This window comes from Rhinolophus sinicus, chromosome 4 (assembly GCF_057876585.1).
Source record: "Rhinolophus sinicus isolate RSI-liver-muscle chromosome 4, RSI-T2T, whole genome shotgun sequence".
In the NCBI taxonomy this organism is placed as follows: domain Eukaryota; kingdom Metazoa; phylum Chordata; class Mammalia; order Chiroptera; family Rhinolophidae; genus Rhinolophus; species Rhinolophus sinicus.
The window spans coordinates 83,659,709-83,803,887 of record NC_142504.1 but is presented as its reverse complement, the minus strand read 5'-3'; the positions used below and the strand labels follow the sequence as shown (position 1 = coordinate 83,803,887).

General features: G+C 33.7%; 1 long non-coding RNA gene across 1 annotated transcript; it reads left to right on the top strand.

Annotated features, from left to right (window-relative positions):
- Positions 1-42,335: 42,335 nt before the first annotated feature.
- On the top strand, positions 42,336-113,837 carry LOC141573152 (uncharacterized). Its single transcript, XR_012498772.2, has 4 exons — positions 42,336-42,447; positions 69,934-70,026; positions 110,870-110,933; positions 111,563-113,837. It is a non-coding gene; the product is annotated as an uncharacterized LOC141573152 (long non-coding RNA).
- The last annotated feature ends 30,342 nt before the right edge of the window (positions 113,838-144,179 follow it).

Here is a 144,179-nt window from a genome sequence, read left to right as displayed (position 1 = left end):
CTATTCCAAATACTTCATATAAGTGAAATCAAACAGTATTTGTCATTTTGTGACTGGCTTATTTCACTTAGCATAATGTCCTCAAGGTTCATTTATGTTGTGGCATGTATAGAATTCTTTTTCCTTTTTAAGACTGAACAATATTCAATTGTATATATATACCATATTTTGCCTATCCAACCATCTGTCAATAAACACTTATGTTGCTTCCATGTTTTATCTATTGTAAATAATACTGCTATGAACATGGGTGTACAAATATCTCTTCTATACCCTGCTTTCAATTCTTTTGGGGATATACTCAGGAGTGGAACTGCTGGATCATGTGGTAATTTTATTTTTAATATTTTGAGGAAATGCCATTCTGTTTTCTACAGTGACTGCATTATTTTACATTCCCACCAACAGTGTACAAGAGTTCTAATTACTCCACAGCCTCACCAACACTTATTTCATAACTTTTGATAGTAGACATTCTAATGGATATGGGGTAGTATCTCATTATAGTTTTGATTTGTATTTTCCTACTGATTAATGATGAGAAACATCTTTTTTGCTTATTAGCCATTTTATATCTTCTTTGGAAATATAAATACATTAATGCTACAAAAGTCAAAGATATTGATGGCTTCCTGCCCAATTTTCATAGGTATTATTCAAATGGTGCCACTGCTATTTCAGTTTGACTGTGTTTTTAATATAGTAATTTACTTCTGAGTTAATTATGCAAAAATAATTTGGAAACAAAAAAGTTTGGAATGAACATCATGAATTATTCTTCATCTTCCTTCAGACAATCAGTTAGTATATGAACTGCTAAAAACAGAATTTACCATAGTTGACATGTGAAGAATCTTTCATAGTTAAAAGATTAAAAAGCCCACTTTGATGCAAATTACTCTGATGCAGGTTTTTGGATATTTTTAATTTACATTTAAAAAATATGAAAGGATTTAGGCCTTATATAAAAATGTCTCTGTCCATCAAATTCACAATTTTCCCTTCTGCCAAATGTTGTCATAATATTTATAAATTCTTTAAGTTGAAGTAATCCATTCTCACTTGTATTTTAAAAAAATCATTTAATTTTAAACAATAACCAGCTTTTATGGTCAAGATGGTGGAGTAGGAAAATGCTGTGCACGCATCCTTTCACGATTATACCAAATTTAAAACCAAACTACAGCACAACCATTATTGAAAATCACCTGAATTCTAGCTGAACCAAAGCCCTACAACTAAGGACATACAGAAGAAAACAACTCTAGTCTGGTTGAAGGGGCAGAGATGCAGAACCAGTTGATCCCATATCGCATGTTACCATTAAAAATCAGGAGGAATATCACAGCTGTGGTGGTCCCTTCCAGAGGAGTGAGCAATCCCAGGCCCATACCCAGCTCCCCAGTTCAGGGTTTCAGTGCTGGAGAGAGAAGTCTCCATAACTTCTGGTTTTGAAAAACGAGTGGAAATTGTGGCTGAGTGATGGAGGGTTGCTGGAGTCCCAGGCAATCCTCTTTAAAAGCCTACACATGAACTTACTCACTGACGGACTCGTTCAATATGAGTTACATCACTGGGGCATCAGCTCAAAAGGTGCCAGGTACACATAGGGAGAAACTGAGTTGTCTGGCTGAGGACGAGGACTAGAGAGGCAGCTTTCTGTCAGACAAAGGAGTTGGCAGAAGCCATTGCTTCTTTCTTGAGCCCTCCCCCCTCCCAGGGTGCAGACACAGGCAGACACCATATCTGAGTCTCTATCAACCTGGCAAACATCATTCATCTACCTTGGTGGTTCCTTGAGACCCTGCCCCACTCAGCTTTAGGGCCCATCCAAGCTGCTTCCAGTGGCTTTTCCATATGAATGTCCTGTCTTGTCTCATGCTGCAGATTTTAGTAAGGTCTCTCAAAGGTTCACAAAACCCAAACAAGCAGGATCTGGCTTCAGCATGTCCTATACCTCTGGCAGAGCAGCTCTAAGCCTGGCACTAGTGACAGCCAACTTTGGTTTGCAACTTGGCCTCTCATGGCACCTCCAAGCACAGTGAAGGCAGAGGCCATCTGTGGATTGCTTTGTGGCTCATTCCAGGGGGTCCTGGGCAGGGCACAAGTTGCGGCTGAACTTGGCATGCAGTAGGTTCCCTCCTAGAAGGCTCTGGGGCTGGCATGTCCAGTGGCCAGCTTCAGACCAAGCCAGAGCATCACCCAGCCACATCCAAGGATAACATACCCAAAGGGCAGACTGGGCAGGTACCAGAGCCCTGCTCTGTAGGATCAGCCCCTGCACAATATCTCCTCCACTGTAATCACGGCCAGTGTTCACAAGCAATTAGCCCAAGGTTCAATCCCTCCCACTGGTATATAAACAGCAACCAAGGCTCAACTACAATAGGAGGGCACACACAACCCACATAAGTGACATCTGGAGTACCCAGGTGTGGTGACCAGGGAGACTACACCACTGGGCCCCACTTACTACATAAAGCCACTCTACTAAGATTGGGAGACATAATAGCCTTACATACTACATACTACATAGAAACAAACACAGAGAGGAAGCCAAATGGGGAGACAAAGAAACATGTTCCAAATGAAATAATAGAATAAAGCTCCAGAAAAGAACTAAATAAAATGGAGACAAGTAATCTATCATATACAGAGTTCGAAATATTGGTTATAAGGATGTTCAATGATCTCAGAGAAAACTTCAACAAAGAGATAGCAGAAATAAAAATGGAGATAGAAAACATAATAAACAGCCACTCAGACACAAATAATACAATAACTGAAATGATGAATACATTAAAGGTAATCAACAGAGTAGATGAAACAGAGAATCTAAATACTGAATTAGAAGTTAGGTAGCATAAAACACCCAATCATAACAGCAAGAAGAAAAAAAAATCCAATAAATGAGGATAGATTAAGGGGCCTCTGGGACAACACCAAGAATACCAACATTCGCATCATATGGGTACCAGAAGGAGAAGAGAGACAGCAAAGAATTGAAAACCTATTTCAAGAAATAAAGACTGAAAACTCCCCGAACCTGGCAAAGGAAATAAATACACAAGTTACGAGGTACAGAGAGTCCCAAACAAGATGAACCCAAAGAGGCTCACACCAACACACATCATAATTAAAATGCCAAAGGTTAAAGATAAAGAATCCTAAAAGCAGCAAGAGAAAAGCAATTAGTTACCTACAAAGGAGCTCCCATAAGGCAATCAGCTGATTTCTCAAGAGAAACTTTGCAGGCCAGAAGCGACTGACATGAAATATTCAATGTGATTAAAAGCAAGGACCTACAATGAAGACTACTCTATCCAGCAAACCTATCATTCAAAATCGAAGGACAGATAAAGAGCGTCCCAGACAAGAAAAAGCTAAAGGAGTTGATAACCACCACACCAGTATTTTAAGGAATGTTAGAGAGACTTCTTTAAGACAAAATTAATAATAATAATAATAATAATTATGAATAATAAAATGAAAATAACTACATACCTGTCAACAATTATTTTCAATGTAAATGGATTAAATGTTCCAATCAAAAGATAGGGTGGCTAAATGGATAGGAAAACATGACCCTTACATATGTTGCCTATAAGAGCCTCACTTCAGACTAAAAGACACACACAGACTGAAAGTAAGGGAATGGAAAAATATATTTTATGAAATTAGAAACAGGAAACAAAAGTTACGTTTTGGTTTTGTTCCAGGAGGGTCAATTCTCTCTGTGAGACTACCACAGAAGGAAGGAAAGAAGGAAGCGAGGGAGGGAGGGAGGGAGGGAGGGAGGGAGGGAGGGAGGGAGGGAGGGAGGGAGGAAAAGAGGGAAGAAAAAATGTTTTACAATGAAGATCAGTAATGATGAAAACAGTTTTTCTTTGTTGATTCAGTTTGGATAAAAACAGCTTATAATATAATATTGCTTTAAAGTAATAAGAACTTTTATACTCATCACTGAATATGATAAATGCTTTTGAGAAGTAGCATTCAAACACATACATCTCTAAGATGTTAAGTCTCTGATGAATTTGAGATAAAAAATTACTTTTGTAGATGACAGAATAATGAAGCTAAGTGGGGTCAAGTGCTTTGTCCAAGGTCTCACAGCTAGTAAGTGGCGAGGCTTGGGGTTCAGACTTCCATCTACCAGCCTAGGGCTTCCTCACTATAACATGCCACCTTGCACAAGTCAAAAGTTATATCATGGCACATGTCAAGAATAATATCAAAGAGAATCGCTTGACATAACACTTGAAGTTCATCCTGCTTGCTCATTTTAGTCATTACTTTGATATTGTTGAACACTTGAACTCTCCTGGCTTTTATCTAATTGTAATCAAGACCTCTTCAGATTTTCTTCAGGAGCTTATTAAAATAAGAGATCAACGAAGAAATGTATGCTCTTGGATTTTATATAAGGTAACCTTTCATGATTCTCTAATAAAAATTAAAGTAGTTGTGTTATTTAATTATGAAATATGGAACCTCATTTCAGCTTTCCTATCAGGCAAGTATTGAAGCTGCCACTTCAATTGAGTTTACCCAAGGGTTCATAAGCTTGGAGGGTTAGACACAAGCAACTATCAAAGCACAGGCTTCCCATTCCTAATTACTACAAGTGAAAAGTTTCCTCCTGAGAGAGACCACTTTCATTCCAAATCTGACAGGTAGAAATTAGTTGCCTAATGGAATGGAATAGTTCTGCAAATTGAAGGAATTAAGTGTGCTTTTTTAATTTAAACTCCCTCTAAATTAGATTTTAATTTGGATCTAAATGTGAAGAGGTTGATGGTATGAAGCAGCTTAGGTTGGTCCAGAGCCAATTATTTTATATTGCTCTTCTTCAGATATAGTGTGTCTCTCTTTTATAGTCACTAGCTATTATGGGGCAGAAAAACTGTTATGGCTTAATCAAGGGGAGTTTTCTTGAGTGTACTGTGTCACTTTGAAATATTGCTAAATTATGTGTTTCTCTCTTTAAGTAATTTCACTGTCACAGAGACATCAAAGATTGAACAAAAGATGTATTTTTGTGTATCTGTATTTTTTTAAAATAATCATTGTTAAGATGAAGAATAATAAAGAAAATATTTGCCCATGAGAAGTGGAATATGATAAAAACAGACAATTTATATAGCTCTGGTTAATTATAGAGTGATTCATTTCTCAAGCAATAAGAGAGCAATACCAAAGAGATCAATAAGGAGATTATTTTTTATAATAGGTAATATACCAGTAGATCAAAGTGACAGGTTGAACACTGCAGAATATATATTTCTTTCAATAAACATAAATATACTAGCATTGTGTCTAATGATGCTCAAAGAATATCTGTGGATATTATCAGAATACATATAAATTGAGAACTTCAGCTTATTACGCCAAATGAATATATAGGTTAATTATATGTGAGGACATGTCACATTTAATTCCAGTAGGAACAAGGTTTTTCCAAATATGTTTTTAAACTTTCAGATGAAAAAATCCAGATAACCAAGAAACCACCCAATAAGTCTTTAAAGACATCTTAGTGTGCATGTGATAATTACAGTGCTATTATAATGTCAATATTTGTATTTGGAGTCCAATTGATGAAATGTGATAGTCAAGAAAGACTTGTGTTAGGGTGTGGGAGAACAAGCAAAGTTATTGCACAGGTAATTACCACAAAATAAATGCCTTCTGTACAATAGGGTTAAAAAATATATAATTTAGCAGTCAAACTTGAAAATATTCTTCATTTCTTACTATAAGCCAAGTCAACCTATTGCTTCTCTATCACTAATGGTCGGGAAGTGTGTCATTCCTGAGTGACAGATCAGATCCAGTGCACTCTTTAGAAGGAAGAACCTTTTTGATACTTGGCATTAACAGTGGCTTGCTAAGGAGGTGGGTAATGGGTACAGGCATGAGAGAAAACTGAGACCTCAACAAAGGGCTGTACTTAAGTTAGAGTTTCAGTAAAACCCAGATCATGAGTTAAAGCTCTAGTATTTCTTTGGGTAAGTAGTATTTGCTGATATAAAGGAAAAAAAAATACACACCATTTCATAAATACAATTGAAATGGCAAGAGCTGGGAAAAGTTAACTAAACAGATGAGTGTATGTGTATGTACTTCATTTATTCATTTGAATTGTAATTTCTTTTACAAAGATCTACTAAATTTTTGTGTGTGTAGCCAAATAAAGTACAAAAACAAATGATAGAAGTATATTTTCAACAGCACTAGGCTGAGTTAATTAATCTAACTCCTCCCCTGAAAACAATTAAAAATGCCGAGAAAATATATTTTCTTTAAATATCTAATTAATCACATTGAGAAGATTGTAGGAAGCTTCCAGGCCCAGTGTGGAGGTAGGCACAAATCCATTATTTTAAATACACTAAAGTAAGTGAATTATCAGGTACTTCCAATACTTTTGCCCTGAGATAGTTTACTGGTAACGGGAAGTATGTGTGTGTTTAATAAAATAAGAAGAAATAAAGCCCCAATACTAACACGGAGGTAAGGTTAACATAAATATTCACCATGTGATCCCAAAGGAGTATACACTGTGAAAAATTGTGAACCTGATGTATACCTGACACCATGTACCTTGGCTGCAAGCATCTACGAGAGAGTTTTCTATTGATTCTGTTCTTTGTTTGCTTGCTTTGTTTTGTGCCACTGTTTTCCTTGGCATGAAATGGACCAGAGACATAACAATAAAGATAAAAACAAAGTCCCTGACAAAGCGTGGCCACAGCTCAGCCGCCAACCCTCCAGCAGATATCTATAGCCTGCGTAAACTCGGTGGTTAAAGACACACTTGGTTTGAGGTGGCACCCAATTGATTTTGTGCCCAGTTGCATGGAAGAGTCAAACACAAATCCTGTCTGGATGAATATCCTTTATCCTAGGCATAAAGAATTCCTACAGGTAAGTTTTAAGATCAATGACTAACACCAGCACTCAGTCAAAAATACTATTAGTGAGATCCAGCAGAAGCCAGAAGTACAGTAGCTACAACTTTGTCTGCCACCACTTCTGGAAGAAGAAATTCACTAATACAAGTATTAGATGACAAAGAAAATATTTGAGATATAAAAGCTGATTCCAAAACAGATGAGAGATACTATTTAAAGAAACTTAATGGATTACTAGAATAAATAAAAATAAAGTTTAGATAGCAGTAGTAAAGCTGAAGAAAACAAAAGCAAAGAACATTTTTTAAGAGAAAAAATGATAAAGGACTAGATCTAGAACATGCAAAGAATTCCCAAGACTCAATAACAAAACAAATAATAATAATAATAAAAACATTCATATTACATACACACAATCTAGTGAGTGAAATGGATAATACAGATGAAAATAATATAAGTCTCTTATTAGAAAAATATACAAATCCAGTTTGATTATTCATAAGTAAACTGCAAAACTTGTTTGTGCTGGAAAAAAAACGAACATAACTTTTAAGATAAGCAGGTGTCTAGAGGTTTCTCGGCCTGATTCTATCTGGCCTAGGAAATTTTGAAGCTTCCTCAAAACATGCTACTCTTCTAGAATGTCCTTCTTTGCTCTCTTTCCCAAATGTCTTTTTGTCTCCTAGGAAAACCATTATTCAGCATTTAAGACCCCAAACCAAATATGACTGAAAATGTTTATATTTTAAAATACTTTTCTAGTAACCCTTTAAATCTTTAGGGATTCACTTCATCTTTATTCATTAATTTAAATTGCATTGACTAATTCAACAGAAAAAAAAAAAAAAGAAGAGAAAGAGAGAGAGTGAGAAAGAAACAACAAAAAACCTGATTAAAAAATGAGCAAAGAAAGGGCTTGAACAGACATTTCTCCAAACCAAATATAAAAATGGCTAAATACATAAAAAGATGCTCAATAGCACTAATCATTAGGGTATGCAAATCAAAACTACAATGAGATACCACCTTGCATCCATTAAGATCTACTACCAAATATCAGAAAATAGCAAGTGCTGGTGTGATATGGAGTAATTTGAACTCTTGTACACTGTCGGTGGGGATGTAAATTGGTACAGCGACTGTGAAAAACAGTATGGCAGTTCCTCAAAAATTAAAAACAAAATTAACATATTGTCCAGAAATTCTACTTCTGTGTATATATCCAAAAATAATTGAAAACAGGGTCTAGAAGAGATACTTGTACATCCATGTACATAGCAGCATTATTCATAATAGATAAAACATGGAAGCGACCTAAGCATCCATTGACATGATTGGATAGGCAAAATGGGGTATATACATATAGTTGAATATTACTCAGCCTTGAAAAGGAAATTCCAATATATACTACAACATTAATGAACCTCGAGGATATTATGCTAAGTGAAATAATCCAGTCACAAAAAATCAAATACTGTGTGATTCCATTTATACGAAGTACTGAGAATAGTCAAAATCATGAAGCTAGATAGTGGAATAGTGGTTGCCAGTGGCTGAGGGATGGAGGAATGGGGAGTGATTGTTTAATGGGGGTAAATTTTTTCAGTTTTACAAAATATAAAAAGTTCTGGAGATGGGTGTTATGAATGGTCACACACTATTATAATTACATTTAATACCACTGGAGTGTACACTTAAAAATAGTTAAGGTGGTATATTTTATGTTATGCATATTTTACCACAAAATAAAATCAGAAAAAATGCATTGACTGGCTACTTTATGCTAGATATAGTTTAGACTTAAAAAATGAGCAGCAGCAGCAGCAGCAGCAACAACAACAACAATAAAAAAAAACAAAAACTCACATATTTCAATGTTTAATGGAGGACACAGTACTATCTAGCAAAATATTGGTGTGGGGAATTACAAAAGTACTTCTATAGCATTTATAATGTGTCATGACCCAAAAGCAACAACTTCTCCGGAACAGAAATTCTTTCATCTGGTGCTGCCTATTGTGTAATACCTGAAGATACTTTTCTCCTATAATTTGTTAGGTGTTTTTTGTTCTTTAAGATGGGTGGTTATTTCCACATGATTACTAATTTTCGGCTGGAAATGGCAATACTTATCTTGCATTTTAACTTTCTCACATTTCTAAACTGGTTATTACTCATCTTAGGTTTTTCATTTTCCTCATTATTTATATTTCTGATCTGTCATCTGCTCTGTCATTCATTTTGTCCTTTGGATTTATACTAATTTTTTTTTTTTTTATTCCTTTACTTTCATTTTTGTTAGGTTTAAGAAACTGGAAGTTAAACGCACATGTCCTATCTCCCATGTCAGCTAGAATTCTCTCTATCCTCTAAGTTGTATTCTTTGAACATCCTTAAATGAACCAATTTCAAATTGTCAAATGACATTTTGTTTTTGAAATTAATTTTGCTTTTGAAATTAATGCAATATTATATTGTATTAGTTTTGTATTGTTCTTGTAACAAATTACCACAAATTTAGTATCCTAAAGCAACACAAATTTATTCTCTTACAGTCATGGAAGTCAGAGGTCTACAATCATTGTTACGAGGCTTAAAGTCAAGGATTCTTTGTGGCTATTTCCTTCTGGGGCACTAATAAAATAATGTGTTTCCTTGTTTTTTTCAGCTTCTAGTGGCTACCTATATTCCTTATCATGTGACTTCTTTTTCCACTATGAAAGCACATCATTCTAATTTCTACTTGCATTATTACAGTGTCTCTTCCTCTGCTATAGTACTATAAGGACACTTGTGATTACACCACTGAGCCCACCTAGATAATCCAGTATAATCTCTCCCTCTCAAAATTCTAAATTATTCTCATTTACAAAGTCCCTTTACAGTCCCCAAAGCCATATACAGTAGTCCCCCATATCAGCAGTTTCACTTTCCACGGTTTTATTTCCCCATGGTCAACCATGGCCCTAAAATATTAAATGGAAAATTTCAGAAATAAACAATTGATAAATTTTAAATTGTACACCATTCTGAGAAGTGTGATAAAATGTTGCACTGTCCTGTTGTATCCCACCCAGGATGTGAATCATCCCTTTGTCCAGCGTATCCATGCTGTACATGTTCCCCACCCATTAGTCACTTAGTAGCCATCTCAGTTATCAGATCAGTTATCAGGGAGAGAAAGAGAGAGAGAGAGAGAGAGAGAGAAAGAGAGAGAGAGAGAGAGAGAGAGAGAGAGAGAGAGAGAGACCACATTGACATAACTTATATTACAGTACATTGTTATAATTGTTCTATTTATTATTAGCTGTTAATTTCTTACTGTGCCTAATTTATAAATTAAACTCTATCATAGGTATGTATGTATGTATAGGAAAAAGCATAGTATGTATATATAGGGTTCGGTACTATCTATGGCGTCAGGCATCCACTGGGGGACTTGGAATGTATCTCCTGTGGATAAGGGGGGACTAGTGTAGATGAACATAGGTCATAGGGCCCAGGGAGTAGGATGTTGGAATCTTTGGAAAGCCATTTGCTGAGACTACCACATCTATCCCCAATTCCATTTTTCGTAATATTTTAATGTGTTCTCCAACAATTGTTATCAAATGCCTGGAAGATAGGAAATGGGCTTTTTTTTTTTTTTTTCTTAAACCATAGTAGCTTATGTGTGAAAACAACAAAGTAAATTCAAGGTGTCAGTCTCGAACATTTGTATTATGTCTTCTCTACATTGAAGCAAATGTTTGGGATTGTACTTTCATAATTATGTTGAATCATTTGTAAGGAGGCAAATGAACCATTCTACAAAAGGGCACGAGAATTCATGATAAGATGAGGGTCTGAGATGGTATTTGGTGTACTTACCTGTGTGTGATTTTAGCCAGTTATTTGAAAATATTGTGCCCAGGTTTCCCATTTTTGAAAATGTAGATTTGGGTGCTTATCGCTCTCTCTCTTTTTTAAAGAGCACAACACATTTTGGTCACTTTATTAAATGACATTAAATAGTTTAAACTTTAGCTATTAAACACTTTGGTGAAAATATAGATACTATTATTGTCATACGTGAATGCTTTTCTTTAAAAACACAATTCCAGTCCTTATATATATTGCAAAACAGCCTTAAAGGAAGAGATGACATATTTTCTGTAGCACACAACATACTACACAAATGAAAACAGTTTAACAGAAACAAAGGCAAGTCTTCATACCTGTATGATTTCAGCAGCTCAAGCTGGATGATGGACTGAAACATTACTATACAACTGGGACAAAACATGTACAATATCACAATACTAAGCAAAAATGCTTTACACCCAAAGAAGTAAAACAGGTTACAAAATATGGAGACTCTAGCAGGCGAAACTTTATTATAGGAAATCTGCTCTGTAAATTTGTATTTTCCTCATACTTTATCTTATTTTGTCCTCAAACAAACTTTGGACAAATTTTAACAGTGATGCACTTGGAAATATATTCCAATTTGTCAAATTCCTAGGCCATTTTGCTATCATATACCTATTGTTTAGCTGTCAGTGCAGATATCTGTTATAATCCCTCATAGCAGTTATCCTTCTCTGATAATCTATTTATCAGTATGAATTTGAGTGAAGCCCAAAACTGTCCTTGAAGAAGCAAAATGTTTTTAGACAACATGTTTATAGATAAGACTTTTTAAACAAGCAAATTCAAGACTGAAGATAGTACAGCATCTCTGATTCCATGCTTTTATAAACTTTACAAAAAATTACATGCCTTTACAAACTAAAGAGCTGAGTTAGCATTGGCTTGGTAACTAACTCTCAGGGCATTCTTTCAAGAATGTATCTAAAACATTAAACAGACTGTAACTTTGATGATTTGAGAACTCATGAAAAAAAGGAAAAATCAAAATTCTTCGATACAGAATGTTCTAAATGAAAGATGTGAATCAACAGGACAAAAAATTAATAATTACCTCACATCATGAGGTCAAGACATTACAATTTTCCTTAGGATATGTGTTTAGAAGGCACATTCAAAAATAAAGAGATGAAAGAAAAACATAAGATTACATTAAAAGAAGTACCGTCTGAAGAATGATGATTTCAAAATTCCAAAACTCACTGAAAAGAAATATTGATTGGCTACTCCCACAAAAATTATTCTAAACTTACAAGGACAAATATGCTCAGCCATATGGTACTTTGAGGATAGTGGCTGGGGGTGGGCGGTGGTGCTGATTACTGCAGTACGGTTTGTCCACCCTACGCACACAGGGAGACTCCACTTACGGACTTTGCAGTCACGTCCATTGCAAACCATCCAAGTGGTCCCCTGTTTTGTCTCCTGGGAACCTCTGCCCTGTCCATCTCAGTCTCAGACAAACTCCCTTTCAAAGGTCACACTCCCTGTTTTATGTTAATCATTTGCTTCTATTCCCTGGGAGAAAGCTTTATAAATTGCCCTCAAAGAGATCAGATCTTTGAAAACAGTGACCTGTAAACAGTCCTCTTGAGCACCTCAAAACTAGACATCTAGGATATACAATGCTCACTACACGGGTAGAGAAACTTAACTCTATTCATTTTGTTAAACCTATGTGTGGAAAATAAAGCATGTTTGGGGATTAAATAAATTAACACGTGATGAGTTCTTAGACAGGTATTAGATGCTAATATGTATATTATTATTTCTAACGTTTTCAGATGAATTTGGAAAGACATCTAAGAAAACAAAAATCGTAAACAAAAATAATTTTGCAGCTGTGAATCTCTCCTTTTTTCTGGAAGACCTCAACATTTGTATTTCATATCCCGCTCCTTCAAGCCTTTACTGAAAGTAAAAGTCAATTATAGATTAAGCTATGTTATCATTTATAGCTCAGTAATGAAACCAAGGATTCTTATGACTTTGAATGAATTTAGCTTGGAATCCTAGCTCTAGAAATCCTCTCTCTCTCTCTCTCTCTCTCTCTCTCTGTCTCTCTCTCTCTCTCTCCCCCCCCCTCCCTCCACCCTTCATGAGGTAACCTACCTCCTCTCCCTTGGATAATCAACAACCCCTGAGGCAACAGAGGACAATAACCAGGACCTGACTAAAGGTCACCAGCTCTAGACCTCTGGCAGGCTAAAGATAACATTTTGACCTAAACTATATTTCAGCTCCTGAGCCTTAAGGTGGAATAACCCCCTGACTACTTCCCATGCAATCAGGCAGAAGGACTTCAGAAAGACCTAAGAACGGTCCTCTAGACCTAAAGAAATGCTTTATTATCCTTACTTCACCTCGGACCAATAAGCTCCCAGCACGACCCCAAACTCCTAACCCAAGTCTTATAATTCTGCATTACATAATCTGTAACCTACATGCCATAAAGGGATAGGGTCTTTCAGAGCCTTAGCCTGCCTGCACTCCGGATTGGTCCATTTGATAATAAACCACCTTTCTATGCTGCAAACTCCTGCTCATATACTTCTTTTGGGCAGGTGCACAGGCAGATAGACTCAAATATTGGGGTCTGGTAACAGTAACAATCAACAAGAATGAATTGTATGTTATCATTTTATTAATTATACAGCATACTCACAGACAAAATATTGTATCTATAAATGCTTTTGGACTTCTTTTTCTTTAATAGTTTTAATGAGTATATTTTCAAGAGGCCAGGAGTTCAAAACTTACAAATATATAAAACATTAAAAACTTACAGTCTTTTGAAAACAATTTAATGTGAAAGAAACCCAGAAAAAACAAAACATCAAAACAAAATAAACAACACACAGGCACAAAAATTATGACCTATAATACACTTATTTTATCTTTTTGATATTTTGTACAGTTCATTTTCATAAAATTTAATTATAAAATGATTAAAATAATACAAAAGTGGAAGTTCTGAATTTAGAGTTCTATGTTTCCTTTCTACATGATTATCAAAGCAGTTTCTCTTCTTTCTTCCTTCTTTTTCTATTATATGAAATATATTAGAATATGTTCTATGTCGCTGATATGTAAACATAAGATGAAAACTATTGAGTTCATCAAATGTTAGGGCTACCACTGGATTATTTCAAACGCAGTAACTTGATTGAGGGCTTGAGATGAAAGGTGAGATTCTGGGGACAGAAGCCCAAAATGCAACACTTGCGGTATGATTTCTTTTTTTCTGTATTCTGTTTTAACATTTTTGAAAGTGTTACAAACATTTGAAATTACTGTGTTGTTGTTTGTTGTTGTTGTTGTTGTTATTGTTTTTCCTGCAGGTCTTCACAAGGCTTGCTCTCTCACTTCAGGTTTAACATAAAAAAAGGTTTTTTCTGATCCACCACAAAAAATAACATTGTCAGTCACTTATTCTCTAATGCATTACTTATTTTTCTTTCTAATATTTAGCATATACTACATTCACTTATTTATTATATATTTCCCACTTGTGTGTAATCTCTATTATTTTTCTTGTCCTAAATCCCCTGTGTATGCACAGTGATTAAGAGCACAAGATTTTAGAGTCAAATATCCACTATTTACAAATTACAGTATAAATTAACTCTGTGTCAAAGTTTTCTAAATTTTAAAATGAAGGCTATAATGGTGCCTACATAATAGGTTATGCTGCTGATTCTGTGATATCCTAGAATATTGCTTTGTACCCTTATCAGTAGGTAAATGGTTTGCAATTATTTTCCTTCTTTCCTCTCTTCCTCTATTTCTTTCTCCATTCCCTCCTTCCATGAAATGGGTTTACACATGATATTCCCATCATGCCCATTTCCTATGGTCAACACTTCCTAAGCCTTTACTCTTTACTTAGAAAGGCCAGTGCTCATGAAACTTAACTCCTCATTCTTCTAAATTTTTGAAAACTTATCCATTCCCTCATATTTCTTGAACTTGATTTCTCAAGTTTTCCATAAGTTGCTTTAAGAGTTGCAAATAATGTTATTTATAAAACATTATAAATCTCAAATTGTTTCAGTAAATATTATAAATCTTGAATTATATTGTTTCAGTAAACTTTTAAATGTGTCCAGTGTAATCTAACTATGTATCAATTTGATACCCAACACTATCCATTTAAGAAAAGAAATCTCATCTTTACCATTCAGAAATTTTACACCATTATCTCTTTAAACACATATATCCATTCTAATTCTTTGATACAACACTACCTTAAAGTAATATATTTCATACTTGGAAATAGTTAAGTTTTTACTATTTTATACTTTTTTATAACAATATATTTATGCAATGAAATGATCTCTCTGCCTATGTGCTAAAAGTATTAAGGATTTAATTTTCATTACAGTATCTATTAGTATACAGCTTATCAAAACAATGTAATATATTACGAAGTTTGATTATTAAACATAAACAATAAATAGAACTGAACCCTCTAAAAAGTTGTAAAAGGCTTTGTTTATTTCCTAATTAATTGAGAATGAACAGTTTTCAATGCATGAATGAGAAATGATTTAGTATCAATTCTATTCCTGCTTTTTTCCTTTTAAGTGTGTAAGCTCTGACAAAATTTGTTCACATAAACAAATAGATGGGAATGGAAGAAATTTTATTATAGAAGTGTTACTTAATTATTTGAACTCCATCCGAAAATCATATAATGATCTACGTGCCAGAAAATCATATAATGATCTGTTATGAAAAATTACTTTTAGTGATTTATCAGCTGACAGCTAGATTAGATTTTTCTTCAATTACTTTGTTTCCAGAGAATCCTTAATTGCTTGTTGAAGCTTTTTTATGATGGCTGCTTTAAAATCCTTGTCAGATAATTCCAATCTGTGACTCATCTCAAAGTTGGCCTCCATTTACTGTCTTTTCTCATTCATGTTGTGATTGTCCATGAAGAGTGATTTTTCCATTGCTTCCTGCACATCTTGGACATTATATTATTGAAACAGGAACCGGTTGGGACTCCCATAGCACAGGCCTCACTTTGTCCCTGGCCTCACCTTTCCCTGACTTGTAGCTTAACAATAGATCATCCCCCTGTGGCTTGAGCTCCGAATGCCCCGTTCCAGTTCCTTGCCTTAGAAGATTACCCTGTAAATCATGATTGATCCCCCCTATACTTGTTAATCACAATCTCTGTGGTCCAGCATTCTTTCCAGGCTACTCCCATCACCGTTCCTGGATTGCTGACACCACTGGAGAATCACGTTGCCAGAGGGAGTCATCATAAAGAAAAATAGACGCCTGGAACTGTCACATAGTTTCTGAAGGAACGCCCAGATTTTCCCTTAAATCCCCTAAGCCGGTCTAAGAATGTTAAGGCAGTTTTGAAGGTGTTAAACTGCTGCCTTTTTGGACCACCAGTGTTCTGACAATAAACGCTTATCCTATAGCCCAACTCCTACAGCCAGTCTATTGGCTGAGTGGCGCAGGCAGCACCAGCCTTGGACTCGGTTACCATCTGGTGTCATTATGATACTGGACTCTGTTCAATCTTCTTCCTCATATTGTTCCCCTTTGATGTATAGCATGAGAGCTGGATGGGTGTGTGTGTTCAGTTCACTGACTCATGATGACTTTTTGCAGAAGGGTGTCTTGGAAATTCAGTTGCTCTCTCCCAGAGAAGGTGGGAAACTGGCTTGCACTATCTCATGGCTTCCTGGGGTGGAGACTGGGGATGGGGTACAAGATTCATGTCCTTGCTGAGCCCGGATGTAACAAGCAAAGGTAAGCAAAGGAGGAACTCTTTCTGCTTTGTTGCTGCAAAGTGGGGAGGAAGTTTAGCTTTCCGTTGGGCCCTGCTGATGCCAGGTAAGGGAAGGGGTAGAAGCACACTGCCAAGCAGTCCCACTTCCTACCATCTCCTCTACCTGGTGGATGCCAGGTGTGGGGGCGTGGAGGTCCAGTTCTCCATTAACACTCACTGACATTAGGGGTGACGGAATATGAAGTACATATTAGCCTTAACTTTCAGCACTTTATTCAGTTGCATTAATACCAGGTGGTGTTGGAACCTCAGAGCCCCACTGGACCCTGCTGACGCTGGGGAAGGGATGTCTAGCAGCCCACTTTGCACTACCTCATCAACTTTTGTTTCTTCTGCTGATGGGTCTCACTGACACTACCCTGAGATGAAACTCTGAGTGCTGCCTGCTTCTGCCAGGTAGAGGATGAAAGATCAACTTCTTGCTCAATTTCTCCTAATTGTTTGGAGGGAAAGGGAAAGAAGCATGAGGTGAGTGTAGAAAATCAACTCCCTACACGGCCCTACTGAAATCATAATTGTGGTGATAAGTTTTTTCCCCCATTAATTAGGTACATAATTTAGGTACAAAAACATTTCCTGTGGTAAGGCCACCCTTTTCCTGTTCCTCTGACTAGGTAAAACAGGCTTTTCTTGGAGTGATTTTTGGTCTGTGCCTATTAGTGGCTCTAGGCTTGAGGCTGCTGCAGTGCCTTGTTGAGCATACATGGGAGATGCTGAGGAAACCAGGGGACACCCCAGTGTCAATCCTCAGGTCCCAAGGACTTTAGGCAGTCCATTTTCTTTCCACCTTCCAGAGTCTTCCTATGAGTGCTTGATGCATTATTTCCAGATTTATTTATTTATTTTAGTTTTAAGTGGGAGGGCCTGGAAGGAATAGAGCAACTTCATCTTGGTGGAACTAGAAGTCTCCTACCTTCAATTTTTGGAAAGCAAAAAATTGAAAATCACTTGACTTGCAAAAACATGTATTATCCAGTATTTAGATTCAGTCTCTTTCTCAGTTTTAGGAAAGCAGATTTAAAAGAGTTTAATGAAGCTCATTAAGTAATTTTTAAATCATTTAAAATTTTATCTGCTATTCTTTCAATTAAAACCACCTTCTTTAACTCAATTAAATGATTTATATATTCGTATGCATTTTCTATACATTTTCTCCAAATTCTTGAGCTAGAGATTGACTTTATGGATTTTCAGTTAATGGAGTTCCTCACTGGCATTCATAGTTGCAATTCAACACTTCGAAACCCTAACGTATTTTCTGTCCAAAGATAATATACCATGATAAAAATTGTCATAATTTTTTGTTGGTGAGATGGAGTGGAAGAGGTAAAGAGAGGCAAAAAAGATAAAAAACAGTCTGATGTCCTGACTATGGGCTATTCTAAGGCAGAACAATTTTATGAATGAACACCTGAGGAATTTGAAAATCAGACCTTAACACTATTTGTGTCTATAATTCTGTTTGAAATTTTTTGAGCAGTGTTAGGGACATGCAAACTGGTTCAACAATCACAAATTCCAGTGACTACTTATTGACTCTTATTTTGCATTTGTGAGTTGTTTTGTTTCACTCTGAGTACCTTAGCCTGAAATTGTGAGAAGGAAGTATCAGCTGCCTGAACAAGTCTTGGTTGGATGACTGGGGCCTCTTCCATTGTTTGTCAAATGCAGTGGGCTCAAGTTTACTTCTTTTGGGTGTATTGCATGCTATTATGGGAGATCCTTCAGGTTTAAGGAAATTCCTTCAAGGTAGTCTTCAATCCTGGAAATTGTAGCATTTTTATACTAAGACAAGTAAAGTCATCTCTTTCTCCCATTTCATTTGTTTCTCCCAGAAGGAATCTCTACTGTTCTTCATTCCTAAATGGAGAACATAAAGATTCCTGCTGTATGAGTCTCTCCAGGTTAAGAGAACTGGTGAGAGGATTGCAGATGTTACTTAATAATTTGTACTGCCTTTGTGGGAGTTGGAGCTGAGAGTTATGCCATAATCTTCCTTTTTGTAAAAAAAGTTGACCCACATTTATTTAGGTTTAGGTATTATATTATGCTTCTTTAACGCTTTTTGATACTTTCCTCTATATATTTAATTTGCTATCAAAGGAACAATATTTTGGATCCAGTTTCATCTGCTGTCTTCATCTATATGTCCTATTCCCTATATTTTCATTATCCATTTTTCTTTTTCATTCTTGGACTAAGAAATCATATCAGCTTGCAAAATGCCTATTCCCTTTAGTTGCATAGAATATTATGTAGAAGCAAATGAGTGGAGGAATAATGTAATTAACAGATATGGATAAGAAGGTGGCAATATGCTTCTACCTAATAGACTTTTTACATAGTGCATATATTAGTTACCTAAAACGGCTGTGCAGATTAGATTACCAGAAACCATGTAGCTTACAAAAGAAATTTATTCTCTCGTAGTTCTAGAGGCTGGAAGTCCAAAACTAAGGTATTTGTCGGGAGGTCCATATTCCCTCAGAAGGGTCTATGGAAGAATTATTTCTTGCCTCTTCCAGCATTTCTTGTGGCTGTATAACTCTAATCTGCCTACATATTCACATGGCTTTTACTCTGTTTCTGTGCCTTCTCCTCTGCCTCTTATTAACACACTTGTTATTGGATTTAAGGCCCACTTGGATGGTCCAGGATAATGTCATTTTGAAATCCTTAATTACAGCTACAAAGACCCTTTTCCACACAGGGTACATTGGGGTTAAGAACATAGACATATCTTTTTGAAAACTACCATTCAGCCCACTAGAGCGAACATGGCTAACTAAATTTCCTCAGGTGCCTCTTAAGTAATACTTGCTTTGACTAGTGAAACCTATCAGGTGAGATAAAACCTATTCGGTGAAATCACAAATAAAATCTGTGATTTCAACAGTACCATTTGGTCAATTATTCTCCATATGAAAGCCAAAAGTTTAGAAACAATTAAATGTATATATAATCATTGTGTTTTTTTTTTTTTTTTTTTTTTTTCACATATGTGCAATGTCATTATTTTTCAAAGATGAATTTGGTAGTCAGGAGGTAGATCGTTTGTATCAAGATAACACGGGTTTAAAAATGCAGATTCCAGGAGCATTTCAAACCATAAGTATTCCAGAATTTTTGGCATGTACTAGAAATTTCCATTATTAACAGGTGATCTTTACACAGACTAAATTTGGAAAACCACCACAGACGTCACTTATTTCTTTATATTCTTTAACCTACTTTTCTGTTTGGTAGCATTTTTATGCCCAGTGGTAGGCAAAATAACAAAACAATCAATTCATCATCCTTAAGGTCTACCACTAGAGATTTGCTCCTTCTCAAGAGTTTTTGTGAATTTAATTATAAAATAAAAAATGTGTGAGTAGAAGAGCTGTACATCAAATATGTAGTCTAGTGTAAAATCTAGATCATATGATCAGAAGCATCGTCATAGATTCCCCGATTTGTGAGGCTTAAATTGGAAGAAATTTGAATCTTAATCTAAAAAAATATTTCTCTCTTTATTTCCCTGAAAGAGATAAAGTAACATACTGTTTCTCTGCATAGATTGATATTAATGTTACCTCTGAAAATAATTAACAAGAATCTGAAGGTGCAGGTGGTCTTAATTAACACTTTCCTTTTTTCTTTCTTTTTGGTGAGTTTGAGGCAAGTTGTATGAAAATGGATTCTTATTTTTGTCATTGACAAATAAGACATTCTTTTTCCTCTACAATAACAATTCTTATCATTAATATTTATTGCAACATAATGAAAAATACCAACCTATAATATTTCAGAAACAAATTAAACAAGTTAAAGCATCAGAAACAAATACCATAAGTTAGAAATCTTGAAATCAGATTCTAAAGGAATGTGTTAACATTTGAGAAGTCCATCAAAATGATCAGTATGTCTTCACAGAAGGAAAAAACTATAAATCAAGAAAAAAGAACTTATTTGACTAAATCTCTAATGTTTAAATCTGCTCAAATCAAAAGAGATATTTCTAAAGCTCCAGAAACTGTAAGCAAAATTGTGCTAATAGAAATTCACAAACTTGATGTAGAACCTCAAATGGAAAAATAAACAAAAAACTAACTACACTTTGTCCAGTTGTGTGATCTGAAGTTTTTAGAATTTGCTTATAAATATTTATCTTTTGACCATTTTAGTGTCTTTGGTTCCACTCTGAATGAATGCGGGCCATGGGAGAATTTTGAGAAGATGAGTGATGTGATCTGATGCACTTTCCTCAAATTAAAACAAATCTGGATTTAGGTAGGAGAGACTATCTGATAGGAGTGGTGTAATAAGAGGAAGGGAACTCAAAGTTTAGACAGAAAAGAATTTTATAGGGAGGGATGAACAAGGCTAGAAAGAGCCAGATGTGGATGAGTGAGGAGATTATGAAATGTTTCTCCTCAGGCAATTCTCAGGAGGGTACTTTAAGGAGGGAAAGGTGGTTCTTTGCAGTAAGCCATTACCTGGAACACAAAAGGGTAGGTGGATTTGTTAAACCCTCATGGTTTTCCAGGATCACAGGACTCAGGTGTAGTTCAACAATGTCAGTTTTAAGAGGATTAATCACTGTGACTAACGTAATCAGAATAGATTCTTGGGGGCAAGGATAGAATGAAGCAAAGAGCTTATCACAGTAATGATACTGGCTGGGACCCAGTGGGAGGTCAGATTTTAGATATACGAGGTCAATTAAGTTCCCTAACTCAACCTAGAAAAAGTTCTACATACCTCATTGCTGAATACTACTACGGTCACCTTCAAAGTACTCCCCCTGGGAAGCTATGCACTGATGCCAGCACCTAGTCCACCCTTCAAGGCAATTTTGGAACTCTTTTTCTGGAATGGCCATCAGAGCTGTTGTCATATTAACCTTGATGTCCTGAATGTCATCAAAATGTCTTCCCTTCAATATTTCCTTTATCTTAGGGAAAGAAAGAAGTCATTGGGGGCCAGATCAAGTGAGTAGGGATGGTATTCCAATACAGTTATTTGTTTACTGGCTAAAAACTCCCTCACGCACAGTGCCAAGTGAGCTGATGCATTGTCGTGATGCAAGAGTCATGAATTGTTGGAGAAAAGTACAGGTAATTTTTGTCTAACTTTTTCAGCACTTCCAAATAGTAAACTTAGTTAACTGTGTTCCAATTGGTACAAATTCATAATGAATAACCCCTCTGATATCAAAAAAGGTTAGCAATATCATTGCAACAAGTTCGTGAACTTAATTGTCAGACCTCATTTTTTGGAGGACTATTATTAAGATGCATCTATGTTAGTGGCCATGTGGACAACTAATCTTTTATTTCCAACTATTGCATCATCATGCATTATGTAAGTATCCACTACATGGAACCTATCCATAGTACCAAGAAGGATCCTCAGATTGCCTTTGAGGGGGAGCAGAGTTTGCCAGCCTCAAATATACCATTAGTGATATTGATTATTTTACAATGGTTATTTTCAAGAAATAAAAGACAGAAAGAACCTTTGATCTTCCTCCTAACTGCCTAAAAGAGCTTAGATAGAGGACCTTCTTCAGGAAGGGAACTATCATCATAGATAACTATAATTTAACAGGAACTGGTGTGTGATAGATATGGAGGAACCTAGCAAGGCCCATTTGTTCGAAGTCCTCTCTGTGTCCCATTGTTAAATATGGTTCAGCAAACATTTGTTTACCTCACATTTGCTTTTCTATCTCCATGTGAATTGCCTTTCTGACATTTCAAGTTCCAAGCCACAACTCCCCCATACCCTTCCAAGATGGAATATGAGCCTTAACTGCCCAATCTGTCCTCAAGCTCCACATTCTTATGTACATATGCATCAAATTTGGTTATTTCCTCCTATTAATCGATCTCATGTTAATTTGGTTATTAGTCCAGCCAGAAGAACTTAGAAGGGTAGAAGGAAAATTTATTTTTCTACCCCCCCATATTCAACAGCATGCCATTGGATCCATTTTAATTTTCTCTTCATATGTATATACTGAGGAGCAGTTATTTGGACATAGAGTATGCATGTAATGAAGTTACCTAGGTTGTTCTGCATCACTCTTCAGACAGGGTGCAAATTTACATTTTCATCAACATTATATGGAGTTTTCTCTGTCTCCAATTACTCTGGAAATTATCTAATTTTATAGTTTTTCTAAATTTTCATTTTTATCGGAATTGTCATTTCAGGGATTACTCATGAATTTGAGACTTTCTTCATATGTGTGAATAACTTTGGGTTTTATTCTTTTGTAAATGGTTTATTTCTTTTCTCCATTTTTATACTCAGATTTTTAATTCTTGTTAATTTTCATAAATTCCTTTTATATTCTAGATCTGCACTATCCAATGTGTAGCCCCTAGCCACGGATGGCTATTTAAGTGTAAATTTAAATTATTTAAAATGAAATAAATTTAAAAGCTTAGGTCATCCGTTGCAATAGATAGCCACATTTTAAGTGCACAATAGCAGCATTTTTATCATCAGAAAAAGTTTTAAAAATTTAAATATCTTCCTCCATTCTCTCATTTCTATAGGGACATTGTCTTTGGTATACATTTTGGAATACAAATTCCTAATTTTGATAAAACTAAACAAAAAATTTTTTTGATTAGCAAAATGCTCTACATTACAGAGCACCAAAAACTCCAGTTAGATGGATATTTTATACATGAAGAAACTGATGAGAAAATTTAAGATCTGTCTATTGGATCTATGCTTTAACGACTTTACTGCTATGAAAAACTGTGGATAAATCTGTCAGTTTTCCTATTTCCTTTGACCATATATTATAAGAAGTGGTCTAGATATATCCATATTCTTTGTTTGTTTGTTTGTTTGTTTTGTTTATTATGTCAACTATAATTTATATATATATATATATATATATATATATATATATATATATATACACGTATAGTGACAAGAAGTGGAATACAGTATTAGGAGTAGAGACAGTGGAAATGTAATGTAATCTGTGTATGATGTCAGAGGGATAGTGGATGGGGGGAGGGGGATTGTCACTGTGTGAGGGATATAAATGATAAATGTCCAACTATTAAAAAAAATCCATATTCTTTTGGAGCTCCTGAGTAGGTGGCAAGCTTCACAATTATGAAGAAATGAGGATCTAATTAATACTGGCCTATCACAAAATTGATTTTGTGAGGGTCTGTATCTGAGATAATGTTCATCAGAGCAATTTATAAGTCCCCAAAGCACTATACAAATTACAATATAGAGAGCCAGAGATACAATATGAGTAAAAATATGAGTCATGACTGGAACTAGATCCTTCAGAGTTGAACTGGCAGTTTATTATATGCCTGAGCATTCTTTGTTTGGCTTTTCCTCTTGTTTTACATTTCCCCTTCTATTTTTCCTACTTTTCTGTCATATGCAATGGCAGAATCACATCTAATTGTGACAGATGTCTCACTGCTGGCTTGAGGAAACCTTGGCTATACTAATCTCCATCAGTGGAAGAAATGAAAGATTTTTTTTCCCCGCTTGTCTCTTAGTCCCATAGTCTCTTAGTTGCCAAAAAATGCAGCATGCCCCCACTGTTCCCAGGCAAAACCGTATTTTATCCTCTGTTAATAATGAAACAGATCACAATATGAATTTTATTTATTATTTATTTCATTCCCCAATGCTAGTTTTACCCACACTGTTGCTTGTCCTGTTCCCTAAAGTTAGGAGTTTTCAAATATTTTGGCAATTTGATCCCTGAGAGGCTGTGAAATGATCAAACTTGGCAGAGGGCAAAATGGCAGAAGGTGTCTCCCACACCACACAACACAACAGCTGTAGATACTTTCTCAGATTCACTGTGCCATGCTAGGGCCCTTTGACGTCCAATCACAATTCTCCTCTACTACATTTGTAACACTGGAAACAAGATCCTTTTTAATTTAGTATATTGATCCAGTATATTAGTCAATTAATAATGGATTAGTCATAATTCTCAAAGAGGGCCTTATTGCATGGAATCTTTAGGCACAACATAATTATATCAACAGAAAACTTTTACAAAGTCACCATAAACATGCTATAATATGTATTACACACTGATAGTAAAGGGGTATCTTGCAAAGGTAACACAGGCCCTTGCAGAACTTGTCAAAGAATAATCCCACTCTATTGACTCCATCCACTCTCCACAAGAAGGAAAAAATCAGGGCATGTTGGTGCCAGTGGGTTCTCGTGCCCTACTTAAGAAAATTTCCCTGCACTTTCAGAAATTTGGCAACTTTTAGATATTTGTGAAGCAACTAAATTTTATTATTAAGTCAAATCTTTTGTTATCATATTTTAATACTGTTGTCTGTATGACTATGGTTAAGCATAAAGAATCATGATTATAATACACTGGCAGATGAAATAATAAATATTCCTTTTTCTTTACAGACGCTTAAGTTACACCGTTATAAATTCACAAGATGCTTTGCAATGCTATGGTGGATTGGCTGTGTCAAATATCAAGAGGTAAGTATGGAGACCATATATTTATAGAGGAGGATAATTGTAGAGGGAGAAAGGAAATAGGACTTGTTATATCTTTTGATTAAAAACGTTTTCATGTTAGTGGCAGAAAAAGCTGGGATTTTTTAATTATAATTTTATTGGATCTGATCCTTATTGTCATATTAATTGTCTAAGTCCAATAGCCTTCTGTCACCAAAAAAATAGAGCAGTTTTTGTGCCCTGTAATTTTATTTTATATTACATTACATTATATATAGGTATATGTGTATATATATACATACTTTTTTTTTGAAGAGATGCTAAAAATCTAAAAAGTGTTGTTGGTATGATTTCAATTTTAGAAAATGACTAAGCTTGACATCAAATAAGAACATGAAAATTCTAAGGATAGTCTTTTCAAAAATAGTTCATGTTGCAGAAAGTCTAGGGTGTATCTCATAAAAAAAGATTTATACACAAAGATTATCTTTGTATCTGTTTAAATGATTAGACATTTTAATCCAAATGTAGCATTTTGTAATAGACATTTATGCTTTATTAAAAAATTACCACAATTTAACTTTATACCTTTTTGAGAAAAATTACTTTTAGCACATAGCTATTCATCCTAAATATGTAGGTAAAACACAAAATATACATTGTTGCATATGAAGTTTTGTTTATAATTTACATTCCCCCCAATTTTATTCCTTTCCTATCATTATTGCCACCATGGAATTATTATTTTAAATTCAAACTGGTATAAAATCTTATGAAAATTCATAAAAATATAAAGCGTATAAAACTCAGCAGTATTTTAATATAGCTCTCAGGAGAGTTGCTATTTTTCAAAATGTTAAATCAAATTAGTGACAACTTTGAATTTTTCTAAACGAACAGGCAAAATGTTAAATGGGACATTATTTCTGCAGAATTCTTACTTGTTTTTTTGTAAAAAAAACATAAATATCAGTGATGAAATGTTATCACCTTAATTTTTCAGTCTTAATAAGTAAGTATGCATATGGAACAAGGAAACATTCATTCGCTTAACTACAAGGATGCTTAGATTTAATTAAGACTAGTTTTTTAAGGATATAAAGTAATGAGGCTAAATTCAAACAGATGGAGTTTTATTCTATTCTATTTAATAATAGAAAATAATACCTTGCAAATGAAATTGCCATCAGTGAATTCCCTTGGGAGGAGGGGAGGAGAAAGCATTATTAAATGACATTCCAGGAAATTTAAGGGCAAAATATAATTACTCTCTGGAATCTTCCTGAATGTATTAGCCAAGTCAGTAAGAAGGAAACAGGAAACAAAATAACATAGTTCTTTAAAATGTGTAGAATAGACAAATATATCTATATCTGTATCTGTATATATATATATATATATATATATATATATATATATATATATATATATATACTTTTTTTTTCTCATATAGAAAAAGCATGATCAAAATCCAGTTGCATCCTATTAAAGATTTGAAACTTTCCAGTACTTATGCTTCAGGAAGCGATGACACACATAAAGTGATCAGGAAGCAGGCAGTTAAGCTGTGCAAAATTTACTAATCAGAGAAAAGGTCACAGATTGATATTACCAAAATTTGATTAGACTCAGAATCCATGTACTAGAAATCAATGTTTTCTTGGCTATTGTATTTCTCTTCTGGAGTATATCATTCTCCAGAGGCCTCACTTCTAACACTAGGAGGGTGAAGCAGTGTTATATCCTCTCCTGAGCACAAAGACAGCAAGAATTTAGGAAGGATTTGCAGGTCAAAACAGACAGGGATTGTGATTCCTACAGCTGAGGGACTTGGGAGGCGGCGGGGTGGGGGGGATATCTGTGACTGTAAAACTAAAAGAAATATCGTGTTGGCCAATGCCCACAGGAAAGATAAAACTGGTCCTGGGATTTTGCAGTTTTTCACAGCCTCTGAGTACAATCTAGTCAAATTAGAATAAATCCACATAGGGCCTCACACATAAAATTGCTGCAAAGTGATTGTAGGACAGGGAGTTACAAAAGCAATTGGATTTAACAAAGTAAAAACAAAAATAATGAACACAAAATAAATAAACAAATCAATAGCAGTCCATTTCAAAGTTACATAGCCCTCAGTTTCATGTGACCATTTTAGATAGAAAGAACAGAGAGACCTGCCCTTTTTCTTACATATCTTTTATCTATCTCATTTAAACAGTAGTGATAGTTACCATTTCTTGTACTTTTACTACCAGCCAGGCAAAATGTTATTTAAAGTGCATTATCTGTTTTTAACTTGCATTATCACAACAACCCTGTGACATGGATGTTATTATTCTCATTTCATAGATGAGCAAACTCAGTCCTGGATAAACAACTTGTCCATGGTCACAGAGCTCACAGGTAAGTACACTGCATTTCCTGTTGGTACCCACTGCTCCTGCTGACTGATGCTGGTCATTGTACAGACTTATTTCACCCTGGTTACAGTTTCCTGCCACTTGTGCTCTGAACTTCAACCTCTCTTTTCTCCACAGAGTCTCTTTGACCACTTATTTTCACTGATTTTTCTCTAATTACTGTCCTATTCCATCCCATTCTATATTCTTTTCTTTTTTTTTCTTTATTGTTAATCTCTATTTCCCACTCTAACATCTCCACTCATTTATATGCTGTCCTCCAAATAAACACACACCGCTCACACTACCTGGTCTCCTTTGCATTTTCTGACCATGAAGATTTTTACTACTAGGCTTCTCCTCAGCATTCAAATCTACATGAGCTATCCAGGTCTGTACTACATTATCATGTTGTATTTTTTTCACATAACATATCAATACCGGAAACTATTTTGCTTTTCTCTGCTTGCTTATTAGAATGTAAATCTATGAGATTATTTTAACCCCAAAATAACTGTTCATGATGCATAGTAAATTAATAAATATTTGGGGATAAACACATGGGTTGTCATGGTTCAAATACCAACCCTGAAGGTGATGCAAATGAAATAACATTGTTTATACAATAAATAAATAACAAAATAAGTAAATAAATAAACTAATAAATCCTCCAAGATTTTGTTCCATATCTTTTTTGGGTACTTATTTTTTGTTCTGTTTCCTTTGAAGATGGTATTTGAGTCAGTTTTCTTTGTACTGTAAGTGCAATAACTTTTAAGTCTCAGCAAAAAATATTTGGAAGTTCTTCAAGGCAGTTGCTATGCCATCTGGGAAAAATAACCGAAGTTAAGCAGGATATGAAGTGGAAACTTTGTAAGTTTCCCTTCAGTTCACTTCACTGAAATTTAATTCTTAATAGTCCCAAAGGACTTTATATATTTTAGAACTTCAGGCTTTCCTCTGGACATTCTTTTGAAGGTGGTTGCAAACTTAGGTGCAGAAAAATGTAATACGAGGAAGAAATGTCATATTATACACTGATTTTATTTATTCTTTTGCTCTGAAAATAATGCTGGTCATTCCTCCTTCTGAGTATTCTACTTATGCTATAGGTGTATAGTATATATGCCCAGGGTATTACACGAGATACTGAAATCATTATGAAAATCAACAGCACTTAGATTCATCTTTCATGTTGTTCACATTCTCATTGACATGGCTGGGGCAGCACTTAATGCCTTTTCCCAGATTCTTAAGAAATTTCTTGCAAGACACAGAAACTTACTCTATCATGTTATCAGTTACCTTACATGTTCTGCCATACAGATAATTATACTTGAGGATGGAATGGCTTAGGATATATATCCAAACGGGGGGAAAAAACAAACAAACTGGCACAGAAAATTGATCACCAGATGTCCCATAATAAAATAAGTTATTTATAGGGGTATGCACTATATTTATTAATATATATCATTTTAAAAGTTTCATTTTATTATTAAAACTTATATATGCTATATTCATTGTAGAAAATTTACCGATTAAAAGCATTTTGAATAATTAAAAATAATAGACAATAGCAATTGTTGACATTTTGTGTATATTTTCTCATGAACAAATTAAAATGCCAAACCAAGTAGCATTAAGCATTAGTAAGTGGTGGGGAAACCTATAATCAATTAAAATATCCATCACAAATTGGTTAATATAATTTCATCACCAATAGCTATGTTATTGAATGGAAGTGTTCTAATATACGTACTATTTAAAAATATTGGTGTGGTAAATGCCAACCAATAGGAGAGTGACTAAAAATGGGTACAATATTACTTTTGGAGGTGATGGAACTATTCTAAAATTAGATTGTGGTGAAGGTTACCCAACTTGGCAGTTATGCTAAATTTCATCAATTTGTGTTAAAATAAGTATATTTATGGTATGTAGATTAAGCTCAATAGAACTTTTAAGGAAAAAAATATAGATAGACAAGTTGGAATAGGCCTAGGTAACAGAAGCCTGTGGAGGAGTAGGGCAATAAAAAAAACTACTCAATATCTGCCAAAATTGTGACTAAAGTCTCATGTATTTGACACAATAGATACCCTTGAAGGAGGGGATCGGAGTGGGCTAATAACTGGTGCACTGGATAAAAGCTTTAAATTAGATGCCAAGATGCCTTCTCACTATTTAAATCTTGGTCACAGGTTCTCTTTCATCCAAACAGAAGTTGGGAAGTTTGTTCTGGAGAGATTAAAACACAAAAGCTCAGTACTGAGAGATACCAGGCCCAGTTGAGGGCCATAGAGAGGTATTTTCCTATAGAAAACAGAACTATTAACTAACGATTTGCATATTAAAAGTTTAGGCCCAGCCCTCTTTCTTCAATTTTATTCTCAGAGGAAAATGTAAGCCAAATCATTGACTAAATACTTTCCCCGACTCCATTCCTGGATTCTGTACCTAATCATGCCATAATGATGTTCAGTAATTGATAGCTCCCTCTCCTCTCCACACACTCACATAGGACTTCTAGTCCTTTTTATGTCTTAGTCATAAATATAAAATGATGAACAGTATCAGTCACGCAAGGAAGTCCTCTCTTAGGCAATATACATATAAATAAATATATGGGGAGGGGGGCGTCTCAGATGAAATATACAATGAAGGATTCAAAGGAAAACTTAGAAACAACAGAAAACCAACAACACAAAACCAAACAAATCACCCTCATACCATTAATTAGATAAGAGAACCAAATATTGCAGTTTAAAATGATGCTAAAAAAAAAATCAGAGAAAAATAAGTTGTCCTAGAAAATAAAAGCTATAGCAGCAATACATTTATTAAAAGATTTGGAAATTAAAAAGTGAGAAAGTTTCCTAGAACGTCTAACAAAAAGATAATGCCAAGGGTGTGCCTTAGAAAAAAATGAGCAAATTGAAAGGTCAGGCTATAAGGTTCAAGAACAAATAACACAAATTTTAGGACGAAAGAGAACAGAGGGATATATATTCTGAAATAAGTTATTTTTAAAAATCAAAATTTTGTAATTGGAGGAAACACATTTTTAGATTGAAAGGTCCCAGAGAGACCTGGGGTGTTGTGGGGGAGGGAGAAATGGACACTGTTACATTATAATACATTTTAGAACACTAGGGACAAAATTGAGATTCAAAATGCTTCATTAAGGAAAAATTACACCAGACATTTGTTAGAAAACGGCAAGGAAAACTTTATTCAGGATCACTGCAATAGGGATGAAGACTATTGCAATTAGAGAAGAGAAACTGAACTCAACTCCAATGAAACAAAAGGCAGAAGGATTTTTTTTTTTTTTTTTTTTTTTTTTACCTCTGGGATGAACTAATGCAAAAAGAACTGGGAGACTTGGAAGGGGTGGTTGGATCATCTGTGTGATTCAGCGACACAGATGATCCAACCTCCCCTTCCTAGTCTCCCAGTTCTTTTCCATTTTGGTTTGCTAACTGACACTTACAAAAATTAGGGTCCTACCACCCTCCCACAGAGACTGAGGCAATAGGGATGATTCCCCTTCCATGATTACATTTTAAAGGATTGTTTTCCAAGTCTTTGAGAAAGACATTTCTGGGCTGTAGGAGATTTACATCTAAAAAAGGCAAAGAAAGAGTTTATAATTGCAAGTTTTCTAAAGTAAGTGCTCAAAGAAAAGGGAAAGTAGAATCCTATAGTTAGGAATAAACCTGTCTAAAGTTTAGTCAAGCCGACTGGAACATTAAGGTCTTTCTGGTCATCTTTCAAAATGAAACATCAGTTATGTTCTCATGTTTTGGTACACAAATGACTGCAGATTTTCAGTGAGAGCTAGAAAACAATAAAGCAGATAAAGCAGTGTTTCAATTCTCAGAACAAACTTATTTTTAACCTTAGATTATATATTGAGCAACAGTATAAATCAAGTATGATAGAGAATTAAGAAATATTAGATATGTAATATTGTGAAAAAGCTTACCGTCTATAGGAATCAACTAGGAAATGTGGTCCACAAACCTAAAAGGAAAAAAAAAAAAAACAAAAACAGGAAGAATATAAGACATGGCATCCAGGAATTAGTAGATGTAAGAGAGAGAGAGAGAGAGAGAGAGAGAGAGAGAGAGAGAAATTGGAAAATAAAATTATGAGGGAACTAACAAGAAGAAAGGCGCCAGAAAATATGTTTTTGAGTAAAAAATAAGATAATATCTGAAGCATAAGAGGAAATTTTCAATTTTGTTTGGGAAGTAACTGTTGGGCAAGTGATTCATGGAAAGCAAAAATGATGCAATTAGACACCCATACATTTCAAAAAGTATTAAAATATTTTTTAAATAGGACATATGTCTTACATACCACATGGCTCTACTTTGAATAAAAGTTACATTGTAAACATTAAATATTGGTTTATCAAATATGTGATAAGGAAGGTGGTGAAGAGAGTTTTCTTAATTTCCCTTCTAGGAGGTCAACTAATTTCTAGTAAAAAAAAAAAAAAAATTAGAATATGGTACTAAAGGGTATGAACATAATTGCCTATGGATTTAAGAAATGAGAATAGGGAAAACAGGATATAGGCTTGTTATCTTATAATAAAAATAATATATTATTAATACTAATAATATTTTAGTAGCATTATAAACCTTCTAATATGACTTGCCTTTTAAACCAGTGTATTCATATTATATTTAAATAAAAAATCTAAAAATATATCTTAAGCAAATTAGCATACATTTATGCAAATATGTATCTACAAAGAAGTTCTTTGAAGCCTGGATTTAACAGCAAAAAGGACAATCTAAATGCCCAACAAGATAGGATTGGTGAAAATCTAATTATATATAATGGAATATGCTGAAGCTATTAAAATAACATTGTAAAATAATATTTAATGGCTGAATAATGTTTATTACATATTGTTAAGTGAATATAAAGCAGTATGATTTCAATAGCAGTTGTTAGCATTTGTTGATTTCTTTTTATGTGCTAGGCACTGTATTAAGTGCTATAAATGTATTTTTCTCATTTGCTCTCCATAATAGCTCGCTGATATGCATAACATTGATGAGGTTAAATGACTTTAAACGAGGTTATAAAATATGTACAATAACGGTTCTGTGATTTTAAAAGTAAATGAAATTAAAATACGCAAGCATGTGTGTGTGTGCTTATGTACACACACATACACAGTGTTAGCGGTTACCTCTGATGGTAGAGTGATAGTCATTTTGTTCTTCTTGATCATTTGTACTTTGAAATCTTCCACAATAAGCATATATTATATGTTTACTAAGAAAAAAATAAGTAAAAGATCATTTAGTCTTGCATATATGGAACATTTATTAAGCTCTTGTATATAAGTATGCCAGACACAGTGCTGAGTTTGGATGATACTTAAATAATTAAGATACTGTTTCTGACTCTCTCTCTCTCTCTCTCTCTCTCTCTCTCTCTCTCTCTCTCTCTCTTTCTCTCTCTCTGTGTGTGTGTGTGTGTGTGTGCGTGTGTGTATATATATATACACACATATATTTTTTTTCCCAAGACAGTCCCTTAATTACCTGCACCATGGAATGTGGAGACCCCAGGGTTGATTATGTCATTACAGGACAGCTTATATTCTTCAACTATCGTAAGTATATTTCCATCACATTTGGGAGCTGGAAGCTTGGAAATTTCTATTTAATAGGAAGAAATCAATACTTCCAAAATTTTTCATAAATGAACACATAAACACTTTGGGAAGTTTAACTTAAAATTTTTTGCTGAGATACACAAATTTCAATTTCAACTTTAATTTCTTTAATTAAGTGGTTGAAATATTAAAGATATTTGAACTGTACTTTGGCAAAAAAAAGACAAAACACATAAAATATTTCGACTTGTTGAAAACTCAAAAGCCTTCAAGGTTTTAGGCCGATAATATTTGCTATTTTAATATTTGAGTTATCTTACTTGGTTGTCTCATTCATTCAACAAATATTAATTCAGCACTTACTGTGTCTCTGATATTTTTTCAGTAATAGAGGGCATAGCAGTGAACAAAAATGATAAAGTCTCTTCCCCAATGATAAAATCTCATTCTAATGAGATCAGATGGATACACACACACACACACACACACACACACACACACACACACACCAATTTAATTTCTTTCCATTAGCAATAATCATTGGTGTCTCATACATCAATATCTTGCCTAATGTATATGTTTTCTAGTGTATTGTAACTGTATTTTATGATTTCCCTTACGGCATTAAAGCTTGGCACATTCTAATTCGTGTCTTTATTATTCCACAACTACTCCTCCATTTTAGCCTCTCTTTAAGTTAATCTTTGTTATATACTACTGATAGTTGATATTGCTATAGTAGTGTTTTTCAAACTCCACAAAAGTATAAAATAAATGCAACATATAAAATAGATGCAATGGGGGAAGACAAGCATTTTGTAATGAAATGTAAGAGAAGAGAATAAAAAATATTAGACTGCTTTGTAGCTGGTAAGAATAGGTGATGTTTAATGAAATATTTTTATAGGTAAACGTATTAGGTTTAATGTAAAATATTTTTTTACTATAGATCATGATCAAAACGTTAAAAGCCACTCTACACTCCTAAATTATAATGCCCCCTATATGATCAATCTGATCAAAATCATACTGCAATGGCCTATTTTCTGTCTGATTATATATTATATTATCAGTTCTTTCACTGGCATGGAATATTCTCCACAGTTCCTTCTAACTTCAGATTTATTTCTCTCTTCAATTATTTCTAGAAAGATATAGATGATAGATAGATAAATAGATATATAGATATAATCAAACCACATGCTGATTCATGCTCAAGTTTTGCTCAGAATATTCTCATACTCTCTTCCACATTTCCTGTCAAAATGTTCTCCATTTTGCATAGCATCATTCAAAACCATTTCAAGCCATTTCTTTATGAAACACTGTTGTTGTCTAGAGAGCTTGCATTTATCTTAACTATATGACTGCTTTATTAGCATTCCTCAAAATGTATTTTTATAAGGAAAAGTTAGTTTCTTTTTATTACAATCCTTTTGGAATAGCATACTAATTTCTTTTGATTCTTAGGTTGTTCTGGTATATGATGCATTTTCTGCACTTCTACTGCCTCAGTGTGTCAGAAAACTACCTGAAGAGCTTAGCTTTCCTGTAACTTTCTATAACAAATAATTTTAAAGATTTTTTTATGTTTACTGACTGCAGTGTAAATTTTGATAAGCACAAAGCAATTTAACTGAACAGAATGCTTCTAAACAGTATTTGTTTATTACAGTAGAATTTCATTTAGTCCGATATTGATTTCTGTTTCCCTGTGCTCTACTTGCCAAATATATTCTTTATTCATTTTAGAATGAATCATCATTAGATATAATAGGAAACATGAATGAATTATAACCAGAATTGTTAATAATAATTTTCAGCACAATATTATCTTTGTGCAGTTTCTGTACCAAGTGGGATTTCTAACTGTGGGATACTAGAAACCAAACTCCATAAAATGGTGTTACACTTGAATGATGGGAACACATCCCATGAAGAAGCATGCACAGAAGTTGGTATTAAGCATATTAAGTGTAAGTAATAATTTGACATATATGACCACACCGCACTGGATATGTATCATAAAACACATAGAGAATAGCTTTTAAAAATTCATCTTAATATCAAGAGACTGGCTGCTTGTTTTGTCACATGATTTTAATACAGAAACAATAAAGTATGTCATAACAGAGCAACCATGTTTTAGTATCGTGGCCCAGAAATAATGATAACTTAGAAGTTTCCTTTCCCTGTCAAATATCTTCCCTTAGTTATATTACTAGCCATCATATGAGAATCACTGGAAAATTTTCAATTTAATCAGTGGAAAATTTTGATATTCTGAGTGCTTAAAATAATTAAAAATGAAAAGCAATGCTCCATAAGTTATAATATGAGTTGTAACAGTTCAATTTGTGAAATACAGCTAATAGAAAAAGATACACATGCAAAGGTAGATTATGGATCACCATATAATAAACATTAGTAGGCATGAGGAGAGACTCAGAATACCTAACAAATGTCCTAATTACTGATTGCTCTACCCATATTATTATAAAATACAAGTGACTCAAGTTAGTCTGTAGAAAATTTTGGGCATCTGAGGAGCCAGGATGTCCAAGTGGGGAAATGTATGGAATAATATAAATTTATGTAAATAAAGGTAATTATTTTACCAGAGAGATAATCCCCACACTGAATAGAACAACAATAGAAAAGAGTATTATGCCAAAATTATGAAAATAGGCAAATAAATCCTGCTACACTTATAAAACAGGATGTTATACATTCTTTAAAATATTATTGAATAATTTTAATAATTGTTAAAAATTATTTAGATAATAAAATAATATGTTCCTATGCATTTAATATGATCCTAGTTATTTATTGAAAAATACTATAAAGTAATGTACAAATATGTTTGTGGTAGTTATATCTGTTGGTATTATGGGCACTTTCATTTTAAAAATTTTAATGGAAAATATACTCTTATTTATTTATTTTTATTTAATTTATTTTTTATATTAGTTTCAGGTGTACAAAACAACATAATGATTAGACATTTATACCCCTTCACAGAGTGACAACACCCCTCCCAGTCTACTACCCCTCTGACATCGTATATAGCTGTTACAATACCATTGACTATATTCCCTATGCTGTACTTCACATTTCGTTTCTCTCTCTCTCTCTCTCTCTCTCTCTCTCTCTCTCATATATATATATATATATATATATATATATATATATATGCATATTTAATTATAGCTGACATTCAATATTATTTTACATCAGCTTCAGGTGTGCAGTGCAGTGCTCAGACATCTACACAATCTACGAAATGATCTCCCTGATAAGTCCAGTACCTACATCTGGAACCCTACATAATATTTACAACATTATTGATTATATAATTCCCCATATGGTAGTTTACATCCCCGTGACTATTTTGTGACTACCAATTTGTACTTCCTCATCCCTTCACCTTTCTCACCCATCCACCAAAATCCCTCCTATCTAGCAATCATCAGTTTTGTTGTGGAAATTTTTCAGCTTTTGTCTATTATGGTTTTTTTTCCCTTTTTCTGAACTGTCAATACTTTATAAAGGTATTTCTGTAATCATCTTTATTTCTTCATAGCCCAGTCAACTTGGAAATACATAGTTTTATAAATTGTTCCCCAATCTTATAGAATGATGGTGTGTATTGTGGGGGAGAATTTTCCCCTCTCTTCCCTCTTAGTTCTTCTTGCTGGCCTACGAATTAAGTTGACGTAAAACAGATTAACAGAAGAAAATAACCAAATTTATTACATGTGTACATGCAGAGGTCCCATAAGAATATGAGGTCACACAATTAAGTTCTCAAACTCATCCTATAAAAAGTGCTACATACCTCATTGCTGAATATCACTATAGTCACCTTACAAGTACTCCCCTTGGAAAGCTAAGCACTGATGCTAGTGCCTAGTCCATCCTTCAAAGCAATTTTGGAACTCTTTTTCTGGAATGGCCATCAGAGCTCTCATCCTATTACCTTTGATGTCCTGAATGTCATCAATATGTCTTCCTTTCAATATTTCCTTTGTCTTCAGGTAAAGAAAGAAGTCATTGGGGGCCAGATCAGGTGAGTAGGGAGGGTGTTCCAATACAGTTATTTGTTTACTGGCTAAAAATTCCCTCACAGACTGTACCATATGAGCTGGTGCATTGTCCTGATGCAAGAGCCATGAATTGTTGGCGAAAAGTTCAGGTCATCTAACTTTTTCACACAGCATTTTCAGCACTTCCAAATAGTAAACCTGGTTAACTGTTTGTCCAGTTGGTACAAATTCATAATGAATAATTCCTCTGATGTCAAAAAAGGTTAGCAACATCATTGCAACCAGTTCATGAACCTAATTGTCACACCTCATATCAGACAAACAACAGATATGTTATTAAATATTACCTGTCATCTTGAGCTAAGTAGAAAGGGGGTAATGGTTTGTCATAGGGCAGGAAGGAAGGAAATTCACATGGAGATGTAGAAACAAATGTTTGGTAAACAAATGTTTGCTTGGCCATCTTTAACAATGGGACACAGAGAGGACTTTGATCAAATGGGCCTTGTTAGGTTCCTCCCTGTCTATAACACATAGTTCATATAAACATAAAGTTAATCTATGACAATAGCTCCCTTCTTGGAATAGATCCTGTATTGTTTTAGGCATTTGAAGGAAGGTCAAAGGTTCTTCCTGAGTCTTTTGTTTCTTATAATTAACCAGCTTAAAATACTACCCCCCAAAAATGCATAATTCTGAGGTGGCAAACTCTGTTCCCTTCAGTGTTAAGTGAATTTCAAGCTTAAGAGGAGTGTGTGTGTGTGTATGTGTGTGTGTGGCAGGGGTGGTGGGGGAGCTGGAATATAAATGTAAGTAGTATTCAGATGTGGACAGTACTATGGTAGCTTTATGTTGTTAAAAAAATTCAGATCTTCCTCATTAGCCCCTGTGTCATAGTGGGAGAAAAACAATTCTCCTCACAATTTAATCATATATGTTCTTTAGGGACCTCAAGTTTTTACCAGAATGAACTGAACCAAGTAAGTGAATTGGTGCCCTTCCCTCTGCCTTCACACCCATTCCCCAGATGTCATCTAGCTGAATGGGGAAAGGGGGTGCTATGAGATCAAGCGACTCCTTTACCTCTTTCAGCTATATTTCTGCCTTCTTGTTACTGCTTACCTTACTGGCATTTAAGGCTAAATTTACCTGATGTTAGAACTTAATATCTAGTTTTAGTTTCCCTTGAGAGACGGCCCTGGCTGGCAAATGGAGAATCTAAAATTTAGGGCTTCCTTTTCCCCAACTATACTGTTCCACCAGGTTTGATTTGACATGACGGCTTGCCTGAGATCCAGATTAGTGGAACGACCACTCCAATTTAGATCCCCATCCAGAGCTCTCTGGCCTGCATTGCCTAAAGAGGCATGAATGTGTTTTAAGATCACCTTAATTAATATGTAATTAAGAATATACTAAAATTTTCAAATAATTACCCCCATTTCACATGTTGTGATGACATCACTATTAATCATAAATACATCATAAAATGCCTATGAGATTAAAATAAATAATGCCATTGGAGTTTGAATGATACTAGCACAGCTAACATCCTGACTGGTCTTTAAGGAAAATATATCTGGATTCCACTTTTACTTGGCTATATAAATACTTCCTGCATCCTCCTCCTGCAAGAAGTATTTCAATATGTCTAAATATTTTGTTTTTTTTTTTAATGTGAATACAAAGGTGAAGATAGAAAAGTCTTTTGAAGGCACAATTACAAAGGTACCTAGTGAGATTTCGTTTCTTCTAGCTGTGATTATTGCTTTGAAATTTGTGATAACAGATCATGAGTTTTTTACTTTATATTCCTGAATTCACACTTTATATCAGATTAAGTCAGTCTGTTACTTCCTGAATAGTTGCATAGCAATATATTTTACCAGGTGTACAAATCTTATTTTCTCACTGTCATCCTTTGGCTACTCTCTTGATGTTCGTTGCAACACACATAATTACTACAGCGACATAGATTTTTCCTGACTCTAATTTAGCTATTCTTCATGACTCATTATCTAGCACCCACCACAGAGGACTTCACTCTTTATGAAGTCCTGTCTGATATAGTGAAAGGCAGAAGGTTTCAAGGGGAATAAAATACTTTTTCCCTGATGTCAATGGCATTATAATCTAATGGGCTTTTCAAATCTCTGCTGTCTTAGTGTTTAGGCTGATGCCATTTCAGTTTCTGTTTTCGTACTAAACTCCCCAGAAACTCACTATAACACCTTCTACTACAGAGCAGAATTTGCTTTAAAGAAGATTCATTTTGACAGTATTCTTGGTTAATGATAAATCCAAAAGACTTTTTAAGTTTTAAGTTTTCATGGATATTGAGGACAATGTTATGCGCCACTTTAGGATAACGATTTTAATTTATTTGAATAGCATTTTGCATTGAAACTACTAAATATACAGATATATCTTACATGTACTATAATATATAAATATAGTTATATAAATATTTATATTTATTTTTAACTTATATTTATTTTTATAAATATTTATATAAACTTTTATATGTATGTATAAAATTAATTCTAACAGGAAGAATGGTTAATGTTATGATAGTTTTAAAGTTGAGGAAACCTAGGCTCACAGTGGATGCTATGTTACTGTGTAATGGAAATAATTTTGTTGTATAATTAGAATTTAAACCGAGTCCCTTTTATTTCCTTTGTTTCTTAAAAATTAGTTCCTTAACTAATGATGTCCTCATCTAATTAAAAGAATTAAAGAGCTAAAGGATTAGAGACCTATAAAATTGGGATGTATATCCCTTATTTGGGAGTTTGCCATGTATTAGGTTGGTGCAAAAGTAATTGCGGTTTAAAAGGTTAAAAAAAATTGCAAAAAACGCAATTAATTTTGCACCAACCTAATAGGATATTAAAGCTGTCATATTTCTTGATACCTTGAGTTGCACCAGAGTTATGTTTTAGTTTAAAAATATATATCCAGTGTCCAATGTGTGCCAGGTACTATTCTTTGCACTGAGATATCAGATATGGAAGTTTTCTAATCAAGTGGGAAAGGAAGACACAAAATCATACACATGTATGTAACATTTCAAGCACATTAATATCTACAAAGGACACATACCTGGTGTTATGAGAGTGTAGAAGGAGGAGATTCAAAATAGTCACGAAGGTCAGGAAAGGCTTCCCTCTAAAGTGTGCTGAGTTGACATCTAAGCATTGAATAGGAGTTAACAAGGCAAATGAGAAGCAAGAACATGCCAGGCAGAAGTGATAGCACGTATGCAAACCTTGATGAGAATGGAAAATGGTGTCAGAGCAACTGGGCTGGTGTCCAGATAATAAAGAGGAGCATGGTGAGTAGAGAGACTGAGAAGTACGCAAGAACCGGACTGCATGGCATTGTAGGGTTTGTGCCAATATCCCTAAACCCTTTATTCTCTATGGTCTTAAAGACGTAAACCTTTATCCTAGAGATGCTTATAGCAACCATCTTCAGATTAAATGTGCCAATAACGATATTAGAGTTATAGACAACAAATAGTGATGGCTAACTGATAATATATAACTTGGTGTATTATGAAGATTTGTAGGCAACACTAGAGATGAGCATTCGGTGTAGTCAGTTTCATCTGTAACTTGTGGAAAGGGTTTCATATAATAGGTGAGGTTTGAGGTAGATCCCATTTGTGAATAAGTAATTGTTGGTTAGAGAAGGGTAATGGTGGGGAGGCTCACAATCTGAGGACAGATAGCATGCCTTTTCTAGAAGCTGCTTTTTGCTGAGTCATTGATGACGAGTCAGTTTGCCTCTAACAAAAGAGTAAGCTGACATAGACTAGTGGGAAAAAAAAGAGACAATGCTTTAATTTAGACGGAGGAACAGCAATATAGCCTCCTCAGTATTGGGGAGTTACGGTATAAGTTCGATTTGTGAAGGGTCATCAAGAAAATGGTTTATAAAGTTGGTCTATGAAAATTTCTGAATAAGTAGAAAGAATGAGAGGTGGAAGACTTGAGAGGATATTAATGAAACAGGGATGAAGTAGCCCAGACTTATACTATGTTGACAACAATGGCAAAGGAAAGTGTTTGATAACTCCAAAAATTGATACAAAGTAGGATTGTAATAGTTCACAAATATACCTATACTATTAACCTTACCAATTATATATTGATGCATTCATCTATAAAACTTTTCAGTCATGTCTAAAAGTTACAAAGCCTAAATGACCTTGTGTAAAATCAACTCACAAATAAAATTAATTTATATTATGTTTACCATGTTGAGTTTCATCAGTATGAAAATAAATAAAATGTAATGGTTTCACCAGAGGATTCATAAATATCTAAGTAGTAAAAAGTTAAAATCTGAATTTTAAATACAATCATTACTGTTTAAATACATTATAGAAATGTAAAATTATAAATGAAATCCAAACTGTAGAAAATACTTTTATTTTAGACAGTTAAAATGGAGCTTCAGATATCTTAGCATGGCATTTCTGAGAATGAAAATAATAATAATAGTAATAATAATAATAATAATAATAATAATAATAAATTACATAGATTCTAAGATGCCAAAAACTTTTTAAGTTCTCTTAGGGTTAGCCATCATCTATCAGTTCTGGTTTTTTTTTTTTCTTTCTTTAGAGTTTCCTGTGACTGCACAGATTTTTGATATATAGAAATGTGCACTTATATTCAAACCTGGAATATAGTAAATTTTCCACAAGGGGATAAGCATGTACTAAGGAGAACAATAAGCATATTTGAACTTCTTTACTATTTCACTTTTTAGAGATTAATGGACTTCAGAAACTACACAGTCTAGTCCTTTCCTCTGATGAGGAAAGTGAGGCAGGAAAGACGAGAGGAGTTCTTTTTCAAGATCACGTAGCTGGCAGAGTATGACTAGAAGTCAATGTCTTGTTTCCAAAACACGAATTTAGAATGAGTCTCTGCTTTAAGAAAGGCAAACTGATAAGCACGTGCAAAGAGTATATTTAAAAGTTCAATTGCATTTTGCCAGTACTTGCTGTCTAATTTGGTTAGAACACTGCCAATGTAATGATGCCATTTTAAGCTCTATGCTCATGTGACAAACCTCCAGTCACTTACGGGGAAAGGTAAATATAAACTGTAATCCTAACTCTAATAAACTTTACTGCAAGTGTAGGGGGCCAAATTAGATAATTGCTATTGAAAGCAATAATTCCTAGAGAAAACATAGCATCACAAAGACCACATTGGTGAGTAAATATTAAATGCTTAAGCAGTAAAATAAATTTATTCTAACTATTAAAATGTATTTTCTATACATGGATTTATCCAGAATTTTGGTGCATGAAGAGAATAATACAGAACATGGACTTAAAAAATACATGAGAAATGCATTTTATACTGTGGAAAACAAAGAGAAGGAATGGTTAAATCTAATTTTCTGAACCTTTTGGTGTTGTGTATACTATCTATAATTTTTTTAAAAAATTGTGAACATTCCTTTTGTGGGATGTTATCCTGTTTTTATTTTTTAAAGTTAAATAAATGGTACATAATATATTACTTCTCTTACTTACACAAGAATAATTATAAAAATTATCAGAGCATTTTGGTATATATCTACAATAAGTTTTAGGGTTCTCTGTTCTATTTAGAAGACAAACCATACTATGTTTTTCAGAAATGTAGTTTTTATTTAATATGAAATTTTAGACCTTATTCAATTGATACAAAGTTAATCTTACCTGATTATAATGTGATATAAATGTAAAGCTGCATACAGGCATGGGTTATTTGTTAAAGTTTTGAAAGATGTACAATTAGCTTAACAATATGCTGAACAGAACCTCCAATTATTTAATGTCTCACTTTACACTTGAAACACTATTATTGCTCTGGCAACCTATAGCTCTTCCTCACCAGCATTCAATCTTGAAAAGATAAAGCGTGTTCAGGTTGAGTTATTCCTTGGTTTAACACATTTTGAAGCATTTTAGAATGCCCTCTGATCACCATAGTTCATATCCTTGCATAGATCAAAACCTATCTCCAGAATACCTTTGCAATTATCTTTTGCCCAAGTCATAATTTCAAATAGCATGTCTCTAGGCTGTGAAATATATATTTTTTCTCCATGTTGAGAAATAATTTTTTTATAAGCAAAAAAATGAGTTCACTTCCTAGTAGCAATTTTTTACTCTCTTAACAAACTTAACAACTTATGGTCATTTCTTTTTCAGGAGTAGATACTCTTGAAGATTGTATTTATTATTCATAGTTTTTAAAATGCTGGATTGACATTTTAACTTGATGGTAAAATAATGGGTAACTTACAGTTGCAATCGTGTTTTTTTTACACCAATGTTATTAGAAACCCAACCCTTTCTTTATATTTTATGATTACTGACAATTTCCATATTCTCAAAACAAAACAAAAAAATACCTTTAAAAATAGAACATCTTACATTATTATGAAAATGCCAAAAAGATACAAACTGCTTAACAAAGGAAAAAAGACATTTTTAAAAAGTATGTATTCGATGAACAAAACTTAGTGAAAACTGAATCCTTCAAACTCATTGAAGTGCAGTCAGGGTAGTATATAATCTAGCTATCATGTTACCCATGTATTTTACTTATAAATAGGAGTAAAAGGGGTTCATATTGTTGTTACCTGGGATCAAATTCTTTTAAGTACTATTTGACCAATTACTAATTTTTTAATCTGTCATACTTTTAGGAGTTGGTACATTTTTACTGATCCATTAGTGCAAATTTATATAGGTTCACTAAGTCTTTAAATATAACCTATATCACTTACTTCCAGGTTTATTGTCCTATCATTGTATATTAATACACTTTCTATTTTAGGAAGCATGAACCATATCTACACATTTATGCTGGAATCGATCTGATCCTATACGTCTTCTCAGTGAGATTAGACCAGAAACAAATCATTGACAGGAACATTTTCTAAAAGGTCCAGAATATATTGGTTTTAGTTTCTGATGGGAGAATTTGTGCCCTGCTCTTAATTTTAGTCATTTCCCTCGTAAGGGTATTTTGTACCAGCTTGAAATAAAGAACAAGATAGGCCAGCTTTCTAGGTTGATGGAAGGAAATTGTTTGCATAAAATCTGGAAATAGTCAAGCATGTTCCAACACTGAGAGTATGACCAGGTAATACTAGGATGACAGTTACATCAGTTTGTGTGCCTAAATTCAGTAGTGGGGTAGGGTCTACCTACCACCCTTGATTTAATGCTTTTCACTGAACAAACATGCATATCAATAAAATGCAAAACATGAGGGACAGGAAAATAGCTAGTAGCTTTTTATGTACTCCCATTATTGTTTTTGTTTGTTTGCTGTTTTCTATAATGAGATAAAGAAAGTAGTTGAAACAAGGCAGGGATAGAAGAAACATCTCAGGGTCAGTGATTCTTCCATATCATAGATAAGATTTTCAGTGTATTTCCTACCATTTTCATGTCAGAGAGACTCTAAATGTAACGAAAATGAACACTTTTTATCCATTTAAAACATTTAAATATTATACTCTGTTGAAAAGAAAGATATCAATCAAATGAAGAAACAAAAACTCACAGACACAGATAACAGGTTAGTGGTTACCAGAGGGTAAGGGGGTAGGCAAGGGTGAAAGGGGTCAACTATATGGTGATGGAAAGAAAACTGACTCTGGGTGGTGAACACACAATGTGATATATAGACGATGTATTACAGAATTGTACACCTAAAACCTATGTAACTTTACTAACAATTGTCACCCCAATAAACTTAAATATATATATATATATATATATATATATATATATATATATATATATATATCAATTTCAGGTATGAAAAAGGCAAGTTTTGTGTCAATGAGAATTATCTTAAGGACTTGCATTTAAGAATAGAGAATTCTTCCTCAAATGTCAGTTTTACTTAGATAAAAGTTGGGAAGAGTATAAAGCAGAGTTGCATAAACAATCACTCATTCAACAGAGGACATAAAGAGACATTTCTCCAAAGAAGATATACAGATGGCCAGCACACACATGAAAAGATGCTCAACATCACTAATCATCAAGGAAATGCAAATCAAAATCATAATGAGATACCACCTCACACCAGTCAGAATGGCTATTATCAAAATGTAAACAAGTAAATGTGCTGGCCCTTGTGCACTGTTGATAGGACTGTAAATTGGTGCAGCCCCTATGGAAAACAGTATGGAGAAACTAAACCAAAAATAGATCTTCCATATGATCCAACAATTTCACGTCTGAGTATTTATCCAAGAAAACAAAAATGCTAATTCAATATATACATGAACCCCTATGTTTATTGCAGCATTATTTTCAGTAGCCAAGATATGGAAGGAACCTAAGTATCCATCCGTAGATGAATAGATAAAGAAGATGTTATGTGTGTGTGTGTGTGTGTGTGTGTGTGTGTGTGTATATTCATTCATTCTTTCAATGGAATATTACTCAGCCATAAAAATATCAAAATCTTGCCATTTGCAACAACATGGTTGGATCTTGAGGATATTATGCTAAGTGAAAAAAGTTAGGCCAAGAAAGACAAACCCTGTATACTTTCATTTATATGTGGAACCAAAAAATGGAAAATAAAAAATGAAGTCATAGTAACAGATATCAAAATGATGGTTGCTAGATTGAAGGTGTGTGGGAGGATGGGTAAAAATGGTGAGGGGCAATATAGTCACTAATACTGTAATAAGTTTGCATGGTGACAGGTAATTACTAAATTTAGGGTATATAAATATCAAATCACTATGTTGTATACCTGAAACTAATTTAATGTTTCTGGTCAAGAGGGTGGAGTAGGTAAACACTGTGCTCACTTCTTCTCAGGACCACATCAATTATAACTAAACCACAGAACAATCATTATTGAGAATCACCTGAAGTCTAGCTGAGCTGAAGCCCTACAGCCACCTTACAACTGATAGGAGGGGCAGAGATGCAGAATGGGCTGGATCCACACCCATGTATGGTGGTTAAAAATTGGGAGAGATAGCTTAGTCAGAGAGGTTTCCCCTCAAGGAGTGAGGGACCCCTGCCCCTTACAGCAGGCTCCACGGCCCAGAATACTGGTGCTGAAAAGAGGGGCTCCCATAACTTCTGGCTGTGAAAACAGGATTCTGACCATCTGGGTGAGATAGAAAGCTGCAGGAAAAGCAGAAATCCTCTTAAAGGTCCCACACAGGCACTCACCCTGTACTCCAGCAGAGGGAAGGTGACTCTGGGGGTGTCGGAGACTTTTCAGGAGAGACTGAGTTGCGTAATTCGGGGTGAAGACTGGAGGAACAGTCTCCATTTTCCCTGTGTGGGGTCGTTCTACCATTCAGCCGGCAAACGGGCACCATCTTTCCTGTGTTGAGCCCGCCCCCACAGGCCAAATCTGAATCTGATTGGTCTGGTGAGCTCTGCTGCTCCATCCTGCTGACTCACTGAGCTGCATACAGCAGGAGGCATTATCAGCAGCTGAACCTTATGGGAGCCAGGACAGATAAAGAGCTTCCCAGAAAAGAAAAAGCTAAAGGAGCTCATCACCACCAATCCAGTATTATAAGGAATGTTAGAGGGACTTCTTTAAGATGGGGGGGAGACAATAATATGAATAATAAAATGGCAATAACTACATATTTATCAACAGTTGCTTTCAACGTAAGTGGATTAAATGCTCCATAAAATAACAGGATGGCTGAATGGACAAGAAAACAAAACCCTTACTTATATATGTTGCCTACAAGAAACTCATTTCAGATTGAAAGACACGCATAGACTGAAAATAAAAGGATGGAAAAGTTATTTCATGAAAATGAGGCAAAAAAAAAAAAAAATGCTAGGGTAGCAATACTTACACCAAACAAAATAGACTTGAAAATGAAGGCCATAACAAGAGACAAATAAGGAGCCAGTAATCCCACTTCTGGGTATTTATCTGAAGAAACCCAAAACACTACTTCCAGGGGACATGTGCATCCATATGTGTTCATTGCAGCATTATTTACAATAGCCAAGATATGGAGGCAGCCTGGGTTTCCATTCATAGAAGATTGGATAAAGAGAAGGTGGTACATATAAAATGAATATGCATTGCTTGGCCATGGAAGGGAGTGTGTTGCTGCCATCTGCTGTGGCATGGATAGACCTGGAGGGTATTGTGCTGAGTGGAGTATGTCAGAGAAAGACAGATACAATGTGATTTCACTTATATGTGGAATCTAAGAACAAAATTAACAAACAAAACAGAAACAAACTCATAGATACAGAGAAGAAATTGATGGTTACCAAATGGGAGGAGGGTTGGGGGTGTGGGTGAAAACAGGGGAAGGGATTAAGAAGTACAAAGTGGTTGTTACAAAGAAGTCATGGGGATGTAGGGTATAGAATAAGGTATATTGTCAATAATATTGTAAGAACTATATATGGTATCACATGGATACTAGATTTGTTGGGGTGATAGGTGGGAGGGGATTGGGGGGTGGGTGAAAAAGATGAAGGGATTAAGAAGTACAAATTGGTAATTACAAAATAGTCATGTGGATGTAGAGTAAAACATAGAGAATAAGTCAATAATATTGTAATAACTATGTATAAGAGGTCCAAATTTTTAGGTATAAAAAAATTAGTCATAGAGATGTAATTGTACAGCCTAGTTAATATAGTCAACAATATTGTGATAACGTGGTACAGCATCGGACGGCTGCTGGACTTATCATGGTGATTACTTCTTAGGTATCTAAATGCTGAATAACTGGTGTATACCTGAAACTAATATAATGTTATATGCTAACTGTATTTTAGTTAAAATCATTAAAAAAATAAACTAATATAATATTGTATACCAACTATATTTAAACAAAAAAGGAATCAACCATTCAGAAAACATGAACTCTAAAAAACATTAATTATTCAGAAGTAAGAACTGACATGGAACAGAAAATTGTTTAAGTCTATCCGTGTGTATTCTATCCCTGAAAAGTCAAACCGAATTGTAACTACCTTATTGAAACATTAATGAAGGGGGGGTGTTCTAGTAATTTTATATAAGAAGTTTTACTTATTTAAAAAATCTTGCTCAAAACCTTCCACAAAACATCCCCATTTTACCCACAGTCAAAGCCAAAACACATACAGAGGCCTACAGAGCAGTGTATCATTTGGTCCCTATCTCCTTTAATATTTGGTCCCTACTAATATTTGTCCCTTCAACTCGCTTGACTTCAAGTGCACATGACCCTCTTATTATTTATTGAACGCACTAAACACGCTAGTGTGTAAGCCCTTCATTCTTCTTTTTCCCTTTCCCAGGAATTCTCCTTGTAGAGTTGTTTTCTTGACTCATTTCCTACATACTTCATGTCTTTGCTCAAGTCACTACGATCCATTCTAACCATCCTTAAAATTGCAAACCATCCCTTTATCTTAACCATAGTCTATATTTCTCACCAACATATACCATCTCAAAACATACAGCATGGTGTTCTTATTCATTATGGTTTTGTTTTATAATTTCCTTGTTATATGTATTGCCTGACTTCTCTGACTAGTGTAAGTTCTATGAAGGTAGGGCTTTTAAATTATGTAACTGATGCATCCCAAGCACTTAGAAGAGTGCCTAGCACATTAAATATTCATTGAATGAATTCTAATACAAATTATATTTAAAAACTAAATCCATGCAGAGATTTCAAATGAAGGTTTAACAATTGTATGATTCAAATGGAGCTGTTTTTTCCTTGCATAAGAAAATTGAGTGTTCTCTCATCCTTCACACTTTGGCATACCATACAGAGAAGACAATGAATATTGTGATCCTTTCCACAAACTTCCATGATGATCTGTACTCCTAACTCTCTTAGTTGCTCAGTTCCCCCAGGAACAGTAACTGAAAGGTAAGTCTTAAGTCACTCACATGAGATCCTTTAGTCTTTTTGTTTGGCCTTATTCATATCTGGGCTCCTGGTGTAAACATGTCTGTCAAAGGGGGACATTTCAATGAGTTGCCCCTAGAATTATGGCCTTATCTCTCCCCTGGACAAAGTAGAATCCCTAGTGCCTTCTCTTTGATGAAATGCCTAACCAAGAAATGTACACACAAAGAAAATTTAATCTCTGAGTGCACTTTTACATCCTGTCAGTTCTTTCCTTCCTTTTCTCTTTAAAAAGCCAAGGAAAGCACATACTTCTGAGGCACAATTTTTCCACTAAGCAGTAAACATGGGTTGCAGGATGGGCAGAGATGGAAAGCCCAGTTTTCTTCATTGAAGCACACTGTAATTGATGCCAAGTAGACTGTAGGTGCCTATTATACATGCACTTGATTAATACTTGAGTACGACTGTTCTCCTACATACAGACATTCAATGGCAAAACACACTCTAAGAAGACAGCAAGCACTATTCGAGATGCACAAAGCTGTTTCAGTGGGAAAGACCCCTTTATATTTTACATTTGTACATTACAGTACAATATTGATACATGAATTTGTGATTTTGGACCAAACAGGTGGGAGCTTACCTTTCTCCAGACGTAATGCGATTGAGGGAGAATTGATCCTTGTTGCAGCCAGATCAATTTCCAAAATCTGTGATATTTTCCCTTCACCATGATGTTCCTAATAAGTTCTATAAACTTTTTTATGGAGCCAATCCTCTTTGTTTATGTTAGAAGAAAGCTTAGAAAGAAGATGAGGATTCTTTTTCCCTCTATGGAGTATCAGAGGGTAGTTAGTAGCTAGAGTGAGGATTTTAGTTGATATTTAGAGGATTCATGATGTATACACTAGTTCAGGAATGAAAGGTCTTTTAAAAAAGTAATCACATTTAAAATCTTTCTTTTGTCCATGTAACTCCATATGTGGGAGACTATCCTAAACCCACACACCCAACACACACACACATACACGCATGAATACACACACACAGGATATTAGCAACTGTTGTTCTATTAGTTTTTCTATTTAAGTGCCTAGTTCCTCATATGAAAGTCAATATAAAGAAGAGAGATGGTTTTCCTATGAGGCCCCATCCAAATGCAAGCACGCTGTAATGGGTGGGAATATGTAAAATTCCCCTGGTCTTATGAGAATAAGAAATCTTCTGAGATGCATATTAGTTTATGTTCCACGGTGCCTGTTTTTCAGTGAAGAGGAAAGAGATATAAATGTTTAAACTTAGGTATAATTTATTAGAATAACAGAAATAGAAGTTTAGTGAGTAAAGGAAAGTAAGGAAATAGAAAAAAAATAATAAAAAAGAAGTCAGGAAAAAAAGAAAAACAAAGGAAAGATAGTAAATATAAATTCCGAAATAAAATAGAATTAATAAAATCTAATATATCAGCAACTACAATTATTTCTATAAAAAGCACTGATTTCTCCTAGTAGAAGAAAAAGACTCTTAAATTGGATTTTTAAAGATTCGACATTTTAAAATTAGTTTCTGGTGTACAAAACAATGTAATAGTTAGACAATTACCCCCCTCACAAAGTGATAACTCCCCTCCCGCAATCTACTACCCCTCTGACATCGTATATAGCTGTTACAATTCCGTTATCTCTATTCCCCTTGCTGTATTCCACATTCATGACTATATGCAAATATCTATATCGATATCTAGATATCTATATCTATATCTAGATATCTATATCTAGATATCTATATCTATATCTATATCTATATCTATATCTATATCTATATCTATACACACACAGAGTGCCAAAAAATGTATGCACATTTTAAAAAAGGAAAAAAACTGTATTCAAATTATGCTGATGGTAATCACTTTGAGCATCTGTTGGATTTGTTATCCTTACATATTGAGAATACAATTTTAATACAGTTATTTCCTTTCTTAAAATGTGTATACTTTTTTTGGCACCCTCTGTATATACAAGCACACACACACACACACACACACGCACGAGGTCTGACAATTAAGTGTGCAGACTTGTTGCAACGATGTTGCTAATCTTTTTTGATATCAGAGAGATTATTCATTATGAATTTGTATCAACTGGAAAAACAGTTAACCAAGTGTACTATTTGGAAGTGCTGAAAATGCTGCATAAAAAAGTTAGACGACCTGAACTTTTCACCAACAATTCATGGCTCTTGCATCACGACAATACACCAGCTCTCACGGCACTGTCTGTGAGGGAGTTTTTATCCAGTAAACAAAGAACTGTATTGGAACACCCTCCCTACTCTCCTGATCTGGCCCACAGTAACTTCTTTCTTTACCCGAAGATAAAGGAAATATTGAAAGGAAGACAAAGCTTAGAAAGATGAGGGTTTTTTCCACTCTATGAAGTATCAGAGGATAGTAGTAGCTAGAGTGAGGATCTCAGTTGATATTTAGAGAATTCACAATGTCTCCACTAGTGCAGGGATGAAAGTTCTTTTAAAAAATTAATCACGGGTAATATCAAGGGTAATTCAATGACAGCTCTGATGGCCATTCCAGAAAAAGTGTTCCAAAATTGTTTTGAAAGGTGGATTAGGCCTTGGCATCAGTGCATAGTTTCCCAAAGGGAGTACTTTGAAGGTGACTGTAGTGATATTCATCAATGAGGTATGTAGCACTTTTTCTAGGATGAGTTCACAAACCTAATTGTCAGAGTTCATATATATATATATTTAATTATATTTGACATTCAATATTATTCAGCTTCAGGTGTAAACCAAGTTTTTACTCACTACAACTGATATTCTTAGTAAAATAACACATGAAATTAAGAGGTAATGGAATTTAAAAAGACATATTTGTTATATATTATACAAATAAATTGGAGGGTAGTCATGAAATTCTGCAGCATTCAATGTTAAATAAACTATACATAGTATATTTATCTTAATATTGTTTATTACATTCCTATATGTATTTTTTGTTTATATATGTACTTTTTGTTTATATATACTCACATATTTTGTGGGTGTGAAGTACCTACAAAATCGTGAATGAAAAAGATACATAACAAATTTGTGATAAGTGATTGTGTCTGAGGAGAAAGGGTTGAAGACTGGACTGCAGAGACAGAATAAGGAGTGTTCTAACTCTCTCTGATAAATCATATTGACAAAATAGTTACACCTAATAATTTTAACAGCTAGGTAAATGGATATATACAAGATATTCTCATTGAATTTCTCTGTTTTCAACTTATTAAAATATAATAAACAAGTACAGAATTTCCCTCGTGGAAAGGCTGATCATGTTATATGCCTTCATTCTCTGCAATGCGTTCATGCAATGTTAGGAATCAGTAGCAGGCAGAGCAAACTGTTTATTCAGTTAATTTCTGTATATCCTTCAAATGCTTCTCTGGAATCACTCTTTTTTATAAGAATTCTGTCAGTCCCGCACCGGTTATAACTCTTTTGTGAAATTGTCTGCCTTGAGCAAAGAAAATAGAAGGCGGGGAAAGAATATACAGAAGGTGCCAAAAAAATGTATACACATTTTAAGAAAGGAAAAAAAAAAGTATTAAAATTGTAATACTCAATATATACTGACAACAAAAGATGAATACAAGTCACATTTGACTTCTGCAATTACAAGAGGTGCTCAAAGTTGTTACCATCAATGTAATTTTAATACAGTTTTCTCCTTTCTTAAACGTGTATGCATTTTTTTGGCACCATCTATATTGGTTCAAATAACTTCGAGTAACGAAGCATTGGGGAAAAATGTGGTTTTAGGAAAAGCTGCATTCGGTGTTAAAATAAGGTCATGGGACTGCTTCTTTCTATCTCTTGGCTCTACCTTCTGTACTATTGACTTGGTTTCTAAATCTCTCCACTGGGACCATAAGTGTTTGAAGCAAACCGACATTCTTTAAGCTTCAAATCAATCATAAAAGAAAGAGCTAGAGGTTGTATCAGATGTCCAGCCAAATTCTCATTATAGCAAATTGAGTAATTGGGAATGCGGTATGAAAGCTGGGAACCGGGGTATGAAAGCCCAGCTCATTGGTATTAATGGGGACAATTCTGTGGCCTAACTTCAGGGATAGGGTAAAGCGAATGTTCTTAGGAGTTAGCTTGAGCTAGGTAGTTCTTCTTGTCCTGCTTTCCCCAATCTATTAACATTCTCCCATGATAGTGTCACCGAATAAATAACGTACACACGAGACCTTGACTCAGGGGAATCATGCTTAACACAGGGCATATTGATGTCTATATAATTATAAAGCCTCATTTCTGGAGCAAGAGTCAGGCCAAGCAACCTGAAAACACTGAGAGAATATGCATGGGGGTTTCTCTCAAACAAAACTTGGGAGTCTGGTTTCAACAGAATTCCTGCAGCTTTATAGCAAGCCTTGAAGTTGGATAATGTGAATCCTTTGCTATTGCTCTTCTTTAGATTGTTTTGGTTCTTTGGTTCCTTAGCCTCTCCATATAAATTTTGTATATAGGAATATCATTGCTTTTTCTAAACGGAACTTGAATCCTACTACACAGCTGAATTCATGTATTAATTCTAGGAAATTTTTTAAAGTAGATTCTTTGCTATTGTCTAAGTAGGCAATCGACATCTACACATAAAAACAATATTTCTTCTACTCAGATCAGTGTGTTTACTTATTTTTTCTTCCTTGATTGTGCTGCCTAGGACTTCTACCCATTAAGGTAAATCTAAAATTCTTGACACAGTTTTAAAAGCCCAGCCTAGGATTTCAATTTCATTTTGAATTCTATCTCCCTTAAACCAAATGAATCTTTCAATCCCTCAAAAGTTCCAGGATCCTCTCTCCCTCAAACTATCTTTAAAGTTGTTTCTTCTCCCTGAAACTCTCCTTTTACCTTCCTTTAACTCGGTCACCTAGTTAACTACTACTCATTCTTGGGTCTTAGCTCCTTCAGAATGTCATCCCCTGAGTTTCTCACTCTAAGATAGATGTTCCTGCTATTGCCATCCAATTACCATGTCCATAGCACTTATTGTAATTGTAGTTGCATAATCAAAATCCATTCAGTCACTAAGACTATTTTAATTTTGGCAGAGACCGCTTCTATTGGTTTACTCACATTCATATTACCTAACATAGTGAGAAGTTCCAAAATAAATGTTCTTTAAATATTTCTTGAAGAGCTAAACGAAAAATATGTAAGTTAGCAATACATATGTCAACTGATTACTGCAGTAATTAATTAAATCCTAGGAAATCAAAATGCATTTCTTCTTTTTCTCTAAATGTATGTGTCTGACATACCAGGTTAATAACATCCAACTATAGCAGACTAAGTAATCCTTATCATTGCTAGCAGCAGCACAACTTCACTGACTAGTATTTATTAAGTACATGCTATACAATAGGCATAATGATAAGCTTTATTATTAATCAATTATAACAATCCAATATTTAGCTATTGTAATCTCCTCTTGCCATTAAGTATAGGAAAGATGTCCACATATTAAGAATTTTGAAGTTATTCTTTGAATTTCACCAGTGAGATATAATCTGCCTAACTAGTGAAATATAGTCATTTTAGTATGAACATGCAAATCCATTCAGATTAATACAATTCTACTAAATTCAACTATTATTAATTGTTGGCCTGTTAGGCACTAACAGTTATTAATGTTACAAATGAATAAAACATAATCCCTCCTTTCTCAGTTAAAAAGGTGTGCCAAGGATTATGTCAATGACTCTAAGTTAAATCAAATGATTATAAATAAAGAACAACGTAGGTATGAAGTGTCTGGGGGCTTGGGAGAGAGAAAGTTAGTGCTGAAGTCTTTTGGGTTGGGACAAGATTCAGGTAGATCCTTAATTGACTGTGAAAGGAAAATATTTGCTAAGCATAATGCAAAATAAAGAATTAAAATGATGATACTAATAAGTTTTGTGAGCTCCATTCTCCTACCTCTTTAATGATTAAATAATATGAATTAAAGCTTCTCTTGTTTTTTGCTTGAAAAAGGTGAAAACCCACTCTTAGCAATTTCTTTTTATTTGAGATTAGTACGCATTATATTAACAGCATCAAACATTTCCTTTATATTTCCCAGAAAATGCAGGCAGTAAAAAGAAAGATATTTCTACTAATTCTGAAATATTGTTCTCTATTCCCATCTTTATTTTTAATATATTTTACATGTAACAATTTCACCATTGGATGGCAATATTGCTTGTTATTTTTCCTTCAGTATTCTAATAAGCATTTAACTAGTGAGGAAAAAATGATGCTGCCTAAGAATTAAGATTTATTATTCAATTTTATTTCTTTGTTTGGGTTATTTTATTTTATACTGGCATATCATAATAAAAACTATGCAAAATGATGTTCACCCCCAGAATGTTGATGTAATCTCAGTTAAGAAGTCAATACGTCCAACATTCTTCTTTCTAGATGGAAGATGAGGTTATCTGTTTTACACTAAGCCTGACTCTACTCTTAATTTGCTGTTATGCCTGAATAATCTGTACCCGTCCTCAGATGTAAAAATCCCCACAATTAAGGACCATGTGAAAAGATTGTTGATAATCATTTGCTATGAATCATTAGAATCTCAATTCCCTGAAAAATCACCTTTGCTTAGTAAGTATTTTTAAAATGGTTTGAATTAGTAGACATAAATTTCAAAGAAGAAAATGTGTTACTTCAATAGCTGTAATGTGTGTTCTGACTGGTGGATCACCTACCACAGTTTACCTTATCTTCAAAGTAGTCCAGCTCTAGCTAACCATGCAAATGTTAAAGCACGTCCCAAAGGAAAAGGCGTTTTTCATAGAGTGTCATAGTAGCCTACCATTCATAAGAAAGAATGAGAATTATTATAAAATATAATATATAGAATGCTAATAAGACAATGGTCTATCAATTCAACCTATTTATACTACAAGTGAATAACAATAGAAAGCTATAATCTTGTCCACAGTCTATGACATAGCTCCTAATATGTATTCCCATTTATGGATTGTAGATATTCATAGTTAAAATTCATTAATGAATGATAAACAATTGAGTACCATTGTGATTCCCAATTCCAGACTACTTACAAACTACACAGAGATGTTTGTCTATATAAGGATTGTTTTTACTCAATATAATATCTATTATTTATCTTAACTTAGTAATGTAGTCATGCATGTTTAATATACCCTTCTAAATAAATTGGGTAAGTTGTAGAAAGTATACTTTTGAAATTAAACATTGAAACTAAGATTACTTCCTAATTCGATAAATCATCTGATCTCTTATGTTCATTGTTTAGTTTTATTTATGGTAGTGTTTCATTAAACTGAGTAGTTTATTTTAATAAATATAAGATTAGCTCATTATTCTTCATATCCTGCTTACTAAAATTTGTTTCATTTTGTTAGGAATATTGATCAGCGGCCATATAGACATACCATTCACTCTAGATCAGGCAGCAGATTGGACAGATCAGACAAGTCCCGAGCTAGGACTTGGGCAGCCTTTTATCATCGTGTGCCGAAAGAGTCCACCTGCTAGGACCATCATAGTAATATTAGTGTTGTGTATATTGAAAAGGCCTGATGCTATGTTATATAAAATGGTACCATTTGTTCTAATATCTGATGCAATAACTTACTATTTATTTATCATAAATCATGGTTAAAGGATCTCCATACATGGTAGCACTAGATATATTTCTGGAAAATATTTACATGGAACAAAGTTGCTTTATAATGTTTACACGCTTCAGAGCATTAACACCTCTGGTACTTGGTGAGTACTCTGAATATATATGAAGGACACATGAGAATCCATATTGTTTCAGTGGTCTCAGAGTCAGACATTATGGTGTGGAGTTTGTACTTAGATAGTAAAATATCTTATTATAAGTTAAGCCTATTTTTCAGGGTACAATTTCCCTAAAAGTCATATTCTGTAAATAGTTTCACATTTGTTGTTTTAAAAACATAGGTTTCATATTTCTATTTAATTACATAAAGTTTTAAATATTTGCATTTTTTTGTATATATAGTTCAAGAGAAACAGTCTTAATTTCACCACTGCCTCCATGTTATCACCCAATTCTATCAAAATATAGTTTTAAAATACTTCCTCCTTTCAAATAATGAAGTTGAGTAATGAGACAGTGTTCTTAAAATCATCTGATAATGTGCTACCTCCTCATACCTTCACATGAAAATTCCTATTTTCTGTTATGATGAATAATGCACTCTCATCTTTTAGTAAAAATATTATGATTCTACATATGAAAACTCAGTCATTTTCAAATATAGAGCTTTGCCATTGTACTAAAACTATAGGTAGATTTTTATGAAAACTGTGACTCATGCTATAATGATGAAAATAAAAGTATTACATATTTTATTAATTTCAACTCATTCAGCAAAAGGCAAATAACTTCCTTGGGTAAATAAAATGAGTACAGTAACTTTGTAAGTAAAGCATTCACTTTTTAAAGAAAAATAAATTCTTCCAGGACATTATTGGACAAATGGCATTGCAGTTAGATAAATTCTATTTTCATGTCCATGACCTGAAAGTGACAATAGAAATAGCAAGAATAACCTACTCTTATGAGTGGGAAGAATAATTAGATTTGTATGCAGGGATCTGTGCAGTCTTTTACACTGAAACGTTCTAAGGAAAATAATTATTGGATACACTGCCATGGTAAGGTTATGCAAAGTTTCTATTTGCCCTCTGTGACTTGTGGTGACCTGAAATCTTCTCATGTTCTTTTTGAGTTGTGATGACCTTGCTGGCACCATGCTCCCTATGCCTCATTTCAATGAAATGCACAAGTTGAATATCTAGTGTTAATGATAATGAAAGAGGATTTTGAGAGTTAGCTATTTATGGCTCAGGAAACTATCTGCAAACACAATTAAACACAATTTAAAACTTTGTATCAGTTATTAAAAATCAACAGAACTACGATGGTAACAACATACCACACAGAATAAAATGACACTGGTAAGATTAATTTCTTGAATCATAAATAAATGAATAAAAAGAGATGATAGGGCTATTTGAAATACTTTAACTTTCCAAGAGTAAATAAAATCTTTACCTGCTTGATGATTAGTTATAAATAAGCGAACTTACAGCACTGACCAAATATCTTCATTTAGAAGCAATTCACATTTAGTTGCTAAACTTAACCATAGAAATTTCAGGGGAAAGTAATTATAGAGGCAATTTCAATATAAAGCCACACAGGGAAGTAATTTAGGGTACTAATAACCATGGCCTCTAAACAAAGATGTAGAAAATAGACTCTGTATCTTATTTAAATGAAAGAGGTTAAAAAGAAAATAGCATCAAATGTGGCTTTGGTTAGGAAAAACAGTTTTATATTTATTTCCAGATACATGTCACTCACACGATTATGTGTGGCAAGATTGTACTGTGGTGTTTTCTAGAGACATATTTAAAATATGATATAGATAGAAGTAAATAGGTTTTATATACTGTTTCAGACATTGTGCTAAATGACAGTCTTAGTTTGATAACTCTAGTTCTCTGATACCACCTTTGAAGGACTTCCCTTTAGCTCTCAAATTATGTTTGCAGGTCTTACTCTGATAAGGGAGGCATGAGGATTAAAAAGCGAGGATAAGTTGGAATAAATAGTAATAAAGACAGTGTAAATTAATAGTAAGATTTATGGTTATTTGGATCAAGAGGGAGCATATCAAAATGCTTAAGAAGTCACATTAGCAATGAAAGACTTGTGGGTTCAGATTCCAGCTTCACAATTCATAGGAAGTATGATTTTGATGAAATATTTAAGTCTCTTTTTCATTTTTAATGTGGAATAATATTTAATTTTTTTTAACTTTCAATTTGAGGTAATAAAACCAAATTTCATCTTTAATTTATTGTAACAGCAGAGATATTATATTTAGATGTTTTGTAGAGTGCTTGGTATGTACTTGACCAACTCTTAATGACTGATGATTTATTATTAAAATTCTTCAACAGACTTTCCTTGGCAAGTCTTCCTTTCCATTCCCACTTTCTATTTTTTCTCCATTCCTATTAATTATGATCCAATGATTCTGTATACCCGAGAGATTCATGGGTCTACTTGTTATGTTTTCTTTTCTCATCCTTTCTTCCTCCCTCCCTCCCTTCCTTCCACCTTCTTTCTTTGTCTATCTCTACCTCTCTGCCTATCTCTATTTCTGCTGCTTGTTTCTAAAATTGCTTGTCTTCCATTTTCACACGTTGAAATCAACAGATACTTCAAGTTGTTGTGTTTTCCTGTTTGCATATGTCTTCTTGTGCCAGGTATCCCGTAGGTACACACGTTCATGACCAAGTATCCTTCACTCTCCGTGGTGGAAGAGCAGAGAAGACTGAGATAGGTTCATGGGACAGCTTTTAGCTAGGTTCTAAGAAATATAGCAGTCTAATTTACGCAAGGAAGATTAAGGGGTGATTAATACTGTCTTCAAATAGTCAAAGGAATTTCATGTAAGAAGAGACATGGTCTATGTTATACCGGAAGACTGATGTGTCACCTGTTAATTGTGGTGGGTCTGGGATAAGGAACTGTCAGGAGACAGATTTCAGTTTTTTGTAAAGAGGAACATGCTAATAAGCCAGGTAGTACTAGGAAACCCTCTTAAGTTACCTAGAGGATAGCTTATACTTGATCAGTTCAAGGGGAACCTGGGCAGCAATTTGTCAAGTAAACCTCTTACCTAAAGCTATGTGAGCTTGCAAGAGATGGTGTATTAGTTTTATGTAGCTGCTGTACCTTTTTTTTCTGTATTGTTTTTGTTTTGTAAGTACCAAAAATGTGTAGCTTAAAAAATTAAATTTATTCTCTCAGAGTTCTGGAGGACAGAAGTCTGAAATAAGGTGACAGTGGCGCTGCACGCCCTCCAGCAGCTCTTAGGGAGGATCCATTCCATGCTTCTCTTTTTCCTACAAATGGCTACTGGCTGTCTTTGGAATTCTGTGACTTGCTGTAGCATCATTGCAATCTTGGCCTGCATTTCCACATGGCCTTCTCCTTTGTGTATCTGTTTCAGGCTTCTGCTGCTCTCAAGGTATACGTATGATTGTATTTACGTCCTGTCCAGATAATCCAGGATAAGATTTTCCTCTCAAGAGCCTCACCTTAAGCACAACTTTTTCCAGATAAGATAATATTCACAGGTTCCAGGAATTAGGACATGTACATACAGCTTTACGGCTACCATTTAATCCATTACAGATGGCTTCAGATGTTCTAAGTCTCAGATTCTATTACTCTGTGATTCAATAAATGATTTCACTTTTGAGTAAGTTCTGGAGGAAGTAAATACCAAAGGAAGCTTTAAGGAGAGGTAGCAATTTAACTGGGATCAAATATCCCAGTTAAAAACATATCCTATGCCAAGAGTGGCTTATGTTTAGCATGTCATCAGAAAGGGTATACCCTTATTGCCCTGCCCACTTTATCTGTCTGTCAAATCATGATTTTTTTTTTATATGAGGCTTTCAGCATATGGATGAAAATATAATAGTAAGCCTACAAATATGTGTCATGATATATGCCATCAAACAGATGAAGTCAGACAAAATGGCCCTGCTTCTGAGAGGTTATATGGAAATATATATGTATTTTTAAAATATACAAAAGTACTGAACCACTTTAAGATTTTAATATATTAACAAAATTAACACATGTGAGGAAAATATATATTCTTGCTTCATAAAGACTGGTACATGAGGCCTGACAATTAAGTTTGTGAACCTATTGCAATGATGTTGCTAAACTTTTTTGACATTAGAGGGATTATTCATTATGAATTTGTGCCAACTGGACAAAGAGTTAACCAAGTTTACTGTTTGGAAGTGCTGAAAAGGCTGCGTGAAAAAGTTAGATGACCTGAACTTTTCACCAACAATTCATTGCTCTTGCATCATGACAATGCACCAGCTCACATGGTACTGTCTGTGAGGGAGGTTTTAGCCAGTAAAAAATTACTGTATAGAAACACCCTCCCTACTCACCTGATCTGGCCCCCAATGATTTATTTCTTTACCCAAAGGAAAAGAGTTCCAAAATTGCTTTGAAGGGTGGACTAGATATTGGCATTGGTGCATAACATTAGAATGTTTGAATGTTCTGAAGAAATACATTAGCTTATAAAATGGAGTATTACATATAGAATATAACAGTTATTTATTATATTTATTAACCTGATAGACAATATTGTCATCTATTGGTTTATTTGGCACTTAACTGAAAATTTTGTGATTCACATAGTTATTTTCATCTACCTCAAAGTCCTAAATAGAGTTAAAACAGTCAATTGTTTCCTGAAAGAAGTCATTCCCTTACAAATAGATTGTGGTATCATCCATAAGTATGTGTTTTTTAAGTCCAATTCATAGTTTTTCTTTAGAACATTTTAATTCAATTAAAATCACATCTTCACTGAGATGGTAATATTATAGATATTAAGGGATGAATAAAATAAATTTCCTACTTTAGAACACTTTCTTACCAAAAAATTTATTTCAAAAAAGAACGCAAAAACACTTAAGAAAAGGTAAGTGCAGTTGATAAATATTTATGTATAACTAATGAGTTCTACTTTTTTTACCAGGATGATGCTCTACCACCGTCTGTAGAATTGATAACTTTTTTTTTTCTTGTCAGGGATGACAATTTTCATTGACATATTTACTGTCTCCTCCTGGCACCTTTTTAACCATTTATAATTTGCTCTTAAGTAGATCTGTAAAATAAAGAAAGGCAACTGGTTCACAAAACTATTTAATTTCTTGAAAACTTAAGGAAACATAAAGCCTACATCTTATCAACCTATCTGTGTTGCCTTCCTTGCTCTTAAATTCAGGTTGCTTTGCACTGCTGGAGAGAATTGAAACAGAAACAGTGCAGACCTGTGGTACTGAAAACGCACAGTCCACAATCTCAGCTAATTCTTCTGTGATGTTTGGCATTTTACCTGAAGTTCACATTTTCCAAATCTTTTTGTGAATACAGATAACATTAGAGAATTAACGTTATAATTTCAATGTCATGACTCTTGTCATCTCCTTTAAACAATGGATTTTCAATCTCCTGCTGTGTTCCCCCTCAAGCACTTCATGGCTCCCACAGCCTGTTTTACATATTTCCATTAATAAATCCAATCCTCTGCACTGCTCAGTCAATAGCTCTTGGATACCTGCCACAACTGAGAATGAGAAGGCTTGAGAACTGAAGCCTCTTTTTTTTCCCACGATTTTTAAAAATTTTCGTATTTTATATCAGTTTAGCTTCAGGTGTACGGCATATTGCTTAGACATTTATATAATTTATGAGGTGATTCCCCCAATTAGTCTCCTACCCACCTGGCACTGTACATAGTTAGTATGATATTACTGACTATATTCTCTATGCTATACTTCACATCGCCATGACTATTTTTTTAATTAGTTTCAGGTGTACAAGACAATGCAATAATTAGACATTTCACCCCTCACAAAGTGATAACCCCCCTCTTCCAATCTGCTAACCCTCTGACATCATATATAGCTGTTACGATTCCATTGACTCTGTTCCCTGCTGTACTCCATATCACATGACCATATATATATATATATATATATATATATATATATATATATATATATTAAATTATAGTTGACATTCAATATTATTCAGCTTCAGCTTCAGGTGTACACTGCAGTGATCAGGCACCTACACCGCCCATGAAGTGGTCTCCCTAATAAGACAAATGCCCATCTGACACCCTACAACATCTTTACATTATTGATTATATTCCCCAAACAGTCTTTCATATCCCCTGGCAATATTGTAGTTACCAATTTATGCTGTCTAATCCCTTCCCTTTCTTGCTCATTCTCAACCCCCTCCCTTCTAGCAACCATAAGTTTTTCCTCTATATCTCTGAGACTGTTTCTGTTTACTTGGCTCATTTATTCAGTTCTTTAGATTCCACACATAAGTGAGATCATATATTTGTCTTTCTCCGACTGACTTATTCCACTTAGCATAATGTTCTCTAGGTCCATCCATATCGTTGCAAATGGTAAGATTTTCATTTTTCTTTATAGCCAAGCAATACCACAGTTTCTTAACCCAGTCATCTACTGATGGACATTTCGGTTGTTTCCAAGTTTTGGCTTCTTTTAGGACTGGGCAATGGATGAAGCATTCCTCTCTACTTTTTGTATGTTATATACTCTAGGAGATTACAGTTCTGTGGTATTTGTACCCAAGTATCTGTCAGGTATTTTAAATGAAGCTGATGTTTCTGTTTTCACTTATGTATTCTCTTCTTAAACGTGGCAAGTTTGTTAACCCATTTCCTGACCTTTAAAATTCACATAATAGGAGTATCAATTTTACTGAGTTCCTGTGAGGGTTAACTGAGATAGTTCATAAAACACAATTAGTATCCTATGCTTGGTGCATAAAAATGACTAAAAAATATTACAAGTTATCAAGATCATCATTAGCATGATCATATTACAATTTCGTAATACAATTTCTCTGAAACTCTTCAGTGACTCTCTATTAATACCAGGGAAAATCCCCAAATCCTTAAAATAGCTTACAATGCTTATACACTTCATGATTTGGCAGCTCTGTTTCTCTATTCAAGTCTACAGCCATGCTGTTTAGCCCTCTACACATACCTGCTTATGTTCTCTTACCTCTGGGCTTTTGCACAGACTGTTTCGTCTTATTGGAATATCTTTCTATGCACTTTGCATTTTCTACCAATAAAATGAGGATTGTCTTGAACATAGGGAAAGGGGTTCAGATGCTATATAGCCAAAATTCACATGGGTCCCCTAAGGTATTTTTTGTAGAAATTTTTTCATTTTATCTAGGTTCTCACATTTTTGGCATTTATATATTTTTATAATGTTTTGCATTCTTTTTGTAATATTGTGTCTATAAATACAGCTTTTTCATATGCATTTTTTCCACTTTCTCCTTTCCTCCCAGCTCCAACCCTTGGTCATCTTCCAAGAGTTTTTTCTAACTTAACAGTCTTTTCATAGAATTACTTACTAGTTTATTATCCTTCTCATAGATTTTTTTTTCATTTTACTGATTTCTGTTCTTATTTCATTAGTTCCTTTACTCTTCTTCATATGGATTTTGTAAAAATAAAAGAGAAAAATACCTTGTTCACTAATTTATTTCTAGTTCTTAGAATGATACCTGACACATAGTAGGCTCCCAACCAATATTTTTTTAACTACTGCATGAAGGTGTTAAGTTTAGATATCAGCTTTATTATTATTATTATATTATTATTATTATTATTATTATTATTCTATTATTACCCATTCCTAGATTGGGTTTAGTGCCCATCTTTCATTTTCTCAGTGTGATCTGTGTAAAACGTTATGACTTGTTTACCCAATACACACTGAGAAAGTAGAGGAAGATACTGTTCTTCAACATTTTGGGGCCAGCACCTAGTACAGTACCCAGCATTTTGTAGGAAATCTTTAAAATTTTTGTTGGACAAATAAATACATTTTCAGGAATTCACAATTCAAAGTGAATCTCTTTAAACTATAATTTTAGGGTCATTAAATTTCCTGATTACCATAAAAGTGTTTGGCAATCCTTCATATATATGACATTCCATCTGAACAAGATTAAAAACTGTCTTCTAAGAAAATTTACATGTTCTTATTTATGTCATCCTCAAAAAATCAGGAGGCATGACCTATAATTAGCTGTTACCCAGTATTTTGTCTAATCATTTCTCTAATGGCGTTATAGCACATCAGGAGTTAAGGTTCACCCTGATTTTCTATCTCATATTTAAAAAAAAATCATACTTTTAAAATGTATCTCTATCAGGAATCAATGCCTTTTAGTGCTTTTCTGTTTATATTATCTACAACTTTCAAGATTTATGACATTAACATGTTACCATTTCAACTTGTGTTTTCTTAGGAACCCCTTTTTCTTCTTTTTCTTTTTTAAAACCTAGGTGGTTATTATGGAAACTAATTGCTTAACAAAAGGAAAGAAAATATAAAGGCATACAAATCTAGGTTTTGGTTCTTCTTACCTCATGGGATTTTCAGTACATTACTTCAGCTTCCTGAGCCTCAGTTTCCTTACCTTTAAAGTAGCAATGATAATAAAACGAATACCTACCTGAGAGGATTGCCGTGAGGAATAAATGACAATCTAAGCAAAGGGTCTGGTACATGTTAGGAGCTCCCCTGTTTCTCTAGTGAGGAGTAATATTCAAAAATTGTACCTAGTATCAAGTGTTAACCCACTAATGTTCTATGAGGCAATATGTTTCTTCCTGATAGTTTTCCAGCTATTGTTCATCATTTAAATGGTCCCTTTTGCATCAGCATAATGTTGGGCTACTATTATATCTTCAGAAAGCAATCTGGCCTGAATTCCTTGCTGTTGACTGAGGGTTCAGAGCAGCAGTCCTAAAAAGTGGCATTCATTTATACTAGATCACTGACATTCTCCTCAAGGGACCTGTACTGATAATTTCATGAATCTTTAAAACCCCCAATACTATTATAGAATGTAATTTCTCTCATAAAATTCAGTAAAAGATGAAGCTCTTAAGTGACCCCTTTGGATTTTTAATGATTCTATAAATGCATTACTAAAATAATTTATAAGGCTAAGTGACTCATTCAACATACCAGTGTGAGTAATTCAAATAGGTGCTTCAGCAAAATTTCAAACTATTACAAGTCACAGACCTGACGATTTTACTCCACTTACTGCTAAATGCATTTCCTCCACTACATCACTATCTTTTGCAACTTTTGTAAACCTGATGATTCCACATCAACTTGCTCAGATCATTAAGTTATATTAAGGCAATTCCCTGAATGCAGGCCACTATTTACATTTCTTTACTAGGAGAATTTGTTTATAGATCTTTTTGAGGTGTTTTTTTTTTATCTGTAAGTATTTTAATTAAATAACATTTTCTGGTTTTTAAATCAATAATCGTAAATACTTCAAGGATATTATGTGTTTATTGTGCTTGGTGAACAAAAAGTCTTTAGTTATTTTTTGTAAATAATGCTCAATTTTGATTTCATACACTTCATGGTAAAGCAGAACTTTTAGATTGAAAGAATATGTGAATTTTAATCCAGCTACCTTTTTTCTTAAAGCACTATGACCACACGAGTTAAACAGACTCACATTCCTTGTCCATAAAATACGGAAACATTATGACATTGTCAGGAGGATTAAAAATAACAAAATATGTCAACATTTATTTCAAGGAAAGGTGCTCAATAAATATTAGCTCTCTTTGCATTTCCTTCTAATCACCTGTTTCTTGTATGCTCTCTCATGTGATGCACGTGACATTTTAAAAACAGAGAACAAGATGAGAAATGCATTTGTAAACCCTTTTCATTATCTTTTGCTTTTTTCCTACAACAAACAAATAGTAAACATTTTCTTCCTGTCCTCTCTTCTGTTTAACATCTTAGGATGACAGTTCCTTCCCAGTCTATTTTACTTGCTGGCAATTCTTCAAAAAATTGCTTATATTATTCTCTACTGGCATTGTCATTTCTCTGGTCACTATTTAATAAAAGACCTGGCTTTTATTTTTGGAAAATTTACTATTTGGCTTTGAATGAAGCTTTGTTTTTTGTAATATTTGGTGACTTTTTCCATTACTGGGCTGATTCATTAAGGAAGGTATTTCATTACCAGTTTCTTCAGCTGTATATTGTGATAAGGAAGTAAGTGATGTCTAATAGTTAGAATGACAGGAAAGATCTAGACTTTAGCAAAGAAACCATTTATTGTCATTAATTAGTCACAATCAGGCATTAAATACGCTATCGTAAGTACAAATATTTTAAAAATTCATAATTGATTTATAATTAGCCACAACTTAAATATTTATGAATTTTCAGTGTTCTCAATATTAAAATCTCAGGGTAAACAAATCTTACAATGCCCTTTCTGAAAGGTACACAAAGTTAGCACTTTTTATATAACTTTTCCCTATACTCTTCCTTTTTTTCTGAAATGTGTACTCATTCCACAACATTTATGGAAAATATAGATTAATTTTCATATTCCTTTCATTTTTTTCTTTATTATTTTCATTTGCATTATCATGTTTAGTTCTGTCAATACAGACATTTGTTTACATGGCAATTTGGGTTTAAAATGCACATTCACATCCTTTGTTGAATAAGTGAGTAAATGAAGTGATCCCATACTCTTCAACGAATAAAAAGAAATTCTGATAGGTTATAGTTCTGGCCAAGATCCCAGAGCTAGGACTCCAACCTTGATTTTCTAAGTCCCGGTCCTTTATTCCTTAGGTTGTATTCTGCTTTTCAACTTTCCATTTTCTCTTCAAATCTTCCTGATGTCATGATCAGTTCTCTTCCCTAAAGATTTTAGTAGATTTACTAAGCCTTCTTTTTGCTTTCCTCATTATGGAACTATGATAAGTATAATTTATAAATTCAAGAAAAGTTTGCTATGCCATCTATATTAGCTTCTCTCTCTCTCTCTCTCTCTCTCTCTCTCTCTCTCTCTCTACACACACACACACACACACACACTCACACACACACACACACACACACACACACACACACACACACACACACACACACAAATTGGTTCATATGATTGTGGAGGGTGAAAAATACCAAGGTCTGCAGTTGGCACCTGGAGGGCTCAGGAGAGCCCATGGTATAAGTTCCAGGCTGAAAGCCATCAGACTTAAAATCCAAGAAGAGCTGATGTTTCATTTTAAGTCCAAAGGCAAGAAAAGACCTACGTTCAAACTTACAGCAGTCAGGCAGGTGGTTGGATGAGGAAAACCCACAGTAGGGTGGGCAGTTTGCTTTACTCAGTCCACTGAGTCAACTGTTAATCTCATCCAAAAATATCCTCACAGACATAGCCAGAATAATGTTTGACCAAATATCTGGGCACCCATAGCCCAATCAAGTTGACATGAAATTAACCATCATATTATCTCTGTTTTTCATGTTGTTTGGGAAATATTTTTTTGTTCATTTTTCATTTGTTTGGAAAGTAAAACAAATTATTAAGGTAATATGCATCTCTTAGGCTCTGCATAGCCAATAAATAAGAAAATGACAAGCTTTCTTGGAGGTATACTTAATTTTTTTAGGCTTTAATACTTTCTAATATTTTCTCAATGTGGTTGCAGAAAGGATTGAAAATTATTTCAGAAAAAAATTAATGACTTTTCAAGATTAAAATTTTTATCATGAATATTCAATTAAATGTTAATATTGAGATTTACTTGTCAGATTTTCATGTGAATATGGCCTTTCTTATAGACAAACTAAAGATAAAGCAGGTTCATAGGAAATAATTTATTTTTGTTTGGTTGTTTTTTTTTGTTTGTTTGTTTTTTGCAGTTTATGAAATCAGTGATATTTGACTTTGAGAAACATTTTGTGCTTATCACATGAAAAGCAATAATGAATCCATTCTTACCTGATGTACTGGGGGGGAAAATTGGTTGTTTGTTATAGGATATGGTTACATAGACAATTTATGAGAGGGGCTATCCTTATGCAAACTGGAAGTGATTCAGCATTTCAGAAAAGTAATGAAAACAAATAAAATGGATTTTGGTATTTCTCTTTTGTCACTCTCAAATTCCCACAAATAAAGAAATGTTTTTACAGTGCCATATAATTTTAAAGTTGAAAGGTCATTATATTCTACCTAATTTAACTTTCTTAATATTAGAGATGAAACATGTGAGGTTAGAAGAGTTACATGACTGTCGGTGAAAAAGTTATTCCTAGAAAAAGTTTCCCAGCTCTAAACACTATACCACTACACTATTCAACATCACCTATAGAAAAAAGAAACATTAGTTCACAGACTAGGTGACTTAAGTCTTACTTCCAAATCTACCAAACAAGTATGTGATGCTGATCAAGTCAGTCTCTGTACTTTTGATTCTTTCTTTCTAAAATGAGTGAGGTTGTTTGAGTACATGATCTCCACTGTACCTTCCAACTCTAGAGGGAAAGAGACATGGGTACCTGGAATAAAAGAAAAATACATAAAATAATATATGACAGTCTTTACATTGATGAATGATGATGGTATGTAATGAACAACTTTTTCAAAATTTTTTACCTAGAGATTCTGCCTCCAAATAAAAAGATAATTTATTAAGCATATCATTTACCTATATACTATGCTTACCTATATGATATGATAAGGTGAATATTAATCTTTTAAATAGTTTTGATTGAAACTTCAATTTATCAGCATATTTCTGGTAAATCAAATTCCAAAATAAATTTTTTAAGTTAAATTTTATTTCATCAAATCTGGGAATTTTATTAACTACATTTAGTTTCCTTTTGAAATTTGAAATTAACTGAATTCTTTGGTTAATGATACAATGTCATACTTTATCAGTTTCTGAAGATAAAAATACTCACCAGATTAGGTACTGTCTAGTAAAATTTTCTTCAAATCTAATTCTTTAATTTGGGGAAAAAAAAAAAAAAAAGTTAAGACTACAATGGTTCTACCCAAAATTCAACAAATTGAAAATAAGATTGGAAAATATGTGGGACAGGAGTATCTGACATAGTATGTAGTCTTTATGAAGGACAACATGGACTAACAACAAAGTTTTGTGATAAAAATTGAAGGAATTTATTGGGAGAACATATGAGAATTGGCAATTGGCAAATATTCTTCTCATTTCAGCACACATCTAAAATGTCATGGGACTACATTCTGGCTGCTGCAAAGTGTGTAGTATAGAAAATTCTTAAATTTTCACTACTTTTAACTACTGAGGTAAGTTTTTTTCACTATTTTCTTTGTTGCTTATAAAATAATTTTTATGTTTTCTTTCATTGATATAATGATATATGTAAGATTTCAGCTTCTTTGAATATTTTACCTAATGAATTTAGGTAATTTTTATTATGTTGAACTAGTAAGTCAGACTGGAAATTAAAATAAAACTTGTGCATTTATGATAATATTTCTAAAGGAAATCCAGTATTAATACATTATGTACTATGGTCAATTTAATAGTACTTTTTCTAATACAATTAGCCTAGGCAATTTCATAGATAATCTGCAACCTTATCCCACACTCCCTTAGAACAGAGTTTGAGGCAAGAGTTAAGTGTTAATATGCTTTTTCACAGATGCATTCTTAGGCCAGAAAGTATGAGGGGAAAAGGAAATGAAGAGGGACAGACAGAAAACAGTGCAGGTGACATGCTACTCTATTGGCCAAGTTGTAATAAGAGGTACAGTTATCTGGCATGGAGACCATAGACAGACAGGCAGTAGAGAGGAGATGTCACAGATCATCAGACTGACAACATCATTTAATTTGTCAAATTTTCTTTCGAAATGTGAAGCTGCAAGAAATGATTATACACAGAGTGTGTCAAAAAATGTATACACATTTGAAGAAAGGAAAACTGTATTAAAATTGTAATAGCCAATATATACTGATAACAAGATGAATACGAGTCACGTTTGACTTCTGCAATTACAAGAGGTGCTCAAAGTGGTTAACGTCATCATCCAGACACTTCTGATTATGGTGAACTACTGCTTGAGCAACGTTGACCAAAGTGTCCACTTGCATACATTTTTTTTGGCATCCCCGGTATGTAAAAAATCTTAAAATATCACTAATGTCTACATCAAAGCTTTAGTTATGTTTCTAACAGCATAATTTTACTGAAAAATTATTTTTTCATGGTTCATCCCCTTTGATTTTTTTCCTCTTAACAGTAAATTATATTAATTCTTTGGTGTAAATTTACTGAATGAAATTAATTATTTGCTGTTATCATTGAATGAGGAGTTAAGCCCAAAATAGATGCAAAGCAACATTATTCCAAAAATTTGTGAAGACAGACTTATGAATTGTTCACAGTCTATAAGTGGAATTACTCTCATAAATTGCCTCAGAAAAATCATGATCAAATGGGTTTCAAACAAGCATGGATAAGGAAAATTCTGTGTTGCTTCTGAAAGAATTAATGCCGTGATACATATTTTTACACACTTCATTGCATTAAATAGATTATATATGTAATTTTCTTAAGTGTACACTAGTTTTTTAAAGAATTCTTACAATTATGTGATTAAGTGAAATTAGAAAACATTACGCCCAAAATATAATACTCATTTTGTTTCAAAATTATAATATGTTAAAATATCCTAAAACTTTGACTTACATTGTGTCATAGTAAGAAATACACTATTGATATGTTGCCTTTACAATTAAGTATTGAAACTACCAAAGCTGGGCGTCCAAAACGAGTTTAATATGGAATAGATATGTGTACTCTTTCATGAAGAAAGGTGTCTTGATCTAAATCAGCAAGTTTGATTTGTTTTCTGTCGTCATGCAGCTGCCTGCCCGTCTGTCCCCTCGTTCCTACCCCTAAAAAGAAAGGAGAGTCTGTGAGACTAATCCTTTCAGAGACTTTGTTTCACCTTTGTACTTACACCTCATGTCTCTCTGTTTGGCCCCCAAAAGATGGCTGGCTCGCCAATGACAGGTAAGATTCCTCAAGAGAGGAATGACCTAAGACAGGCACAGTCGCGTGGGGACCACCAGAAGAACTCATGGGGTCGATAGAGGTGGGCACAGCCCCCCATGTTCCCCTGTCTAAGTTGAACATCTGCCTATGTGGCGGTATTCCTTCCCACAAACTGCTTGGGAAGTGATTCTAGAAGTGATAACATCCGTTCTCCATCTCAGCAATTTTCAGCACAAAGGTTTTGTCCCCTTGGGAGGTACGAACAACAACTAGTAATACATCATGGGACTTTCGGCAGGCAAGGGTGATTGGTTTGAACCAGTTTTCTGTATGGTGTATGAAACTCACAGACCGTAGAAAAAACAATGCTACTTCCTTGTATGTGCATCAATAAAAGCCACAAGGTGGCCTGATTCGGGGCTCTCAATCCTTTGAGGCTGTGAGACGCTTGGCCCGTTTCAAAACTTTCTTGGTTTCTGTTTCTTTCTTAACCCTTTGCTGCCCCTTCTCATTCTCTCACTGTCCGTGTTGCGCTGGACGCGACAGTTTTCTAGTCATAGTTTAGATGTGTGTTGAGTGAATGCACAATAACATTTTATTTATTAATCAATCATTAACAGGTGTTTGTGTTGTATTGATATTGTGCTGCACATGGAGGAATAATACGTAAGTGGGATTATTACCTCTGCCTTTAAGGAGTTTTCAGTATTGCCTTTTTTTCCCCTTTATGGCTGTATCATGCATTTGTAAGTATCTTTGACTAATAATATTTTAAGGAATAGTCACAGAACAGAGAAAACTAACCATGTATATCATTGAAACTATGATTTTAACTCATACGTACCTTTAAACAACTGAGAATCTAAAAGTTAAGAGATATAAATTTATCATACAGTTCCAAAATTTAAATAATTTTTGAATATTTGAACCAAAGATGAATATTTGAACCAAAGAAATTTTATATATTCTGTAATCACTATCCATATCAATGCAGTTTTATACTTAATATTGTTTGGTAGATAGCTGTTGTTGGTATAATATCCATATTTAAGCAGAACAAAATAAATAATTTCATTGATTTTTGTATCTTTATTTATGTTATTGATGTTACATATATACTATACACATGTAATTTGAAGAACAATGTCTAAAATATCTGTCATATTTTATACCTCACTTTTCTTAAGTTCAGTTTTAATATATCCTATGTAATTTAATAATCACAGGGATTTGTTCTTAGAATTTATATAGAATAAAGTGCTCTAGCATTATATAATTTAGCAAAATATCCTTTTATGATGATTTGGTTTTCATATGATTATTTCCATGTCAATCTAGTCCCTTTCAATAACCTGTTTAGACAACTCTGAGGTTTTTCCTTTTTGTTTTCTGTAACAAGCACTAAGTTTACCGCAAAAATAATGTGCATACATTAATTCTATTTACTGTAATAGAATTATTTATAATTGCAAGCGGACTTTAGATAACGGGGATTATTTAACAATGTGATTTTTATGAAAATCTATCAGCAGAACTATCGATGGACAAAACAAATCAGGTAACAATGAGTAGAAGAAATTTGACTAAATTTCTGGATAATTGGATTACAATTCTTTGGAGCAAACACTACAGATTTTTTAAAGTATGCAGGACCAGAGTTCTGGAGAGAACTCTCAGGATCAAGGACAGGAGATTTTAAGATAGAGTGAAAACAAAATCAAGACTTTCCATGAATTTAAACAAGTGAAGATGGCTTTAAAAAAAGAAAGCATCTGTAACCAGAGGATTTCCAAGCTGTATTTATTCCAAACTAAAGATCTTTGTAACAGGCAGTAGTGTTACAGAGTGTGTTGACCCTAATTCTCTCTCCAATCTCGTTAGGTTACTTTAACAAAATAACTGTTTTTTGCTTAGTCAACAAATAACTAGAGTTTCTCATATTTCTAGCTTCCCTTGCTTTTTCTTTAATGTGCTGATAATTTTTTTTTTTTTTTTTTTATCAGTACTCTAAGAAGGTCAGTACATGGACTTAAGAATTCTGAAGATCTGAAGGGGGACCTTCATGCTATCTGCATTGCTGATTTTCTCTACTTATTAATAATCTTTGCACTCCCTTTTACCATCTTTTCTTGCTTCTCAGCTCTGTTTGTACCTTACTTTTCTCTTGTATATTGTTATTTGCAACATTAATTCCTGACGTGGTGATTTATGTACATACTATATATAACAAATACAGCAGAAGATCTCAGAATTTTTAAACACAATTGAATAGCTTATAGAACAGTTTTGTGTACTTCTTCTGAGTTCAACATGTAAGACTAGTCAATGTGCTGATTGGCATTTCTAGGCCATGACTATGAGAAAGGTTTCTATAAAGTATAATGTGATATTTCACTTCTAACTTTTTTCCTTGCAGGATTTTCAACATGATAATTTTTAGTTCCGCCTTTTCCTTCATATGGCTATGGCAAACATCTTGGGTAAATTGTGGTTGTAACTACTTATTCCACGTTTATTTTTATACTATATAAAGAATACGAAATGCTGAGTCTAAATCTAAAGTAAAATGAGAGAAGAAAGGAAAATTTATGGATTTTAATAGAGCATCTGACTCAGAATATGACTAAATTAGAAAGGAAATGGAAATAAGGAAGTTTCCTTTGTTCTTTTTTGTAAATTACTTATGACCTTACTTACATATAGCAACTCGTGCTTTCAACACTCTAGTGTCATTTTAACCCATTTTGTTTCTTAATTGAATTCTATATTTTAATGGATAATATTGAATAGTTTCATTTACAAAAACATATAACCTCTATGAAGCCCGATGTCCATGTGTTTGTAACAAATCAAATACAAGTCAGCATCGAAAATAATACAAAATAATGTACATTTGACTGCAATACCAAGGGGAGAATAAATTTGTAATACAAAAATTTAATTCCTTAAATTCTTAAAATTTAAGGAAAAAAATGTCTTATTCCCTTTCACTTGTCCCTCACCTTCATTCCTAACTACATAAAGTCACTAACAAACAAGGCCAAGGAAATTCTCTTACTTCTCCCCCGCCCCCACCACCAAATAGTTGTAGCTTAGCTCTGTTTCACAGATCAACTTAAGTCATTGTGTTGTAATCAATTTTCCTCTTTATCTTTTATCTTGGCTCAAAATTGTAAACTGCACACAACCTCCTGCTGGAAGAAGAATAGTTCTAGAAATTACTGAATCTAAATATTTTACTCTTCATATGAATCTTAACAATGCTTTGCTCTTCCATGTGTCCCTTTTAGGTCTGGTGGTTTTGTGTTGTGAAAAATGTCAGTGGCACAGCATGTTGAACCTCCGTAGCAGGGGGCATTTTTCTGCATTTGAAATGTTATTCTTCTTTGTTTCCATAATGTGTTCAGCACATGATTCTCCATTTTTTATTTCAGGCCATGGAACAGTAAATCCTGAAAATTTCCAGATTTCTTTTTTTTTGGTAACAACATGTTCCAAAGGGTTTAAATTGAAAGTATCACAGCAGGAACCAAATCCCTAGAGGATTTGGACACATGTCTCCACTGGTCCATGAATGTCTAATAACATTGTCCAGAAATACTAGTTTCTTAAGAAATAGGCTATGTATGGAGATTGTTTTTACATTTATTTTAAATTCTGTCACAAGGGAATTTTTAGACTTTTTTAAAAAAAAAAATTTAGACATTAAAAAAAAAAAATATTGGGGAACAGTGTGTTTCTCCAGGGCCCATCAGCTCCAAGTTGTTGTCCTTCAATCTAATTGTGGAGGGCACAGTTCAGCTCCAAGTCCATTTTCAATCTTTAGTTGAACAGGCAACCTTGTTGTGAGCTCACGTTCTAACCAACTGAGCCATCTGGCCACCCCTCCGGAAGCTTAGCAGCAGCTCATTGTCTTCAATCTAGTTGTAGAGGGTGCAGCTCACTGGCCCATGTGGGAATCGAACCTGCAACCCTATTGCTCTAATCAACTGAGACATCCGCCACCCAGACTTTTCAATAATCAATAGAGGTCTATTTGGGTCTCAGAGAAGTGTATCCAGTTGCATTTTGTGTGCTAGTCCCAAAGTTATAGTGTTGATCTGAGAGTACTTTCCATCACTGTCTTTTAATTTTGTGGTATTATTCTAAAATGAACAAGTGCATGTTATTGCAGTCAGCTAAAGTCTAATGTTTCATAACAAATGACCCCAACACTCAGTAGCATGCAATGTTTCTCACTTACATGTCTGTGCTGTGGTTGAGGATTGGCTGATGTAAGTCAGGTTCTAGTTAACATGGTCCACATCTTGTGCACATGTCTTTCATTCTTCTGCAATCATAGATTACTATGGAATGTTTTTTTCTTGGTAATTGAAAAAGCTCAAGAAAGCAAACATACTTGTCTCTGGAGATTTCAGCTTGTGGTAAGTACACATACCGCTAGCCTGAACAAGTTACTAGGCCAAGCCCAAATCAGTGAGGTAGAAAAATATATCTCTCCTACAGTGGGAGGGGAGGAGGACTGATTGGTTGCAGAACAAGAATCCAAATTTTACAATACCCAGTAAAATTGTAATCTTTTGGATTATAATTGAATGATGGAAATTTAGCTTCAAAACGTCAAATTATAGCCCCCAAAATGTGAACTACACATTCAACTAGGAAGCTTCTAGTTATAATTGAAAACACTTTTATTCACACTGATTTAAATGGTAAAATTTTTTTTAGGAAATCCAGGGGGGGTGCTGTTGATTTTAAAGCTAGTTATGTAGCACCCAACAGAGTCCATCAAATCCCCTGATTCTTTCAATTCCTTGTCTCTGCTATTTTTAATGTTCTCTTTATTCTCAGGTTTGCTGCACATACGTACCCTTATTTCAGAATTTCATAATAGGAGATGACAACACAAGAGGAAAAACAAAGAATATAACTCTTTACATGATCTTTACTGGCAGATGTAAAACTTTTCCCAGCAAACCTCAGCAAATTTTCCCAGGTGTCTTATAGGTAAAAATTGGGCTACATATCCATTTGTGAACCATTCATTTGTAATGGAAATGATCTTATCTTTAGATCAATCGTTCTTCCCTCTAGAGTTGGCAGAACTGGCAGTGAAGTCAATTTCTTCAGAAGTGCATATTTTTTGTTGTTTGTTTGTTTTGGAGGGAGGAGGAAACTAGATCCATTATAGAGTTTTGTAAGGACTAAGGAAATTAATTTTGTATATTAGCAACAGTATGCCCTACATTTAAACAATGCTCATTCTTTAGTGCTCTTCTCAAGAGAGGATTGAATTCAAAGAAACAAAATTCAAACATCCAACCCATTGTTAACCTTCCATAGAGCTCATATCATTCTGAAAGAAGAAATATATGCACACACATTCTAAAAGTTTATTAAAGTCCTCTTTATATATCTCTCATTGAAAATATTAATAACATGTAAGAGTTGACCCAAAGTATTCATTTCCAAGCTGAACTCATAAAATGCCCTCACAGATCACCCTTTTATCTTTTCCATTCCCACCTTTCCTCTTATCTTTTAACTACATAGAGTAATTTAATTATCTGCAATACTTCAATTTTCTTGTCCTCCATAATACAGATATTACCTTACAAAAGTGGGTTTAGAAGCTGACCCAGAAAATATAAATCCTACATCTTTCTAAGGGGGTAGGGAAGGAGAACATTTGCAAATAATTAATGTAATATTTTATTTTCTAAATTCCTATCACATATACATTTATAAATATATAAATTCACTAAAGTGAAAGGTGATATTCTCAATATCTTGTGATATTCAAGAAGTTGAAGATAGATCCATTTCTTTTTATAGTTATTATAATATACCTTCATTGATGTGTGTAAATCATCCAATTCCAATATGTGTAAAGGATATTTAAATGAATGTAAAAGCCACCCTAATCTTTAAAAACTAGCTTAGGGCCGGCCCGGTGGCTCAGGTTGGTAGAACTCCATGCTCCTAACTCTGAAGGCTGCCGGTTCGATTCCCACATGGGCCAGTGGGCTCTCAACCACAAGGTTGCCAGTTCATCCCTCGAGTCCGGCAACGGATGGTGGGCTCCGCCCCCTGCAACTAAGATTGAACACAGCACCTTGAGCTGAGCTGCCGCTGAGCTCCCGGATGGCTCAGTTGGTTGGAGCGTGTCCTCTCAACCACAAGGTTGCCAGTTCGACTCCCGCAAGGGATGGTGGGCTGCACTCCCTGTAAATAGCAACGGCAGCTGGACCTGAAGCTGAGCTGCGCCCTCCACAACTAAGATTAAAAGGACAACAACTTGACACACTGTTCCCCAATAAAGTCCTGTTCCCCTTCCCCAATTAAAAAAAAAAAAATCTTAAAAATAAAACAAACAAAAAAGTAGCCTATTACACCTACCCTCTATTTTGGATCTTCCACATTTGCAAATGTATACAATGATCATTATGTCCAGAGTAACTCCCTTCTTGTTTTTAGTTATTTTTCTTGTTCTATTCAGTTAAGATCATCTATTTGCAACTTTATTTTCTTAATTTCAAGAGAGGATTGCACCAATCATGCAGATGTAAGCCTACCTAAAAGAGAAGGATACTATGAAAGTTACATAAAAAACAGAATTCTCTCATCAGAGAATTTAGAATCTCATAATTTACATTCAAACCTCAAAACGAAAGAACGTGTTTCAATGACTACATTACTGATATTTCTTGAGACCAGTTTACACACACACACACACACACACACACACACACACACACACACACAGATAGTTTTCCTATATGTATTTACACATACACAGATAGTATTTCCACTTGGATTTCATAGAGTTAAGCAATTTATTTATTTAAATCTCACCTTTAATTTGGACTCTTTATCAATGGGTAATACAGGCCACCTTTGTCCGATAAATGTTAAATCTCTGTCATGCTGGCAGAATGGCTGTGGCCAAGAAATAATGTATGTTAAACGAATTTTTGAATGGTTTTTCATTATTTTTCTAAAGTGTTTTATTACACTTTTATGATTATACAAGAAACGTGTGCTTACCACAAAAAATACAAAAAAATAAAAATTCAGAAAATAAAAATAATATAATCTTCATTAAGAAACAGCCATTTAAAAATATGCATATATACACACACATACATGTATATATGTGTATGTGTGTATGCATATCTGCAGCTTTTTACAATTATAAATAGATGCGTACAGATATAGGTAAAAATAAGGTTTATTTATATGAATATAGTCAAAATACATGTTACAAATTAACACTGGTATATGCAGTAAAAAAGTAAAGTACTTTTTTCATTGAGTGATTATACTTAATAATGCTATTACAATTTTCTAATACATGAGTTTTTACTTGTAGCTTATTATTGTAATTATAATTTAGTTGTCCAGTATACTTTATTAAACCGATGACCTATTATTGATACACACACACATACACCTCTAGGCATAAAACCCCATATATCTATAAATAATTGTATAAGATAATTACTTGAATGTGGATAAAGCATTGTATGGATCTATCATTATTTGTTTAAGATACTTCTTAAACATTAATTGTTGGAAAAATATTTTAAAATTTACACAGGATGTCACAACTGTCCCCCAATGGAGACAGTGTTAGGTCTTATACCACTGTGCCACTGTCACTACTCTCTTAACAGATGTAGATGTGGCCATCTTCTGAAAACCTACACTATTTTAGCCAGAGACAAATAACATATCTTGACAAACTTTCCATTTTTTAAACATTTCTTTAACGCATTTCTCATTTTATGAATTGCCAGTTTGTGTCCTTTGTCTTCTCAAAATACTTTTCTGATAGCTTTGTTATAGGTAATACGTATATTTAAAACTGATACTTTGCCATTTATTTTACAATATTTCTACTTCATTTTTGTCCTTAGTATTTCTAAAATGTTTCTGTGTTCAAATTATTCATCTTTTTCATTATGGTTTCTTCCTTTGAAATCATTCTGTATTAAACGAGATCTCTCAAAATTAACATTGGGGAGTCATTGGTTTTATCTTCTACCTCTTTCATTATTTCTTTAAAAATAATAATTATTTAACCTGTCTAGAAGTTAGCTGTGTTTGTATATGTGTGAGTGTGTGTGTAGGTGTATGTGTGTGTGCGTGTGAGGGCCCATGGGTATGTGTATGTTGCTATAAGGACTTAACTTGATTTTGAGTCAAACGATTCTGCACTTACTAGGGGCAGATACTGGATGAAGTGCTTAATGTGGATTATCTCATTTTTTTCTGGAGAACATCTCCTTAAGGGATGTACAATCCATACTCATATTTTACAGATGATGAAACTAAGGCCCAAAGTGATTAAAGAATTTGCCCAAGATCTAGAAGTGGAAAAAGAACAAGGAATTTAATCCAACTCTGCTCCAATGTTCATGTTCTTAATAATTAACGTGTACTGTATCCCAAAGTGTTTGTTTCTTGTATATGTTGTTACCAGTTGGCACATCAAACTCAGCATGATCAAAAGTTTATCGATCATCTTTACCTTTGACTAGTTTTTCTCATTTTTCCTCCTTTTAAAATTGAAGATATTGCAATATTCCAAGTCACCTAAGATAAAAGTCTGGGAGTCATTCTTGCCATTTGCTCTTTCTTCTCATCTTACATTTTACCAATCATGAATCTTGTCAATAGTAAAATTATAGGGTTGTTTTCCCTCAAACTAGACCCCATTCATGCTATATACTATTATTATTGCCCTTGTTATAATAGCTCAATTTTTCTGTATATATTCATCATCATGATCTTTCAGAACCCAAATGTAACCAAATTACCTCACTAAAATTTCTCATATTTCTTTCTGAAACGTTAAAATTAGATGAGCTCATTGCTGATATGTTTTTTTCTTCTCCTTGGTAACCAGACTTAAAATTGTACCTATAGAAAAAGCCAATGTATTTTTATTCAGGTGAAAATGAGATATTGCCAAAACAAAACAAAAACATTACTTTTTAATTTTTATTGACTGCCATTTATTAAATGTGATTTTTTTCTTGTATTAGTGTGTCTGTCAAAAAACAATAATATCTTTATATATCAAATTGATGACATTTCATTTATGAAAAACTAAATTCTAATAATAAAATATAGGGGTAAATTAGACAAAGTAAGAATTGTATTGTTTTAGGGTTTGAGTAATGTCTTTGGTGCACTAAAGGAACTTATTAGTAGAGTAACAAGAACTTTCAGTCACTAATAATAGCAGGTGGGGTTTTATCTAAAGCTATGAATATCGCTGTTACTGCTTGTTGAGAAAAAAGTTTATAATTTTAAATAATTATAAAATTAGATTCATAAATTGTCCATTCAGCTTACCATTACAGCTTTTAATATGATTATATTTATCTTTAGGAATAATGAAAGTTTGGAGTTGAACTGCAGAATGGTATCTTAGGTAGACATTAATATGTCAAGAAAAAACATATATTTTTGTAGATACCACAACTTCGGTTAGAATATATGAGAGAACGTAAGAAAAAGAAAAGAAAGAAAACAAATATGCAAAGATTGGAAGGAGCAGGTTACAAAGAAATGTTCATGACTGATTCCCCCCGTCCCCCAAGTATAAGAGTTGGTAGAATTAAACTTTAGCATGCTAGTTCTGAATGAGATATTGCCTAGGAAAATGACAAAAAGGATAAGAAGTAATGACAAGATTTTATATGGTACATCCTTTCTCATGTACCAGAATAAATTAAAGGTTTAGTATAATTGCAAGTATGCAGTAAGCTGTTTTTGAGGCTTTAAAAAAAAAACATTAGGAAGTACAAATCTTAATTATAAAGCTTTATTAATACTGAGTTTCTAGAATACATTCTGGAATGCAACTTTTAATCAAGATACCGTATGGTTTTTAGACAATGCTGGGCAACTTAAGTTAGGCGTGAATTTAAAATAGTAGTGGGTATACTTTTCTTTTTCATAAACTCTTCTGTTTATTATTATTTTAAATTTCTTACTGGCCCTTCTTATTTTCTCTTTTCTTGTGTGGGAAGTTACTCTTTAAAAAACAAAAAACAACAAGAAAAACAAAACCTCCTTTTGCATCCATGTATGGAAAGATTTTTCACAGGAATGAGGTATCTCTCAGTTCTAGAAACTTGTTTCTTTTTTTTTTTCCCCAATACATATTTGTTGGAAGAGTTTTAGTAATAGAGTACTTAAAAACAACTTTGAATGTTTGAAAACTATCATATTTGGTTTCAAATGAATGCTTTTACAGAGAAAACAAACACATGCAGTTGAACAAACAAATGCTTTTCATTTTGCAATGTTAAAATCTATTTTTATTTTCGAAAACACAGAAGATGGAATATATAACCTTGAATAATTCTAAATATAGTGTAGAGAGGTTTCTGTGCAAACTCCACATGTTGCATTTCTACTATATTGATATATAGAGAACTAAACTGGTATGTAGATGGTTTTGGATGTAAGAGATTGGAGTAAATCTACTGAATGATAGAAAAATGCTGATATATTCTAGTTCTCCACTTTAGCAAATGTGATTCGTGGTACAAGTTGATAAAATAGGTTTGGTAACTTATTTTCTTTGGTTAAAAGTCACTATGTAGATTTGGAGAATTAAAACCCAAGTTTTTGATATGTGAGAATAATAATTTATAAATATGTGATGAGTATATAGAATTCATTCTGGTTCATAATTGCCTTATTTGAAATAACATCTAGGTATTTCCTTCTGATTTCAAATAGATATACAGATCATTAGATATTTAGTAGAGAATGGTGCTTAATGGCATGGTTTTAAAGAGAAACTTCCTGCATTCAGTGATTGATTTTACCTCTTATTAGTCTTATGATCTTGTACATCTTATTTCTCTGTGCTTCAATTTTCTCGTCTGAGGGGTAGATATAATAATGGGATAAATACACTTAAGCACTTAAAAAAGTACCTGGCATATAATGCAAGCAAAATAAACATTATTTTTAGAGACAATAAAGAGTTGAGTTAGTGGTTGGTGAATTTAATTGATGTTTAGTAGGCCTTGATAAAGAACTGCTTTCCTTTTTTCATTTTTCTAGTGCATTAAAATTTACAAAGCGTCTTTATGTTTAATGTCTTATCTATTTGGAGAGGAAAGTTTAATTGAGTTAGCAGCTTGTTAATAAAAGAAAATTATCCTGAATTAAGGAAAATCAGACTGGGATTAGATACAGAATTTGTATACCATGTGTGATCAGAGCACTTCTTTCCCTAACAATTATTTGTTTCTGACTTAGAAAGCGAAAAACAAACAAAAAAACCCTCAGTGCTAAGTGGTGAAAGAAAACAAAAATGATAGAGTCATAAACAAAGACTTTTAATCAGTTTTCACTTTTAGGAGAAGAAAATGACTCTTCCAGAGGGTTGATTGATGTTTCACCCAAAGTTCTTAGTTGATACACCAGGAAAAATTTGCATATATACTTTTTTTTAATTAAAATTTATTGGGGTGACAATGGTTATTAAAATTACATAGGTTTCAGTGTACAACTCTGTAGTACATCATCTATATATCACATTGCATGTTCACCACCCAGAATCTGTCACTGTGTACCAAAATTAACTCAAAATAGATCAAAGACCTAAACATAAGACGTGAAACAATAAACTGCATAGAAGAAAACATAGGTACTAAACTTCTGGACCTTGAGTTCAAAGAGGATTTTATGAATTTGACCTCAAAGGCAAGGGAAGTAAAAGCTAAAATAAATGAATGGGACTGCATCAAAGTAAAAAGCTTCTGCACAGCAAAAGAATCCATCCACAAAATAAAGAGGCAATCAACTGAATGAGAGAAGATATTTGCACACAACGCCTCCGATTCAGGGCTAATATCCAAAATACATAAGGAACTCGTACAACTCAACAACAAAAAACAAACAATCCAAATAAAAAGTGGGTAGAGGACCTGAATAGACATTTCTCCAAAGAGGACATACAAATGGCCAATAGAAATATGAAAAGATGCTCAACATCAGGAATCATTAGAGAAATGCAAATAAAAACCACAGTGAGATATCACCTCACACTGGTTAGAATTGCTATTACCGATAGGACAAATAATAACTGTTGGAGAGGCTGTAGAGAAAAAAGAACCCTCATACACTGTTGGTGGGAATGCAAATGTGTGCAGTTGCTATGGAAGGCAGTGTGGAGGTTCCTCAAAAAAATAAGAATATAATTACCATATGATCCAGCAATCCCTCTCCTGGGTATATACTGCAAAAAATCTGAAAAAAAATTATCTGTAAAGATATATGTGCTCTGACGTTCATTGCCGCTTTATTTATGGTGGCCAAGACATGGAAACAACCATAGTGCCTTTCGATAGATGATTGGATAAAGAAGTTGTGGTATATATATGTATACAATGGAATACTATTCTGCCGTAAGAAAAGATGAAATAGTAACATGAATAGATCTTGAGATTATTATGCTAAGCAAAATAAGTCAGACAGAAAAAGTAGAAAACTGTATGATTTCACTGATATATGGGATATAGAACTGAAAGCAGCAAAAGAACAAGACAAACAAATTAATAAAAAAACAAAATCTCATAGACAAAGAAAACAGTTTAGTGGTTACCAGAGGGTAAGGGGGAAGGGGGTTGGTAGATAAGGGTAAACGGGGTCAAATATATGGTGATGCATATATATTAATACTTTCAATACCTACATCACAACAACTACAAAAGTAGGTACTAAACTTATCACCGTTCCATTTACAGAGGAGGAAAATTGGTCTCAGAGAGTTCAAGCAATAATTCAAGGCCATTATCACCATTTAGTAGAAAGTTTGAGGCAACAAAAATGTACTAATTACCATTAAAAAATAATAAAAAGCACCAGCAAACACAATTTCAGTACCTTAGAATTACATGCATGCAGGATGTCATAATGTACAAGTTCTTTTCTTCATTTCTTCAGTGGCTATAATGTATATATCTTGTCACATTAAGACTTTTTTACTTATTTATTTTTTGTCACCCCAAGACTTTACATTTTTCCTAACAATAATCTTGGAGTTGTTAATTTAAAAGAATGATTTCAAGTTTTGTACTTCATTTTATATTTAACATATTCAAAGTTTCAAATAAACATATTAGTTATCATTCTGAATGGAAATAATTTTTATAAAACTGCCATACTTTCTTCTGCTTTTAAAAAATAACACTTTTTAGTATTTCAGATGTAATTGAGAATGACAGAAAAAGACCTATTCTTAATTCATGATTTTAAAGAGAAAAGTGTAATTCAGAACTAGTAGGCTCTTGTTCTAAATTTAGAACATATAATTTTCTGCTGTGTTCAAAAACTAACTGCAGTTAATAATGTATTATTGACTCTAGCATCAGGTCTAAAGAATTGTAAGCATTTTGGATATTGTCTGCATTCTACGTGTATCTTAAAACATCTTCGAAGCCATGTTATCCACAGTATTTTTCTGTAGTTGTTAACATCAATCGAGTCTGCAAAATGTTAAAACATGGTTTGTTATGCTCTGCCACCTCTGTGCTCTTTGTCAGAGAAGAAATGTCACAGGTTTACACGTGAGTAGATCTGTCTACATGACGGTTAGATCTACTGATTAAATCTAGATTTTGAAATGTCTAATCAAGCCAGAAAATTTCTAATATCAGAAGACATGGGAGAAAAAAACAAACAACAACAAAAACCATCCTTTGCCTCTAGTTCTAAAGAATTAACACAATTCCTTTCTGAAGACATGTGATCGTCTTTTGTTTAGCAAAGTGCATTGATAGCAACATTAGGTATAAAATGTGTGCTGATGGGGTATAGTTTGGATGGAAACAGATAGTTACATTTTCCTAGATAAGAAAGGAATTAATATTGGGAGTGAGGGAGCTATGAGAAGGAAGGGACCTTGCTGGCTGTTTCACAATAACCCTACCCTGCAGTACAGTGGATTAAAAAGCAGATTCAGAATTCAGACTTCTGGGTTTAAATTTAGCTAAACTATTTCCTCGCTCTATGATCTTAGGTATTGAACAAACCGTATACATGCTTCGCAAATAGCAAAAGAAGCACATTCCTTACTTTACTCCAAGAAGTGATTTCTAGATATTTTTTAGATTCTTAATATATGCCATTTATAGAATATCTAAATCTATTATAATTACTTTTTATTATATTCACTATTTTAAGTACTATTAACATATTTATTAAATACACATCTAAATTTTTACATGAACATATTTTATCCTTACATTGATATTAATATAGACATAAAATAATATAGAACAATTAAGTCCACATTATTGTGAATTTAGAGAAAAGGACTTAGAAATTCCTATTCAATCATATGCAAAAGGGCACATAGTAAGTAGCTTCATCATAAATTGCACTTTCCAAATAGAATTTAAAAAGATGTCTTTTCTATATACAGCTCAAAATTATTTGGTTTAGGGTGCTTGCTGAAAGCCCTTAGATCACTTGTTTACTTAATCTAAAGCTTAGACACTGGGCATTTATCATTGTTTTATTAATAAAATTATCCAACCAAGTGTTTATAAATTATTTTCCTTGCACTAAAGACTTATAGTTTGTTTTAAGCTCTTAAAAATGTGTAAGCATTACCCAACCTATTTTTGAAATCAGAGAAATACATACGTATTTATTATTACTTTGTTAAAATTTTACTTATTTATTATTGCATGATTTTTTCATCTATACCATAAAAATGATCTGAATGGGAAAGAAAAACAATAGATAGCCTGCAATATGTCCATGGCATGCTTAATTGAATCTTCTAACAGCACATTGTTTCAGCATCAAATTTTGGTTTATGACATTTTCAATATTTGCATTTTGTGTTCTTGTATTCCATAATCCTTGAAGTGAATTAATTCAAAGAATACCTTTTGTAATGCCTGGTTGAATGGCCTATCTTCTCGTAGAGCTACTAGTAGTAGTTCATAGTTAGCTACATTTATTATTTCACCTACCAGTTACTCTAAGATCCACAGTAGGCAAGTTTACAATACGTTCTGAACACTTACATCCTTTTTACGTTAGAAGTCTAATCCCAGTTTTGTCTTAAATGTAGTAAAAAGCATCTACCCATCAAAATAATTTACTAGTAAAAGTTTCACATTGGGATATATATAAAAACATGTTACTCTATGAAACCATCTTAATAAAAATATGACTTTCTTTTAATTTATAGAAAGATTGCTATTATTAACATAATTTGAATGTTATATTAGTATGAAAGCATTTTATATTCTTCTTCCTCATGGTTTTGTTTTATGAGGGGTCATGTGGGCAAAATTGCAGGAAAGACCCTTAGAAAAAATTGTTTTTAAACCTTTTTTCAATCTTTACTTTCACTTCCTGGTTTCAGAGGAGATTTATAGTAACATTGCTAGGGAAAAGATTCAGTCTGTGCTCTAGACTGACAGATATGTTTACCAGTCATCTAACATTGCAGAAAGCATCCAAGGGATCAAATAATATACTTTTTTTTATTTATTCAAATAAGTAGGCTATTTTTAAATTTGGTAGAGAAGTTACTTTTTAAGAACGAATAGCTGGGAACTGGTTCATGCTAAATCTTTCAAAAATGCAGACGATGCTAGCAACACCCTGTAAGATCATATTGTTACTCCACTCATCAAACATACTGGGAAAAATACTTTATACACAAACTGTCAAAGAGGATGATGAGTGAGTTGAAATCCAGACAGAATAACATTTCTTCAGAACCAATGCACATGTGAATTATAACAGGCATACTCTTACTTGACTTTAACCCATCAAGTGTACAGAGAAACACAAAACTTAGATTATAAAACCTACGATATGTAAACACAGCCAGAATGACCAAGAGACAACACTACAGCATTATGCTCTCAGATTTACCTTACCTTTCCCTCTTTTCCCTCACCTCTCTTTCCTTCACATCTTCTATCTTTTGGTGCTGTTTACTGGAAGGTGGAAAGTGTTTACACTGGAAGGTGTTTACATATTTTTTCTAATCAATGGAAATTTAAAAAGATCAAGGAGAGAGGGAAGAACTGAGTGGAAGAGACAAAATCTAGTTCTATTTGTTTCCTAGAAAAAGAAACAAAAGCAAAGTGGCACGAATTCTGGAAGCGTGCCTGTCCAATATCACATAATAAATGCAAGCGCTGTCAATGCAGCTGTCTGTATTTATGGCTCCTTCCCTCATATTTACTGCTATCAGGTCACCATCAATTTAAGCAAAGAGTTATCTTGTCAAGCTGTGGTATCAGTTTTGTGAAGCTGTTGATGATTGCTGGGAAAAAGTTAAAATGTTTCTGCTCCTAGAAACTTGCTTTCTAAAGCAGATTGTGAAATTGTGATGAGAATCCTTAGGGAAGACTTGAACACTTGAAACAACATATCTACTAAAAAACATTTTCACTCAATTCAAGTGTGTTGTGAGAGTCAGGGAAAATTAAGGAACCAGTTAAAATGAAATAGATGTAAGAATTTCCTAAGTGCTGTACATGGAAATGTTTTTAAATGGGGCTCTGACCTCTGGTTTCAACAGAACTCTGTGGTGGAATTTAACCTACTCCATGTACCTGGCTGCATGCTATCTTTGACTTAATTACATATTTTACTGTAGTTTAATTATTTTGAGCTGTTAGGTTTGACTTTTGAATCAGGAGGGGGAAAATGCCATTTATCTCTGGAGTTAGAAAAGGAAAAGTCAATAAAAAGTTAAGATCTAGACACAAGAAGTCAAGAACAATTTGGCTGTCTTAATGGTGACTAAAGAAAAAAATAAAAATTTTAAAATTCCTATTATGAAAAAAATAGCACTACCAAAATACATTAGTTTAGAAAACAGCATGCGTTGTCTTTCCAAGTACATTCTAGTTTCTTAAAGGGAATAACATCTTTCCACTTTGGCACCTAAGGTACACAGGACATTTCAAAGCATATTTTTCAATGGATATGTAAATGATTTATTAATTTATTCTCTATAAAGCTAAGAAACTCCTTCCAATTACTGTGGTTCAATGCAATTTCTGAATGAATAAAGAAACAATTAAACATCAAGCGTGATCTGGACTATAGTAGATAACCTCTCAGGGACAAGTCTAGGTCATCTCTGCTCTCTTCTTTTATCAGCTGTGTTTTTCCAGCTACCATTGGGTAACCATTGAGTTACCCAATTTGTGTATGGCCTTCCCATCTTCATGCAGGTGCAACCTGATAGCACTCATGTCATGTTCACACCATATGCTCTTGCCCCCCACTCAGGGCATCTCCTGAGTGAGAGACAATGAGTTTTGTTGTTGCAAATGGTACTATTTCATCTTTTCTTATGGCAGAATAGTATTGCCTTGTGTATGTATACCACAACTTCTTTATCCATTCACCTATCAAAGGACACTTTGGTTGTTTCCATGTCTTGGTCACCGTAAATAAAGCTGCAGTGAACAGTGGAGCACACATGTCTTTATGGATACATGTTTTCAGATCTTGAGATTATTATGCTGAGTGAAATAAGTCAGACAGAAAAAGTTGAGAATCATAGGATTTCACAGATATGTGGTATGTAAAACTGAAAACAACAAAAGAACAAGACAAACAAGTGAAGAAACAAAAACTCATAGACACAGACAATAGTTTAGTGGTTGCCAGAGGGTAAGGGGGTAGGGGGGTGGCAGATGAGGGTAAGTGGGATCAAATATATGATAATGGAAAGAGAAGTCTTGGTGGTGAACACACAGTGTGATATATAGATGATGTATTACAGAATTGTACACCTGAAATCTATGTAACTTTACTAACAATTATCACCCCAATAAACTTTAATTAAAAAAAAAGATTTTACAGAACTGAAAGAAAAAAAAGCAAATGGGGTTTGGGTCACTACAGGACAGATTGGAACCCATGTACACACATCCAGAACAACAATGGGTTTAACACTCCATGGGATAGGCCTTTGACCAAAGGGACCCAGGTGTCAGTGAATAAATCCTTTGTTTTTTACATCACTGAATAGATTGTCTTAAAATGTAGCTTCTTGGTTTTTCAACGTACAGTCCCGTAGAACCAAATCATTACTAGTACTTAGTAGCAGCCTTCTCAATAGCATCATCTTTCTAACTCTTCCTTTCACCTTTCCTCTCACTCCTCCACTCTGGCTCTGTACTCATAGTAACAACATAGGTCTTTACTTCACCCTCTGCATTCTGGAAAACGCAGGCTAAGGCCTGGGTGATGCTATTTGCAAAGTTCAGTATTGAATTTGAGTGTAATAGAGTACATTTTCACCTCTGTACTTCTCCCCCAATCCTGATATGTACTTCCATGTGAAAGATGTCCCATGAGTATCGTACTAATATCTTCTCTCTGTTTCTCTCTGTCCCTTTATTCATTTCTTTTGGGGGGTGGAGGGGTAAGTAGAATGACTTCTATAATAAGTTTGGAAAAATAAACTGATGCTCCACATTCTTTTCTCATCTTTTACTTAAGAGAAAAAAGCTCTGGACGCAAGTGCTCCTCCAGGCTCCGCATCAGCTCAGTGTGGAATGAGAAGGGTGAAAACAGGAATGCTTATTCCCATAGTGTTTCCAATGACTAATTCTGGCAAATTCTGTGGTTCACTGTTAAGAAACGCATTGTTCCTGTATTCCTGAGCTATGCTCTCCAATCAAAACTTTCTCAGCAATGAAGACGATTATTTTGCACCCTAACTTTGCTTCAGTAGGGTGTAAGAAACAAACAAAACAAAAAGATAAAGGGTATTTATGGACATTACTGATGACTAATAATAAAAAAAAAACTATGATTATATTCATAATTATCATGTGTCAGATGGGTTCATTTAGTAAGCACAAAGGCTATTTAAATATTAACACCTCCGTTTTACAAAAAGTGAAAAAAAAAAAAAAAAAGCTTGTAAAGAATTAGTGAAACGACCAAAGTCCCAATGTCTGGAAAGAATTCAAAATTCAAACTTAAAATTCTTCTACATAAAATTATATATAACATTACATTTTAAATTGATAAAGGTATTTCTGTAGAGAATATAAAAAAAAAAAAAAAGAAGCAAGTGTGATCCACACATTTATACTACTTTTGCAGTCGTCAATCTCCCTGCTTTCCTTTTCTTTTTTGATTGCATTTCAGCTTTCACCGTTAATACTGTGACACCTAACAGCTGAGGCATCTAGATGTGAACTATCAACGTAAAAAGTTATACATCAATCAGATGATCCTAATTTATGGCACAAAGTCATTGGTTTAATTGGAATTATTCTTTCAAATTTTAAGTCTTAAATGTTACACCATACTCATAACAAGTGCCTCTAAAATTATATCACAGTTTTTGAGTTAAATTTGATACCATTGACCACTAGTGCCTGGGTTCCACCCTCCATTCCATTTTTCACTAAACAAGATTAATCAAGGAGAAAATAGAAATGATATTTGCAGATGATAAGGCATATTTCATATTTTAATGTTTTTAAAAATAATCATTGAAAGTTTTCTATGGTAAGTTCATTTGAGGAATATTTATTTTAAGAGCCAAAGGGAAGCTTAGTAATGCATTAATCTAAAACTAACGATCATAATTAGCTAAGTTATGCAATGCCCTCAATAAATAAATGACAATTTTGAGCTGAGGAACAATTTTGCTATTTTTTTGCTAAATATTTGTAAGAAAAAAATTATTTGAATCATTTGCAAGTTATATGAGCCATTAGTGATTATGGCCCAAGGTATTAACTGAAAGTTATTTAAGTAATTTCCAAAGCTTGTTCCACAGTAGAACAGGCATTAATCATCTGTTGTGCCTTTTATAAACATGGAAGCAATTAAGCGAAAATTGCCAGGTTTACATAGAAGACATTATCATTGGCAATTATAGTATTAGAGAATAACTAGTGATTTAAATTTTGTTGAAGAATAAAAACCTTATACCACATTACAATGGCCCTTTTATTAAACTATAAAACACAGCAAATTAAGCAAATAGCAAAGGGGATTTGCAGCAATATTCATGGCGCTGGAAAGAAAACACTTGAAGTATAACAGTAAATAAAACACAGTCTCCTTTTGAAATAATAAACTAAAATGCATATGAATGTGATTTATTTTGGAAATAGTGGATTTTGGGAGAGGGTGATTTTTTTTAGTGTTCCAGTCTTTTGATTCTGAGTGAGGGCACCCCAGTGTCACTGAGACCGAGTTACTACTTAAAAGCACCAAACTGGGGGTACAAAATGATGTGTGTATGAGACAGTTGAGGAATTTTAAATCATTTTAAATAAAATCCATTCATAATATTTACATTATGGACAGATTTTAATGTTTTTATATTACCTTTTCATGACAGTAAATAAACTCATGTTGTCAAAGAAAAATATGTCTAATTTAAATCCATTAGGTTTAGTTCTAGTGTAAAAGCAAAAGTTATACCTATGTTCAACTATGGAAACTTAAGTATAAAATGTATGCATATCTACATTAAGTTAGAAAAGAACAAAAACTAAATAGGAAGTTAACTTGTGTGTCAGCAGGGTGCAGAAATTTTTCTCTAATCAGTGTGGAGAGAAACTTACCTGAATAGTACCAACTACGAGTCATAAATTGTCACATCATTTTAGAACTGCTGATTGATTGCTGTATCCAGAACACCGAGCCAGGTGTTTCTAACATATCTCTTTGTATCTTTTAACTTCAGACATCATTGGAAAGAATGAGAGAAATTCATCTTTTTTATTGTTCTACATCTGACTGAAATATATTTTTCATGGTTTAAGGGCTCATGAAAAAAATCTTAGTAGAGAAAAGAGAAACTTGTTCTAAGAAATTAGAGGAAAAGTCTTCTCATTAAATAGCTACTTCATGCTAACAAAACAACTTTGAAAAAAATATTCTTTTCAAGTTGCAAGTGGTTCTTCTTTTTTAATGTGGTTGCAGGCTATAAATTCCTAAATTCTTTTTAGCAGACAGTTGAGTTAGGTAAACAAAGGAACAATTTTATAATGATAATGGTTAAAATATGCAAGAGTTTGTGAAAACTTTTTTCTTTCTGCCATAACAATGAAGCTTGGATAGACATACAACTTGTATAATTTGAAATGGATCAGTATGTTTGGACAGAAAGTAGGTGGGTTGTAAGCATCATTATTATGATGCTAAATAATTGTTATTCACACTCTATTATGCCTTGAGACTGGTAATTCTGAGATTGATGAAACCAGAAAAATGGTTAACTGTCACCTACTTTTAGCAAGGAAATTCTCTCTTCTTAACTTTTTAATTTATTCATTTTTTTCTCTTATTCAATCATATTTGTATTCACCAAATATTCATTGAATGCCTACCAAAAGACACAGGGAATACAGCAATAAATAATGAATTCTTCCTACTTATCTTCAAGGAGCTTAATGTCTGGTTGGGCAATACATTAAAAAATAAATACAAGTGTGGTAATTACTATAAATTATGAAAATACAGGGTATTGCATGAAACTGTGTGGCACAGCCCATCAACTTATTTTTTTGATTGTCTACTCAGAAAACTACCTTGCAGGATAAAACATGACCCATTAACAATTTCCATCAAGAGGTATAATTTCCATATATTCATCAACGGAGGTGGGAGAGGACATAGGGAAAATTACAGAAAATGTATAACAGCGGCTAACTATTATAAAAATATACAGCAAATAATTTAAAAGTAAATAACAAAAATTAAAAACTGTAGTGAGAGTCTTGTGTTCACTGTGAAAATAATTTGAATTATATACTTGATGAATCCATTTTTCTGTATGTATGTTTTTAAAAAATATTTCTCTTAAAAAATAAAATCTAGGAAGGTAGAATTGCATTACAGAACCTGGTAATGAAGAAGACAAATTTGAGAATACAGCAAAATTGTGTAAAGTGTGGAAAATGATGAGGTGACTAAAAATATATATAGAAAAAAGACTAGACATCCAATATATGGAAGTTATTTATTCCCGAAACTAGAATAAAGCACAGAAGCAAACATCAAATCTAGAAGAGAAACTACCCTAGCTGGACAAATACCTTTACCTTCAAATCATACTTCAGAAATATCAACGACCAATGTCTAGATTTAAAAAAATTATACCTGGCAGGGACTAATAAAGAAAAAATACAGAAACCACCACCAAAACAACAGCAAAAACAATGAAAACAGAAAATAAAGGCAGAAAAATCCTAGAATAATATCAAGGTTTGTCATTTAAGAATGTCATAGCCAGTTGTATTTCATTTTTTAAGATAAGCAATGATTATTTTCAAATTTTGAGAAAATTTATTACCCAGACATTTTTGAAACTGACCAAAAATGCACCAAAATCATGGAAAAACTGATGTGGAAATTTTAAAATTGTAAAAGTAATGCTAAAAAAGGATAGTCAGTGAGTAATTAAGACAACAAAGTAGGTAAAAACAGGAAAATAAATGTATTTACCTTACTATTAGGATGATTATGATGCTAAATAATTGTTATATGTTTATAGCAAAAATAAAGGAACAAGAACTTTAAAAAGAGGTTAATTACTCTTATAAATGGGGAAATAATTTTTTAAATGCAAAAGCTAACTATAAAACAAAGTAAATTAAGCAAATAAGTCAAAAGTTATTGTTTTGTTATTTATAATTAGGTAACTAGAACTCTAAAAAAAAACTTGTAAAACAAATTTTTAGCTAAAGTATGCTTGGATTAAAAACAAGATATATATATACCAAATATACTAGATATGACAAAATGCTAAGGTTTAATTTGTGTTTATAGGAAGCGAACATTTGAGATTGTATTAAAGTACGAAACTGGGAAAAAAAATCTGCTTCTAAAAATTAGACTAAAATGAAATAACACTGAAGAACTTAAAGACTATATATATACATATGAAACCTGCAACCATTTAAACAAAACATAACAATGTTAATATCAGGCAAAAATAATGGAAGGGAAGCACAATCAATGGTGAATACAAAACAAATTTGAACTTTTAGTCATCAAATTAACAGGCATAAAATGAAAAAAACAACTATTAGCCATTTAAAGACAAAGCAACTGATTTGTAAAATTTTTGGCACATTTTAACACATCATTATTTCACCCCATAGGAGAATATGTGAATTTTAAAACAGAGTATCTGATTAATCCAATCAACAAAATGTGGTTAACTGATATGGAAATCCTTACTCTTTATTCACTTGCATTTTACATCTCTCTTTATATATTCAATGGACTATTTCTGTAATTTGTTTATATATGGCTAGAAAGATACTCTCAATACCTTTTTTTAAAATTAGAAACTATGTAAGTTAAAGACTGAAAGCATTTTTCAAAATAAACTTTCTATTCAGTACAGCAGACTACTTAATAAAACAGAATATTTTTTAATATTATAGTAAAATCATAAATAATGAGATATTAAGAAAAAACTGAATAATGTAGCTTGAAACTTATGGGCAATGGCTAAGTCATTCTTTCTAAAGTTTTAATTTTTAGTGTTGGCCTAGAAGGCTAAATTAGATCTTTAAGACAGGACTTAGAAAGAGCTATAAACTTTTTTTAATTAAAAGAAGAAGGCAATAATAAAAGCACAGTTATAAATGAACTGAAATAGAAAAGAGTGACATTAATACATCTAAGATTTTATTTCTTAAGCCAAAAATTGATGAAAATAAGTTTCTGGAAAACATAATCAAGAATAAAAGAGCAAACTATTCCTAATTCATATCCATTGAGAGCAATTTATATGATATACCAATATCAGATGTAAGGGGGAAATTATGGAGGGAAAAATTACCATCTCTGCTTTGTTATTCTATATTAAAAAATGAGGTACTTGATCAGAACACACATAATGCTCCTTTGCAAAAACAAAACAAAACAAAACAAAAAAACATAGGGTTAGTTCTGAATTCTGACAAGCAGGGATGTTGCTTAGTTTTTAATAGTAGAAAATGTATACATTTTGGTGGATGTGTTTTATGGTTGTATTCAATATTTGTGTATCCTGCATACGCATACATTTGCATTTAAAGAGATTTTAAGAACTTTGCATGTTTGGTTTATCTAATTCTATAATGTTGCTTATTCAACAGTATGATGGAGTTTTAAAACAAACTTCAAAAAAAGAAACAAAACAGAATAGTCTCCCTTGAAATACGGTTTTTGCTGAAAACAAAATGACTGTTGTACTAATGATTTCTCTTTTTGTATTGTGGTCTTCAAAGTTCTATTCTTAACCTTGGTGCACACTTTTCATTCCCCATCTGTTGCTTTCTTGACCCTCTGCTCTAGATTTACCAAACTGCTTTCTGTCCTGATACCATGTTCTCTTTCATCTCCATAACACCGAACGTGCGATTCTTTCCTGAATTGTCTTCCTCTTCCTTTCCCGTTATCCCTCTCTGCATTCTTCAAGGCTGTGTAAGCATTCTCTATAAATCTCTCTTTGATTTCTTATAAGCAGAATATGATGGTTTATTTTTTATAAACCATCATACTTTCTGAATGATATATTTTATAAACCATCATACTTTCTCAATTGCATGTTCCTCTTTTGCTATGTTTGATTATATATGAATTTACTTCTGTATAATGTTTGGCAACCAGATGGATTGAGGCTTCAGTATACATATAGGCAATCCAATAGGAATAATTTAAAATAGCATATCGGGTGTTGAGATTAGAAAAAGTTAAAGCAGACAAAGAGTGAGGATTTTTTTTTTTTTTTTTTTTTTTTTCAATTTAAGCCTTAAGAATAATAAAGGTAGCTACAGTTAGGGTAACTTTATCCTTAGACCTAACCTGAGAGGAGTATGCAGGAATAACAACTAACAGTGCATGCTTTAACCTGAACTCATCATACACAAAACTAAGTTTATATTCAAATATTATTTTCTTTCTCCAGATCTATACTTTCTGCACAGTATTCCTTACTATACAACAGCTGTAAAAAGCATACGGCTGTAATTCTTTTACCACACACATTTTCTCTTTGTTGACATGCCATACAAAGAGCAAATTCCTTGGTGAAGTTGAACTCAAGGTGTTTTAAGATTTATTGCAAGTCAATTTCAAAACATTTAAAATTGGCTTTTATTGTACTAATAAAATCTTTGCAGATATTTGCATTTTTTTCTCTTGAGATGCCTTTTTTTGTATTCTTTTTTTAAATGTGTTTTTCATATTTTAGCTGTGTTATATTTTGCGATAAATTTGTTTGCTTATTTGTTTTTGTAATTTAAACAAATTGATTGTTAATTTCTCAATATAAAAATTGCACCACAAAATAAATATAATTGCACTCCTTGCTCTCTAAGTATTCAAACTGAGAGGAAGCTGTCAGGAATAAAGGGAATTAATCTCATTTAATTTATTTTATTTTAAATTAGTTATTATAACACTATTCAATTTTTGTTTTTTTAAGTTGGCCTATGGTAGGCTGTATTATGTTCCCAAAAATATACCCCACGTCCTAATCCCTGAAAATTGTGAACATGTTATCTAACATGGAAAAAGAGCCTTTGCAGATGTGATTAAATATTTTGAGATGGAGAGAATATCCTGAATTACCTGGGTGGGCCCAAGAGAGTAACATGGGTAATTATAGTGGAAAGAGGATGGTGTAACCGTCCATCAGAAAAAAAAGATGTGACAAAAGAAGAGGGGAGAGAGAGAGAGAGAGCGCGCTCTAACGATGCAAGCAGCCTCTAGAAGATAGGAAAAGCAAGGAAACTGATTATTTCCTAAAGCTTCCTGAAAGAATGCAGCCTTGCCAACACTTTGATTTTAGGACTTCTGGCCTCCAGAACTATAAGGTAATGAATTTCAGTTGTTCTAAGCCCTCAGTTTGTGGTAATTTGTTACAGGAGCAATAGGAAACTAAACCATGAACAATACTGGAAATATTTTGTATCGTGGAGATAGGGTTGTAAAACATAGGGAAGATAACTAATATGTATTTAATACATCTACATATAGGAATAATACAGGTTACATACACACTTTGCAAACCTTATCAAATTTTACCTTTAAAATTTTGTGAGATATGTATTATCTCCAGTTTTACAGCTAAAATTTGATAATGGGACATAAAAAAACAACAACAAAAAACAACACACTGCTAAATGATAGAACTGGCATTCAAAACCAGTATCCTTGACCTTAAAAATCCATTGTCTTTTTACTGAATGTTTGACTACAATTTTAGATCAAAACTATTTCTGAATCTGAAAACATCTGAAATAAAAGTTTTGATACTTCTGGCTTTTTATTGTCATTACAAAGATTATTTTTTATTGACTTTACTAGGCCTTAAGACATTTTTATGATTCATAAAGTATGCTATATGAAGTGTCATAATTTGATATAGCATTTATGTTTCTGGTATCATTAATTTGCAAGCTTATGTAAAAAAGGGATATCATGAATTATATTTGCCATTTCATCTCAAATATGTAAAAATTAGATTATGTTCTAACTTATTCTACATATTGTGGATTTTTCTCTATTCATTGAATTCTTAGCTTTATAAATAAAGTCTTGTCTTTTTTTTTTTTTTTTTCCCCACTGTTTTTCTCCAATGCACTGTTAAGGCCTGGAATCGTCCACCCCTCAGACAGACATAGGACACACACGATAATGCAAGTCACACAGCGAGGTTTATTTCCAGCCAGCTGGGGTCCCAGTCTCTGCCCGACACAGCTGGTTTTAACAAGGACCCCAAACCCTTAAAGCTAAGGGTTTTTATAGCGTTCTTAAGGCACTCAGTAATTTTCCATAGTCTTAGGGAGTACAAGATAAACTACAGGACTTACATAGCTGCGAAGAGTATAAGATAAGCTACAGGACTTCTGGTCTCTGTGCTGCAACTGCCCACATCCTGGAATTTACAATTAGGTTGTTTTAAGCTAAGGGCTGTTGTTAACCCTGACCTTAAGGTAGCAGTTCTCATGCTAAGGGTCTCTTACAGCATTTGTTCTTAAAATAGTGATCTAGAACAGGTAGTATCAAAGAACCACCAAATGGAAATTAAGTTTTTTATTAGTTAATTGAGTCTTCTGCTGTGGCTAAATGCTGTTCTCCTGAATCATTATTTACTATCAAAGTTCCAAAAGGTTCAGGATTGGGTAAAGCAGGGCACAGACACATTTGAGTAATACCACCCAGTGCATGTAGAATATAAGAGCTACTGGGGAAACTAATAAAGAAAGAAGCAGGGGGATTCCCATCATTCCAGGCTTAGACCTTAACCTACCGGGACTGCAAGCATCTTGGAAAGTGCTCCTGAAGAGTTCTTGCCCCTACATAAGCATTTTCTGTTTATGCGGGTATTCGGGGGAAAATCTAAGCTCTCTAATCAAAGCAGGGCTTTCTTTGCTAGAAAGGGGAGACTCTAGAGCTAGTGAGGGATGTTATTCAAATCTCCCATTGAGCTCATTCAATCTGCTGAGCCCACTTTGGCAAAGCTACTGAAAAAGATGAAATGTACCAGGACCACAGAAATTGCATCAGTGGCTAACGGAATCTGGGGAACGTGAAGCATTTCCTGCTTCGTCACCCAAGTGATGTTGGTCCAAACAGACTAGGAAAAGTCAATATTAGAGTTTCTTAAACTTTCGCCTGCACAATCATCATCTGGAGGGCTTGTTAAAACACAGAGTGGAGGGGCCTCGTCGCAAGAGTTTCTGATTCTCTAGGTCTGAGTTGGCACCTGACAATTTGAATTTGCCACAGGTAATCCTGATGCTGCTGATCTATTGTGAGAGATAGTCTTTGGGAACTACTAAATTATGCTATGATCTACTTTCTTCCCTAACTTTTTACACACACTGCCTGTTGATATAGAAGCCCTTCGCCCCATTGTTCATGTGAAAAAAATTATTCATCTTTTCACAATTCACCTCCTTGAAGATATCATCTTCATTCCCTTACTTTCTTCAGCCCGTTATTAGTTGGCCCTTTTAAATGCTCTCCTATTCTGTACCTGCATCTATTATTTTTTCAGCAGTGTTTCATTTCCCCTCTATCCTATAAGCATCTTTAGAACATTTATGATTAATTTGTTTCTTTCATTTTTTTCGTTTTTTTGTTTGGCAGCCTCACTCTAGTAGGGTAACATGATGACTTGTATATTTAAAATATTGGGCAGTTGCACTATTTAAACAAAGTATCTTATCTTTATATCTGTATCACTTTTTTTGATAGTTTGGTGTTAAATGAATTTGACCTACAAAGATATTATGGGTATTGATTTATTTATCTGTGTAGTTGATTCCAAACCATTACTTGAAAATATTGCAGTATTTGGTGAAGGTGGCAGACATTGTTATTCACATTTCTTAGAAAGAAAGATGGAAAAGGAAAAACAGAAACAAGTTATCTACCAATAAGTCAACAGCAGGAATGAAAATAGGCCCAGGTAAGGTGGCAGCATATACTATTTTCTCTTCTCAAATTTTGTATGTGACTTCTAAGTCATTTTATCCCATATATTCCAGCCTGAAAAAGAGCTAAAGTTAACAGCTATGTAAATACTGACTCAGTCACGTCTGGATCGCAGTTCTACCACCCACTAATAAGCTGTTCCCTGTTGTGAAGTCAAAATGTAAAGTGTAAAACACATCAGAAACGTGTTCTGTTATAACAGCAAATCTGAAATAAACAGAATCTTTTTTAAAAAGCAAGATTGTAGGAGTACAGAGAGCATTTTGTATATGATTTCTAATACAAGAAATATTTTCCAAGTAGGGCGTATGTAGTTTACAAATAGACAAGAAACAACAAGAAAACTGTGAAGAGAGCTATGTACACATCGTAGGGCTCTGGTTAATCAGAATTACATGAGCTACAGTTCTTGAGATTTTTAATCAAAATGTTACTTTTTGAGATGAAGAATATAAATATATGGGAGTATGTATTTCAGGATATGTTGTATATTTTTAATATTACATGACCATGGAGTAAAACTTTCAGGTTAATCAATTAATCATTGAACTGTCAAAAACAAATTGCACTGGACACTTAAAAATGGTGAGGGAGAATTTATTAAAGACTATTGCAATAAAGATCAAGCCTTCAATGAAGCAAAGTAGGATTTTTAAACTCTGGGGAAGACTAATGGAGAAGTACTAGAGAACTTTGGAGAAGGTTAGTCAATGTGATTAGGCTATCAGTATTTGCTAATTCTTGCTTATCAAAGTAGGGCTCATATTCTCCCCCAAAGACTGAGAGATCAAGGCCTTATCTTTTTTAATGATTACATTTCAGGTCCTAGAGAAAGATAGTCCTGCATTGTAGAATATTTACATCCCAATTGGATAGAGAAATAATTTATAATTAAAAGTTTTCTAAAGCAAATGCTGTAAGTAAAGGGAGGTCAGGAACTTATAGTCAGAAAGAAACCTATCTAAAGTCTAATGACCCTGAAGGGCATATTAAAGCCTCTGGGTCAGTGTATATAGTGCATAATTTGAATATGAATTATAATACTAAACACATTAAAGCTATCTTGAACAAATTTTAATGCTGTTTTTTTAGGATTCAAAATTAACTTTAGAAATATAATATTTCAGGACTTCTTTTTTTCCTATCTTACACATGTGTAAAAAATGCCAATGAGTAAATAATTGTTAGGAGGATACAGGTTATATTTTTCTTTAACTGAAGAGCACAATACATAAGAATGTTCTTCTGGTATTTTTTAAAATATCACAAAGATTTTTTAATTGCAATCAAGGCTATCAAATTGAATTTTGAACAGTTTGGAAATCTAATTTATACCATATAGGCTTTTGCAAAAAGTACACAGGAAAACTAGATAATTCAAACAATAATGGTGATGATGATTTACATTTCCAATCTTTTTAAAAAGAGGTATCAACATAATATTTGGTAACATCAATTATATAGTTTTATAACCATAATTTATTTGTCTGTATTTGTAATCAGACCAGCAACATGTTGACATGAGTAATAATAATAGTAATAATAAAAAAATTCTATCCAAATTTAATATTTTATTTCTGCTGGTGAGATCATGCAAATTAATTATTTAAGTGATGTGGGGTGTTCAATTATTTTGCTTATCTATTGTAAAATTATTAAAATTGAAACAGACAATAATACATTTAAAGAATGAAATAAGTTGTATGGAAAAACTAGAATAACAGTACAGAGCTGAGTAATTTTGAGGTAAACCTTCAAAACTGTCTGAGCATTTCATCTCCATTTAGTTATACAAAAAAACAAGAGCAAAACAAACAAACAACAACAACCAAAAAACCAAATAAACAAAAACACCAATCTAACAAAGAAAACAAAAAAGACTATAGGGACTTTATTTAAGTTCTTCTAGCACAAAAGAGAAAGGAAGAGGGGGGGAAAAAAAAATCAACCGTCCCAGTTCACTACTATTCTTCTTGGAGGCCTCTAAGTTTCATTGTCTATCAGAATAAAATCAGTTTGTGCTTTTGTGGAAGAAGGGGACATTTCCCCTTTACCTCCTCTGGTTCATTTTGCCTGGTTGAGTAACTAAAATGACCTAAGAATGATTAACAGGAAAAAATCAAATTTAATTTCATGTGCACAGGAACCCCACATACACAGGAGTCAGAAATCCCACATACATGAAAGTCTCAGAGACAGAAAGGTAAAGCTAGGTACACAGAGCAAAGGGTGTCAAAAGAAAAAAAAAAATGTATACACATTTTAAGAAAGAAAAAAAACCTAGTAAGATTGTAATACAAGGAATGATGGTAGCATTCATTTGATTAACGTCATCTTTTGAGTGAACGTCATACTACACATTGCTACCGTAATTCAGTTCAACTTCAAAAAATAATAGATAACATCTCTTAAAATGTATACTTTTTTTGGGCACCCCTGGTAGGTAATAGGATAGGGGCTTGGAGCTTCAAAGGAAGGAGAGTAATTCACAGGATGATAAGAAGAGCAGATGTTCAGTAATTAGATGTTTGCCCTGCGATACAGCTAGGTCATAAAAATGTATTTCTGGTAATAACTCTTATTATGGGCAAGGTCCCCAATTTAAATTATTTAAAGGTGAGGTAAAACAGCCTGAAGAGTCTCCATTTCTTTTAATTTAAAATAATCTACATGCCCAAAGTGGAACATCTTGGAATATCTATTGGAATCCCTTCACTTTGGAAATGGCCCAAATCATCTGGCTGTTACACATCCAAGATTCTTATGAAAAAGACTGAATTGAAGATATCAAAGGTCATTGGAGTAAACGACTAAAACAGTGCTATGGTAATATTGATAATGAGGCATATAATTAACTGGACTTTATTTTGGAGCTCCTCAGCGACGAAAAAGAGAATTATATACGAAGTGAAAATTTAGAGAAAATTAGGGATAAAGAGAAAAGCCTATTTTAAAAAATAAAATTTCACGTTGGTTGCAATTTAGTGTAATGAGGTTTTACTCTCAAGTGAAAATCCATTAAACGACAGAAATAATTTAAATAATGAGAAATTCTATGAGATGTGACAGCAAAGTCCATATATCCAGGAGACACATTCTATCCTGACTTCTGTCCTTAAAAACCAAAATGAATCTCTTTCAATTACTGGTTCATTTTGACCAATTCAAACAACATAGTAAGTTGAATAACCCAATAACCTTTTTTTCTTGGCTGCATTGAATTATTTTATTAAAATTTTATTGAATTATTGTTGTGCAAATTGACAGGTATATTTTATTTAAATGTATATGTCCATGGCCAATTTCCTGAATTTCTGTAGTTTGTTTATTCAAGCTTACATTATAATTTTTTCTTCATGTATATAGTGATGCAAGTTGACCTGTCATCTGTGTATATTTCGTTGGAAATAACCACTAAACCACCTTTAAATGGGAACAGTAATAATTCATTAAATAATTATTTTTTGCCCTTAGAAAAATGTCATTTATCATAAAAGCCTCTTTGAGAAAGCCACTTTCCCACTAACAGTGTAGTTTCCCACTGTTAAGAAGTAGATACTTCCGCCATTGGCCACCTGTATGAATATCAACCGGTCTATTATTTTTTCCCAACTTTAGTTTTGTTATTGGTGAAATGGTGATAACTGCCATTGTCATAGAGTTGTTTTGAGGAGTAAATGGATTTATTCAGATTATGCCAAATTATGGGAATGGGGTTTGGGAAAGGGACCATTTAGGAAAGCTCATTGACATTCATCAAAAGAATAACTAACTAGAAGTGACTTTCAAAAGCATTTAGCCATTTCCATCATTTACAAAGGAAATTTAAGATTACTTGGTGTAATGATTTATCAAGGTTATATAAATCGTTAGAAACCATGGCAGTATTAGAATCTAGTATTTCTAATTTTTAAATCAGTACTTAGAAAGCATTTCTTTAATTATTCCACTAAGTAAATAGCATTAATTGTAGTATTGCTGAAAATAATAAATTACCCTACAATGTGTTTCAACAAGACACTTTTGTCTCCATTTCTGAATTCTCAGAATCTTCATTGAAAGCCATATGGAAATTTCCAGTTCTAGGAGTATTTCACATTTTATTGTTTGTATTCTGAAAAATCAGTGAAAGTTTGAAACTAACTTCAAGATAGCTATGTGCTTATTTGTATATTATAGTTTTATCAGCAATCCTTTCTTCAGGAAATAAAAGCCAGTTGAGTAAATACGTATGTATTTCCCTGGATACAGGAAAATATTAAAATAATTTGTAATACTCAGAATCTAGAAAGAAAATATGTAAAATAATTACTTTAAACATTGGGGAAGTATTCAGTATTCACACACACACACACACACACACACACACACACACAATCTTTTATTAATGTTTGAGGAGAACAAATTTAATTGTGACAAATAAAAGCTCATGTAAGTGGAATGCTGGGATAAGTACTGCAGCTTTGTAGATTTTTCTCCCATCATTTCTGTCGTTTCTGACTGGGTAATCCAAGAACAATTCATAAGTTTGGGCAGAATTTTTGATTAATGAGCATGGACTACTTAGGGCTACAACTCCTAATTTCATGAGAAAAATTGAATCATAGGGTGGAGTATCATCTGGTAGGTTTCAACTATTTGTCTCTGGCAGATAGTAATCTTCTGCTTGTTGATTTAAGTGTCTTGTCTAAACAAAAATGAATTACTACTTATACATAATAATTGTAATATATAAAAATAAAAAATATCTAATTATTTGTTATGCATTTACTTATAATCTTTGATAAACATTTATCTGTATATATAATAGTTAATACCAATTATCTCATTTAAAGAAAAATTTATGTTATGTATTAATAATTTAGAGTGTTTACTTATTTAATTACTTCTTAATTAAAATTAGCAATTTATAAAATATGCATTCTTTTAAAACAACTAATGAAAGATATAAGTAAATAAAATAATTATTTTACTTACAAGTTGATAATTATTACTACATTATTATACTTTTTGGCTGCAATTTATTTCCTTTTAATGCTTTTAATAACATATTTTCATAGGCTTTCCAAGTGAAATAGTTTGGGACTTATAACTATAAATGATCTCAAATATCATTGTCAATAACAAGTGTTATTTTCACTTAGTTAATGAAACACAATTCTTATGGTTGATAATCTGGGATGAAGAGAAAATGATTGGTTATGTTCTCAACTTAAAAATGGTGACTGACTACTCAGAAGCCTTATTAGAATATAACTTTGAGTGTGGATTACTTCTGGGCTCTCTTTATTGAAAGTGACAGCAGAAACTTATTAGAACATTCTCCTATAACTTAGACTTTTGGTCTGAATTTGGAAAATATTTTCTTTTTATAGCAACTCGTAAGTGTAGTTGAAATAAGATCCATTTTACAGATTAATTAATGTTGAGGAAACAAAATATCCATTAATCTTCATTTAAATGATTAAAAGTAGCCTCATTTTTTTTCTCAATTTGCTCAAATTACTAGAATATGACATAAAGACTCCAAAAAGAAATTATCTAATTGGTTATTTTTGTGAAATATTTTTAAAAATATGAAATAAATTAGTTTATGATTATTAATACACACATATTTTGGTTTTCTCATTAGTCATGTGGATATGTGCCATGCACATATATCTACTATGTTATCTATAACCTGTGTTCAACAGGGATTATGTCCTAGAGACTGTCAAAAGTGAGGTACGTACCATGAAACACCCACTTTCAGTGAAAACATATTTCAGATTTACTGAATAAATCTTGTTCCATTGTCCTAAAACTAATAATAACCTCTTCATACTTCCAGTAGTCTCCTCTGTTTCATTGGTTTGGATTTATAACATAAGCTGATCTAGTGGGTCAAACGGAAGGGTTATCAGAAAATCATTTGAGAACACACAAAAGACAGGTTGAAAGGGGCAGTTCATAACTTAGATATGGAAATAATTTTTATACATAATCATAGGAAGGTAAATATCTATACATTATCAAATCTTAATAGATATTTCTGTCCATTACTCTTGTCAATTACTCAAAAGCACTTGTGTCAATTTCCTCAGGAAAGCCACGATCTATTTCTCTGATGAGTCAGCAGGGGGCAGTAGGTATCGTTAAAAGAGAATCCAAGAAGCTTGAAGATACCGTCTTTTCCAATGAGTTCCCTGGTAAACTCTTCTAAAACAAACCTGGTACAAATAACTGCTGTTTCTTTGTTAGTGAGTGCTTTTATACATCTGGTTTGGAAATAAACTGATGTAAAAAGCACACTTATTCTCAGTTTCCCCAGAGTATACTCGTTGGATGTATTAATTTTCAACGTAAGAAATTTGATCCATGTAAATAAAAAACCCTCATTGGGGCATCAAGAATAACACATTTGGATTTAAATGAGCCCTTGTCTTGATTTAACAGCTGACAATATGATATGGGTGGTACTCTTACTCAGTTTCCCATCCAATAAAGATATTTAGCCATTAATTTTATTTTTTCTATGTGTTTGAGATTATAACAATACTTAGGATATAGACTACTGCAGAACCAAGGTTTCCTAAAATAAGTCACGGCAATATTAACAATAGTGTTGTGTCTTTTAGTTTAAAAAAACTGCTTCAATGAGGATTTTTGCTTTACTTTTTTTTTTTCCGAAGTCTGTTTAAAATATAGCTCTATGTGGTTACTATGTGATAACGATACCTGATTATATGATAGAGCTGCACAATAATAATTTACAAACTGTCATGTGTGAAATTTTGCATTGAATCAGATAATCCCAGGCTGCCAAAGTATGTTCTATGTCATTACATTGGATGTAATAGTACAGATTGTGTAACAGTATATATAATAAAAACACTGTTTCTTTTATGATTAAAAATTTGACTACTACTAACAATTGTCACCCCAATAAATGTAATTAAAAAATTAAAAAAAAAATTGACTACTATAAATGATCACTCTGTCAAGTGTTATAAGATTTTTTTATAAGATTCACTGGAACTTTGTACATTAATTAAAATGATCCACCAGAAACGCAGGGACTCCATTAGGAAGAACAGTTTGCTCTAACTAGTTACTTTTTATAACTTCAAGAATATTTGAATAAATGTCATATTCAATTCCACCCACTATCCTATTGCCTTTTATTCTGTAACAAATATGAAAAAGGTGATGAGAGGAGTTTACAAATGAGACAGGCCATGCCACTCACAAGCTGAATAACATTATCATGATTCTTATCTCCTGATGAAACTAGAAAATTGAAATTGTGCTGCAGAATGACTCTCAAATAAAACTGAGGTCTTTTCCTTGAATGTTGTGAAGGGTTGCAGAACCCGACACTCCAAAATATACCTCTTAGGCATAAGGATTATTTTGAGCTGGTTATTAAAACAAACAAACAAACAAACAAACAAACAAACAAACTAGACAAGGGAGAAGCTCTAAAAACCAAGTAGAAGTTACTCTTTGAAAGAGACATTCATATTTACAAGGGTGGTCACTGTTTGTAAGTGTGCCTCCCTCTCTGTACCAGGAAGAGGAGGATGACCAAATCTCTAGAAACTCATCAATGGAGAAGGCATGGATTTAAATCTGCATCACACCTTACCCTTGTTTTCTGTGCTTTTCCTGATAATCTCCCATAAGTGAGTCCCCACTTTCTTCCCCCCCATCCCCCCGTGTCTTTCTTGTCTTAGCTAGAGATGGTATTGAAGGTGGTGACTTGAATCATTTTGGGGAGTTGTTCAGTTTTCCTGGGTATCTCCCATGTGTGCAGGAGGTATACATGTTACTAAACTATTCATTTTTCTCCTGTTAATTTGTCTTTTATTATGGTTGTGGGGTGTGGATCTCAGCCAAAAACCTAGAAGGGTGGAGAGAATATTATTTTTCCTCCCCCACAGCTCTGATAAAGAAAAACATCCAGGTATATCATGCTGCATACCAATGTGTGCTGTCATCAATATTTGTTGTCTATGATCAAAAGTCAAAAAACAAAAATTATCAAAGAATTAGCCGTGTGTGTTGCGTGTGTGTGTGTGTGTGTGTGTGTGTGTGTGTGTGTGTATGTGTACATTTTATGTATGTGAAACTTAACTGCAGGTAGGTTTAAAATGCAAAATGTGGGAAATTGGTGGCAAGAAGGTTTGATAAGTTGCAAGGCTGGGTAAGAGAATGTAGAATCTGTATGGAATGGGAAAGAGGTCTCATGATTAACTGATATTAGTTTAGGATGGGCCGTATGAAAACAGTCTGTTTGTGTCTATTTTAGGAACGATGGGATAACTGGCTAGGATGCCAAGATAAAACGTATGCCCAGTCAAGAAGATATATGCACAGAGACGATAAGCAGCAGCCTTTTTCAAAATTGGGTACATTCAATCTACAAAAACAAGGAGAAAATCAAGTTATAAATAAAATCAAATATCACTTAACAGTTTACTTTTCTGAGTGAAAAATTTCTATCAATCCAGGCTTTGTGATGGCATCCAATTTCTTAGTTGGGGGATAGGCCAATTACTCACTGTAGCAAAAACAGATTGAATCAATAATAGGTGTAATGATGATAATAACAGCTAAAATTTCTTGACCTTAAATCATCTGCTAGGAACATTTCCAAGCACTCTGCATATGTTGTCTTATTAGATCCCGTGACAAATCTCTGAGGCTGATATTAATTGAAGATCCATTTTACAGATGTAAATATTTAGGCAAAGAGTGACTGTCATGCCCAATGTTCTGGCGGGAATTACGTTGTGGAGCTGGAATTTGAATATAGAAATCTGAGTCGAGAAATGTAGACTCCCTTGGCATATCTATAAAGCTACATATTGAGAACTCTGAAATAGTTATCAGATTTGTGTTCTAATTTTCTGTGGCTAATAAATACTTTGGCCATGAAGATACTAAAAATATTTTGGTTACATGTTACTAATGTTAAAAATTTAGGTCAACTAATACTGCAATTGTCTATTTCTATTAATTAACATACAATATAGGGCTTTTCCAACCATGCTTTGGAAGTTTTCAGCATGTCAGCTCAGATGGAGTTGAAAGAAATGACTGATGATATAATATTTCATTAAACAAAAACAGGTAGAGAATTACATGACATCTGAAGAGGCTTCGGTTGTGTTTAGTTGTTTCTGTGAGAAAAGGGATAAAAATAATTTAGATAAAAACAATACAGAGTAGACATCAAAACTATATACCATTGAGGATGAGGAAATTTTACCCCTTACCCTCTTAGTTCTTCTGGCTGGTGGACTAATTCAATGACATACGGACAATTAGCAGAAGAAAATCTAGTTTTAATACCCATGCACTAGGAATTCACATAAGCATGGAAATCCCAAAGACAGTAAGGCAAAATGAGGTATACAAGTTATTCAGAACTATGGGGGGCAGAGGACTAAAGAGGAAGAAGTAAGGCAATACACAAAGAGGTGAAAATAGTTAATGTTTAATAAACAAATGTTAATTGGGCCATCTTGAAACAATGAGACACAGAGAGGACTTTGATCAAATGGGCCTTGCAAGGTTCTTCCCTGTCTATTGAGCTTAGTTCATAGTAAAATACAGTTATCGATGATTATGGCTCCCTTTCTGGAACAGGTCTTTTATCTAAATTCTTTCAGGTAGTAAGGGGGAAGGTCAAAGTTTGTTCCTGAGACTTCTGGGCCTTGATTGTTTTCAGTTAGAAACAATCTATGTACCAGAGTGGTCTTAGGGGCACATCTTAAGGCTATTCATTCTGACCTCCTATACTATCATGAACATTCTATTTCTTCTAAGTTGTTTAAGTTGGAATATACTCATGTATTTTTCTGATTCTCTTCTGTTTCTACATTATATTACCACTATTTATGCATTTTCCTTTTACTGCATTATATTTTCAACAGCTTGACATAAGGTCCTTATTCACATCATCTATTGGCCGGCAAAATGCACTGAATGATAATAAAAGAGGACAACATATATTGTACAGTTACTATGTACCAGAGTCTGTGCTAATGATATGTTCATTACTTCATTTCATCTTTATGACAGCATGAAGTCCTCATAGATTAAGTAGCTTAAATTCTCATGATCCTAAGTGGTGAGACTAGAATCCCTTCTGCTAACTCTAGTGCTGAATGTTGGAGAATGGGGAGTGGAGAGTGTGGTGAATAAATAAATGAATAAATCAATATACATGTGAATGAGGCATCATTCTCAGTTTCACCTTACATTGCATAAGGTTAAGTTCTGTCATTATGTGCTATGAAAAAAAAATTACAAAAAATTTCTAACTCTTTTAAAGTGTTTCCTGATATTTTGGAACTCTTTCACACTAGAAATGAAAGAGTGATATAATATTTAGGTGCATTTATTTTCAAGGTATAAACAATTGAATGATTTATTCCACTCTGACTGTTTTGAAGCTTATATGTCATTGCTTAAGGTACAGGAAATTCATTGAGCTTTTGGTAAATCTGCCAAAAGATTTTACTGTCATAAGTGATATAAATTGAGAAAAATATTTTCCCCCTGATTTTATATTATATTCTTCTAATTGTTACTGGGAAAATGACATTTAAACCTTGGCTTTTGTCTTCTTGAAGGAAAGACTTCAATCAAGAGACAGAAATTTGTACAGCGTGAACAGAAGTTTATTAGTAAAAGAAGGTACACTCTGAGACATGGCGTGGGCTGACCCCAGAGAAGGAAGCAGCCTCTTTTTACCTTGCGTAAAGGCTTTACTTTCTATGGATAGAATTGCCTCCCTCTCTCCCCTCTCTTATCCGTCTCTCTTCCCCTGAGGTGCCTTGTCCTCTGGCATTTGACAGTACATTTCTTTGATTTAGGGGCTTGTGTAAACATATCCCTTTGATTTAGGGACATGTGTAAACACATCCCCTTGGATTTGGGGGATGTGTTTACATGTCCCTTTGGGGTATGTAGAAACCTGGAGTCCTGTTGGGTGAGTAAGGTATTGGTGACAGACAGGATGTGTTCTCCTCTTCTCCGACTTTTAACAACTTATCTCTGTGATTCAGAGGTATGTGTCAGCCTGGAGTCCTGCTGGATGGCTGCCAGGGGTCTTGTCCCAAGTAGGAGCTGCTGCAAGGGCTTTCTAACCAGGGCTAAATTTCTCTTTTTCCTGCTCATTTCTATCGATCTACCTACTCTATCATAATCGTGTGTGTGTGTGTGTGTGTGTGTGTGTGTGTGTGTGTGTGTGTGTATTATATGGATATGGCTAACAAGTCAATGGAATGAATTGGTGAGAAATTTTTCATCGCTTCAATTTTCAGGATAGAAAAGGAACGACTGGAAGAAGTTTGCTGCCATTTCTATCACAGACACCTTGATTCTTCCATTTTTTGAATCTGAGAGATGGGATGGGAAGTACATCCATAAATTGAACAAAATGTCTACATTATGCAATGTGCAATTTATCATGATCTTCAGCAGGACATCTGACATGATCAGATTTCCAATGTTCTGATCATGGTGTCTGCAAGCAAAGAGATGTAAAAAAGAGATTGATTAGATTCATTTAAAAAAATGTGTTCAATCTTTTTCTCTGTCAAATAAATTAAAATCAGATTTAAAAACATCATCAAGATTTTATGGTAATGCTATTAGTCGATTTATAAAAGCAATAAAGAGCCTTTCTACAAATTCTATGAACTAGATAGATTACTGATAGGAAATTGAAATGTTATGCTTGTAATTTATATGTGTATGAAATGGAATAGAATGTGGATATTTCAATTCAAGGACCCTCTTGTTATTTTGTTTGTATGTTTTTATTTTCATATTTCAGGTCTTTTAGTATATAATAGCCACGATGAACAATGAAACAAAATAAAATTTAGAAGTAACATTTTGCTTCAGGAGAGATAAAGTATACTAACGCTTATCAATGCAAGGTTATATTGAATTTATTAAATTATTATTAGTTCAGAAAGTATAAATTAGCTCTCCTGAGAAGTTTATACAGTTAACACTTGAACAATGCGGGGTTTAGGGGTGTCGAACCCCGACCAGTTGAAAATCCAATTCTAACTTCTGACTTCCTCAAAATTTAACTACTAATAACCTAGTGTTCACTGGACGTATTACCGATAACATAAACAGTCGATTATCACATATATATGTTATATGTAATATATATTATATTCTTACTATAAAGTAAGCTGGAGAAAATAAAATGCTATTAAGAAAACTTTAAGAGGAGACAAATTCACAGTATTTATTGAAAAGAATTTGCATATAAATGGGCCCATGCAGTTCAAACCCATGTCGTGCAAGGGTCAGCTGTGTATGAAATGGATTTTTTTGAGCTAGCTGAAATAAAATTCATGGAGTAAATAGTGCATCATATAATCAAATAAAATTTAAAAATCGGAATAATTTATAACAAACACTTATATTGTACTTACTATTGGTCAGATACAATTATATATAATATGTTTTGTATATTTTAATTCAATTCATAAAAGTGTCACAATTAACCTCATCGTATAGGTATAAAAACAGAGGCACAGAGAGATAAAATAAATTACCCAAGGACTTCAGTTACCAACAGAACAAATGGGATGTGAACTAAGCACTTTGGTTTAGAGTTTGAGACTTTAATCACTATTCTAGATTGACTCCTCTATTTTGTCATCTCAAGAATCTAGAAACAGTAGGTTATTTTTGTACTCACCAATCCTTTTTATCTAAAAGTTCATGTTAATGTGTGTTATTAACATTTGGGAAAGAGTACCTATATCTAATATATGACCTTACCGAGATTTGAGTTGCTTTCCCTTTCCTCACTTCCTTCTTCCTTTCATCTATCCCTTCTTCCTCTCTTCCTTCCATCCTTCTTTCCTTCCTCCCTCTCTTCATTCTTTCCCTTCTATATTACAACCTTTTAAATAAAAATATCATCTAGGCTAAATCCAAAATCACTTTAATTTGACCTGGCAAATCAGTCCCAAAACACTGGTTGAAATCCACATCTTTTGCATGTTCGTACTTTTTGTAAATGATTTACTTTGGAGCATCACAAAAGTGAATCTATTGAGATAATAATGAATAACAGGGATTTTGATCCAAAACTGCTTTTGAAATTCCCCCAAATAGAATATTTTATATTTTTCTCAAGAAAATAGGAAATATTATAATATCTCACAGCCAAATGATAGAAAAATACAATTTTTTGAGAAAATTTTGTCAACCTTCCATAAGCAAATTTTCATCATTCTCAGTACTATTACTTTTGAGTTATTTTAAAATAAATTAATTGATTAACATACTGAAATAAAATAATGATCAATTCGAAACTAATTACAGGGAAATTTTAAATATGAAAATATGAACAGAGCAATGTTAATTAATCTGATATATTTTTGTATATTTATTACATGAGACTCCTAAGTTACAGTGTCAAAAAGCACGGACTCTAGAGAAGATAGTATTGGTTCAGATGCCATATTTACCACATTGTATCTGTGTAAACTTGGGCTATTTACTTAATCTCTGTGATTCAGCTTCTTTATTTGTACAATGGGGGTAAAAATCTATGTTAAAATACTGCTGTGTCTATATGTCTATGTTTACCTATATCATCTATCTATACTTAAACAGAGCCTAGCAGCTAATGAGAATGTAAAAGTATTAGGATTTACTATGTGTAGGAGATGATATGATATAGGGTAGCGGCTAACCACTAATTTTAAAATCATGCTATCAGGGTTCAAGACTCTTCCATTTGCTAGCCATGCAATCTTAATCAAGTACTAAAACTTTCTGTGCCTCAATTTCCTCATCTGTAAAATTGGTATAATTGAAGGTCCAAGATGGTGGAATAGATAAACACTATGACTGCTGCTTCCCAGGAAAACGTTAAAATTACAACAAAATTATAGAACAATCAATCTCAAGAATCATCTGAAGACTAGATGAACAGAACCCCTATCACTAAGGATATAAAGAAGAGACCACATTGAGACTGCTAGGAGGGGTTGAGAAGCAAAATGGGCTGACTCCAAACCTATAGGTAGTGTTTGAACAACAGGAGGGACATCTCGATATTAAAGTTACCACCTGAAAAGGGAGGAATCTTAGCTCCACACTGGGTTCCCCAACCCAGGGATCCTGTGCTGGGAAAAGGAGTCCCCACAAAATCTGGCTGTGAAAATCGTAAGGACTCTATCTGTTCATCCCAGTAAGAGCAAAGGCAGTAATTGGAAACCCAGACATCCCCTTAAAGAGCCCACACACAGACTCACCTGCTTGCAAACACTCACTCTGGTAGAGGGGCAGCAACTTGAGAGGTACCAGAGACATACAGGGAAAGATTAAGGTGTGTGGCCCCTCATGGGCTGAGGGCTGAAGACACAGCAGCCATTGTTCCTGCATGAAGTCTGCCTCACATTTAGCTTGCAGGAGGGCACCATCTTTCCTATTTGAACCCTCCCCCAAAGGGCCAAATCTGAGACCACATTGGTCCTGTAAAATGCGTGCATATACACCAACTTGGTGATGCCATGAATCTGTACCTCACTAACTAATGCTGCATCTCCAAGGACACTCTCAGCTCCTGGGAGGCCAGCCCCACCCAACAAGCTGCGGAAGTCTTTTACTGCAGCTGTTGGCCCACAGCAACCTAAGGAACTTTTGGTGGTGGGCAGTCAGTCACAGCTGGTGCTATGGTCTCTCCTGGGCAGCCCTTGGGGATCTGGAGGCCTGAGGCACATAGTGGCTGGCCACAGTGTTCTCAGGGTGTTTTGTAAAGTGTTAACAGGTCCAACACTGGTGCAAGAACTGAATCTACATTAACTTTGTAAAAACCATCAGACATACCCTGTGACACCCTGGAACCCTGCCCCACACAGCTAGCGCTGCATTGCTGGGGATATACTCAACACCAGGTCAACCAGCCTGGCCTGTGCACCTAAGGAGACTCTTTCAATGGCTGAGTCTTATGGGTTGCTTAGCAGGCGGCAACAGGCCTAGGGGAGTCCCGGTCCTTTTGCTAAATTGCTGCAGGCCTGATACCAGTGGTAGCTGGAAGGTGGTAACAGGCCTGTGAGTTCCTGGCCCTTTTCCTAAGCTGCTGCAGGCCTGATACTGGTGACCTTGGTTCACAGTGAGGCCACCCCCACATTCCTCCAGGTCCAGTACAGGCAGCAACCAACCACATATAGCTTTGTAGCTCCAACCAAGTAGCCCCAGGCTAGTCACCGGCAAGGCTGAGATGGGTCTATATGGAATCCCCTACCAAGAGAAACCAGAAACACCCAGAGGCCTATTTCAGACCAAACCAGAACACTACCTGATTAGCCCCACAAGTAACACACACAAAGGGTGGTCACAACAGGTACAATGTCTGTGGGGCAAATCTCCTTCTGAGTGGTCAGCCCCAACACAGCAGCTCATACACTATGGGCAGAGCCAATCCTCACATCCAGTCAGCTGGAGAGTCAGTCCCACCCACTGATGCAACAAAAGCAATCAAGGCTCAATTATAACAGGAAAATACATACGACACACAGAAGGGACACTCCAGGAATATACACACAGGGGATCATGGAGACTGTGCTAAGCACCACAGAGGACACATACTATAGAAGGCCACCTGGAAAAGACTGAGAGGCATACGAGATCTTCCTTAATATATAGAAACAAACACACAGAGAGAACCAGAATGAGGAAACAAAGAAATATGTCCCAAATAAAAGAACAAGAGAAAACTCCAGAAAAAGAACTAAACGAAATAGAAGCAACCAACTGACCACAGAAAGAGTTTAAAACACTGGTTATAAGAATGTTTAAGGAATTTAGTGAAGTCCACAAAGAGATAGTAAGGATACAGAAAGACATGGAAACCATAAAAAGCAGCCAGTCAGAAATAAAGAATACAATAAAGAAATGAAGAATGCACTAGAAGTAATCTGCAGCAGATTAGATGAAGCATAAGATCGAATCAGTGACTTAGAAGACAAGGTAACAGAAAACACCAAATCAGAACAACAAAAACAAAAAAGAATTAAAAGAAAAAAAAGAACACACAAAAATAGTTTAAGGGAACTCTGAGGCAACTTAAGCATAACAACATTTCCATCATAGGAGTATCAGAGGAGAAGACAGGAAGTAAAGCATCAAGAACCTATTTGAAGAAATAATGACTGAAAACGTCCCCAACCTGGTGGGAATAAAAATACAAGCCCAGGAAGTACAGAAAGTCCCAAGTCAAGGAACCCAAACAGACACACACCAATACACATTATAAATAAAATGGTAAAGGTTAAAGACAAAGAGTGAATTCTAAAAGCATCAAGAGAAAGAAAACTAGTTACTTACAAGGAAGCACTCATAACAATACCAGCTGATTTCTCAACAGAAATTTTGCAGGCAAGAAGGGATTGGCAAGAAATAATTAAAGAGATGCAAAACAAGGGCCTACAACCAAGACTACTATACTCAGCAAGGCTATCATTTAAAATTCAAGGAGAGATAAAGAACTTCCCAGACAAGAAAAAGGTAAAGAAATTCATTACCACTAAGCCAGCATTACAAGAAATGTTACATGGAATTCTTTAATAAGATGAAGGGGAAAAACAAACAAACAAACAAAAGAAAATAAAAAATGAATCAGTTAATGGCAATAACTATAAAACTAATAATCATTTGAAATGTAAATGGATTAAATAATCCAATCAAAGGACATAGGGTTGCTGAATGGATAAGAAAACAAGACCCATGCATATGTTGCCTACGAGAGACCCACCTCAAATCAAAAGACATACATAGACTAAAAGTAAAGGGATGGAAAAAGATATTTCATGCAAACAGAACCAAGAAAAAGCTAGGATAGCAATACTCATATCAGACAAAATAGACTTTAGAACAAAGACTCTAATAAGAGACAAAGAAGGACATTACATGGTGATAAAGGGATCAAACCAAAAAGAGGACATAACCCTACTAAACATTTATGCACCTAACATTGGGGCACCTAAATATATAAAATAAATATTGACCAACATGAAGGCAGAGATTGACAGTAAAACAATCATAGATTTTAACACCCCACTGACAGCAATGGACAGGTCTTCCAGACAGAAAATCAACAAGGAAACAGTGACCATAAATGACACACTAGACCAGATGAACTTAATTGATATTTTTAGAGCATTTCCCTAAAAGCAACAGACAATGCGTTATTTTAAAATACATATTGAACATTTTCTAAGATAGATCACATGTTAGGCTACAAAACAAATATCAGTAAATTTAAGAATATTGAATCATATCAAGTGTCTTCTCTGGCCACAGTGGTATGAAATTAAAGATCGGGTACAAGAAAATAACTGGAAAACACATAACCAATGGAGGCTAAATAACATGTTACTAATAATGAATGGGTCAACTGGAAAGGCACACCAGGTTGTACACATGTGACCTCGTGTGATCCTGCTGTCAACTTGGAAGTCATACTCATTTTTAAAAAAGTGGAATCTGAGGAGGATCAGGTTAAGTCACTTATCAGAGATCACACAGCAGAACTCAGATGTCCTAAGTGATGCTATATTTGATGAAGATCATGATGAGATGGTGATTGTGAAGGGCATAGATATGTTTTCCATGTGTGAACACCATCTAGTTCCATTGATTGGAAAGTTTCACATCAGTAATCTTCCTAACAAGCAAGTCCTTGGCCTCAGCAAACTTGCAGAAATTTACAGAAATTGCAGAAATTTACAGTAGAAAATTACAAGTTCAAGAGCACCTTATGAAACAAATTGCTGTAGCAATCACAGAAGCCTTACGACCTGTGGAGCTGGGGTTGTGGTTAAAGCAACACATGTGTATGGTAATGTGAGGGGTACAGAAAATAAACAGCAAAACTGTGATCAGCACGATGTTGGGTGTGTTCTGGGAAGAGACAAAGGCCTGGGAGGAGTTTCTCACTCTAATTAGAAGCTGAAGCCTGTGCCATTTGCTGCTTCTGGTAGCATTGTTTGTGTGGTTTTAATTGCTTGTACATTCTATTTCAATTGTAACAGATGTGAAACGTATTCCTTGTCACCAATGTGTTTAATAATTATTTACTACAAGTCAAATAAAAACAATACAAAAAAAGATTGGTGTAATTATAGAATTAAATTACGGCAGTTGTAAGAGCCGGGCAAAGACTAACAATTAAACGTTTACTATTCATAGATACAGACCTAAACATAAATGAAAATTAAAATGTATTAGTAGTTTATTTCACCTCATGTAATAAATATTCTTTTGCATATTAATAAAATATTTGTAAAGCTCACATTTGCTTTGGAGTCTCACTAAATCATATATTTAAATCTTTAAATTGTTCCTATTAGTAAATACCAAATTTTGAAAATTTGAATTCAATTCCAGAGCTTGGTTTTTATGCATCCTCTTCCCTGCCATATATCAATAGCTGCCAGTTTCAATTGAAATTTAATTCCAATGTCACAAAACATTGCATATTAACCTGATTGTAACATTATGAAGAGAATGCTATATATGTAAATTTGTGAGTAATGGGACAAGGAGCAGGACTGGCTTTGGTGATCAAGGGACTTTAAATCTTTATAAGGAGAATAATAAATAATTTACACAAACATAAACTTTAAGTAGTGGTTTATAGGTAATTTAGTGTATATGTTCTTAGAAATGGGAGTTTTACAGCTCATTTGATTACCCTCTACTGCTCTCACAAGCTCTAGCTATTGAATATTCAATATTCTTATCAGATAGCATTTCACTCATGCATAAACCAGCTAGAAAAAGTCATTTCTTTACGGAGTAGCGGACTATTTATTCCTATTTAATTTTTAGGAAGTTTGCATCTATATTATTAGGTTGGGGCAAAAGTAATTGTGGTTTAAAAGTTTAAAAATAATTGCAAAAATGGCAATTACTTTTGCACCAAACCAATAATTCAAATATGTGTCTGTGAATGTATGCACCTTATCGTGAGGTAGTTATAAGTGCTACAAATACATTTAGACTTATGCATTACAATTTAGTTCAAGCAATCAGCAACCACCTAGTATTTGTACAAACTCTATACCCTAAACTACATTAAGGACCCATAAGGGTGACCAAAAAATAAGATAGTTTGTTTGCCACAAAGACCTGAAGAAAATAAGTGCAGACCAATTAAAAGTTAAAGAATGAGACACTGATTGTAAGGGTAATAGAATTCAGAGAATAAAGAGCTCACTGTAGGCGGAAACTCAGTGGAAGGGTTAGGAGTGAATACTCAGGGAGAAGAAAGAAATTGAAAACCATACGACTTTCTGTGATTGAAAGGAATATGGACAAGAGGAATTCACATAAATTTGTGTTTCTTGCGGTGACGTAAGATGAGACACAAGGGGATGACCTAAGCAAGCCCTGGAAAAATCACTGGGAATCAGTAAAGGGAAAGAAAGACAACTTTGGAAGAAAAAAATGCCTTAGTTAAGAGATGAATCCTCAGTATAGATACAGAAGGTGAGAGTTAAGAAAAGCAGCCATTGGTTTCAGACTGAAACAAAGTTTTAGCCTATAGGAAATAAGACATTTTTAAGTCAAAATGACATTTAAAAGAAGAAAATTTATTAATTGCAGTAAAAATTGCAAAAGAGAAGGCGCACATACATTATTTTTCAAGATTGGTTAGAACCGTTAGTAGTGGTTCAATGAAAGCTACTAAGTGCCACTTGTTTACAGTGCACTTAAAATAATGATATCCTTCATTTGTATAGGATTATAATTTGTTATTGAAAAATTTGTTTTCATATTCGGCGTAAATTTTTTTAAGTATGGGAAATCATGGTGATATTAGTTATAATCTTCTCTTATTACATTTTGAGAAGAGAAATATTATTACTGAGAGGTTAAAATTCTTTAATCATGATAACAAGGCTTGCAAGTGTCGGATATAACTTTTTGAATTCTAGTTGTATGTTCCTTTATCTGTGTACCCCATTTGTTCTCTATTTGTTTATGAATGTGTTTACATATTGAATGAATTATAAATAATACACTGTGTCTCTTATGTGTATATTATAAACATATACTATATGAATGTTTTAATTAAAATGTATTTCAATTTTTTAAAATTAAAATGTATACACCCTGGTATACATTGAAATCATCACTGCCATCAAGGCCATAAACATACTGAGGGTTGTGACAATTTCCTGAACCTAAATGTTGTATCACCTTGGCACATTATAGGTATTCTGATTAGTATTGATCGATAGAATTTAGAGAGCCTGAGCCCAGAACAAGTTTGACCTCTTAAATAACAATTTCCTTTAAGTCCTGGTGTTTAGGGAGTCTTTAACAATGGCACAGGGATTTAAGTTCAGAGAACAACCAATATTTTCTCCCTGTGGAGGTTGCACTGAGGTGATAACTGGCTCTGAAGGAGGAAGAGGACCAAAAAAAGAAAGGAAACATAAAACAAGGAAGAGAACATAATTTTGGTGAATTGACAAATGAGGCAATTTTAAATTTTCAGTTTTCACTGGTATTAGATAAAGAATCACTCAGTGGGTCAAAATATTAGAGTTCAGTTTGCATTTGGAAGCCTCCTCAAACTGATTAAAGAATACAGACTATCGTATAGTTTGATGTTTTTCTTATTTTGCTCTAAAGCATCTCTCAAATCAACAACCCTCTTTACTTTCAACAATTCTCCAAGGGAACGTCTCTAAATCCAAATTGTCCCTGATGAAATTATGCCAGTTAGAAAGAATCACATGGTTTAACTTTATAGCAAAAAGAAAAGAAAAGAGACAGCAGGTGTTTTGCTTAGAAGAGGTGTCTTTTTTGACTAAAAAAACCCTTGAGAAATGCAGGGTACAAGGAGGACAGTGTGTTTGTGCAGACTTGTATCTCTGGAACTTGGTAAAAGATCAGGCTTGCCCTATTTGAGGCCAGACCCCAGGCAGTAACCTTAACAGTGGTTCTCAGGAGTTGTCAGTGACCTTTACAAAATTTTATAAAAAGTTTTATTGTATATATTAAACATACATCAAGAAATAAACTACACAATCAAAATAATAAACACATTCACCGTCCTCCAAATTTTTCTCATGCCCCATTATAATTCCTGTCTTTCCACACTTCTACATCCTCCTTTTTCATTCTCATGCAACCACTAATCTACTTGTATTACTAGATTAGTTGCTCTTTCTAGACATTCATATAACTGGAAAAATGAAGTATGTATTTTTTTGTTTGTTTGTTTTGTCTGACTTCTTTTACCAGTATAATTATTTGGAGTAATTTCTGTTACAGCATGTATCAATAGTTTCTTTTTATTTCCAAATAACATTGTGTTACACTTGTATGTGGATATACCATAGTTTGTCTATTTAGTTGTTGATGGACATTATAGACTGAATGCTGTGTTCCTCTCAAATTCATGTGTTGAAGCCTTACTCTTCTGTGTGACTATATTTGGAGATGGACCTCGAAGGAAGCAATGAAGGTTAAATGAGGTCAAAGGGTGAGGTCCTGATCCAATAAGATTGGGGCCTTGTAAGAAAAGACATCAGAAAGCTCTTTCCATCTCTCCACATGAACACAGAGGAAAGGCCATGTGAAGACACAAGAAGAAGGGATCTATGTGCAAACCAGAAACAGAACTTCACCAGGAACTAAATTGGCTGGTACCTTGATCTTGGACTTTCTAACCAACAGAACAGTGAGAAATAAATTTCTGTTGTTTAAGCTATTCAGTCTGTGGTATTTTGTTATGGCAGTACAAACAGACTAATATAATGAACATTTGGGTTGTTCATAGGTTTTGCTATTAAAAATAAAACTACTATGAACATTCATGTATAAATAGAATTACCATATTTAGTGAATAAAAATATAAGGCACTCTGTTAAATTTGAAATACTTGTAATTGCCTATGCACATGCACACTGACATAAAAAGTAATATTGTACCATAACTAAAAAGTATTCCTTGTTTATTTGAAATAAATTATAATCATCTATACTACATATTTATTTCTTTAATTTTATTTCTCAAAATATTTCACTGTCTCAAAACGTTTTTTCCTCATAATTTGCATATAAAATTCCTTGCAGCTATAGTTTATGTTCCATGCTGGAAGAGTATTTAGAGTGAGGCAGGTAAAAGAATCACATTCTTTAAGGGATAAAGTACATTTCAAAAATAGTATAGTAATTTATCTACTGATTAGTGAGGCTGAGCATTTTTTCATATGTTTGTTTGCCATCTGAATATCCTCTTTAGAAAAATGTCTCTTTATAATGTTGTAAAGATTTTGTAGGGTATCCGATGGACACTTGTCCCATTAAGCTGACCACCTCAGGGATGATGTAGATGCCTGATCACTGCACTGTACACCTGAAGCCGAAGCTGAACAATAATGAATGTCAACTACTTCGGCTTCAGGTATATATATATATATATATTTTACAAGAAGTGAAGTACAGCATTAGGAATAGAGACAGTGGAAATATAATGGCTGTATGCAACATTAGAGGAGTAGTAGATGGTGGGAGGGGGGTTATCACTGTGTGAGGGATATAAATCATAAATGTCTATTAAAAATTAAAACATAAATAAAAAACAAAAAATAGTATAGTAATGGGAAATGCTATATTAATAATTATTCATTTGGTGTTGGAATTCCTCTCCTCTTTAATAGTAATGTCATCCCTTTTAATGACAGATTTGACACTTAAAAGGATCATTTATTTGGTCAATTTTTTAATACATTTAACAACTTATTTTAAGCGATGGAGCACTTCAGTAATGTAGTTTTCTTTCAATTTGCATAATACTATTGCTAAAAAGATGTTGAAAATTATGTTCAGAAATTAATAGGCTTTATTCAACAAATTATTTTAAAAGGTCAACAAGAATTTTGGGAACCTTAGGAATTAAAGCATGATTTCAGTACTTCAAATAAACTGAGAGTTCTCTCAACAGCATTTCTTATTGAGCTAACAAAGTTTTGAATGCAAGAGAATTCAAGAATATGGAATACCAACAAAATCTCAAATATAATTGCCTAGTCCAAACATTATAAATGAAATATGAGTAATATTCCATGACAATTGCTTTAATGGCAATAGAAAGGATATCAGATGCTATTGGAGAAGCATGAGACAGAATATAGGTAGGACACCCAACACCTTTAGGAGAATCACTCGTCCCCTGTTTCAACTTTGAACATCACTTGTACCTTTCCACAAGTATCCACAAAAATTTGTATTTATTTATCTTGACCATAAACAGTATGATTTTTCTCATTAACTCTAAATAAGAGTCTCTTCAAATATTTGCTATTGCTTCTAAAGTTTTATCTTGAAGAGATTTTACTTCCAATAGGTTTACAAGGAAACTTTTTTAATAACAAAAATATTGCAAAATCAGAAGTGTTTTCATTGCAATTATTTGCAATTATGGCAATGCTATGAAGGCAAGGGATAATAACCATTCGTTATTGTAGTTGTTGTCTAAGGGCTAGAAAATTTGCTAGTCTTTTGTTTGGAGTCATAAAACGCTGTTGGTAGAACTATATTCAAACAATCATTTGACCTAAAAGATTGATGCTGTTATACAGTTTGGAAGACCACTACATCTTTTGCTCTGATTATTTTATCTTCTTAATCAGAATTTCTCTTAACCAAAATTGCTCTTTAAATCACTTTGTTTGGTGCTAGTTGAGGAAATCACACAGCTCTTATGCTTAGCTCTTAGTATATGCTGGTTTATATTTGACTTTCCATGATTTCTGGAATTAAGAGAACAATTGCAAATGCACAAAGAGTTTCAAAGGAAATTTTTCTCCTTTATAAATGTCTACTGTTCAGAATATTTATCATGAAATTTATACTTGTGACTTGGCACTTTGGTATTCAACAATACACAAATAGATATAGAGATAAAAGGAAGTATTGCAAGAATTGAAAAACTATGCGTTTGACGATCTAACGGACACATAAATCTGTTACTCATAATTCCTAACTCATTACTGATCATAAACTGAGTTGAATTATTGAACAGTTTACAAACTTACAAACTAAAAATAAATTAAAGTAGGTTTGCCATTTAAGTGATTTAAACATTAATTACTGTGGTAACAAAATAGCTTTAACTGCTTACTTGATGTATAAGGTGAGATCACAAAATATGGTGAATGTATAACTTTAAAAAAATTTATTACAGTAAAAGACACATTGCCATTAATAACCCTAAAAATATGACCCCTTCACTTCAAACACACTTATCCCATCATTCTCGTACTTTCTGAAGCAGTTCTGGAAGTCCTCTTTCATGAGTGTCTTTAGTTGCACTGTCATGGCTGCCTCGACGTCCCGCATCCATTCAAAACATTTTCTTTTCACGATTATTTTGACTTTGGGGAAGAGCCAGAAATCACATGGTGCCAAATCCCATGAATAAGTTAGATGAGGACACACCATAATGTTTTTATTTGATAGAAATTGCCGTACCAGGAGCGATGTGTGACACAGAGCATTGTAAAGATGGAGGATGAAATACAGACACTCACGAAAGAGGACTTCTAGAACTGCTTCAGAAAGTGGCAAGAACAATGGGATAAGTGTGTTCAAAGTCAGGGGGAGTATTTTGAGGGTGGTTAATGGCAATGTGTCTTTTATTGTAATACGTTTTTTAATTTTTAAATTTTTAAAAAAATTTTTTTGTTTTTAATTTTTCTTGGGGAATATTGAAGAACAGTGTGTTTCTCCAGGGCCCATCAGCTCCGAGTCTTTGTCCTTCAATCTAATGTGGAGGGTGCAGTTTAGCTACAAGTCCAGTCGCCGTTTTCAATTTTAGTTGCAGGGCGTGCAGCTCACCATCCCATGCAGGAATTGAACCAGCAACCTTGTTTTTGAGAGCGCTCTAACCAACTGAGCCCATCCGGTTGCCCTGTAATACATTTTTTTCAACTAAACATTCACCATATTTTTTAATCACACCTCGTAATTTACCAAAAACACACAAATGCAGGATATTTAGAGTATCCTGACAATGTCAACATAGGATGCAAACTAAAATCACTCAATACAAGCCATGCTTTTATATATGGGATCCTGGCAACCTTATGTACAAGTATTTTTATAGATGTATACTTTCATTTCTGTTGAGTAAATATCTCAGAGTGGAATGGCCAGAGCATATAGCAAGTATGTATTTAATGTTTGTTATTAAATTGGTTTCTGAATTGTTTTTCTCAATTATCATTCATACCAGCATTGTATGAGAGCTCCTGGTCCTCTATATCTTCCCCCAAATTTGATATAGCTAGTCTTTTAATTTTTAGCCATTCTAAAAACATGTATATTGGCCTTTTACTGTCATTTTTATTTGAAATTCCCTAAAAATTAGTGATGATATAACATCTTTTCATGTGCTTAGCTTATTTTCCATCTTTATATTATCTATCTATCATCTATCTATCTATCTATCTATCTATCTATCTATCTATCTATCTATCTATCTATCATCTAAGTGTCTGTTCAAATAATTTGCCATTTTTTACTGAGGTATTTGTTTTCCTAAAAGCAGTGTTTTACAGTTTATTTTTAAATATATTCCAGATATAAATTCTTTATCTGATATGTGATTTGCAATATATTTTCCTACTCAGTGGCTTGTCTTTTCTTTCTCTCAAGAACGTCTTTCAAGAAGCAGACGTTTTTAATTTTCTGACTACTTTGCATTCTTGGTAATCAGTTTTTCTTGATGGGGTTAAATGATTTTGTATTCCTATAAATATTCTTAAAACTTATTGTGGAATACAGTTAAATTACTTAAGATATTTTAAATCTGTCTAGTATTTCTTCTAATATTTGTTAGAGGAGACCAGAGCAGCGGTCAGCCTACAGGCCATGTTTCTTAAATAAAGTATGTTTTCATTATCTTCTAAGAAGGCATTTTAGGCTTTTTTTCAAATCACTCTCCTCTCAAGAAATTTTAATGCCACAATCTTATAGTATTTCCATTTATATACTTTGTCCTTTCAGAGGTATATAAATAAATCATAGTAATATCTAAGATTATCTTGACTTTCAAGAATCAATTTTTCACTTCTTAGAAATGATTTTGCCCCTGTTGAAACACATGATCTAATGATAATTATTTCCCCCTACTGAGATAAGATCCTTCCCTGTTACTTTGCCCAAGACATTGTGAATCATACTATATTGTCCATCCATCGGGTGGGAGAAGACATTCTTCCCAGCCCGGTGTCAGTGCTGGGACCTCTAAACTTTCTGAGTTGTTCCTTCCTCCGCCTTGAGGAGTTATCTCACACTTACACACTGACCTGCACTCAGCTGAATATTTATGGTGAAACCTTTGAAGATCTCTGGTGTTGTCTCTCTCTGTAGCAGTTTCCTTTCTTACATTCTGCTCTGCAAACTTCAGGTGCTTTGTTTCCAGATTCTCCGATATATCTTCTTAGGTGATCTGCTGTATTTTAACTAGATTTTTGTGTCCCTGTTCGCTTTCCTGGAAATTCTCTCAAGGCAATAAGCTGACACAATCACAGGCTTCACCTCATTTGTGTCTCATTTCTCAGGGAGCAAAATCCTTCACTGTGTAGAGTATTTTGAAACCACTGTTTTGTATGTTTTGTTTGTTTCTTTTGAATGAGAGGGCAAATCTGGTATCTGTTACTCCATCTTGGGTGGAAATAGAACTTTCCCTTTCTAAGGTTTTGAAATGGAATTTAAGACGAAGTTTGTAAAAAAGACAAGGGTTTGAGGATTACCCTTTCATTCCAGGAGCCAAGTCAAGGACAGGCTTATCATTCCTCTGCCTGCCCTCTCTCTATAGATATTTCCTTTTACAGATAATCAACATTCAAAACCCTGGACAAGCAAACAGACAGTAGAAGCATGTGTTAGGATACTCAAAAACAAATTCACTAAGGAACAATAAAATTATGTTCAGAGAACCAAAAATGTCCCTAGAAAACGTATTTCCAAGGAGACAAATAAAATAAACTGAACATTGAAAAACTGCAATGAAATACTAATTGGAGCTCAGTTCAGTGTGAACTTTCCCACACAGCTATGAAGACCATGATCTCAAGCAGGTGAACACACCTGCTCAATTGGTGTCAAATATGCACATGAGAAATCTCAGCTATCTTTGTGCAGGTTTTTGTGTAGACATAAGTTTTCAACTCATTTGAGTAAATATCAAGGAGTGCGATTACTCCTTGGATTGTATGGTAAGAGTTTGTTTAGTTTTGCAAGAAACCACCAAACTGTATTTCAGTATACTACGCATTTCAATCTTTTCAAAATTCTCAGTTCCTAAGACAACAACGAGATTCCACGTCATACCTATTTGAATGGATAACATAAAACAACAATAATAGTACAATATGTTGGTAAGGAAATGGAGAAAAAGGAATTCTCATTCATTTCTGTAGGAATTCAAAATGGTATAGCCACTTGAGAGGACAGTTTGATTTCTGAGAAAGCAGAGTGGGGACTGAGGGGGATATGGAAACTTTCTATTAAGTTCTGCTCAATTTTTGTGCAAACCTAAAACTACCAAAAATGTTTAAGTCTAGTAAGACAAAAACTCTGAGGCCACGTAGGACCTGCGAATCTGTTTCTGCTGTGTTATCAGGGGAAGTTCTCTCTATGGGAGGTGATCTAATACAAACCAACTTTCCCACAACCAGGCGCTACAACATCAAGTACTTAAGCCAATTTCAAACAGTGAAGGCTCATATTCTTTTTTGAAATGTGGTCATGAATATTCATTCACACATGATCACTACAGCTACCCTGTGACACATTCCCCCCCCCCCCCCATTTTGCAGATGAGGAAAAATAATTCAAGGAAGGATAAACCAATCACTCACCCACAGTTAGTGACCCAGAGCTCAGGCTAGAGCATGGAATCCTTTCTCTCTTAGTCCAGTATTGATTTTACTCTAATAATCTACCTCTTGTTCTTGCAGTCTGATTGGTAAGGAGATATCTCTCTCTGCCCATAACTTCTGCTATAACTGGGTAGGTTCTCAGACCTGACCTTAAATTTCCTATGATGAGATAAAACATTTAAGAATACAAAGTGCTGAATAACAAGCTACAGGACTTCGACAGACATTCTTGTGAGAATCAATCCTAGGCTCCCTCCAAGCAGAATTCTGGCACATGTTTAGTGACCTGTCTGTGCCAAAGAGAAAGAAGATGAAACAAAGATATCCTCTGCATCAGAGAGTCCTATAAGATTCCTTGACATTCCCCCTATCTTTTCTCCTGTAAACAAAACAATGTGTGTTCCTAAAAAATGCCCTTTCAGTTTCTCAATTTAAGCATGCCCATATCCATGTTTGACACACAGTGCATTTTGCAATAACTGGACACAAAGCCAAACACAGAAGTGTTAGACAGGTACATCTGGTGTTATTCAGAAAGATGAAAGAACAAAAGAATGAAAAACTCAAGAAGACAGAACTCTTTTGAATGAAGACAAGCCATAATGAAGAGGTGATTAAAAGTAAACAAGGTAATAGTTGTATAACACTGTGAATATACTGAATGCCACTGAATTGTTCACTTTAATTATTTTAATATCATGTGGATTTTAATTCAACAGATTATTTTTAAAACTCTCAATTTCCTTTTTAAAGATACACACACACACACACACACACACACACACACACACACACACACACACAATGTTCTCCTATACTAATTTCTTCTATTGAGAATTATGGCATTCACGAAAGAGAGCACATATGGTTTTTCTAAATCCCCAAATAAACACCAAAAGATAATTCTTAACCAACATGAGCATTAGTGATAACATTTGAAAGTACTATTTAAGCTGATCAATACCTAGGACTCACCCTCAGCTATCAGGATTCAGTAGGTCTGGATTTTGGAGTTGGTCTTTGTACATACAAACAGTTGTTTAGGTGTCTCAATCTACGTTCCTACCTATTGAAACTCTACACCAAATCATAAAACTGTCTTTATTACAATAAGCACAATTCAGTTGAAAAATTTTAATGATAATTTAAGACTCAATATACTAATATGGAATCGAAGTAAAATACCAAAGCACTATATTTGCTTATAAGATAAATTCCACACGATATTACACAAAGTGTTGCACTATTGAGCATACGTTTACCTGATACAAAAGCAAAGTGGAGATGATGACTGCTGCACTTCCACACATTGCTGACCCTGATGAGTCTAAGGCAACTAAATCACCTGGAGGGGGCAGCCAGTTACTGTCAGTACACCTGCAAGGTCATCAGCCTCGACCTTTATAGAAAAAGATAATTTTTGACAAAGAGGTCAAAAACATACAAAGGAGGAAAGAAAGACTCTTCAATAAATGGTGCTGGGAGAATTGGATAGCCACATGCAAAAGAATGAAACTAGACTGCTATCTGTCACCATGTACCAAAATTAACTCAAAATGGATCAAAGATCTAAATATAAGATCTGAAACAATAAACTACATAGAAGAAAACATAGGTACTAAACTTATGGACCTTGGGTTCAAAGAGGATTTTATGAATTTGACATCAAAGGCAAGGGAAGCAAAAGCTGAAATAAATGAATGGGACTATATCAAACTCGAAAGCTTCTGCACAGCAAAAGAAACCATCAACAAAACAAAGAGGCAACAAACCACATAGGAGAAAATTTTTGCAAAAAACGCCTCTGATAAGGGGTTTATACCCAAAATATATGAGGAACTCATACAACTCAACCACAACAAAAAAATAAACAAGCCAATTAAAAAATGGGCAGAGGACCTGAATAGATATTTCTCCAAAGAGGACATACAGATGGCCAATAGACATATAAAACGATGCTCAACATCACTAATCATCAAGAAATGCCAAAAAAAAAACATCTCAATGAGATGTTTTCACCTCACATGAGTTACAATGGCTATCATCAACAAGGCAAATAATAACAAGTGTTGAGAGGCTGTGGAGAAAAAGGAACCCTCATACACTGTTGATGGGAATGCAGATTTGTGCAGCCGCTATGGAAGGCAGTGTGGAGGTTCCTCAAAAAACTAAGAACAGAATTACCATATGACCCAACACTCCCTCTCTTTGTATACCTAAAAAAATCTGAAAACATTTATCCATAAAGATATATGTACTCCGATATTCATTGCAGCTTTATTTACGGTGGCCAAGACATGAAAACACCAAAGTGTCCTTCAGTAGATGATTGCATAAAGAAGATGTGGTGTATATACAAAATGGAATTCTACTCTGCCATAAGAAAAGATGAAATAGTGCCTTTGCTACATCATGAATGGTTCTTGAGATTCTTATGCCAAGCAAAATAAGTCAGACAGAAAAAGTTGAGAAGCATATGACTTCACTGATATGTGGTATATAAAACTGAAAACAACCAAAGAACAAGAAAACAAAAATAAAGAAACAACACTCACAGACAGACAATAGTTTAGTGGTTACCAGAGGAGAAGGGGGGAGGGGGATAGTAGAGGAGGGAAAAGGGGATCTAACATATAATGTTGGAAAAGGAACTGACTCTGGGTGGTGAACACACAATGTGAGATATAGATGATGTATTACAGAATTGTACACCTGAAATCTATGTAACTTTGCTGACAATTGTCACCCCAATAAACTTTAATTTTAAAAAAGAAAGATTTCCTATGTATTTTAACTCATAATTTAGCAAAATAAATCTGTTTATTCATCTTTATTTTTCAGAATTTATCATTAGATTTAAAATGATCATAAAACAGCTGTCATTCTTCAGGGTTAAATATAACAAGCTTGTAAAGTTTTGCCTCTGTAAAGTTACTAAATTTATTACAAGAAGTGATTTCCAGAGACATCTGTATTTTTATTGTTATTGTTTTAAAAATTCAATATAACATATTTCAGTAACTATTTGAATGTATTGTAGTTCCATGATAAATTAATATAACACTTCTTAGAGGAGCAATAAGGGAGAACAGAGTAGTTTTGTATTTATTTTTGTGTCTTATTTCATAACCACAATGATACTCTTCTTTGAAACGTACTTTTTTTGTTTGTTTATATGGTTGGTTGTTATTTCTTGTTTTGTTATTTTAAAAAAGTAATTAAGTGTGCCTTTAGTTATTCTCAGGTATCCTAGACAAGAATAACGTCCAGCTGGGCAATATTTCATGAAATAATTACATGGAAAAATTTCATGAAGTTTATGAATTGGGTGTGGTTTATTAGATATAAAATTCCTGTTTAATGAAAACCACCTGAATTTTTTGTTTACAAGTGATTTTTACTTCCATTGTCTTGAAATCAATCATGAGATTATACAAATAATCAAAGAAACTATCTATGATTTGATCATATTCCAGAGTGAGATTTTACGGTAGTCCTCTTAAAATCCTTATACATATTACCAAAATGCCAAAATTTAGATAGCCTGAGTTACAAAATAATATTTTATTATCCATTTTTTCTAAATTTTATAGTAGTGTGGATTATGGCTATTTTTGCATCATATATGAATGGGATAGAACTAGATGGTGAATTTCAGATATTTAAAACACAGGGTTTATGAAATGGTATTCCAACTTCATCAGACTCACAAGATTTTCTTAGTTTGACACTATATATTTCATATTAGTATTATAATCAAGTGAATTAAGCAACATTTAAATTATACTAGTCTTTAATATAACTGGATTTTTAAAAATTTCATAAATGGCCTATGTTTTAAGACAATTGTGATCTAGAAAATAATCGAAAAAATTGATTTTCTAATTTACTAAATTTTAATGCCTGCTTTTCAAGCTATTAAGCCAAGTACTCCCACATATTTTCTATTAATTCTTATTCTATTTATACCTCTCTGACTCGTTTGTATATCCATATGTATCAGCATATGTTCATAATTTGACATACTTAAAGCCACTATTATGTAATGTTCTGTTTTGCAACCAGACTATGACATCATTAGTGTCTATTCCTCTTAAAAATGCCTTCTAGAATTTCCTTTTCATGTAAATTCATGATATTTGCTACATTCTTATGAAGTATACATTAAACAGAATTTCTAGATTTCTAGAAAACTAGAGATCTCTGTCTAGTATCTTGCCTATAAAGGTGCTGCTGCTAGCTGTCGTCTGGGCTTTCAGATCAGATAATCTTACCCTATTAGATAATCTGAGACTATTTTTACAAAAATTACTTCTTGAGAATTAGAATAGGTTCTAAACTTTAATTTTTCAACTTACTAGCTCTGTGCGCTTTAGAAAATTATATGACCTCCCTAAGCTTCAGTTTCTTCACCTGTAAAACTGGTATAATAAAATCTACTGCATAGGTATGTTATAAAAAAAAAAAAATGAGTGCGCCGTGCCTAGCAGATCTTAAACATAAGTTTTATCACTTTGTTAAGTTATTTCTTGTTAGAGATGAAGAAACTTTCATCTTCAAAATCAGACTGGCACCACATAAAACATAGGAGATTTTTAATATCCATTTAACACTATATTCAAGTGAAGCAGAGGATTTAAGGGAATTGAATATATTCTGAATTTAGGGGGACATTTTCACCTAGTAATACAGGGACAAAAGGCAAACTATACTTTAGTTAATGTTGAAAGGGGGCTGAAAAATACATTCTTAAATCATTCATATAAGCTTTGATGAACAATATTTCTTAACTAGATAATTGAGGTAATCTGTGGATTGCCACATATAAACAGCATACTTATTTTGGTGAATGTAATCAGTGAGAACTCAGATGAATTACTGTTCAGATTTAAATCCTAGCCCATATAATACAATATTAAATTTGAAATTTAGCATTTTTGTAATTTCTCTATTTCAAAATTATACTTGCTTTAAAAAAAAATACTTAGTGTCTGACAAATAGTAAGATCTCAATATATGTTAGCTATTTTTTTCCCCACTTGTCTGCTTAGACATAAGATCTATTGTTGTTGTTGATAGCTCCTTACAAGGGATCACATTAGGTTATTTTTGCACTGTGACCTGTAATCTGTCACAGAATCTGTGACCTGAAATACTTGCTTTTAAAAGGGTATTTGCAAGAGCACTTTTTCTTTGTTGTTTAATGGTTTTCTATTCCAAGGCTAATCACTCAGCTGGTCTCTGAAGATAAAATTTTAAATGCTTGGTGTCTACATCATTCTGTGCTTTTCCAATCAGTTTGAAATTCAGGTGTGTTTTGTAACTTTGGAGAATTAAATGGAAAGTTCTATTGTCCTTAAAAATCAGAATGTGAATTTGTTTCAAGCCTGATCTGTTTACTTATGTTCTTAGAAATTCAATATATTATATAGCCAACATTTTGTGGTGCTCTAACATTATATATATGTGTATATATATATATATATATATATATATATATATATATATACACACACACACATATATAAAGATGTATATATATATATATACATATATGCATATGCATGCATATATATATGTGTGTATATATATATATATATATATATATATATATATATATATATAATAAATTGCCAGGTAGTCTATTATATGTTTAAGAGTTTTAATTGCTGTGTACTTCAAACATTTCTTACATTGTGCCATCTGGCACATAGAAACGTTAATGAATTTTTAAACTTAATGGGCTATGCCCTGCATTAGGAATGTCTGCAAATTAGTTGCAAACCACTGGTAAACAACAGATTTATCAGTTAGAACCTCACAAAATTATAATCCTTTGCTTTGTATCATTACAATAGTAAGACATTTTTGAGGGGTACTGAAAATTGCTCAAACAATTGTCTGGATAAAAATAATAATTTATAAATACAGTACCTCTCCTTGTTATTTAAAGACATTGCATCTGTAGTATCATGACTTAATGTTTCTTTATCTTTGAAAGTAGTCTTAGACAAGTATTTTTGACATTAAGTAGAACATTTCACTTCAAGTTTACACAAATTTTAGGTCATGTTGGAAAGGTCTGATAATGGTTTCAAGTGCTCTTATTCTATTGAAAAGATTCTTTCTGTCATTTAAAGAAAATCTCATTTTATTAGACTTCCGTTTGTATTGCAACTGTATTTTACATACATTAAATCTGGCAATAACATAAAATGACTAGCTACCAGAATATCTATTTCAAAAGAGTACAATCTACTGTACTCTTCTCCCTCAATAATCTTAGTCTCTCTACATTTTGGTTTTCTTCCTTCTATGAATACACTAAAGAATAGATTCCCTGTAGTTCTGTCAAAAAGCAAAATGCAAAATATCAGTGAAGAATGTTAGCAGTAAACAGAAATCCATTCAACATTATAAAAACAGAGGAAACAGTTGAAGCAATCTGTTGGGTAGTTTGGGGAAACTCTTTTAAAAAGAACATATGTGTGAAAATTGCAGAGAAAATATGTTTTTAGAATAATAAATGAACATTTATAAAGTATTAAAAAATTATAAAACCAACTTCAATCATTAGTTCAGAATTTAAAAAATTTGTATGGAAATTAGCATAAAATTCATCTTTCCATTGTCTATGATAATATCCCATGGAGGAAATTACTAGAATGTCTATAATTATGTTAATATAACATACAAGATTTTGCTAGCTGGGTATGTTTATGAGACACTTTATTTTTCAGCTATGTTATATATATATACATATATATATATGTACATATATATATGTATATATATATATATACATATATATATATGCTTAAACTATTGCTTCGCTACATTAATTTTAAAACTTGGAGAACTTCAAATAAGTCAAATTCAGTTTAAATAATTCCCCTAGATAGTTGATGAAGTCCTATAAAAATAATTTACAAGTCACTTTTCCCATAAAATCTTACCTCCTCCTTCAAACAGCATCCTTCCTGATGTCAGAGATGGTGGAAGGTGCCCGTCAAGGGGGATTGTCCTCTACAGTGCGTGTCATGAGGAAAAACTGCCATTACCCATGTTAGCACTGGACAGGATAGTTGTGAGTACTACGTACCTGCAAATACAACACATCTTCCAGTCAGGATAAACAGTCTTGTGGGAGTGGGCAACTCTGTCTCATCGAAGAGAATTTAGGAAAAAATCAGGATGCACAGGAAAGAATAAAAGATTTTTGGGGATGTGAGGGGTCAGAGCAGATGGAAGTGTGAAACAAAAGAGACAATCAAAAGTACTTCTTATCTCTGTCTCTCATAAAGCCACATGGGTAGCTGCTTTTCATAACCTCTGCTGTTCCAAGTAAGATTGCTACGTAGCAGCCAAGAAATTGCACAGGTTATCTTTCCCTCTGCTCCCAGTGTGCTTAATATTTAGTCAGTACAAAATAATTACATACTTAATTGTTTACTAATTGTATCACGCACTGTTAGCCTGATTTCCTCAGTGAGATCCTAAGCCCCACGAGGGAGGGGATCCTGTTAATATTTTATTGTTTACAACATTTAGTTCAAAGTACATTCTCAGTAAATACTGGGATACTTGAACGCTTCCATTGACAGCGTATGCTTTTCTAGCTTTGTGTGTGTGTTTTGTTTTGTTCTGTAAACTTTTGTAGTTTCTAATTGGATATAAGGCTGGCTGTTTTTGATGGAAAAAGATGATTTATATTACCTCAAACTGAAAGGTGATATCAATCAATAAAAATATACAGAGAAAATATATTGTAATACATTTTTTAAATTGAACGATGAATTAATTCTTTATTAAGTGTAACTAACATTTGTATGAAAGATGGAGTTTCAAACAGAATTAGGGCACAGAAATTATATATATATAGTGTTTTGTTTTATTTTGTTGTGTTTTTCAGTTAGGTTGTGTCCATTCAGTAGCTGGGTGGACTTCGGGTAAGTTACTTAGCCACCCTCTGCCCTGTAAAATTATGAAAATATTAATATCTGAAAGGGTTAAGAGAATTAAATGAGTTCATGTTATATAGCAAAGAATTTAGCTGGCCTTTGATACTGGTTCCTTGGAATTTCCTGAGTGAGAGGAGTTATCTTTGTTATTCATATTGGGTCTCTGGGTAACTCATGATGAGCCTGTGGATAGTTGCAAGATGGAATTAGTGTTGGAGGTTTGAGCCACGAGATACCAGCCTGCATGGTGACCTCTGTGGATGGAAGCTACAAACTGAACTTAAATACAAAGCCAATGATTGAATCATGCTTATGAGACCCTGATTAAAAATCTGGACATCTATATAATAAAAATTAAAACATACCACTTTCTGCACTGCCTTTTAACCTTACTGAATTCTCTCTTCACTGCATGCCAACTTAAAGATTAATTTGAACTACTGTGGATGACGCTGACTGCTGGTAGGGATACTGGACCCATGCGGCATGGAAGTGAATGCAGTCAGTAGTGTTAAAGCGGTGTGGGTATCCCTGTAGTAAGTGTGAGGAGCTCAGTTCCTTTATAGTTGTACAACTGCATACATATTAAAGAATTTCCTATTACCCAAAGTGCTACAACTGCCATTCATATATATTTGTGTGTGTATACTGGGGGTGCCAAAAAAATGCATACAAGTGGACACTTTGGTCAGCATTACTTAAGCAGTAATTCACCGCAACCAGAAGTGTCTGGATGCTGATGGTAACCACTTTGAGCACCTATTGTAATTGCAGAAGTCAAATGGGACTTGTATTCATCCTTTGTTATCGGTATAGATTATTACAATTTTAATAGTTTTTTCCCTTCTTAAAATATGCATGTTTTTGGCATCCTCTGGTATATATATACTTGGGTTACAATACATAACAAGACAGTTGTTTATTTTTTATTTTGACTTTTGCCCATCTCAATAAAACATAATTTATATAAAATGTAGATAGATATTCCCTGAAAAGTCTTTTTTTTTTTAGGATTTTAAAGGAATCCTAAATCCTTGTGGTTTTAGGATTCCCCCCGAAAGGAAACACTTTCATGAAAAATAATTTAAAAATTCAATATAGTATATATATATATATATATATATATATATATATATATATATATATCAGAGGATGCCAAAAATGTATGCATACAAAAATGATATATATGTATAATATATATTATACATAACATATTATATAATATATATTTTTTACGTATAGACTATATATATATTATAAATTATATATATATATATATATATATATATATATATATATATATATATATAAAACCTATGTTTTGTTTTGTTTTTCAAGGATGCTTCTAACTGATTAAATTAGATGAAAACTTTTCAAAGGGTCTATTTACTTTGGTGAGTCTTAGGGTGGTACCTAAAGCCATTTATTCCCAGATTAGGATTTGATAAAATAACTTAACTTTATCATTTTGACTACTGCTACATTTATCAAAACAGAAGACTGGTTTAGGTAGGGGTTACCATTATACTTACATTTTCTTTTCTTTTTCTTTCTTTCTTTCTTTCTTTCTTTCTTTCTTTCTTTCTTTCTTTCTTTCTTTCTTTCTTTCTTTCTTTCTTTCTTTCCTCTCTCTCTCTCTCTCTCTCTCTCTCTCTCTCTCTCTCTCTCTTTCTTTCTTTTTTAAAGGTTTGTACTAAAGGAATGGTAAGGGCTTGTAGGAAACCATTCACATAGATGTTTGGGATTTTGTAAGGATCCATTTACATAATTTGTGTTAATGCAGCTTAAACCAAGTCTGTTAAAAGGTGAATGACAGTGGTAATTCTGGAATTTTATGGCCCAGCATACCCAGTCTTTAACATCCAGCCCCTCCTCTCCCACCACAAGGTTCTAAGGTGTCCCAGGAGAACACAAATGGTTGGGCACTGGAGGCCTTGAAGCTCATCTCCAGGGCAGGGAACTCACAGTGGACACACTCCCTGAGGTGATGGGAATTGGGAGGATGTGCAAAGCAAGGCTTTGCCTTCTAGTGCGGTGGTCTTTGGTCACTAGGGAAAAAGGAAATAAAACAAAACAACAAAAATTTTCACTTTTGAAAAAATAAATGCAGCCAGATGCATAGATTCAGTTATGTGGGTGGAATCTAATCATCACCTCGGGGTTGGTGCAAAGGGATAGCTCCTGGAGGAGGAAATATCGAGGTCAAATTCCCTGGTCTCATCACTGCAGACAGCTAGCAAGGCTGTATAGCTCTTGCCTCAAAACTCCAGTCATCTGTGAAAAAGATTGTCCTTGTGGTTTTGGGAGTCCCCCCAAAAGGAAACAGTTTCATGAAAAATAATTAAAAATTTCAATATAGTATACTTAACACTTAGGTTACAATACATAACAAGACGGTTGTTTATTTTTTATTTTGACTTATGCCCATCTCAATAAAACATATTTTATATAAAATGTAGATAAATATTCCCTGAAAAGTTTTTTTTTTTAGGAAGGACTGTAACAAGAGAGTACAGTAGCTCTGTAGATATCCTTTGCATGAGCATAAACTCTCACTATATTTTCTGTGGGAAAATAAAGTGCATTCTATTTTATAATTCTGAATTTCAATACTGAAACCAGCCTGTCACCCATGAGTACTCATGTATACTCAGACAATGGAATATTATTTAATGCTAAAAAATAAACGTGCTGTCAAGCCATGAAAAGATGTAGAGGGATATTCGAAGCATGTTACTAAGTGAAAGAAGCCAATCTGAAAAGACTATCTATAGTATGATTCCAACTATATGACACTTTGGAGTATATGACAGTCTGGAAGAGGCAAAATTATAGAGACATTAAAATGATCAGTGGTTCCCAGGGATTAGTGGGGAGGGAGGGTTGGATCAGTGGATCACAGAAGAATTTTAGGATGCTAAAACTATTGCGTATGGTACCATAATCGAGGATGGATGTCATTATCCACTTGTCAAAACCCATAGCATGAATGGACAACACCGACAGTGAATCCTAATGTGAACTACACACTTTGGGTGATAGTGACGTGTCATGGAGGTTCACAGAGCTGACAGTGTGGGGAGCTGTGCACATGTGGAGTCACTGGGTATATGAACACTCCCTGAACTATTCACTCAATTTTACTTTCAACCTAAATTTGCTCTAAAATGTAAAGTTTCTTTTAAAAAAGTACTGATATGAGGTTTTCTGATTACGTAAGTGAATACTTGAAATATAAAATGCATAATCTTAATTTTTATTCTACTTGCTATGCATATGTTAAAATCACTGATATGCTGTATATAGGGAGAATTTATAAAATTTTGTATATAATTTGCTTTAGCAAGTGCACGTTATTAAAAACTCTTTACAAGTATTCTTTCTAATTACTTAAATATTCAGACATGTTAATATACTAATAGTTTAATCCGCCTATCTTTGGATATTTACAATTGCTGATTATTATAATGCTCTGTAAACACTTTCTATAAGTCTGATTGTTTTACTAGGATGCATTACTATATGTGAAATGACAAAATAATAGGCTCTGAACACTTTAAGTCTTTTATTGAATATTGTGAAATACTGTCCAAAAAGATTAAACCAAATGGTATTATTATGAGGAGCACATGAGAAAGCTTTCACATTTCATCTTCTCCAGTGAACCTTATCATGTATAATTTCTGATAGGTAATAATTATTTAATCAACTTTGCTAGTATTTTTTAAAGGTATTCCCCTATCTCCTCTTATTTATTCAAGAGAGTAAGGATTTGATTAAATACAGAGGCTTGAAAGTATTGCTTAAGGGCATTTGCACAGTGCATCTACAGTCTCATTTCATTACTAAGGTTTGACATAAATCTTAGTGACATAATCAACCAGATGTGGACAGTTTTTGGAACACAATGTGTAAATAAGTGGTCTCTTTTACTTCTTAAGTTTTGTGTGAATGGATTCAGTTTGAAAATTCTGAAATTCTCTTTTAAGTTCTAGTCTCTCAGATCATGCCTCGGGTATGTTAGTAAGAACTTCCTGTGGTAAAGTGGCCTGATGGGATCCTTAGTGAATAATTACTAATAGTATTAACATACGTGCTCCCAAAGACTTTCAACAACTTCCAGTGATGAGAAGCTTCTCCCCAAAAATCATACTTCACATTTACAATGAGCTACCAGAACAATCAATCATGTGATCTTGAAACCTTGACAAAGTCTCAATTCTCCTGGAAAGTTTGTCAAAGAGCATCTTGAAGAAATGCTGTAAGCTCATGAATATTTATAAATACTGTTGTAAATTTGGCAACATCCTCAGGCTTTTTGCCCTTACCCTTTTGGACGCAATGTACTATGTGAACTAAATTTTGATAAGAATGACTAGGAAAACTGATGAGGTGATCTAATTGCTATGACATTTCCTTAGGTTCAATATATATATATATATATATATATATATATATATATATATATATATATATATATATATATATAATATTGCACATACCTTACTCTAATAAGATAGTTCTTACTTTGGCAAAATATGCACTTTACATGATTTAATCTGAAAGAAATACTTTAGTGTGACATTCCAAAGCCATGTTAGAGATGAATTTACCTTTAATTTTCAGATATTTTGAAAAGTGTGTATATGCTGATACATAATAGGCATTTGTATTAGGAGTTACTACTTTGATTTGTGGTTCATTGACTATATTCCATAGTTGTCAAATACTGGATTCAGGCCAGCCTTTGTTCTAGATGTCATGATGACCATCGTTATCTATTGTCATGAAGGTTCTGATTATGGGAACAAAGAATTTGATGTCCTGTGATGACTGCTACAAAAAAAGAAGTACAGAGTAGGACAGAAGCACAGAAGAGGGAAACTAAGTCTAGTTTGAGGGATGGAAAGCCCTTTTTGGAAAAAGCAGAATTTAACCTGAGATTGGAAGGGAACATAAGAGTTAGCTAAAATATTTGTAAAAGAAAGAGGAAATACTATAGTGAAACCCATACGGTAAGAAAGCATGATATATGAAAAGGATTAAAACAAACAAACAAACAAACAAAGAAAACACTACAGCTAGAGCACAGACAGTGAATATTAAACCTAGAAATGTAGACCGAAGATCCATTGTAGAGGGCACATAACTCTTGTCAAATATTTTGAACTGCACCTCAAAGGACATAATTGAAGAGTTTTAAGCAAAGGAGTGATGTAAAAAAAAAAAATCTGTTTTTCAAATATTGCATTGGCTGAAGTGAAGAGAAGGAGCTGGCACATGTACAGAGACCTGGTAGAGGTTATGTGCAAGCAAGCCATGTTCCCGTGGTGGATTGATTGATCTACTATGGAAACAATGGCAACTTGGAAAACAAATTATTCTGAAAACTATTTGGGAGAGAACATTAATAGAACATAGTAACTCATTCTATTTGGATTTTTTTTTTTTAATGTATTTTTAGTTGAATTAATGGGTATAAATGTCAGTGTTGGATTAGGATTAGCATTGGAGCCTGTTGAAGGGCCTGTGGGACATTAAAGTGAATATAGGATTTAGGCAATTGAATAGAGAGGTTTGAAGTATATAAGACAGTGCTGGGCTAGGAATTAAGATCTGACCGCTATTAGAATATGGATGCTGAAGCCATGAGAATAGACAAGAATATCCATGGAAAAAATTTAAAAGGAAACAAGGCACTGAAAAAAAAATAACACAAAACTGCAGTTTTGAGTGTCTGATAAAGAGAGAGCTAACCTTAACATTTTTCTCACTGTGATCCAATTTTAGACAGGCCAAGTTTCTTCCTGTCTCTAGGTCCTTGACCTTCCTTTCCTTAGAGCATTTACTTTAGAAAACTTATAATTGAAAATTATTTCTCTGTCCCTTTGAGATGTAAATCTTTTAAAAAGCATCTTGACAGTTTTGCAATGTGGGATTGTCTTTCTCAAGGACTTGGAAACATCCCTTTAGGTAATGTGATCATCAGGATAGTACAGTAAGTCCTCACTTAACATAAGGAATAGGTTCTTGGAAACTGTGACTGTAAGCAAACAAAATTTAAGAAAACCAATTTTACCATAGAAAATTTGATAGAAACAAGAATTAAGTGCCTAAGGCAAAATTTTGGTCACAAAAACATTACCAAACTTCTAAATAAAAATGCAAACACTTCTAACATTAAACAGTGAAGTAAATGTGAGCTCTACAAACATTGAAGACAAATTAATTAAAGCAAATAAGACAATAATTTTCCGACCTGCTTATTCCATTTCAGGGTCATAGGTGGCTGGATCCTCTCCCTGCAGCTCAGGGCACAAGGCAGGAACCCACCCGGAACAGGATGCCCTTCCATCACAGGGGCGCTCACACCCATACCCACACTTACTCAGACGGGGACAATTTAAACATGCCTATTTACCCAACATGCACGTCCTTGGGATGGGGGAGGAAACGGAGTGCCCTGAGAAAGCCTATGTTTATGAGGTCTGACAACTAAGTTCACAATATTGTTGCAATAATGTTGCTAACCTTTGTTTGTTTCTTTCTTCTTCTTCTTCTTTTTTTTATATCAGAGGGATTATTCATTATGAATTTGTACCAACTGGACAAACAGTTAACCAAGTTTACTATTTGGAAGTACTGAAAAGGCTGCATGAAAAAGTTAGACGACCTGAACATTTCTCCAACAATTCATGGCTCTTGCATCACGACAATGCACCAGCTCACATGGCACTGTCTGTGAGGGAGTTTTTAGCCAGTAAACAAATAACTGTATTGGAACACCTTCCCTACTCACCTGATCTGGCCCCCCATGACTTCTTTCTTTACCCAAAGATAAAGCAAATATTGAAAGGAGGACATTTTGACGACATTCAGGACATCAAGGGTAATACAACGACAGCTCTGATAGCCGTTCCAGAAAGAGACTTCCAAAATTGCTTTGAAGGTTGGACTAGGTACTGGCATTGGTGCATAGCTTCCCAAGGGGAGTACTTGGAAGGTGACCATAGTGATATTTGGTAATGAGGTATGTAGCACTTTTTCTAGGACGAGTTTGCGAACTTGTCTGACCTCGTACAAGGGGAAAAGGTGCAAATTCCACACAAACACTGGCCCTGGTCTGGAATCATTTTTTTTTTTTTTTTCTTTTCTCATCAACGTTATAATAAAACAACTTTGAAGAAAACAACACTATTTGAGGACCTGCAGTAGCTCCATCATTCAGTTGCTGTGGGAAATGAGAGTAGAAGCCTAACTTCAGGGAACACTGAGTTCCAAGTTGTAAAATACAACTCTAATATGAAAATATTAGAGTTTATTTTTCCTTTGGATAAAGCCAATTAGCAAACATAGATGGCCTATTATCTTCCATTCACCTCAGCTCTTAAAAACCTTACCTCTTGCTTTCTGTTTCAGAGAAGTTGAGTTCTGAGTTCTGGTCTCCCTCCTATATTAAAAAAGCTTTGAATACAGTCTTTTTTTGCCTGTTTAACTTTATCTGGTGCCATAAAAACAGACTGAGAATGATTAGTGTTATAGATAGGAAGGAAGCCAGGATATTACAGCATTATGGAAGCCAGGGGAAAGTCATGGTTCAAAAAGAAGGAATGTCCCCTCACCTTCAAAAATTACTGAAATGCCATACAAAATAAGAACTAAACCAATTACATTGGATTAAACATCATCTAAGATATAAATGAGCATATTGAAACCAAAGTGCGTAGAGTGTATGGGTGGAAACTAGTTTTGAGTGGATTAAAGAATAACTGTGAAGTAAATGAATTGAGATTGTAAGGGTAGATAAGAATAAGGTACATGGTCTCTTAACCTGAAGTCTTTATTAAGTCATTATATACTTGTACAGTTAAGCAAATCCATTGAAAAGATTCATTTCTATTACATACCTTTTTTATAACATCACCATCTTAAGAAACCCTTATAAGAAATTTCACAACTACATTGTTGACTTCATTTGTGAAATTTAAAGACCTATAATGTTGTTACTAAAAAGTGTTCTTTTAATGA